Genomic DNA, 143,516 nt, shown 5'->3' with positions numbered 1-143,516 from the left:
TGCCTTCTTGGTACTGAGATGGGCAGCCGAGGCCAACCCCAGTCCCTGCACAGGCCCTTGGGACAACAAAGAGAAGAACACGCGTACACAGCACCAGAATCTATTGCCTGAGCCATCAGGGACTTTCTGAGGTCAAGTCCGAGGGGTCCAGGGAGGTTGACTCTGGCCTGGATAATTTTTGAAGAGTTGATCAGCCCAGACCCTTTTTCTGTGATTATGCATAAAACCAAACTGATTTTGGGGGAACACAGAACTCTGTTAGAGTACATCATTTAGCTGTGTCCACTAATAGTGGAGGAATTTACAAGTGTAGCTGGGTCAAATGCTATACTTGAAGTAACATCATAATTTAAAAAAAAATCAAACTATAAAAATGATGATAAATGCCCTGTGTAGAGTCTGGCAGGCTTTCCAGATGGTTTTTTTCCATATGGTCTTATTTCAAATATTTATTTATTCATTCCTTACCTAATTCTAGACCTAGTTCATTAAAACATACATTATACCACCACAGGTGATAGCCTTACATTCTGGGGTAGACATTACAACTCTAATGATCAGCTATTTCCATGCAGTGTCCTTCAGCTGAAGCCCCAACATCAGCACACACACCCAGAGCAGCGGCATACCCCATTTACAGTGTAGAAATGGAGGGAGGCGTGCTCAGTGTTTGGACGCTTCACACGGTCTGTCTCCACTTTCAATTAACTGTACACCTCATGGCAGACTTGGGGGTCGGGGGGAACAAGGATGGGAAAGATGACTTCTATGACTCGTTTCTCTCTACTCAACTGTGTAAACCCTGGCCCTCACTACCATGGCCCATGTCATTCTCCTCAGCTGTCTTCCTGTCAGCTCAGGGACCCACCAGGAATGATGACTCAGTGACATAGTATCCATTTCTCTCCTCGCTTCTGGACTCGGGACTGTAGCTAAGCTGGAGTCAAGGGAGACACAGGGCAGGTGTGCAGCTGCTTGGCTCTTAGTGTAGACTGGTGGGTGCTAGAAGAAAGAAGAAGAGGGGGGCTGATACCAGAGTGAGCGTTGGTGGTGGAGGGGGCGCTCTGTGGCGTGCCTCCTGTTGGCTGTCTAGGCCTATCACGGAATTCGTCTACCTGTGTGTGAATGGGGTCTTGGAGAACCTGAGCGGCAGATGGAGAATCACCCCTTTGGGAAAGCTGCGTGTGGGGGCTGGGCTTTTATCATTCACGTTGGTGCTCTTTCACTCCACCATGCATGGGGTTCACGCTGTGTGCTGGCACTGTGTTAGACCTTTCACGTGTGCTTTTGGCAATGTGTACACGGATAGAAACAATACGATGCTACTATCCCCACTTTCAAGGTGTTGGGGCCGAGGCTGACAGAGTCAAGTGACTTCCTTCACCGTCCTTTGCAGGCCTAGGATTTAACTTCCGGGTACTGTTGAGCACACAGCAGGTGGGATAACCCTGTGCAGGCTTTGGGTACCCAGCGATGGCCGACTGTTAGAGTTCAGTGCCAGGGGCTGTGATTTAGAGCGTGGCGGCATTAGAAGTACCAGGAAAGTAACAGTAAACTGCTCTGAGGGCTGGTAGGGCTGATACAAGGAAGGGATTGGCCAGGTGGTGTTGTTTTATTTGTTTAAAGAGGGAAGAGTTGAAAAGTTAGTGGATAACAGGCTTCTAAAAGTGTTTGCCTATTCAAAGGGGGCGGTATCAGCGCAGAGGGTAATATCTGATAAGCATAGAGGGATTGCCTGATCTGCAGTTGGAACTGGGAAAGATAGGAGTTTCTTTGGAGAGCAAGGGGCTGGGGCTCTTCCTTAACTGCCTGCTCTCCTGAGCCTCTGATAGAGAAGCTTCTCAGTGATGGACATGCCCTGTCTTCCTTCTTTTGTTTGATTTAGAAGTGGACTCTTATTCGCATGGACTCATTAGCTTTGGGTTTCCCCAGAGGAAGGGTTTCCAGGGCACACCCATGCATTGTTTCCTCTTTCCAGCATTAATGGGGGGGGGGTGCACACACTGGTCTCCCCACATTTCTCCTAATAAAGATGGCTGTCATTCCAGACTATTGCAATGGTCTTATGGTTCTCTGTGCATGGTTGATTCCACCCGTGCATCCACCCACTCATCCATTCATTGATGCGTTCACTTCGAAACAGCTACTTAGCACGTACCACAGCACTTGACGGGGCACAGTGGGGTGCAGAGTCCTGGAGCTTCCTCTTGGCAGTGCCTCACAATGTACGATGGAGGTCAGACACACACCAACAGGAAAGCAGGCTGGGATGGGACAGCATCCTGAGGACAAAGTGGAATTCAGAGGAAAGAGTTCTGCCTGTGGGGGTCAAAAAAGGCTTGGCGGAAGAGGCCATCTCTGGGCTGGCAGCTCCCGTGTACTCACGCGTACACAGGTGGTCTGGCAAAGAGCTCTGGGTTTGAAATATAAGGCGCAGGTTTAGAATCTTCCACCCCGAGGTGATGCAGGCTTTAGCTATGTGCCCTTGGCTCAGCCTCTTCACCCCAGGAAGTTTTTCACTGGTATAATTGGGGAGACACATCCTAGGGTGTTCTGGGGACCAGGGGAGAGAACAGTAAGTGTGGTACAGCGTGGGCCTGCGGTGCACACAGAATAAACACTCTGCATCTCCATCTCTGTTTCTGTAGTCTGTCAGAAAATTGAGCCTTGGGTAATTTACATCGTTTAGAGCCACGTGGGAAAGGAAGGGCAGCCCTCAGATTTGAATTCCGGTTTGTGTGTGTCCCGAGCCGCAATGCCGTGGCGTTGGCTGCTTATTCATTCAGTGCTCAGGTTTATATCGAGCGTGTACAAAGGGTCAAACACACGGTGGGCACAGGGTGAGGGGAGCCACAGAAAGCAAAGCAGCTACAAATCTCTGTCCAAGGGAGACAACCGGGCAGGGGGCTAGCACAGTGCGGGAAGTAACTGGTGTGTGTTGCATGCTAGGTGGGATGATAGGATGCAAAAATGCATAGTTCAGGGAAGGAAGTGCAGAGCTCCTGTGCGATTTTAAAGGCACATTCAGAAAACACCCCGTTAGCAGGGACAAGCCTCGCAGGGACCTAAAGAAGGAGAGTCAGGCACAAGGACCAAAAGAGATACACTGTCATGAAAGTTACAGTTTTCAAAAGTTGCAATTAAAAGCAGGAAACCCAGAGTAGGCACGGGGTCATTGTGCAGGGTTGATGGGAAAACCTCTTGCAGAAAAATTCCAGGACAGCCTGCCCTTCCAACCTGACAGGGTTTTTCCAGATGGAACTCCTCTGGCCCTTGATTGCTCTTACCCTTCACCTACTGCTAATCTAGGCCCAAGTTCAGGGGGAAAGTTTCCATGACCAAGTGAAGTTGCATTTAACAGGAAAACACAAACTGTGTTGTGTATTTATTTTCAAAGATGGAGAAGCCAGGTGTGATGGCACATTCCTGTAATCCCAGCACCTACAGGGCAGCTTCCAGGCCAGCCTGGGAGTTCTAGACTGGCCAGGGCTGCGAGTGGGAACCCATCTCACCACAGCCTAAGGCAACGAAACAAGGGGCAGCGGCTGGAAGAAAAGAAATGATGGACCCATTAGGGACATCTCCAAATATTTGCTCTTGTGTGTCTGCACAGAGGAGAAACATTGCTAAGCTTAGAGTCCCTGAATTTTCCATTGAGTAAATGTTCAGGGACCACCCACTGGAGCTCACAATGGATTTTCCATGAGGCCCATGGAAACAGAGCTTATAGTTAAAATGTCCCACGACAGAGCTTACCATTAATGCTTCCTTAGGGCTTTGTCCCTTGAATTGGGGTCAAAAGTTCTTCAGGGGTTTATTTATCCTTATAAATGGCTTTTCTCCAAAGAGGCTCAAGAATGATGGGAATAAGTTCCCTTTAATTCAAGCGATTTAGCCATCCACATACAAGACTGTGGGAGATGTCTTAGTAGGACTGGAGGACTGTGTGTCACATGTCAAAGGAGAGCGGTAGTGTGTGTGTGTGTGTGTGTGTGTGTATTTGTGCAGATACACGGAGAAGTCAGAGACTGAGCCATCTTCCTAGCCCTTACAATAGTCATTTGTTTTTTGCAAATGTTTGTATATTTACATAATTTGTTGTATATGCACTAGTACATTCTCCGTCTCTGTCTGTCTGTCTCCCTCAATGTGTATATGTATGTATAGGGTATACATGTTCTCGTGAGAGCATGTATATGTGGATATGTGTGCGTGTGCACACGGATTTAAAAAGTCATTCTCAGGGGCTGTTCTTCCTGAACCATCCGTGTTGTTTTGTGAGAGAGAACCTTTGGAGTGTTATTTGGAGAGAGTTGAGCTGGCTAGGCTGGCTGGCCAGTGAACCCTAGGGATATGCCTAGGGATACACCCGTTCCTGTGCCTGCCCTCAAAGCAAGGGTTACAAGTGCTTGTTACCATGCTTGGCTTTTCATATGGATTCTGAGGAACAAACTCAGTTCCCGTGCTTGAGCAGTGAGCACGGTACTAACTGAGAGCTGCCTCCTCAGCCCCCACGGAGCACATTTTCTAGTGTGAATTTGTCAGGGACCTTTTATGCCAAAGCATTTCTTCCTCACCTGGCTCTGATAGCGACGTCCTTTCTCTTGTAGAGGACACGTATGAGCGCACCCTGGTCGTTGATGGAGAGAGCGCCACGATTATTCTCCTGGACATGTGGGAAAATAAGGTATGCGTGACCCGTCGCTGTCGGTGTGTTCTTCTGGGGCTTGCCTTCCGACAGGCTGCTTGGTCAGAGTGACCTTGTCCCACATAGTGGATGTTCCGGAGGAGGTGGGCTCATTTGCTTGATTAAAAGCACTTACTTCTGGAGAACGAGAGTGTGCGGAGGAACAGGTCGTCCACAGACGAGCCCTAAAGAACAAACAAATTGCAGTGGCTTGCCCTGAGTTCTTTTAAAAACCACAAGAAGCATATTTGTTTTAGGAAAAGTTCAAGCAAGCGAGGCCACTTCTTTCCAATGACACAAAACCACCTTGTGTGAAGCCGGCCTTCTTAACACTGCACGCCAGCATGGCTTTGGGCAGGCTTTAGGCCTCCCAGCACATTCGCAGGGTCATCTGTTGGTTGAGAACCCTCCTGTTCTCACCAAAGAATTCTTAATTCTACCCTTTGGGGAAGACAAAAGGAAGGTCTTAGGAAGTCAGGTTATTTATTATTTTTGGCAGGTTAAATCGAAATTGGAAACACTGTTTGTCAAAGTGCTGATGCATCAGACCAGTAGTAATTGGAAAGTAAGTTTTTTGGCATAGAAACAATGCAGACTGCCTTTCTTTTCGTCCCTAGACATCTTGGAAGACCAGTGTATTCTGACTGACGTGTTGGAAGCAGTTTTCTTCCTCTCTCTTACTTGGGACAGACATACAGTTTCTTTGTGACAATGTCATCTCAATTTCAGAGCTCACGGCAGGTCTTCTTGCTTCTTTAGGGGGAGAATGAATGGCTCCAGGATCACTGTATGCAGGTTGGGGACGCCTACCTGATCGTCTACTCTATCACAGACCGAGCGAGCTTTGAGAAGGCTTCCGAGCTAAGGATCCAGCTCCGCAGGGCCCGGCAGACAGAAGACATCCCTATCATTTTGGTCGGCAACAAAAGTGACTTAGTGCGGTGCCGAGAAGTGTCTGTGTCAGGTGAGGTCCCGGGCACCACCCTTGCACCACACACGCTGGCCTGCAGGCAGGTTCCCTTCCCCTCCCCATTGCAAGGCTGCAACCAGGGGTTCAGTGGGGTGCTCCGTGGAGTTTCATGTCTAAGACACCCCTGGTTCCCATCCTTTGTATTAGTCTCTGTCTCTCGTTCTCTTTATCCTAGTCTTCCTTCAGGGTTCCAGGCTCTCCCCACTGCCCTTTGGGAGTTCTTCCGGAGTTACTTTAGGGAAGAGAGCATCCTCAGGAATGTACTGGCAATCTTAACCTTTGCCCCACGTACTTCTGTTCTCTAAGCAGATTTCAAGTTCAGGGGAGGAAACGTGGCTTATTAATGCAGGGGTGGGAGCTCTGGCTTGGGAGGCAAACGAAATAGCGTTATCCTCGGGTTGTTTATGCTCCGGCTAATACTCTGGAGCCCCAGCCCCTCCTTCTAAACTCCCAGGAGGGCATCAGACTGACGGAAGCACACAGGCTTCTTCGCCCTTCGTTCAAGGATAATTCCTATTTGTCGAGTGTGCCTCTGTATTCTTTTTAGGGACCTCAAGATTGTTTGTATTGGTTTCATGTAGATTTAGTACAACCGTAAAAATAAAATGTGGCGTTTTCAGTCCCTGCTCAGTCAAGACAGTTTCTCCAAGCAGTTGGACCGTCTTGCTAGGACAGGACACAACAGATTCAGTGTTTATATCTTTTCAAACTAAAACTTGGATACATATTTATTAAACCCAATGGAGTTTTAAAAAAGCTTGAATAGTTTGATGTAACAGTATTATATATTTATAAAACCATCATTTTTCCTCAAAAGATCTCATCTCATCATACTTTTTTTTTTATCTTTTTAAAGAGAGGAAAGCTAAGTAGCAGAATTCGAATTACAGGTTTTGGGGAAGGAAACAGAGTCAGGAGAAAGTGTGTGAGCTCGAGCATGGAGCAGGGCTGGACTTGCTGTCTCTGTCAGCTGCCTGAGTTCCTTCATGTTTTTAAAACACCTCAGCCGGTTTCCCCATCTAGTCGATGAGAGAGGCTGCATGCCTGCTGCCTCCCTCCTCCTATAAGGTGGCCTGCTGCCCGATGTTACCCCTCGTGCAGTTTTGGAGACGTGTCCTCCAGCGCGGCCATGTTGTGCAGGACCGTACTCTGCGACCCTTCTGACTTCCTTCTCCCCTTCTCCTTTTCCAGAAGGGAGAGCCTGCGCGGTGGTGTTCGACTGCAAATTCATCGAGACCTCTGCGGCCGTGCAGCACAACGTGAAGGAGCTGTTTGAGGGCATCGTGCGGCAGGTCCGCCTGCGCCGGGACAGCAAGGAGAAGAACGAGAGGAGGCTGGCCTACCAGAAGAGGCGGGAGAGCATCCCCAGGAAAGCCAGGCGCTTCTGGGGCAAGATTGTGGCCAAGAACAACAAGAACATGGCCTTCAAGCTCAAGTCCAAATCCTGCCATGACCTCTCTGTGCTCTAACCACTTTGTGTCACCCAGATGTCCCCCTAGTGGACATCGTTGAAGGCCTCTGGGACCAGTGATCTATATTAGATTGACTACATAAGCATTGTTAGAGACGGCTTCCCCTATTGCGGATGGGAATCGACAGGTTAGCCTCATGGGCAACCATGCGCACGCGCAGGGAATCTTTGTCAAGAGTCAGTATTTATTCGTAGAACAGCTTGGCCTGCTACACGGACACCTGAGACTCGTTTAAGGGCATGTCTGGGGTTCACATGAGCTTTTATTCCCTCTTCTATGGGAAGCAGAATCTCGAAACTTACCAAGAATGCCTAGAACAGGCATGCCTCATCATCTAAGTTTCGCCCAGGTTTGTTCTCTGTGAATCTGATGCCCTGAGTCCTGCAGAAACCTAGGGAAAGGGCGTAGCTTGTCGGAAGGGGGGGGGGGGCTTTCTGCGCACGTGTCTCCTTGGAGTGGCAGTGCAGAACTGTCCCCGTCACGGCTGTGAAGAGAGGCGCTGGAGTTGGCTGGGTGGAGACCGATGGGGAGACCGACGCGGACCAACAGGGTTTGCTTAGGGACCACAGAGATTTGCAGACATTGGAGCTGATCCGTGTAGCACTCAGAGGTTCAAAAAATTGTTTACTTATGTGTCTTAAACAATTGTTTATTTTGAGGAAAGCATTTTCACCAAATTCTACTTAGTCAAATCTTCTTTTTTGCTTTGTTGTTTTTGAAATCATGGAGCTATCATAAAAAGTGCTTTTTAAAAATCTCAACTAATTGACAACCTGGAGTGCAGAGTGATTGCTCTTTAAATATGGTCAAAAACTGCTTTCCCAAAGCATAGAAAGGCCTCATCCCTGTATGCCACAGCTGTGTTCTATTTATTATTATTTTGCAAATAGCCATTTTAACATTTGATAAAGCATATTTATGAACATATTTCTTACTGAGAAAAGTCCGTTTTATTACCTTTTTTATCTTTTTCAAAATATGCAAGTTTTTACCTATATGTCTTATAATAAAATAAAATCTTTGAAAAGGAAGGCATTCTGTGTTCCTCTCCGAATGAGCTAAGTACGATTATTTTTTGTGGCTTCTAGAGCCAGCTGCATTGCTAGGAGAGGGACAGAGACACCGCTTCTCCTGTCATTAGTGGTGGCTCAGGCCGCAGCTGTTCCTTCTTTATTTTGTGTAATCCCTGACTCCTGTCCTTTGGAATCACGGCCCTCGGTAAAGAAGAAGTATTTTTGGCTGATTGAGCTGGGAAGTATTGGGGTCATAGAAAGCTGAGCTATAATCAAAGCCGATTGGCCTGTGGGTTTTTGCTTTGGGTCTGGCCAATTCCTGATGGAACAGATGGGCCTGGCATTGTCTCTGAGGGCTCACAGTCTTAGGCGTTACTAAGACATTAGGGGGATTTAAAGCTCTCTCTCTCTCTCTCTCTCTCTCTCTCTCTCTTCCTCTTTCTCTCTCTCTCTCTCTCTCTCTCTCTCTCTCATTACATCTATGTATTTACAAACTGCACACATGGCACACACACTACATTTATGCATTTACAAACTGCATACACATATGCACACACACATTACATCTATACATTTACAAACTACACATATGACACACACACACACTCACATACGCCCCCACACACTGCATCTATGCAATTACAAACTGCACATATGGCACATACACATGCACACACATTACATCGATGCATTTACAAACTGCACACACACATTACATCTATGTATTTTTCATATTATTTTTTCTAAAAAAACTCAGCTTTTGCCCAGCAGAGTGGTGGTGCACACCTTTAATCCCAGCACTCAGGAGGTAGAGGCAGGCAGATCTCTGAGTTCACGGCTAGCCTGGTCAACAGAGTGAGTTCCAGGACAGACAGCGCTAAACAGATAAACAAAACCAAACAACAACAACAACAAAGGCAATTAGCAAACCCCTCTCCTTCCCTCAGTGGCAGAATCTGACAGACCTCTGAGACAGAGCTGTGCTCAGCACTGTCAGCAGGCCCAGAGCTGGACCCAGGCTGGAGATCAAAGGCTGCACTGCAATTCCAGAGGGCTTGTGGCTAAGAGCTTCAGCCCTAGAGCCAGACAGACCTAGGTTTTGGCACATTAGGGATCTCTCCCAGCCTCATTTTCCTATCTGTACTATCAGGAGAACAAATGCCTTGTGGGATTTGATGAGCCCCTTGCCACCTTCTGGGAGAACCCTGAGCCCTCCCTGTGTTGCAGCATAGGCTCCTCCTCTCCCCAGGCTCCCTCTTTCCTTATCACACACCCAGGCACTGCTGGGTGCTGGGAACAGGATGACTAAGACATTGTCCTTGTCCTCAGAAACCTCATCAGCAGGAAATCTGACTGTTCCCAGTGAACAAAGACGGCATCATTGGACAAGGAAGAAAATAAAACAAAATATGGAGAGTATTATACTTGGAAGGCATTGTGTTTGCTTCCCCAAGGTAAACTTCAAATGAGGGAATATCACAGAAATGCTTTGATTAGATGTGAAAAAGCAAGCAGGCCTTCAAAAATTTATCTTCGAGGGCAGTGGGGCACTGGAGTTCCTGGTCCAGTCTCGGTTTTGCTTCTCAATCCGTGAGCTATGAAATGCAGGAAAGGAAGCAGACGATGAGACATTTCCTTGGTTAAAATCGGGTGCTGGGCTGCATACCTGTAATCTCAGGACTTGGGAGACCGAGGCTGGGGCACCACGAGTTTGAGGCGAACCTGGGCTGTCGAGCCAGACCCAGTATAAATAAAGATAAACAAGAACTCAGCCATGCTTAAGGACCTCCAGCTTACGTAAGGTTCTGTGGGGGAACACGGTGGGACAAAGCAGCTTGCCTTCAAGAAGATTATGGTGTGGTTCGTAACGGCGGGGAGAGGGCTTGATGGTGAATGCGGACAGCTGCTCAGGAACCTGGCATGTGATGTGGAAGACAGTGACGGATGTGCGAGATGGGAGCGAGGGAGACAGAGAGACAGAGACACAGAGGGACAGACAGACAGACAAGCAGGCAGACAGACACACAGACACACAGAGATAGAGATGAACAGACACACAGACAGACACACAAACAGAGACAGAGACAGACAGACGCATATATACATAGACACACACACACACACACACACACACACAGGAACTGAGACAGATGGACACATAAACTCATACATAGACACAGAAAGACACAGACACACAGAGAGACAGACAGACACACTGACAGAGAGAAAGAGAGAATGTATGAGGGTGGTCGTGGTTCACAGAGAAGGTGGCCACAAAGCGGTTGGGACAACCAAGTTGTGTATGGAAGACTCCTTGGAGCTGCCAAAGCTGCAAGAGCTATGGAAGGGCTCCCCGTCTCAGATGACAGGGACCCGAGTCCACGTGTTGTTTTAGTCTACGCTTATGTTAGTACCAGCAGTGCTAGGAAACTAAGCACCCGGGTCATTCAGAACGAGGGATCTTAGTTGGCTGAGACCTGCTCTATTTACCTGAAAGGTGAGGGGAAATGGCACTCACCGCCCAGGAATGAGGCCTGAATGAGAAGCCCTCGTCTTCTTTACTTACTGATTCATCTTCTAAGAGGCGGGGACGGAGTGAGCTGGACAGATAAGCTGGGGAGAAGGTGCAGGCTATGTGACTAATATTCCCAAATAGGGCGTGTCCCTGACACCGCCTTGGGCCGGCTCAAGGGTTGAGGACGTTGGCTGGAACTGGACGGCGAGATTCACTTCCGGTGAGCGGCGGGACGCCCCTGCCTTGGACTGGAGGAAGCAGTGAGGTGGCTTACGCAGAGGAGAGTCCTCAGGTGCAGATGAGGCTCTCTTAGATGTGTGTGCATCCTAGAGAGGACACTGAGGGCCCGTGGTGATCTCATAGGTGGACTAGCAAAGCATGGAGGCCTGGTCCCCGCAAGGGCTGGATGACAGCACAGAAGGGCTCAGGGCAAGACGAAGACATGGCGTGAATGGGCCAAGGGCATGTCTGTATGACCTCACTGGAGTAAGGATGCAGGTTCAGATAGAGGACCGCCTGGAGGGCAGGCACAGAAGACCAGGTGCCCTAGACCTTCCGTGACTGACTGATCCAAACCGCAGGAGCAGGGAACTATGTGTAGGGCACCTGTTTTCCTGGTCAGTGGAAGGGAAAGAAATATATACAAACCAAGGACTTAAAGTTTTCCATAAAGGAATATATACAAGTGATTCTCTCTCTCTCTCTCTCTCAGCACAGAATAGCTTCACACATCAATGAGACAACCAGACTCTTACCTCACTACACATTTCAATATTTACGTTTCAAAAATGACAAGGCTTTCAGTAGCCTAAAGTATTTCAGAGCACACCCAGGACATAGAGCATCTTGAAGGAACGTCCCCTTTGGGAACTTCACCTAGGCCACCGTTACTTAGGTTTACTGGGGCAGTGGTCACGTATGTAAACACTAAGGTTCCCCTGCGTCTTTCAGTCTATCAGGAGTTTAACCTCTGGATTTACCTCCTATAAGGAAAATCACACTGTGAGATATACTGAGGCATGGTCCACTAGCATCATCCAGAGACTCCGTGCTGGTGGCTGACCTGGAGGAGAAAATGGCTGGCTTGCCTACAGATGTTGGTGGATGCACTCCTGGGAAAATGAGCAACACCAAGGAAGGGCACATTCGTGACGATCGGAAAATGGATGTGGAACAGGCCGAGGAGGCATTCAACTTAAGACATCGGTTTTAACTTGGCTAAAAAAACACAATCAGATATATTTGAAAGCAATCATTTCTCTGTAAACACTAGACCAAGGAGGTGGGAGTGGAAATTCTATTAAAAAAAATCCAGAGGAAATTGCCTTGTGATTCATCTGTTTGATTATAAGACAGAGCTGGTGGCCTGCCATAATGTGTTTCAGTATTTGGAAACAGCTTGTGAGGATCTTGGATTATAGGAGGAATGATCGGGAAAATAGAGTTCCGAGCTGGGTTGGAAAATTAAGAGTAAGTGAAACCAAGCTGTCTTTGGACAAGAACGGCAAACGTCTGAGAATAGTATCGGGGAGGCAGGCGGCCCTGTCATTGGCCCCACTGCCATTCCACGGGGCGCTGAGAAGGGCATATGCTTGCTGTCGTGTGTAAATTATCTGAGTCATTGCCAACAGACTCTGTTGATGAGGATGGGAGTGGCTAATGTTTATTTTGGGCTCTGTCACATGGCAGCATATGTAACTCTCTTGACTCCAAAAGATGACTCAAACTTAGAGGTTGAGAGGACCTTGGCTATGTCCCCCCCACCCCGCTCCTCTTTATACAAAGAATTATCCCCAATCTGACACCAAGTGGTATTTGCCCCAGGTAATTCAGTAGCGCAGTTTGATGTAGGTGCCAGATGATCACGGAGACCTACTGCCTTGTCACCTTGGTGCACGGTTGTCAGGCAGAGGTTCTCTGGTACTGTGCTTGTGGGTACGACATTTTCTAGATCACTCTTCCCAGCATACACCTAACAGAACTCACTTGTCCCAGGCTTTTGGCCTCTGCCAGGGAAGGACTGCTTTAGAGAAGCAGTAAGGTTTTATATCAGAGAACGCTGGGCTCAGAGTGGGAAGTCCGAGATACCAGCCCCCGGTTTGCTATTCATGAAATCTTAACCCCTGGACACAGAAGAAGAACAATGTGAACTCTGTTTTTTTTTTTTTTTTTTTTTTTTTAAGATGACAGATGGGGCAAGTGGCAAAGAGAGGACATCTCATTCTCTACAGAGCCATCGACATCCTGGGCACTCAGCATGCTCCAGGACCTGCATGCACTTCATTTGAGTTGATGATGCTGAAGGGAGAATTCCAGGCATCTCGTGTGTGTGGGAAGACCCTCGGGTCAGGGGGATCTCTTGATGACCACCTCCAGTTTGTCTAGCCTTGCCCAGAATAGAGACAGACACTTTTTTTTTTTTGCCTACATTCTCTGGCCTTGATCACTGTCCCTCAGAATATATAAAGCCAGTTAAAAACATTAGCTGCTAGGAAAATGCTGATGCCATTCCTCCTGGCAGCCGAGGAAGGGAACTCTTAATTTGATTTTCTTTGTCACGCCTCTGGGAGCCTCCTTACAGACTGTCAACGAGAGTGCAATTTTTGGTGCTGAAAGCAAGGATCTTTGGCTAATTGAAAACCCCATTTTGAGGGTGATCTGGTTTATTCTTCTGCTGTTGAGAACAGAGCTTTATCCCGTAGATAAATGGGCCCTGGGGCCTCACAGGTGTTTCTGTGAGCAAGACAAGATGTTTGCACAGAACGCAGATATGGGCTGTACACCTGTGTGATAGAGTGTAGTGGGGCTTTCCTTTGCGTGGCCAGCTCCCAAACAACACAGACTTATTATTGATTATGAAAGCCCAGGCTTAATTTAGGTTTGTCCCACTAATTCTTATGACTTAAATTAACCCATATTTTTTAAACTACATTCTACCACATGGCTTTAGCTCTCTCCTACTCTGTGTGTCTGACTTTCCCCCATTTCTATGGTGTCTCATGGGGGCCTTGATTTTCCTCTTCCTCGCCCTCCATGGAAGTCCTGCCTATCTCTCCTGCTATTGGCCATTCAGCATTTTATTACACCAGTCACAACGATGTATCTTCAAACAGTATACAAATATCCCACAACATTTCCCCCTTCTTACATACATGAAAAGTAAAGGTTTTAATTCTAAAATAGTAAAACTATATACAATAAGAATAATTATCAAATAAGGATTACATTTACAATGTTCAGCCTATTTATTTGGAGAAATTACTCTATTATCTATTTTGTCTTGATGAATATAGCATTTTATACCATACCTAAACTATTTTTATTATAACTTGTATGACCATCCTAAGAATATCCTTTTAGACCTTAAAACAGTTTTTTTAGATAAACAACTTAAGTTTTTATGTTTCCTAACCTTATAAACTTTATATCTCTTATGTAAATTATTTTTCTGAATTTGATAAGTAAAACCATAATTATAACTATATGGTTTTTCAACCCCACTGAAGACCTGAGAAGGATCTAAAATTACCTGAGTAACAAGAAGCACAGAGTAAGAAACTTCCAAAGCTATAGACATGACAGACATCTGGCTGCCTGGACAGTCACCCAAGGTTCCTCTGCAATGTTGGGGCATTCACTTTTGGCCTATAGGCCTAGAATATGTGACAGACCTATTTGGGGAAGCAGGATTTTTTTTCTTTTTTAAAATTGATTTTATTGAGCTCTACATTTTTCTCTGCTCCCCTATTTTTCCCTCCCCTTCCCCTTTCAACCCTCTCCCATGGTCCCCATTCTCCCAATTTACTCAGGAGATCTTGTCTTTTTCTACTTCCCATGTAGATTAGATCCATGTATGTCTCTCTTAAGGTCCTCATTGTTGTCTAGGTTTGCTGGGATGGTGATTTGTAGGTTAGTTTTCTTTGCTTTATGTTTAAAAACCACCTATGAGTGAGTACATAAGAAAATTGTCTTTCTGGATTAGGGTTACCTCACTCAATATGATGTTTTCTAGATCCATCCATTTTCCTGTAAAATTCAAGATGCCAATGAACATAGTTGAGCACATGTCCTTGTAGTATGTTTGATCATCCTTTGGGTATATACTCAAAAGTGGTATTGCTGTGTCTTGAGGTAAGTTGTTTTCTAATTTTCTGAGAAAAGGCCACACTGATATCCAAAGGGGCTGTACCAGCTTGCACTCCCACCAGCAGTGCATGAGTGTTCCCTTTATCCCACATCCACCCCAGCATAAGTTGTCATCAGTGTTTTTGATCTTGGCCATTCTTACAGGTGTAAGATGGAATCTCAAAGTTATTTTGATTTGCATTTCATTGATATCTAAGGATGTCGATCATTTCCTTAAGTGTTTTTCAGCCATTTTGGATTCCTCTCTTGAGAGTTCTCTGTTTAGGTCTGTACCCTACTTTTTAATGGGTTATTTGTTCTTTTGATGACCAATACTTTGAGTTCTTTATATGTTTTAGAGATTAGTCTTCTGTCCGATGTGGGTTAGGTGAAGATCTTTTCCCATTCTGTAGGCTGCCATTTTGTCTTGTTGGTCATGCCCTTTGTTTTACAGAAACTTCTCAGTTTCAGGAGGTCCCATTTATTAATTGTTTCTCTCAGTGTCTGTGCTACAAGGTTATATTGTCATATTTAGGAAATGGTGTCCTGTGTCAATGCATTCAAGTATACTTTACACTTTCTTTTCTATGAGGTTCAATGGGGTTGGTTTTATGTTGAGGTCTTTGATCCATTTGGACTTGAGTTTTGTGCCTAGCAAAGACGTGGATTTATTTTCATTCTTTGGCATGTTGATATCCAGTTATGCCAGCACCATTTGTTAAATATGCTTTCTTTTTTCCATTTTATATTTTTTGCTTTTTTGTCAAAAACCAGGTGTTCATAGGTATGGGGTTAATATCTGGGTCTTTGATTTGGTTCCATTGGTCCTCCTGTCTGTTTTTATGCCAATACCATGCTGTTTTCAGAACTGTATCTCTTTATTAGAGTTTGAAGTCAGGGGTTGTGATGCCTTCAGAAATTTTTCTATTGTACAGGATTGTTTTGGCTATCCTGGGTTTTTTTGCTTTTCCATTTGAAGTTGAGTTCTGTTCTTTGGAGGTCTGTGAAGAAGTTTGCTGGGATTTTGCTGGGCATTGCATTGAATTTGTAGATTGCTTTTGGTAATATTGCCATTTCTACTATGGTAATTCTATCTACCTAAGAGCACAGGAGATCTTTCAATTTTCTGGTGTTTTCTTCAATTTCTTTCTTCAAAGATTTAAAGTTCTTGTCATACAGGTCTTCTACTTGCTTGGTTAGAGTTACTCCAAGATATTTTATGTTATTTGTGGCTATTGTGAAGGGTGATGTTTCTCTGATTTCTTTCTCAGCCCATTTACCATCTGTATAAAGGAGGGCTACTGATTTTTTTTATTTAGTATTTTTGCATCAATGTTCACGGATGAGATTAGTTTGTAATTCTCTTTCTTAGTAATGTTTTTGTGTATCTTGGGTATCAGGATAATTGTAGCCTCATAAAAAGAGGTTGGCAATGTTCCTTATGTTTCTGTTGTGTAAAACAATTTGAGAAGTATTGAAAATCTTGTCGAATTCTGTGCTGAAACCATCTGGTCCTGAGCTTTTTTTTTTTCGGTTGGGAGTCTTTTGATGACTGTTCCTATTTCTTTAGCAGTTATAGGTCTATTTAATTTGCTTATCTAGTCTTGATTTAATTTTGGTAAGTGATATTTATCCAGAAAATTGTTCATCTCCTTTAAGTTTTCCAATTTTGTGGAGTACAGGTTTTGGAAGTGTGACCTGATGATTCTTTGGATTTCTTCCATGTCTTTTATATCCCCTTTTTTTCTGATTTTTTAAATTTGGATAGTCTCTCTCTGCCTTTTGGTTATTTTGAATAAAGACTTGTATAATATGTTGATTATTTTTAAAGAACCAACTCTTTGCCTCATTGTTTCTTTGTGTTGTTTTCTTTGTTTCTATTTTGTTGATTTCAGGTCTCAATTTGATTATTTCCTACCATCTAGTCCTCCTGGGTGAGTTTGCTTCTTTTTGTTCTAGAGTTTTCAGGTATTCTGTTAACTTACTAGTGTAGGATTGTTCCAGCTACTTTAATGTTGGCATTTAGTAATATGAACTTTCTTCTTAACACTGCTTTCATTGTGTCCGTGAATGATAGGGGAGTTCGGCCAATCACATTCTGTTTTGGGGGCATGTCGCCCTTAGGCTAAAGCTTGCCTATAATCCTGTGTCCGGAAGGATGGTTTGGATTCCAGTGTAAGCTGGTGTAAGTCTTACTTCTGTTTATTAAAGCTGTATATTTTGTATTAAGATAGTCTGGGGACTTTTCATTACTGATCGCCCTGCGGCTTCACGTGAATTTGGGTATGTTGTGTGATCATTTTCATTGAATTTTAGGACATTTTTAATATCTTCTGACTGGTTGGTGATTTAGATGAGCATTGTTTAATTTCCATATGTTTGTGAGCTTTCTGAAATCAGCGTTGCTGTTGAATTCTAATTTTAAGCCATAGTGATTTGATAAAATACATGGAGTTTTTCCAATTTTTTGTATCTGTTGAAGTTTGCTTTATATGTGGTCAATGTTTGAGGAAGTTCCATGAAGTGCTGAGAATACGGTGTATTATTTTATGTTTGGATAGAACGTTCTATAGATGTCTGTTAAGTCCATTTGAGTCATGATATCTGTTAGTTGCCTTATTTCTCTGTAAAGTTTCTGACAGACCTGTCCAATGGTGAGAGCAGTGTGTTGACGTCCCCCACTATTAGTGCATGGGATTTAATGTGTGATTTAATCTTTAGAAGTGTTTCTTTTACATATAAGGTGCCCTTGTATTTGGGACATAGATGTTCAGTATTGAGATTTCCTCTTGATGGAGTTTTCCTGTGACTATTACAAAATATTTTTCTTTGTCTCTTTTGATTGATCTTAGTTTGAAGTCTATTTTGTTAGGTATTAGGATAGGTACACCAGCTTGTTTCTTAAGTTCATTTGATTAGAATTTTTTTTCCCAGCCCTTTACTCTGAAGCAATGCCTGTCTTTGAGGTTGAGGTGTAGTTCTTATATGCAACAGAAGGATGTATTCTGTTCTCATATCCAATCTGTTGGCCTGTGTCTTTTTATAGGTAAGTTGAGTCGATTTATATTAATAGATATTAATTACCAATGATCGCTAATTCCTGCTATTTTACTTTTCATTGTTGGTGATGTTATTGTGTGTGTTTTCCCCTTCTTTGGGACTTGCTGATGTGTGGTCATCTATTGTCTGTGTTTTTTGGATGTAGCTAACTTCCTTGGTTGGAGTTTTCCTTCTAGTACTTTGTATAGGACTGGGTTTGTGGCTAAGTATTGGTTAAATCTGGTTCTGTCATGAAATATCTTGTTTTCTCCATCTGTGGTGAAAGTTTTGCCGGGTATAATATTCTAGGAGGCATTTGTGGTCTCTTAATGTCTGCATAATGCTTGACCAGCACCTTTTGACTTTCATTGTTTCCATTGAGAAATCAGGCATAATTCTGATAGGACTGCCTTTATATGTTACTTGGTCTTTTTTCTTTGCAGCTCTTAATATTCTTTCTTTATTCTGTATGTTTAGTGTTTTGATTATTATGTGGCAAGGGGGCTCTTTTTTTGGTCAAGTCTATTTAGTGTTCTGTAAGATTCTTGTATCTTCATATGCATATATTTCTTTAGGTTGGGAAAGTTTTCTTCTATTATTTTGTTGAATATATTTTCTGTGCTATTGAGTTGGACTTCTCCTTATTTTATTCCTGTTATTCTTAGGTTTGGTCTTTTCATGGTGTCTCATATTTCCTGGATATTTTGTGTTAAGCTTTTGTTAAATTTAAAATTTTATTTGACTGACGAGTCTATTTCCTCTATCATTTCTTCAGTACTTGAGATTCTCTTCCATCTCTTGTATTCTACTGTTTATGCTTGCATTTGTGATTCCTGATCATTTTTCCATATTTTCTGTTTCCAGAATTCCCTTGGTTTGTGTTTTATTTTCTCTATTTTGGTTTTCAAGTCTTGAATCGTTTCTTTCACGTGTTTGATTGCTTTGTCTTGTTTTTCTTTAAGGGATTTGTTGATTTCTTTCAAATTTTTGTTTGTCTTGTCCTCCATTTCTTTGAGAGAAAATTTCATTTCCTTTTTAAGGGCCTTAAACATTCTCTTAAAATTATTTTTTTAGGTAATTTTCTTCTGCTTCATCTGTATTGGTGTGTTCAAGTCTTGCTGTTGTAGAGCGACTAGTTTTTGTTGGTGTTGTGTTGCTCTTTGTGGTGTTGAGTGTGTTCTTACCTTGTCTTTTCCTCTGATTAGTGTAATTGGGGCTGTGTCTCTTCCAGATACCAGTGGATCTAAGATTTAGATGGTTGCTCCTCATGGTGGAATCAGGGCCACTATTCCAGTCACCCTGGAGGTCACTAGGCATTCCTGGAGGTTGCTTGGCACTCCCGAGGGTCACTCTGAAATCTCAGAGATCGTTCAGGCCTGCTCCCATGGAGGTTGCTGACTGGGGCCTGGTCTTGCAGAGGTGGCTGGCTTGGACCAGCTCTGGAGGAAGTCGCTGGCTCAGGTCTGCTCTGGTGGAGGTTGTTGATTTGGGCCCGCTCCTGTGAAGGTCGCTGCCTCAGGCCTGCTCCCGTGGATGTTCTTGGCTTGGGCCTGCTCCCACAGAGGTCACTGGCCTGGGTCTGTTCCCATGGAGGTTGCTGGCTCAGGCCTGTTCTCACAATGTCCCTTTCCAGTTCATTTTTCACCCAATGAAACAGGACATTCAGCTTCATAGAGCTGTGTTCAGAGGCTTCTGTCAGTCAGAGGGGAGCATCAAGAAGGTGTTGCCTGCAGGAGTCAGCCTGACTGTGGCTCTGCACCTGGTGGACTAAGTCTGGAGTTGTACTTCCGATGGGAAGGGATTGAAGGTGGAAGAGGTGGGACTGGGCAGGATCCTGAAGGCCCAGGGAACAGCCGCATCCCTTCCGTCTGCAGAGTGTTGTAGTTTTCAGAATTAGAGCCTTCAGATTTTCTCTGGTCGCATCAGCTTCTCTCAGGCAGACTGCAAAACTTCTACCATCTTTTCCATGCTGCCGTGTGCACCAGGGAATGGGCTCCCGCCAGGAGCTGCTCCTACAGAGGCAGCAGAAAAGCGGGGAGTGTTGTTAGCTTTATGCATCAGCACTGCTGGTGTCCTGTGAATCAAACTGTCTGGAGTCTCTTAGGGTCCCAGGCAACTTCCTAAATCTGTGGTCTTCAGACTCACCTGGCTGCCCAGCAACCCAGTCTGAGTGAAAGCAGCTGGGCCCCGGACAAGTGAGAACTGGCGTCCTGGTAATGACGGTGGTGTTCTCCAGAAAGTGGACCAGAAAGCAAAACCGGAGTTCCTCCACAGGTGGTTAGTGACCTCTGTGCTACAGGACACTTGTCCCCGTGAAGCTAAGAGAGTCAGACTAAATCAATCTATTCACAATCAACACTTACCAAGCTTTCGTTCTGGGCCAGGCCCTGCTCTAATGGGCCATGGCATTAAATAAGGCCTGCCATGTGTCCTTGTGACATGACTTCAGGGCCTATTTACATCTGTAAAACTTAATGGCCAACCTGCAGAAGTCCTTGGTCCTATGCATTATGAGACCACACCAAGAGGCAGGTCCTTCTATTGGCTGGAGGCCCAGTGACGTATCCAAGGACACATAGCTGTGAAGTAGTACATCTGGACTGATTCCAGCCTTTTGAGTCCGGGCCTGCCCATTCTACTCTGTAGCTTAGTCATGGGTTCTATCCCTCCTCCCAGATCTTTCCACCCATGAAATCACAGCTATCATTTGCCACCCACTTTGTGTCCTGTTATAGGCATTATGCCAAGAAACAACATCAGTAGGCTCAGGGAGGAAGGGGCGGGCTCAGGGAGGAAGGAGTGGACTCAGAGAGGAAGGAGAGGGCTCAGAGAGGGAGGAGCGGGCTCAGGGTGGAAGGAGAGGGCTCAGAGAGGGAGGAGCGGGCTCAGGGTGGAAGGAGCAGGCTCAGGGAGGAAGGGGCGGGCTCAGGGAGGGAGGGGCGGGCTCAGGGAGGGAGGGGCGGGCTCAGGGAGGGAGGGGCGGGCTCAGGGAGGGAGGGGCGGGCTCAGGGAGGGAGGGGCGGGCTCAGGGAAGGAGGAGAAGGCTCAGGGAGGGAGGAAAGGTCTCAGAGAGTCACAGTGGGGATCTCAGGTCTACATGAGGCTGCTGTCAAACTGCCCTAAGAACAAGAAGTCGAGCAGGTTCCGTTCTGTCACAGAGGCAAGGGTCCTTTCAAACTTACGCTGAAAGAAGAGGGCCAGTCCAGATGAGTTCAGGCTTCTGGCTATGAAGAAACTCGGTCAAGGCCTGTCCCTAGGTTAAAGGCCTTACAAATGAGAGTGATCATGGCTGTTCAAGGTCCCCAAACCATTCCAGACCCCTAGTCATTCCCTAAGCCCAGAGAGCCCTCATGGCAGCCCCTGCTTCTGAGAACGATGAAGTGAAGTAGCTGAGAAGGGTAGAGCTCCCCTGCCTCTGATCTTGGAGTAGCTGAGAAGGGTAGAGCTCCCCTGCCTCTGATCTTGGAGTAGCTGAGAAGGGTAGAGCTCCCCTGCCTCTAAGCCTGGAGTAGCTGAGAAGGGTAGAGCTCCCCAGCCTCTGATCTTGGAGTAGCTGAGAAGGGTAGAGCTCCCCAGCCTCTGATCTTGGAGTAGCTGAGAAGGGTAGAGTTCCCCTGCCTCTAAGCCTGGAGTAGCTGAGAAGGGTAGAGCTCCCCCGCTGCCTCGGAGCCTGAAGTAGCTGAGAAGGGTAGAGATCCCTTGTCTCTGAGCCTGAAGCCTTCAGGACCCAAAGGCTCCTCTTACTCCGAAAATTTGAGTTTATTGCTCCGTCCCCCGGCTCAGACCTCTGAGAATGTAGCCAACTTCCATGCAGCTCCCTGTGGTCTGCTCCATCCTGCCCTACATGAGCAGCTGAAAGAGTGGACGCACCCCAATATACAAGAAGCACAGGACTGAAGAAGGGAGGAAAAACTCAGTTCCCTGTGTACTGCCCCTCATTCCTGAGAGAGAGGTGGTCTATACGGCGCACGTGACTCATGCCTGGCTTGGGTTTTCAGACACGGTTTCATCTGCAGCGCCCAGTGAGGCAGCCCGAGAACTTCTGTTGCCCAGTGCGGAGTCTCGGACTTGGAGTGGTGCCCTGACTTAGCCGTAGATGCACGGGTAAGGCCATCAGGTGATTCTGGGTCCCACGGCAGGCCTTTCCACGATGTCACACTGTTTCTTCCCACTTCCCCAACTCCGGATCTTTCTAGATTTATAGGTTTTAAAGTCAGGCTGTCTATGTTGGAATTGGGGAGTCCCTCTCCACCCTCCCCGCCCCTGGTGTGTGTGTAAATAGTGGCGGTGGATGGGTCCTGTTTACTAAAGTTGAACCTGGGTTTTCGTCTCTCCCAAGCAGCTGTGGTAAGCCTGCACCCTTTTTAGACACAGGAAATGTGTGGAAGACAGGGAGCCTCTGAAGGAACCTTTTAAGGTAGCCAGGAGCTGGGAAGCAGCTATGGTGGAGTAAACAGACCTGCCTGGAGGCTGAATCTGCTGGGCGCTGGGGAGGTGGTTTTGATGACTGTGAAGTCAGTCTCAGTGTGACAGATGCCAAGGGAGGTCACAGCTGCTACAGAGAGGGCAATGAGGCCTGTATCCGTGAGTCACCAGGGAAGGGACTCAGTCGTACCCTGAAACTCGGGCAGGAACCAAGCTGTTCCACAAATGCAAGAGTGATTTTCACACACAGGAGGCTGCAGATCAGGATTGCAGTCTGGAGCTGAGGCAGTGTTCAATTAATCTTTACCTGGTAGGCCTGCTGGGCTGAGGGCCGGGCGTGAAAATCAAACTCTGCCAGGGCCTCAGGGGCTCAGCTCCATCCTGCAGCCTTCAAGCTACAGGAGAACTGATTTGAGAGCTTTATAAAAACATAAATGACCAAGCCCAAACTGGTGGAGTGTCCTCATCATTCTGTCCGTGAAGACCCAGGGAGCCCAAATCAAGCTGGTTTTCTTGGACCATGAAAGATAACTTGGGTGAATTTTCTTTCACTTTAAGAGACATATTTTGAGGAAGAATTTCCAGCAGGAGAGAGGGGTGAGGACAGTTTCCTGAGGCTGGCTGCAGCCACAGCATGTCGGGGCTTCTCTCCTCTCCTTAGAGAGAGCCAGGAATCTCTCACTTCACGTGATGCCTACCGAGCAGGAAATGTTGGGTGATTCCACAGCTTCTGAGATGAAGACTCAAGCCAGCTTGAGGGCAGGACTGACTAGCCGCACGACCCAGAAGCAGAGGCCCTGGCTCTTGTTACAGGTGGTGCAGAAGGGACTTAGGAAGCCGCTGATGTCTCTCACAGAGAATGCATTGGGATGGGAGGATCAGTTCCAGGGATTTGGGGTTATGTTGTTCAGGTCCAGGGTACAGGCAGGCCTGGAGCATGGACTTTTGAGACTAAAGTTCAGACTTCAGAGCACTAGCTGGGTACCGCCAGGGCTTGTGATGGACACAGACCTGACTTCACTGTCTTGGAGCAACTACTCAACCACTCCCGTTCGCAAACTCTCAGGGTGATGGGCGTCTCCGCTGGAGTTGGTGTGAGGGTCAGGTGAAATCAGGCTGGATTCTTGGTCTGGGGCTGCTGCAGACAGGGTCCTGAGCCTCTCGGCCTATCAGAATCATCCGTGCCTTTCATGTGTCTCCACGGAGCTACCAACGCCCTTCGCAGGTGCTGTGGTCTGCTTACCCCACTCCTTCAGGCTCTTGCAGGGAGGGCTGTCTTTTTCTTGGTTGCTTCTACTCTGCCCCCACCCCATATCTTAAGCCCCTGCTTTTTTTTTTCTTTTCTTTTCTTTTTTTTTTTTTTTTTTGCTTTTTTAAGCAAGGGAAACACCAACACCAGCACCCAAGGTGTTTACTAAAGATCTGAGCCTCTTTGTTCAAACCATTCACAGCACAGACCAGACGACTGGCACTGGGCACGAGGCACTGCCCCAGCCATCTGTGCCAGTCTGTTTTCCTCACAAATCACCCCCAGATTCTGTGGTCACTGCTCTGGACGTTAGCCATTTGCAGTACGCAAGGCGGACTCTCGTTTCGGTTGAGGGCTCCTCCAAGGTCTTCAGTTAGCCACGGGCCATGTGCTGCTCTCGCCAGGACTCAACCATGAGACTCTCAACCGGTACATTCAAAACCATACAGCCACTGACCTGGGAACAGATGGCTCACTGCCTGCCATGCCTGGCAGGACAGTCTCTATTGCATGGTTAAAATCTAAACCCTGCAAACCTAAGGAAGATACTGAGTTAAAAGGAGATCTCCCCTGTATGAAAACCAGCATGTCTACATCCCAGTTCAGTTTCTCAGTAGAACCTCTGTGATGTCCCTAATCTCTCAGTAGTTAGTTAATTAGAACACAGGACAGCAGAGTGGTTAAGCTTTTTGCCTTGAGAGCCAGATTTCTTGGCCGTAGCCGGCCACCGGTGCCGTTACTTGGTATGAGTTTATTCCGGCTCCTGGCTCCGAGGGTCCTTGTCTGGAAGCCTGAGGATGACATCATCATCTCAGAGCCTGCTGCTTTCAGACCTGGATGAGTTAATGAATCATTATTATTTCTTTTCCTGGTACAAGATCCTCTTCCCATGAGTCCTCGCCAGTTATTGCTTTATTGCTGGTGATGTGGTTTCAGAATTAAAGAGCCGCTGTTCTGCTTTCTAATTATTACTTTTGCACTTAAGGGCCTGGGGTCCTCTGTGGCTCGGCCCTGGCAGAGGTTTGTCTCCTGTACTGTTTTCAGCTTGGCTGGGGAGTTCAGAGTGTTGGTGACTGTTCATTGGCAGGCTGAGGAAGGAAGGCAGTCACCCCCACCCCCACCCCACTCTCCCTAGGGGTAGCTGTGCAGAATCGATCATCCCTTACCCACCCTAGTTGATGAACAACCGTGGACTGATGGTTGCCCATCAAAGCTGTACCTGGGTATTCTGCCAGGCACTCGGCCTCTCCCTAGCCCCCTGCCTACTTAAGACCAGCAGCAGAAGAGAGGAAAGAAAGGATGTGTTTTCCCTCTTGATAGAGTAAGGTAGTGACAGCTGACAGACCTGTAGTGAGAACCTTCCCAGCCCGGATCCCAGCAGGAACCTTCAAGTCGGACACAAGAGCTTCCTTGACAATCAGCCCCTTGATGTTTCCACCTCTGAGAACCAACTGGAAACGGGAACACATCTGAGCCAGACCCGAGGACACAACCTTCTAAGGGGCACTGTCAATGTCTCCTGCCACTGTCTGGAACCAGCTGGGGACACAGCGCAGCTGTGTTAGTGACCGGCTGCGTCTCGGCAGCTTGAAACCTTTTAGCTGTCGATGGCAGCACCCATTACCTACGCTCACCTGGGCAGAAACAGGAGCCTTGAAACTGGCTGCGTGTTGGCCTCTCCAGGGCTAAAGTAAGAAAGCCACAGATGACAACTGTCCAGGGTTGTGGTGGGTTGGGACACGGGGGCATGTGCTCTGACCAGAAGCATTCTCAAAACTATACGTAAGGGCTGCTCTAGATTGCATGGGATTGCATGGGTTTGATGTACATCCAGCCGAGCCCTGCTCACAGTGTGCTCAACCAGAGACAAACCTATGGATCTGCAGAATATCATATCCCCATTTTACTTCTGAAGACAAAAGACAACACATGCCAATTCTTACCAGTCTGCTTCTACAATCAGTCTAGCATAATAGGGTCACAAGAGTAGTTACCAATGCATGGGCAAGCCCCTTGAATGTGTTATTTCACTGTGTGTATTTGTGTGTGTGTGCGTATGTGCATGCGTGAGTGTGCATGTGTGTGTGTGTTTTAGACAGGGTCTCTCTTTGGGCCTGTAGCTCACCAGACAGGTTAGTCTGTCTGGCTGAGAGCCCCAGGGATATGGGTGCCTTGTCTCCCAATGCCAGGCTTACACACATGTGCCACCATGCTCAGCTTTTGACATGGGTTCTGGAGATTGAGCTCAGGTCCTCAGTCTTACAAGGCAAACACTTTACCAAGAGAGCTACCTCCTTAGCCCTGCAGAAATGATTTCTTAATCACAAAAGCTCTAGGTGCCCAGCCCTCATGACCCAGCGAGCATCTCTGTGGCTCCGTCTTGTCCTGCTGTATTCTTCCTAGGAACAGTGCAGTGTTAGGGGAAGTCTGCCTTCTACTCACTTAATAGCACACCATTTCCAGGCTAGTTATAAGTCTGATTCTCCCCAATCCATGAGGTGGGAAGTGGGTTTGATGACCCTGATTGGATCCCAGAGGCAGAAAAGTCAGCATGACCGAGAAGTGTGGCCTTCTGGGTGCTCGGGTATTCTGCTTCTATGATGGACACATGACCACTGCTGTGGACAGTTTCTCAGATTAATTCAGTGAGATGCATTCACTGTCCTGTCTCTTTGGGTGTAATTGTTCTGTGATGATGAGTCATAGGCCTCTTTCGATACCACGCTGCCTTTGGTCATTGGTCATTGGTCATCAAATTCCCACTGTGTTCTGTCACTGCTTTCTCATCAATGGGCTGCTAAGTGCACGATTGGTTATTGCATTACTTGCTATATGGGGAAGGGGGATGCGTTTGTCTAGAATATTGTTCACGGTCTGTTTAAAAGTGATGCATGGAGCTGGGACCATGCTTCCTCCTCTTTCCTGTCTCCCATCATATGCCCAGCCCCTTGACTGTTCCCACTGGCTGCTCTGACGAAAGGGCTGCTCTGGACTGTGAGCTGTCTTCTGACTCACTGGCCTTGCTGGATGGCAAGGGTGAGTTTGGGTTCAGGGATTAGAATGGTTACCCAGAACTCCTCTGTGGGTGACCTTTGTGCAGAGACACCAACCAGCGGTGTCTGTAGAACATTGTCCCATGGCTCACCAAATCCAGAGAGCCAGCGAAGGGAATTTCCAGGCTAGACCACTCACCTGGGGCTCACGAGGCTGGGAAAGCGACTAACTTCTTTTATCTAACTTCTTATATTAACCACTTCCTTATTTAGAAAACAGTGCTCTGCCCACCATGGCAGAGGAGGATGTAGCGTGGTCTGCATGGTCTACAGACCGTCATGTGGTCTACAGACCCTCACACGTGGTCTACAGCACTAACTCACAGGCTATAGTTAGTGTACAGGTTTGTAACTCCACTGTCAGGTCACATTTCCTATGAAGAGATTCAGACAGAGCTCTCTATAGCCTGGAGACAGCCCCATGGTACTGGCAAATCCCTAGCCCAAAGAGGACAGTCACCTTGAGCTCCCATTCTCCTCTGACTGCTCCACCCCCAGCTTCTGCCCTTGCCTCCCACTGATGGGGCAGGACAGAGCTCAGCTCAGGGACCACACAGTTACAGGATGACCTGAAAATCTGCCTCATGTTCCAGCGTTGCAGCTTCCCAAGGTGGTGGATGCCCCGGCTCTAGATCTCCCTCGTAGTTCAGGAATCTGTCTTCAGGCTTTCTGGGTGACGCAGGGGTGGACATGGCAGGTGACAGGGTGGCTGAGAAGTCACTCTGTACTCACTTCTCCAAAGAAGTTGGTGTCACCGCAGCCCTCGGTGCGCCCAGGACAGACGGAGGTGGCAGGCATGGGCTTGCATTTGTGTGCCTCAGAGCCTCTTGTTTTTAAATCTAAAATTCAAGACAGACTATCCTAGGGTATCCTCATCCTCCCTGGCTTTGGGCAGCATCAGATTTTGCCTGCCCTTGCACCTCTGGCTTACTCTGCACCACTGTACCCACCTGAATAGGTTCTTTTGAGGCAGACCCAAGACTAAAATCCATTTTGTCTACAACCGTTCCTAAATCTATTTAGAAATCAAAATGTTTGAAACCCCCACTTACCACCACCTGTTTGCTGAGACACAGAGAACTCATGGGCGTGGCTTTCTCTTCAAGGGTTGGTGTGCATGAGACCCAGTCTTCCAGTCTTGAGAGCTTGGTCCCTTCTATATTTGTCACTTGTTTTTTAAACATTTTTATGTTCTCTCTCTCTCTCTCTCTCTCTCTCTCTCTCTCTCTCTCTCTCTCTCTGTGTGTGTGTACACGGATGTCTGTCTGGGCCATGGCATATGTGTGGAGGCCAGAGGATAACCTATAAGAATCAGTTCTCTCCTTCCACTGTGTGGGTTCTGGGTCTTGAACTGGACCCAGAACTGCTGTTTTGGCAGCAGGCTTCCTTACCTCCTCAGCTGTCTCTCAGACTCATCTTTTCTTTCCCTCTGCTGTGAGGTGACACGTCCCGGGGCTCTTGCTGGGATGAGGTCACCCTCTAGTCAACAGAATTCTGTACCAAATAGATGTCCTTGCTTTGAAAGGTAACTGGGGGAAGATATTTAGCTATACACACACAAAAATGGACTAGTATAATCCAATAATTTAGTAATGGTTACAGCATTTTATAATTTCTTCATTTGTGTTAGCTAGAAGAGTCCCATAAAGAATAACTCTTGATTAAACACTGCTTGGTGACTGAGTAAAGGCATCAGTGGCTGAGTTGGCTGAACAGTGCAAGACCCTCTGTCCTATCTACAGCATGTTACAAGAGGAAACAAACTCTGTCTGGTTACCCTGGCACAGTTATACTAGCCAGAATGCTAATAATAATACAGAATAAAAAATTCTGCATTTATGCTTTTAGAGTAAGAAGTGGGTTGCTTGGTGTCCTCTGGTAGTGTTTAAGAGACATATATTATCAAATACAGTTGTGATATCACGGATGCTTAACATACTCAATGTGTTTGCATTTATTGACATTACTACTCCTATGCCCACCTGTGGTGATATTTTGTTTGTGCTGTAACAAATAAAGCTTGCCTGCAGATCAGAGAAGCAGAGCAGCTTCTAGTTCTTAACCTTACCAAATCCTCAGACCAAATGGGTGATCCTGTCTTTAGAAAACCTCAGACAGACTGAATCCCGAGCTCCTGTCTCCTCCTGCCGTATATTCCTCTCTCCACCCAGCCGTATCACTTCCTCCCTAGTGCAGGGATTAAAGGTGAAGCCACCACTGCTTGACTCTGGTTCTCTTTCAGATTGATGCAATCTCATGTAGCCCAGGGTGACCTTGAACTCACAGAGATCTGTCGGCTTCTGTCTCCCGAGTGCTGAGATTAAAGTTTTGTGCCACCACTGCCTGGCGTCTCTGGCTGACTAGGGTGGCTATCTCTGCACTCTGATCTTCAGGCCAGCTTTAACTGTTAGATTACACCTCCCATTTTCTTGAGGGAAGACCTTTCTACATAGCTCAGGCTAGCCCGGAACTCTAGATTTTCCCGCGTTGTCACTGAGTGCTGGGCGTGTGTGGGTCATCGAGCTTCGTGTGCACTCATTCCTTTCCCTTCTTCTCTAACTTCCCTGTGCACTTTGCCAGGAAGAGAGTCTTCCGGCTAGCTTCTGAGTGCTTGATCCTCTCGGGTTTGAAAGTTTTCTCTTGCTGTGGTGTTGACTAATGCCACAGAGCCGTCTGTGTACTTCCCACACCAGACCAGTGGTCATCAGTTTCTTTAAATGTCTTAATATTTTTGCATAGGATATTGATTTCTTTAAATATCTTTTAAAAATGAGATTGAAAAATAATCAGGAAGAACAGTTCATTGCTGAAGAACCTTCCTTCCTTCCCTTCCTTCCCTCCCTCTCTTCCCTTCCCTCCCTCCTTTCCTTGCTCCCTATTCCTCTCTCTCTCTCTCTCTCTCTCTCTCTCTCTCTCTCTGTGTGTGTGTGTGTGTTTGCATGTGTGTGTGTGTTTGCATGTGTGTATGTGGAGGCCAGAGCTCAATGTTGGATGTCTTCCTTTTTCTCCTTTGGGACATGGTCTTTCAATGGACTCTTGGCTCCTCCGTTGGCTAGATTGTCTACTGGCAAGCTTCGAGCATGTGCTCTCTCTCTGTCTCGCCAGGGCTAGAGTTGTAGACTTGTGCAACCATGCCTGACTGTTTTGTGGGTGCTAGGAGTCCATGCTCGGGCCCTCATGCTATCATGGCAGGAGCTCTGCCTGCTGAGCCATCTTCCCAGCCCATGGTAATCATTTCTAGTCTTCTTCAGTGGGAGGATTGATAACAATACTAAAGATTAAATCTATCATGGGTTCATACTGATATTTTAAATTTAGTATTGTAGGCCTATTATTGCTCTTTGTTGATTTAATAATCATCTTCTCTTGTTTCTGTACAAGAGTGGCAGTGATTTCCTGTTTTACTCTTACGTGTTTCAGGATGGTGTATCAGTTCCGCAGGTGACGGTCTGGTGTCCGGAAGCAGCTTAAGAGTCTGTTAGAGCGATTGTATTTTGTTCCTAAGCTCTTCCTCATGGAGGATATAGTCAGACATTCGACATTTCAGTTCGATTAATTCCTGAGCAATTAGACCTCCAGCTCCACAGTCAAGCTCCTTTGTGCCCCTTTGACGTTGGTTCTTCGGAACCGTTTCTCTTCTTGTTGAGCTAGCCTTGTATAACTCTAGTAGTCCCTGGCACCAGCCGAATGGCAGAGCTGTACGGTACCTTATTATATTCAGAGTAAGTCCAGCTTCCAGCTCTTTCCACTCGTCCCTCTCTTGCTGTGGAAACCCAGCAAAGCAGTTTGTCTATCTGTTTTTTAAGGCAGAAGCCAGTGCACGAGCACTCATGACTACACGCAGGCACATGTGTGCTGTTCATGCTTTGTTCTCACCCCTGGAGGTGTCATCATATTATGTATTCATATGTAGGTGTTAAGGATCAAACTGGAGCCTCATGCATGTTAAGCACGGGCTGCTACCGAGAATAATTTTTCTGTGTTTTTCACTTAGGAGTATACACTAGAAATTGGTCTATGACTGTAGATAGAATACATCTTCACTAGATAGCTCAGGTCGGCCTCACACATGTGGCAGTCCTCCTGCCTCAGCTTCCCTTGTGCTGGAATCATAGGCTTGGCCTTTGTGTGACATTTCAGTCTATGTATGTAATGTGTAATGCATGGGCCATATCCACCATCAGACCGTGTTTACAGTGTACGATGGCGCACCCATTACCGCAAATTCTCGTTTCTCTGTGCCGGCAGCTTCACAGATCCTCGGTACTAGCTACCTGAAGCGTTCTGCTGCCATACCTGACTGTGCTGTAGGATGCCAGGGTCCAACCCTTCTATCCAAGCTCGTCTGCCAACCCCATTCCCCACCATGCCCAGGTTCTGATGATCACTATTTTGTCTGCTACATCTGTATGGTTAGTTTTTTGTTTGCTTGTTTGTACTTGTTTTTCTAGACAGGGTTTCTCTGTGTAGCTCTGGATTTACTGGAACTCTCTCTGCAGAGCAGGCTGGCCTTGAACTCAGAGATCTGCCTGCCTCTGCCTCCTGAGTGCTGGGATTAAAGACCTGTGCCACTATTGCCCAATTTATGGTTAGTATTTTTATCTTTCACCTCAGCCTAAAGACGACGTAATCTTCTGTGCTGGGTCATTTCACTTAGCACAGTTCCATCTGAGTTGCCCCACATGACAGGGTTTCAATCTTTTTAATAACTGGATGATATTCAACTGCAACATAGACATTTTCTTTAGTTATCTGTCTGCTGATGGACAGCTTGGCTGGGTCCATATCTTGGCTTTCGGGAAGAGTATTGTAACAAATGTGGCACATGTCTGCGGCATACTGATTTCCTTTTCTTTGGGCATATGCTCAGCTGGGGATGGTGGGTCTCACAGTAATCTGCTCTTCCCGTCATAGCTGCTCTTCTCTCTACCCCACCATCGCCCCCTCCCCCCGCACGAAACTCCTTCTGGATAGAGTTGCTGTGTTTGCTTTTTTTTCCCCCTAAGAGGTCAATTTGGATGCCTTTGGGGGTTGTGGCTAAAACGGGGAACAAGCCGAGCCTTACTGACCCTGGGTGACTGTGCATAGCGTTCATGACATTTTCTGATTCCCGTTGAAATATCCCGCAGCCTGAGGTCCCAGAACTGCTGTGTTAGGAGCCATGCCCCACTCCAGGCCTAGAGCTGCAAGGCCTGGAGTACATTTTAGGAAACCCCCAGACTCAACTGTAACCAGTTACTCCCGGGGATGAGGTGCTCCTGACATTGCGGACAGCTCTGAGCTGTGTCGCCTGGCCGTGCCTGGGATGACTCAGCTAGGGAAGCCAGGCGCTTCTGCTTACAGTGGGACATACCTTTCCCACTCCCAGCTGCCAGTGCTCCTCATAAGAGGGAGCTTTTGCTCCATGTCAACAGAGGTCGGAAGAAAAAGGATGTCAGCTGGAGAGAGGATGGAGGAGTCCCCTCCCCACACACCTCAGGCCACAGTGGGACGAGCACCCGGGTAGCTGCAGAATTCTTAGAACAAAACAAAGCAGGAGAGACAGCTAGGGAAAATATTGCTGGGGCAGACACATTGATATTCTTTATAATTATAGTTTTATTATTATTATTTTTGCCTACATATATATTTGTGCACCGCATGAGTTCCCGTGCCCACAAAGGCCAGGCATTGGATCTCCTGGAACTGGACTTACAGATGGCTGTGAGGTGTCACGTGGGTGCTAGGAACTGAATAGGGGTCCTTCGGAAGAGCAGCCAGTGTTCTGAATCGCTGACTCACTCCTCCCTAATTTTCTTCTTAAATTGGACTTGGAGGCTGGAAAGAGGGCTCAGCAATGAAGAGCAATGGCTGCTCTTCCAGAGGACCTGAGTTCAATTCCCAGCACCCACATGGCAGCTCATAGCCATCTGTGATCTAGTCCCAGAGGATCAGATGCCCTCTTCCGGTCTCTGTGGGCACCAGCCTTGCACATGATACAATACATCCATGTAGACAAAACACCCATACACATAAAATAAAAATAAATCTCAAAACAAATTGAACTGGGCCTAAACCTTAGAAAAATGTCTTTGTGTTTTCCTTGTTCCGCAAGTCTGTAATTGTGAAGCGTGAACAAGATAATACATGTGAGCAATTGCAAAAGGGCCTGGTAGAGGGTAGACATTTAGCCTGCTAGGCCTTAATATCTCCGTAGATCAGAATCAAGGAAACTTAAAAAGAACAGTCTGACAGATTTCACCAAAACCCAGAACAGCCTGAATCCCCATGACTGCATGCTGCCAAAGTTCAGAAACTCAAAGTGAAGAGTTCGTTGTGATTACGGGATGTAGGTACAGCTGTGGGTAATAGATGGCCAGAATCTGACCAGAAGAGAGACCTGAGCTGGAGAGAGAAATTTGATACATCCAGTCTACCAGAGTGAGGCCCAAGGCAAGATAATCTGGTTTGGACGCAAGGAGCCCCACATAAGCAGTGGCAAGGGATTGTCTCCCAAGGCAGAAGACAAGCCAAGACAGTTCTGCTGTGGTCACCCTGGGGAAAGGGTGACTCAGCAAGAGGTCGCAAAAACACAGCCGGGAGAGTGACAGTCTGATTTTCACAAGACAGCGGTTGGTCATCTTGGCAAGCAGTGTCTCTGTGTAGTGATGGAGGAGGATTGCAGATGCAAAGATAAGAGCCCTTGGCTAGACGTGAGCAACAGCTTGCTTGGTGAACCCTACAAACTGTCTCAGAAAACCACGATCACTATCAGAATTTAAAGAACACGCAAGGTCAAACCAAGTGTTTAGCTGACTATGAGAAAAAATGTTTGTGGCTGGCTGGGCATATTTTGTGTGTCAGATCTGGCTTGATTGTTGTCAGAGATATCTCTGTGGAAATGGGTCCTCTGTGGTAGGAAAACACCTCAGCACGCGCAGGTCTTGCTGAAGAGCGTTTACTGATGGGTAGAGTACTAAGCTAGTGCAGCTCACGTGAGGGCCCCCGCCACCTGTGTCACAAATCTAGCGTGTTGGGACAATGTCAGTTCCCTGGGACCTAGACCTACTGAGCCAGCCCCTCAGGATGTAAGCTAGGCTACAGAAAACTCTTCCAGTTTGAAAGGACCAGCAGGCATCTCTCCAGTGCACAGTTGGGAATATGAACGCTTAATACCCAAGGCCTTCCCCCAGTTTCTTCGTTTGGCTAACAGGAGCCCAATTAAGGACTTAAGTGGACTAGTGATTACAGATAATTCAAATACCCGTGGCGCACACAGCTGCGGACTGGGTCTATATCTACCAGGAGGATATCACGCTTGGGTTTTTGTTATTCACTTCAGACTTTGTTTTTTATTTTAAAGAGTTTTTAAAATTTATTTTTGATTGTGTATCTGTGTGTGTCTGTGTATATAAGTGCATTTACACAAGGAGGCCAGAAGAGGTTGGCAGATCTCTTGGAGCTGGAGTTACAGGTGGTTGTTGAGTTGTCTGATGTGGGTGCTGGGAACTGATTTCCAGCCCTCTGGAAGAGTGGTATGCATACTCAACTACTGAACCATGTCTCCAGCCCCGCAAAGTTCTCAATTCAATATTTTTAGGGCCAGTTCAGCTACAAGCTTTTCAACAGCAGTGTGGTGGTTTGAATGAGAATGGTCTCTGTAAGCTCGTGGATCTGAATGCTTTGTCACCAGGGAATGGCACTACTTAGAAGGAACAGGAGGTGTGTCCTTGGTGAAGGAAGTGTGTCCCTGGGGTGTGCTTTAAGGTTTCAAAAGCCCATGCCAAGCCCAGAGTCTGTCTCTTTCTCTGCCTGCAGATCAGGAGATAGCTCGCAACTGCTTCTCCAGCGCCATGTCTGCCATGGGCACCACCATGCTCTCTGCCGTGATGGTAACGTAATAGACCTCGGGAACCGTCAGCCAGCCGCAGCCAACTGCTGGAACAAGAGCTGCCTTGATCATGGTGTCTCTCCACAGCAGCAGAGCAGAGACTAAGCCAGGCAGTGTGCACGGTTCCATGGTATTAGCTCGTGCTTCAAATTCCTTTAGGACACCCTATAGGTAATCGGGTTTAGAAAATTTCCCACAACCGAAACAACAACCACAACAACAATAAAACAAGCATTGGAATATACTCAGAACCAGGTATAAGAGCTGTGGGAAAGTGGAAACCATTCTGTCTGAGTTCCTCACAAAGCAGATCCTGTTCTGGGCAGGGAAAGGAATTAGGGAAGATTTGGTTTCAGGCTAAAGTACTGATTGGCAGGAAATTAGTTTTTCTTCTTTCAACTTAAAACAGTTGGGACAGAAATAATGTAAACTGTTACTCGGAAGGTGTGCAAAGTGGTTTGTGCCTGGTTCCTGCCAGCTGCTTGAGACTGTAGGAGAGGAAGCTTGATGTTCAGAACTGTTGAATCACATAAGCAAAGGCGTTCAGGCCTAAGGAGTGACCCCTAAGAGATGAATGGTGGCAGACTTTGGTTTCTTGTCATCATTAAGTTAACAGATTCAGGGCAGATAGTAATTAAAGTATTTCTCCACACACCTGTTAGGGAAGGTGAGTGTCGGCGAGCTGATATGGCGTATGTAACTCATGATTTAGAAAAAAACATTTCAAGTGCTTGGAAATAAAAAGGTTGGCACTCGTTGATTCCAGTTTCCTGAGCTACAAAGGATAAATATAACAGAAACGCACCACACTGTAAACATTTAAGAGCAATTCTAAGTTTCCATGTTGTTCTGCACGTCTACCTATAATTTCTTTGCTAACTAACTTTATCAATAAATGGGACTTATTTATGAAATTTCTATGGCTAATGTTAGAGAAGTGGGTAAAATATCATTACAGGCAAAAGTGCTAAAATGTTTCACCTTCATGAAACTATCTATAATTAAAAGCTTTTTTTTTGTTTATTCCAGACATGGTTTCTCTGTGTAACTCTGACTGTCCTGTGTAGATCAGGCTGACCTTGAACTTAGAGATTTTCCTGCCTCTGCCTTCTGAGTGCTGGGATTAAAGGTGTGCATCACCACCACTCGGCTAAAAGTATTTTTCATACCCTCTTGTTTACTTATCTTTAAAAATAAAATATTTTAAAGAATATTTCAGGAATTTTACATATGTATACAATGTGTTTTAGTTATATAACCCCACTTTTCCCCTAACTCCTCTCAGACCCAACAGGTGCTCCCCAACTTCTTGTCCTCTTGTGTGTGTGCGCGTGTGTGTGTGTCTGTGTGCATGTACGTGCATGTGTGTGTATCTGTGTGTGCATGCATGTGTGAGTGTGTAAGATTCACTAAGTCCCGTGTGCTGCTCATATACTCACGGATGTGGGGCCACCCCCTGGAGTGCAGGGACCACACCCTACAAGAGATTCTCCCTTCTCCAGAAACCAGCAATTGTCCACAGGGGCTCCTAAGTCACTCTGCCTCCATGCTGGTATGTTGCCTGGCTTGACCCTGTGCAGGCGACCACAGGGGCTGTGATTTCATGAGTGCAGCTCTCCTTTCATATGTAGTAGACACTAGTTCACTCTGGGCCTCCCTGACCTCTGGTTCTTATGATCTTCCTATCCCTTTCCCCGCTCTGGTCCCTGATCCTTAGGGTCGGGGAGGGACATAGCTACACTATTGTGGCTGAGCACGCATGCGTAGTCTCTGCCCTTTGACCGGCTGTTAGTTTCTGAGTTAGCCTCTGCTCACTGCACAAATAAACTTCTCGGAGGTCTGAGAACTGCACTAATCTATGGGTAAGAGATAAAAATTTAGATGGCAGTTTGATAATATGTTTATTTAGCAAAATAGTAATAATAGATTTACCGCTGGCCCTTTGAGTCTCCCAACCCTGGGTTCCTGGCCTGATTTACAGTACTAGTTATGTGTTAACTCCTGTGTGGCTAACTAGTACAGGCGGAGAGTGGTTGGTTACCCCCATGACGTGTGTGCCACTCTTGTAGCCAGGTGCGTATCTGGCCTTGCTGATTGTTATTGTAGCTCTCAGGGTTCACAGCCGGGTGACACCCTTGATGGCTTCTCTCCTTCAGAAGTCTGCATGGCAGCTTCTAGTACATTTAAAACTAGCTGTCACAGAGAAAGATTACATGTCAGTACCAACTTGATTTTCTCCATGTCCTGTGACCAAAGTATGTGGAGTCTCTTGTAAGAGGGTCTCAGTGTAAAGTTCTGGAGAGCAGCTAAGCAATAGGCTATATCGCTTAGGGAGTCTCTAAGATATCCCTGACCAACAACTTACCCTACACTTCATGTTGGGCTTTTTGGCAACCTGTGGCTTATGGGAGGAACACTACTCCCTGTATAGGGTACTTAACAATTAAACTTTTTAATATAAATATTAATTTTTCAAGTGTGTACACATGTTTTTGTTTGTGTGAATACGTATGTATGTGTGTACCTCAGGAGTCTGTCTATTTGAGACAGGGTCTCCCAGCTGGGAATAAAAGCCAAACGATTAGGCAAGGCTGGTTGGCCAGCAAACTCCAGAGATGTTCTTGTGACCTTACTTCAATGGTTCCGGGAGTACAAGGCCATGTGGCCATGCCTGGCTTTCTGCATGGGTGAGAGAGGTCAAACTCTAGTTCTAGTGCTTGAACACCAGGCACTTTGCCGACTGAACTACTTCTCCATCCCTAGTCAGTTGTTTCCATTGTAAAACTTCTATGTCCTTCACTTTCAGAGAGAGAAACACTAATTGTTATCACTTACGCTGTCCGTATTCCTGTTGTCACCGAGAGGTATCACTCTTGTTACCACTGACCCATGAATTGGTTGGTCAACATGAAACATTAATCTTCGGAGTGAGTCGGGAAGAATGCCTGTTCTGACAAACACTGACATGGCTCTCAGAACCACACCAACCTGCTATTTCAGAGAACAAAGGAAGCTGCAGTCCAGAAATTCAACTGTCACTTGGAGGGCTGTTTGGGACTTTTCAGAGTTAGGTCAACTGACTCTGGGCTGGGAGCCAAGGGAAGAAGTAACATGAAATTGGGGCACACAGGCGGGGTCGTGGTCATCTCCCAAGAAGAACGGCCCATGGGGATTTCACTTTGTTATTCATACAGTGCTGGAAGAAGAGTCCAGGTGCGGATGCTGCCAGGGTTTGGAATCAGGCAGACACGGCAGGACAGAGGTCTAACCATGGTGCCCGGGCTATGTGACTCCACCCAGATACAAATCCCTTCCTGTTTGGTTTGCTGTCTCTAAGTTGGAATGTAACGAATTAACCAGGCTAGCTCAAGAGTAATAGGAGTACTTTAATGGCTAAAGAGGGGAAAAACTTACACTGCAAGAATGGGAGTTCTGAAATCCGATAGGTCTGGCGGGCACCGCGAAAAGAGAGATCGCGCACCTACATCTCCCGGTTTTTCTTCCTGGGCTCCAGGCAGCCACACCCTAACCAGATGTGATTGGTTGAGCTTCCCCATCACTGGAATCTATTTCCGGCCTTGAGAAGACACTTTTGACCGATATGCCCACATGCCACAGGCACAGCAGCATGGCATTATTACTGAAAACAACGGTGATCTAGAAAGTTATCCATCTGTGCCTTTTCTGAATAAAACACTTTACGGACTTAAAAATTACCCTTTACACACATTATTAAAAGATTACTAGGTAAGAAGCTGGCTCTCTCCAGAGCAGCTCTGTGAGGGGAGGTCTGACTGATGGATTCCAGGAAGTGAAACAGGTTGAGTGATTTTGTGGTCATTTTATCCGGCTGATGGGAGAACAGAGAGGGTAAAAACGTGAGAAGTTCTTGGCCTGCTGCTCTGACTTCTCCAAACTCAGTGAGACTGAAGAGGAAGGGCCGGCTGCTCCTGGTCCCTGCGCTCCACCGCAGAGGCTACCGCTGCTGTACAATGGAGTTCTTTCCCTTCTAGGATGCTCAGTGTGTAGCGTCTGTCTGTCAGCGGTTCAGCAGACTCAAGCAAGCTGCTCAGGAGATCTTGGAGAGACAGGGCTTCCCTCAAGAGCAGGCCAGGCCTTTCAGGGTCCTGAACTCAGCAGTGGAAGGAAAAGGCAGTGGTAGCTCAGGTGGCAGTCAGACAAGCTTCAGAAGGTCCCCAGAAACACGACAAAGTTTAACATACGGGACCTCTGACTGGTATGGCTTCATATTTTCAGGATGACTTCCCACAGGCACTGAAGTGTGGGAATTAGTTAGAATGAGGTCTTGACTTAAGACATCTGTGGCATTAGTTACAAAAACAAACAAACAAACAAACAAACAAACAAACAAACAAAAACCCTCCAAACTATTCTACAGCATTTTGTCTGGAATACTTGGTAAGACTGGAAGAGTCTTAGGTAGGACTATTCTCTGATGTGTGTGTGTGTGTGTGTGTGTGTGTGTGTGTATGTGTGTGTGTATGTGTGTGTGTGTGTGTGTGTGTGTATGTGTGTGTGTGTATGTGTGCAGCTTGTGTTTGGGGAAAAGCTTTTGTTGTCTTTGCATGGAACCCCCTTGGCGTTCAGAAGTCTACTGCCACGTGCAGAGCATGCCATCTGGGCCATCTACACTCTGTCTTGCCTGTGGCTGTCAGGGGACTGCATTCTTTTGCATTTGCAGGGAACCTATGCACATACCTGTTGCAGAGTCTGCTTCGCAGGCACTACACTAAGCGTTGGCGTAACATGAAAACAACTCTCTTCGCAGGGATCTCACTCCAGAGGCAGCTGAATACACAGCCAGCTTCATCATTCTAACTTCTAATTTGCTCCCATATTAAAAAAACAAACAAACCACAATTACAAACCAGCCAAGCAGTCAAAAAAGCATGCTCAGTATGAATGGAACTTTGTGGCATATAAAGTAACTTCTTTCCTGGATTGAATGTAATGATACCTTTTATAGTACCCAGTGTCTCTCAGGGATCAATAAAATTGTCTGTGGTTAATGTTTCACTGTTTGACTGGGGTGAAGGGAGAGGCCAGAGGAACAGCAGTAGAGGAAGTGTCTCCCTTCCAGCTGAAGTGTCTCTCCAGCTCTCTGGTTCTCCTGGTGCCTACAGCTGGATGGAAGGAGACAACCTCTAAGCAGCATTTCCTCGCTTACAGAAGGTAGGGTGGCTGGTCTTCGTGGCTGTGCCAATGGTTTTATTTTTAAAAAAGAAGGATAACTTACGTGGTGGGGTGGGGAACTTAAGAAGGGCTGGATACACTATTCTTCTAGGTGCGGAGCTACACCCAGAAAAGCCCTTGTTCCTACTGTTGGTAGATTTTGGGGAGGACACAGTTTCTTTCTCCGACAGTCCCTTCTCATGACTGTGAGGTGTAAATGGATATTAACAGCCATTCTTTGTAATTAGCATCTCGATGACAAAGATTGGCTGTTAGGAACTGGAGATAGGATCTTAGTCTCTTAAGCTGTAATGCCGCTCAGATGTCTTTAAAGATTGTTCTGTCGACTCTTCAGAGAAGACAAATACAGTGTCTGATTCTTGGGACAGACAGGGATGTGGTGGGAAGGGGAGGCACTGAGGAGAAAGAAGGCTTTTAAAGAAAGTTCTAGAATAAGAATAAAAAGGAGAGAACCAGTTCTGTCACACAGTTGGAAAAGGGAGGCTGCTACTGCTGCTGCTGTGTGTGTGTGTGAGTGAGTGTGTGTGAGAGTGTGTGAGTGTGTGTGTGAGTGTGTGAGAGTATGTGAGTGTATGTGCGAGAGTGTGTGTATATGTGTGAGAGAGTGTGTATGTGTGTGAGTGTGTGAGTGTGCATTTGCGTGTGTTGCCTTCTGATTCCCCTCATGGCTGATGGATTATTTGCTCGTGAGGTACTCTTGAGACGTCATGTCTCACTTGGAATCAATCTTTGTAGTTTTGGTCATTGCCTGTGTTTCTTGATTACAGGTGACTTTATAGATGTGAACAGAGGCTCCCGTAGTAGGGTGTGCCAACCAGACTGTTCATGCTGTGCCTTCTCTGACACTTTCCTGTCTTTATTTTCCTATAAGGATGTAAGTTCAGCAAGGCATTGTTTAAAAGAAGAGAGTACACATTCAGATGACAGGAAAAACAGGCAACATCGAGGCTCTCTACAGAAACGAAAGGGATCTTTCCGGGAGTCTACAGTTGACTGCGGGACGTATGCTTTATGAGTCTTCGGGGTTGGCCGGTTGGGTTGGGCCACTTTCATCCTTGATCGGCTAGAACACATGAGGCAGAGTCCTTATGTCCTCTGAACCCTGATCTTTTCCATTTAGATAACATGTATCCTGCCTAAATGGGGGATCATGAGCAGCAAATACTTAGGTAGAGTGCTTACTGCAATGGTGGACACTCCGTGAACACCCGCTTCTCTTCCCAGAGAAAGTCTGGGTAACTGAGCCAGGCCAAGCTGATGCGTTGCTGTTTGCTCTGTAGGAAAAGAAGACAAAAGCTGTAATGCCACAGAAAACAGTCTTTTTAGATGGCCACTCGCTGTAGCGTAGGCCACACTTCAGCTTGTGATTCTCGTGCATGCTGGGGTTATAGGAGTGTAACATCACAACCTTTCAGAAAGATCTTCCTACGTCATACACACACACATGCACACACACACACATGCACACACACACAAAGTTATGCTAAGAACATGGGATCTGACTTAATTAGAATGATAAAGTGATTGAGTTCTGACAGACAGTACACATAAAGGTTAGAAGTCCCTCAGCTACTTCCCATGTAAGTCTTGAGGTTTGGAGATCACTCAGATAAGCCCTGAAGGAAGCTACTACTGCTGAAGATGGGCCATCACGTGCACAATAACTTCTTTCTCTTACAAAAGTCAAAGTATAACTAGTGTCCCATCAAAGGAGGGACCGAGAAAGAAAACATGTTCCACTTCTGTCTAGAGAGGTAACTCTGGGAAGCAATGATGGGTGTTGTTTTGTTCCGTTTTCATAAGGTCCACAAGTAAACACAGTGCAGAGGAGGGATAACACTTATTTGTTGTTGTAAGATTGTATTCATTCAGAAATCTCTGGTGTTTAATTTATATGGGTTTAGCCTTTCTCTGGCCTACCCATTGATTGCTTAAACAAGGGAAGATGTAGGGTATTTTCTTGGGGACAGATCCAGTCGCCATTTGTAAGTTATATGAACCAACAGTAACCAACTTTGCCTTGAGATACGTTAACGTAACACAATCAGATAATCATCCAGTAGCTCAACTATTATTAATTCTATCATAACAGATATTTTTCACGTAAGCAATATGTAACAGATTAGTCCACACTTGGTAGTTGTGTCAGTGCTGAAAGAAAACCTTAATTTTTCTTAAAAATATTCTGTAATGATGGCAATTTAAATTTTATCCAAGATATTAAGATTCAGTAATTTCTTGCCACATTTAAAAGCTTATGACTTGTAGGTATGTTTTTTCTCTGATGCCAGGGGTTAAATCCAGGGCCACATGCAGGCTAGGCAAGTGCCACATGCAGTCTTGAGTGGGAGGGAGTCAGAATGCTAGCCCTGGATTTTGGAAGATGTTTAGAGATGAACATCTTCCTCCTATGCCTGCTGCCTGGCGTGTGGCTCCTTCTCGAGTCTCTACATTCAGTCAACAAAACCTTTGCTTAACTTCCCTGAGCTTAGTTTCCTGACTTGTATGATAAGGGGACCCACATCACAGGGTTGATGTATTCAAATGAATAGCTTTTCCAAAGTGCTTAGCTTTAGCAAATGTTGAGTAAAGGCAAGGTTTTAAAGACATCCAATCCATTATAAACTGTTTAGGGTTAGGCACCCTTCATTAGGAAGAATTAAGATAAATTCGTTTTCCTCTCCTCTGCAAACGTCATCCGTTAAGATGTAAACGTCGGAGGGAGACCGTTGGCCTCCTGCACTTGAGCGTGGCTGTGCGTTTGCTTACTTATATATGATATTGTGGTTGCCTCAAGGTCATCTTGCAAGTTGACTAGTACAGTAGCAAATGGTGACTCTTTTACATCCTTCAATATCTTGGTATAGAATGAAATTTAGGTTTATCTCTTCTTGAATTTGGAGGCCAGCGTGTGTGATCTTACGCTTCATCCACATGAAGAAACACTGCTTGATACAAAAGAAGCCTTCATTAAAAAAAATCAAGCCATGTTTTATGAGAAGTAGCAATTCCTCTCTCTGTGTCTTTAGGTCATGGTAGTGGTCTTCTATATATGGAGTTCTTTTGTACCTCTCCTAGGGTGCCTGGGCTATAACCTGCCCACTTAGGGCATGCAGAGCTATGGGAAAAGCATATTTCTTTTCTTCTTCTTCTTCTTCTTCTTCTTCTTCTTCTTCTTCTTCTTCTTCTTCTTCTTCTTCTTCTTCTTCTTCTTCTTCTTCTTCTTCTTCTTCTTCTTCTTCTTCTTCTTCTGTTTTTCAAGACTGGGTTTCTCTGTAGCTTTGAAGCCTGTTCTGGAACTAGCTACTGTAGATCAGCCTGGCCTCAAACCCAGAGAACCACCTGCCTCTGCCTCCCAAGAGCTGGGATTAAAAGCATGTACCACCACTGCCTGACAAGAAGCGTGTTTCTATGCCCACATCAATGCCCCCATCCCTCTGTTCACTGGCGTACTTTTCTCCTGGGAACTGCCTTCTTCAATAGTCATTTTTCTACTCCTGTGGTAAATGTCAGGACAGCTGAGAAGGAAGTGTTTATTAGGGTCTGTGGCTTCAGAGAGGGGTAGCCCACAATGGGAAGGACTGGGTGGGACCCGGCAATCAGCACTAGGCAAGGCGGCAAGAGCGAGAATCTGGAAGATCGCATTTCCAACTGCAGCCTGAAGCTGCAGTCAGCTGAAAAGTCAGACAAGGCTGGGAACCCTCAAGGTACTCCCTGAATGATTTACTTCCTCCCTCAAGGCTGTACCATCGCCCCAAATAGCACACCAAGTGGGGATCAAGTGTTCAGATTCCCAAATCTCTGGGTTTCTCGTTCAAGCCAGAGATTCTCATTCAAGCATAGCCTTGGGGTGCAGACCTGTTCTTCTCAGCTATCCTAGTCCTTGTCTAGCTTGTGAGCCTGCTAGGTTGAAAGAAAGCCAGCCAGGAGACCGTGATCATGTTCCTCATGAAAATATCCCTGAGAGCTCTACTTTTTCTTTAATAAAGGTTAGTAATCCCTATTATAATTAATCACGTAAATTTAAATCACTTTTGGCTTCTCCAGGGGAACTACCTATCCTCTTGTGAATTCACGTACCTCATCCTGAACCTGCCGATAAAATCATCACCACCAATATTGGATGCTTAAGTCCAGATTCTTATATTTAGAGACCAGCTTATCTACACTGTGAAGTTCAGTGAGACCAAAAAGCTTGTGTTTTTGTGGGGACCTGGGGTAGATGTGGGCACTCCCCTTCCTCCCTCTTTCCTCCTTTCTTTTCCTTCAGCTCTGAGCACCGCCGATTCCGTCTCAGGAGCATCAGTCAGCAGCGTGAGGTAGCAGGCCTCATTTTACACCTGGGTGCTTGCTTCTAGCTGATTAAGAGTTGCGTTAATTGGGTCCCCTATTTGTCAAGAGTGCAAACCGGTCAGTTCCTACTTACTGATGTAACTTGGGCCGGTGATTTGTGAGCCAGGGCAGAAGATGGGCTTGGGTGACCTCGGCATGGCTCGGTAAGCAATGGTGTGAGCCAGCTTTTCGTCCGATCTTTATTCATATCTGGCCTTGCCCTAAGATTTATGCTGCTCTTTGCAATATACAATGCAGCTGTAAAATAAACGATACACAGGCTACACGGCGCTGCTTGGTCGTGCTGGTGTTATGAATCCAGTCACAACCTCTCCTGCCCACACCACCCTGTGATAAATTCATTTCATATCCTTCTAACCTTCCTTCCTTCCTTCCTTCCTTCCTTCCTTCCTTCCTTCCTTCCTTCTTCCCTCCCCCCTCCCTCCCTCCCTCCCTCCCTCTCTCTCTCTCTCTCTCTCTTTCTTTCTTTCTTTCTTTCTTTCTTTCTTTCTTTCTTTCTTTCTTTCTTCTTCCCTCCTTCTCTTCCTCCCTCCCTCCCTTCTTCTTTCCTCCCTCCCTCCTTCCTCCCTCCCTCCCTCCTCCCTCCCTCCCTCTCTCCCTCCCTCCCTCCTTCCTTCCTTCCTTCCTTCCTTCCTTCCTTCCTTTCTTTCTTTCTTTCATGGCTCATTCCTCAATGTTGGATGAGTTATTCCAAAGTGCACTGTGTCTCCTCTTCCCCCCGAAGCCAAACAAAACAAGATGATTGACCTTATTTAAGATTTGCATAGCACTTAGCTTTTCAGCAGGTGTGTGTGTGTGTGTGTGTGTGTGTGTGTGTGTGTGTGTGTGTGCCGATGTTTGCAGGTTGAGTTTCCGCAGCTTTAGAAGTTGGAGACCTAGAAAGTGCCTGTCACTACCCAGAGAAGCAGAGAAACAACAAGAGTGTTTCCAACCATCAGAAAGCCTTAGAGACCAGCAAGAGAACTGCTCATGCGGGTGCTTCGAGTGTCACCTTGGGGATGCCATGTATGTATAATAACGTATTAGCATTAAAAAGGCTCCTTGGAGGCCACCCTGTCCTCGGGTGGCAGCACCTTGTCCAGTCAAAGTTAGGAATGAATGACTGCAACAGAATCCACAGTTCTGGAGCTCAAGTTGAAGACCTAGGTATCTGCAGGTTTCCTGCTGAGGTCTGTGGAGGAAATTCTGTCCCAGGTTACTCTCCTGGGCTTGTAGATGGCTGCCTTCATGTTCAAAGTGGTCATCTTTCTTGTCTGTGAATCTATGGCCAAGTTCCCCATTTTTATAGGGACAGCAGCCATCTTGGAGTAGGACCCACCCTGACGTCCTCATTTTGACTTCGTTTTCTATGAAGAATCCAACACGAGATCACGTGTTGAGGAAACTGGGAGTTAGCACTCTGACATATGAACTTGGGAGGAAGATACAATGTTCAGCCGATCACATAGGCTTGGTTAAAACATCAGAGACTCCTGGAGTGAGGCTCAGAGGGGACCGGGGAACAACATACAAACAAATAGGTTCTGGACAAGAACAAATCTCTCAGATTGACACAACCTTGGCCTTGGCATGGTATGAGGCATGTGTGTTAGGGCAGGGTGAGTCACGTTAGTGTAGGAAGAGGAAGAACAACCATGAAGTACAAGGAAAATCTTTTTAAATTTGTGGAAGGGCTTAATGGGTGAACGTGATTCTCTCAGGTAGAAGAGTCCGCAGTCTAGAGCACAGGCCTGGAGGTGAATGTGGCAGTGTGGTGGCCCTGGTCAGAGTTCCTTAACACATTCATCCCAAATGCATGTGATATCTGCTTCATCTGCTTTTCTTCCTCTGAGGGGGGAAAAAAAAGATAATTCATATGAAAGTCTCAGAGTCGAGTGATTTGTTTCCAGTAAGTGCCGACTGCCTTTGTGCTGGGATCCTGTGCAGGCCGCAGGGATGCCCGTGACTTCTGGGCTATGGCGGACTGGTTAAGGAACCTCTCCTAGAGAGAGTTCCAATTCGAGGTCAAGGTCCTGATAAGCCACCTGCTGGGTGAGGTGACTGAGGTCTTCTGTTTAAAACTCCTTAAGAGCCCAGAACCTTTGACCTTTGTCACTGCAGGTAAGCTTGGCCTTTCAGATAGTTACCATAGGAACTGTCTGAACCGGTCTTTGCACCTGAGGGAGACCTTGACAATAGCCAAATTTTCAAGCAGAGGAGATGCCACGGGGTTATGGGACGGTCAACTAAGCTCTGCTCAGGTGGTCTCTCTGAGCGTCCTCTGAGGTGGATGTCAGTGCCTTCAGACGGCTTCAGTGGTTTCCGGTCAGAGTCCTCATGACCCAGGGTCTGAGAGTCACCCAGTGAGTCATGTTCCTGCAAAGAGGAAATAAGAGAAAGACCTGCGTGAGAGAGCAAAGCTCCGGGCATGATTCTAGCCTTGGTGTAGTGCGCTCCGAATCCTCGGAGAAAGGCCTGCACTTGCAGCCCCGCAGGTCTATCTGGAGGCGACGTGGGGGCTATTGCCTGAGGAGCGGGGGAACCGGAAAGCAGGCAGTGAGAGGAGATGTTCAAGCCCACAGCATTTAAAGCTCTGACTGAGAAAGCCCAGGCTGCAGGCTGACACGCCCTGTTCCAGGATTAATCCCGACTCCTCCAGCTCTCACTGGCGAAGGTGCAGAAGCCCGACCCAGACAATCGGTCTCCAGACTCCACGCTTCTTACAACTTCATGGCGTGGATTGTCCTCAGATACATGTGACACCCCTTACAGAGATGTGGCAAGTGGTTACTTCTCCCTCCCACAGGAAACTGTCCTGGGAGTCTTTGGATCACTATCCCCGACGATGATAAGAAGTTCATTTTATTAATACTGATTTTTTTTTCTGTCATTCAACTTGTATTTCTTTGCATGATTCAAGAGTCCAAAAAAAAATCAGTTCAGTGGAAGAGGACATATTCCAACTGTTTCTCAACCATTTATTGGAGCAAAAATTATTATAGCATTTCACAGAGACATAACCCCCTTCGTCAATAAAAAAGAATTAATGTACTATGCATGAAGATTAGGCTTTAAATCTCAAATTAGTGAATAGTTACTTTTATGAGAATAATATTTATTCTGAAGGCTTATAGATGAGGGCAAATTAATAGGCTTTCCATGATAGGCAATGATGAATACTGTAGAGCCTAACCCACATCTGTTAAGATCTGACTATATTATGGTATGGAGCACTCTGGGAGGTTAAAAAAGTAGCAATATCTCTACCCCAGAGGTCTTTACTTTTTATTAGAGGTAGTATTATCAGTAAATAAAGGATCGATAAATCAATCAGTCAATAAATGATAAATAAGAAGATGAGGATGTTTAGAAGGAAGAGGCCTCTGTCTGGAGATCAAGAATGCCTTCCTGAAGGGAGGACAAGCAGGGCCCAGCTCTGCAATGGCAGACCCAGGTGTCCTATCTGGCGCAGTTAAGAAGCCTGGCAAACGAGCGAGCTGGACGCTGTTGGCAGAGAGGAGCAGAGGCAGAGTGAGAGTGGAGCTCACACAGACTTTGTTAGGCAAATCCTGCTGTTCATTGTCTGTGCCCCAGGCCTGTGGCAGGTGGGGTGGAGCTCAGCGGGCAGGACACAGATCTGGGCAAAGGGCACAGTGGCCAGGGTGTGGGAGGGAGTGGCAGATAAGGGCATAGAGCGGGCAGAGCCTGTGAAGGTCCTGGCTGGGGAGGAATGTGAGGACCAGTACTCCGCGTCTCAGCTCGGCTTCACTGGTATCAGGAAACTACAGGCTGATAACTGGCTGTGTGCATTTCGCTCATGTTAAACAGGAAGTTAAGCTTAAGAACACACACACCCCAGTATCCATGAAGACCCCCTGGGTATCTAGGACATCTACACATACCAGATCCAGGCCCTAGGTAACAGGGTGCCATGTAGGTAACCACCCGCCTCCTCTTGTACACTCCAAGCCAGCTTCTATTACTTAAACGCATAATTGGTTTTTATTTAAGAATAATTAACTTTTAAGGTTGGCTCCCGTGTTTTTCTTTCCCCTTCCTGCCAGTCTTCCTCATTGTACTGCTTCACTCTATCACCTGTACCCCTGAAATCTCTTCCTTCCTCTTCATAATTTCCTCTCTGATTTCATGACTTCCAAACACAAAAACAGAAGCACAGACACACGTATCACTTTCCGTTTTGTTTCCTGTCTCTATGTATCCCTGGCTGCCCTAGAACTCTTTCTGAAGAGCAGGCGGGCCTTGAACTCACAGAGATCCTCCTGCCTCTGCCTCCCGAGTGCTGGGATTAGAGTGTGCACCACAGCCAGGCGTAGTGCATTTTAAGACTAGGTTTTGCATATAAGGGGAAACAATTCAGCATTTGCCTTCCAAGTCTGCTGCACTTGGCTTGACATGATGGTTTCTTGTCACTCACTCACGACAATCTTATTTTTCGGTACCACACTTTCTGTCTGGGACATCTCACTAGCCTGAGTGCCTGGCTGGTTGTAAATGCCGTGGAAATTGTTACATTGTCCGGCTTTGGGAATGATAAGAAACAACTTTCTCATGTGCGTAAGGCTGACACATGCCCCCAGCCACTTCTGGTCTTTTTTTTTTTTTTTAAACCTGTGGCTAGTTGAATCTGTAGATTAGGAATTTGTGGATATATGTATTTTCTATCTTACTATTTCTTTGTCTTTGTATTTCCTATCACACTATTCTAGAATATGGAAGACTCATAATTTGTTTCAACGTTTTCCCAAACCAAATAAGCAATCCTCAATAGTTAAAAAAAACCATGTCATTTGTATTTAATTATAATGAGTTTAAACTAAAATATTTGGCATGTCAACCAAATTTATTCTGCTACAAACACTAAATTTTAAACAGTCAGGGAATTTAGGAATCTAAGACTCCAGAAGGACCATAATTCTAGTTTTTCTTAAAATAGGAATGGGAACTCAGGAGAGGTGTTTAACTGAGATGGTGTGTGAGGATGGGGCACTGTATAAATGCCTCCACCTGTGTGGCCGTGTGGTGTGTGTCTTTGCCTCTGCATATGCATAGAAGAAGAAATGGAAAGAAGCTTTGGAGTTTTGGAGTTTGGAGTTCACCTATCTCGTGAGATATCTGCCCAGGCCACTTCTGACCTAAGGGGCTTCAGGCAGATTGCTCAACTTTGAATCCTTAACATTCCAACAAGAATTCCTTATTATTTTTTATTTCACGCCTGTCATTATGTAATCACGAGGCATTTTCCACATGAGGAAGCTGAAGTACGGAGCAGTGAAATTGTTTACTTATGGTTGAAATAAGGCTGGGCAGCAGCCTGGGCGGCCTGGCTATATGCCATGGTCTGCCCTGCTCCGCGCTGACTCGAAGGGCATTTCAACCAGGAGGTCTGAAGGTGATGGCATATGTTGTTTTTGTCTCCCAGGGCTCTGGTGAGGCTAAAGTGGAATAGCATGTTCCTCTTAAGGCCATAAAGTTTTAATCATTTTTCTATGCAATTGATATTAGTAATACATAGTCAACGTAGAAAACCACAAACAGATGAACTAATCAGGCTCATCCATAATCCCGAAGTACAGCAATGAACTGGCTTGGAATTTAATGAAATGAATACAAGCTTTGATGTCTTGTTTGTTCTTTCACATTTTATTTATTTTGACTTTGGCAGTCTGGTATGACCATAGGCAGCCACGCTCCCTAGCAGGCCATAGGCAGCCATGCTCCCTAGCAGGCCAGGTGGGAATTCTATTTATTTTGACTTTGGCAGTCTGGTATGGCCATAGGCAGCCACGCTCCCTAGCAGGCCATAGGCAGCCATGCTCCCTAGCAGGCCAGGTGGGAATTCTATTTATTTTGACTTTGGCAGTCTGGTATGGTCATAGGCAGCCATGCTCCCTAGCAGGCCATAGGCAGCCATGTTCCCTAGCAGGCCAAGTGGGAATTCTATCTGTGCACTGGATTCAGTTTGTCATGACACAATGTCAGGATGCAAGTTAAATTTCTGTGCAATGTGTGCCTTAAGGAGGGGTGGGCAAATAGCATGGGTTCTTTAGGAGCAATTGAGATCACAGGCTGCACAAATAGTCAGAAGACCGAGGAGGCGGCAGGTGAGGTCCCGAGGGTTGTAGACCCTTGACTTCCCTGCAAGGAAAGATTGAGGCATCTCATGCATTTGCAGCTTTGAACCATGTAAATTCTCTGACCTAGCTCTCCTGGCATCGGCTGCAGCACATCTCCTCGTTTTTGGGAACGAATAAAAATCATGAAACAAAACACGGAACAAAACTGGGTGAAAGAAATATGTTATGCCTATGATTTAAGACTCATGCGAAGAAAGGCAATTACAGAAATGAAATCACAGAGCCCATCTAGGGACATTGGTTGGTGCATGGCTTTGGACGGGGCTAGAGAAGTTTCTGGAAGAGTGGGCATTCCACATGGTGGAGAGCTGGCCTCTCGGGATCCTATTGTGCTAGGTTGGTGACAGGATATTCCCCGAAGATTCTGGGTGTTGGAAAGATATGATTTAATAGTCTAGTAGCTAACATCTTTTATCTCTGCTTCCCTCCCAGGAGTCCAAGGGAAGATAGCATGATGGCCTCCGCCTGGCTCCACTTCCTATGTCTTCTCACACTTTATTTGGTAAGCGCAAAGGGGGTTCATAGGACGTATTCCGACGTCCTTCTGCTCCACACCATGTCAAGAACGGTCAGCCCTGCTCTTTTTAAAGGTGGCCAATCAAAATTAAGTCATCGTATAGAATGGGTGCGATATGTTCTCACGGGCTGTATCTAAGGAAGGGTCTTCAAGCCCCGTGGCTGCCCATCACTGAAGGGGACACGATAGCCTCAATTCTTAGAAGCCAATAAACCCTGTCATAGGCCTGGCTTAGCTCAATGTTTGTGGCTTTATTGGTTTATTTTTATGATACCGAGGCCCAAACCCAGGTCCTAGCACACAGACAGGCATCACTGAGCTACAGCCCTGAGTTTAAACCCGACCCACCCTTCACCTGTCGCCTCTGGCTGCAGAGAGGAAAGGCAGCCGTGTCTCTGTCAGTCTGTCACCTAATCTTTAACTTTAAACAATCATGAAAACCAACCACAGAAACACATCAAGAAATGATTTTTTCTCCTGTTCTTATGTTTCTACACCTGTTCTTATGTTTCTACACTCTGTGTTTTTATATTCATAAGCGGCTTGGAGGTTCCTACTTAAGCCTGTCTTCAGCCATGTCTTGTGTTGTTGTTGTCTGACAGGCTTTGGGCATGTAACTGAAAGGAAGCCAGGCCCAAACCATTGAGCTTGGGGAGACAGCAGGAGACAGTCCCTGATTTACTTGCAAGGCCCCTGAGGTGCCGAAGGCTGTCCAACGTTTCACTGTCTTATGAGCCACGATTTTAGGAGCATTTTTGCTTTGTTTTTCTCCCATAAAAGGAAGTTTTAGACTGCTACACCTAAAATCTTGCTTCCTTTTTTTTTTCTGGCACCTCAAACCAATAAATTAAATTTTAAGACTTCAAATGCCTGTATAGTTTACATGTTTAATGGTTTTACTCACATACGTTATGCATAATGCACATGCACATTTTAACACATGTCTTTTGATCACTCCCCCATGCCTAGTTTTTTTTTTACCTTGTTAAATGGAACCATGGAAGCTTTCCAGGACCTCCTTCAAGGTTGAGGTGGGGACCACTGCTCAGTCCCCAGGAGAAGTCTCATGGATACACCAAGCACCGTTGCCTGGCCCTGTTCTTCCTAGCTTTTCAAATGTCCTTTTTTTTTTTTTTTACCCATATTGTCATACGGGGACAGTAAAATTTTTGAATCCAGCTTTGGATTCGTGGCTGCCATTTGTCCATGATAGGAAACGGATTGAGTCACTTTGGGCACTAAACCTCAGTTTTCTGTCCTTTGGGGTGGTTTTAATCTCACCGTTTGAACCAAAGAGGAGAGCGGCTTAAGCACTGAATAGCTACCAGCCATCAGGATCACGACATTTCAACGTCCAGCACCTATAGCCATGTGGACCCTGACCTTCCTGATGAAGGAGGTCATTTTATCTGGCTTTGCAGCCTCAGCACCTAAGGCAGAGCTGGGAGCTGGGCTGGAAATGAGTCACGTGGTTACGAATTAGGAAGCAGCATTAGGTGGGAGAGAGCATGGCACTCGAGGGCAATACTTTGCTGGTGTCTGAGGTGACTTGCGTTTCTCCTTCGGGATGGAAGGTCTTGTGTTCTTGCCGCTTCCACCAGGCCGCCCATCTCAGCTTGGCCACGGTGCGGGGTTTGGTGACTCATAATGTACACATTCATTTTGAAATCTTTATGGCCCCCAATAGTCGTATTAATGGGAGGGAAGGCAGATTTGCTGCTCCGATACGAGGAGGCGACTTTGAACCCTGGACCGGCCTCTCCTTCCCTGTAGTGTGCTAGCTGGTCCGTATGTGGGAAACCGAGCCTTGCCCGTGAGGTCTGTGGGCTAATGAAGTTTCCACTGGTGTGGGTAATTGCAAGACTAATTGCTTGCTGGGTGGTCTGAGTGGAGCCTCGGAGCTTACTGGGAGAGCCGCAGAAAAATGCTGCCCCTGTCTTAGACCCACCGAGGTGACCGTGGACAGCCGTGCCCGGTCCTCCTGCCTGCTTCACCTTCCCTAGTAGTGGGGCTTGAGGAGACCTGAGAAGGAGGGAAAGGTTCCTAAAACTCAGAGAGGAGGAGGTGGCTGAAAGTCTAGAAAATTATTGTGGAAGTTAAAGATGCTTTTAGCTGCAAATAACAGGAAATTGGGCTTAAATAAATGGAGGGTTATTCCTCATAGACACAGGAGGTCCAAGTAGTACATTCAGGGCAGGGCCAACCCTACCATGGTGTCTCAGAGGCAGGATGCTTTTCTCTTTGGGCCTCTACTGTTTTAGCTGGTTTGTCTCCTTACAGCTCAGGTGAGGGCTCCAATTGCAGACCCAAAGCCAATTGCCTCTCAGAGGACCACAGGGTAGGGCAAAAATGCCGGCCATATCTGTCCTTCCCAAAAGGAAATGAACACCTCACCTCTTCATCTCCCTCCCCACCTTCCCATTCCTGTCAGGAACAGGAAGTATGGGACTCAGCCTCCTTCTGCAAGGGAGCCTGGGAGGGAATGCTTGACTTTCCTCCCTCTGTGATGGGAGGCAGCAGAGAGACTGGCAGTGGCTAAGGGCAGTTTGCTGGAGGAACTGCCGCATTGAGGGGAGAGAGGATCAAAATTTAAGGCCCTTGCTTTCGTTTGCCTTTCTAAAATCAGACCAGCAGCGTCAACTAGTCAACATCTGGTGGCTGAGATGCAGTTCAGGACCCGCCCTGTCCCTTGGGCGCTGACTGGGTTATTCCCAGGAGAAAGTAGCTTGGTGGCAAGCAACCGCTTGTTCTCCATGAAGAAGGGAAAACGAAAGGTCTTCACTTCAAAACTGGTCATGAATGTGTCAGACTCTAACTTAAGCCAGCTCAGCTCACCACACAATGGGGGCCCAGAGAGCACTTAGGAAGGAGGAGACGCCAGCAGCCCAGCTAGGACCCTGAATTCTGGTCTTGGGTGTAAGACTGATTGCCTCTCCACCCGCTCTACTCTGCCCCCATGTCCCTTCAGGAGCTGTAGTTAGGGACAGAGGCCCTGTCCATTCGGCCTTGGAAGATCTCCAGGGTTCGGAATGGTAGGAGTCAGGCCCCGCCTGCTACAGCCAGCTTCCCTCCCAACATTTTTTCACCCCCGATGGGCAATAATGCCTATGGGTTGAGAAGGCCGGTTCTAGAGTTGTAGGTTCAAATCCAGCTTCTAGTTCCTCTGTGGGCACACAACTTTTCTACGCCTAGTCTCAACAGGGCTCACTGCACAACCCTTCCCCAGTAGGTCGGGTCATGGCCGGGGTTAAAGCACTTAGCACAGACTTCCGCCAATACCAGCTGAGCAACAGTAGACTTTCCTTACCTTCCTGGCCTGGATCCCAGTGACTCTGAAGGCTGCTTAGATTCCTACAGTCTTTGGACTTTAGAACCACGAGGGATCACTGTTTGAAGTAAACACTTTTTGATTTTATTATTTTTAAATGAACATAAAGTGCTGGTCAATTGTGAACTAGCTTTAAGTATTCCTTAACACCGCAGTTCCCGTTTGACTAGAATTTGCCACGTGACCCTGTGCATACCCCTCCCCCTTTAAATTCAACTGTCATTGAGATGACTACAAATGCCATTCGGGATGCTGGGACTGTGGCACAAATGTTGTCAGAGAATATTAGACATGGTGGAAGGTGTTCCAAAAGCTGGTGGAGCTGCGTGAGAGGCTCCTGGGAGGCCACAGACTTAAGCTAGGTCAAAGCACTAAGTCCCTGCCTCTCACACCCATGCTCACTCTGGGCTTCATTCTTGGAAGTCTCCTTGGTAACATGGGAGTTGAGATTCTTCCCCTTGGAATGACAGCTCCCCTGGTTCAGTGAGAAAAGACAACACGAAGTTCATGGCAGACTACTGTGACAGGGTAAGACAGTCCCCTAATGGAAGCCTAAGTGACCCCTACATGTCCACAGTAGACGCTCATTTTCTCTTTCCTTATTAACAGGCGGGCGGCCGCGGCCAAGAGGGGAAGTTCAGCGGTCCCCTGAAGCCCATGACCTTCTCTATTTTTGAAGGCCAAGAACCAGGCCAAATCATCTTCCAGGTAAAGTTGCGTTTGATCTTTGCCACCTCAGCTTTTCCTGCCCACAGTGGACCTTTGTTCCCAGCTCTCTGGAACATCAGCGAGTAACATGGAGGCTGGCAGCTCTTATCAGCGATGACTTAGGGAGCTGAGCTGCAGAGGTGGGTGGGTAGAGCGAGCCGTGAGTCGGATCCGGCACCCTCACACAGGCTTCCTTAATTGTACCTGTGGCCACTTCTCCTGTTCCTATCACAGGGAGTTGGCATTGTGGATTCTATCTCCTCCCTGAGTGGAAAAGGTACTGATTTGGGGTGGTGCTGGCCTTTTGACCAATAGAACATCTGCGCCTGGCCCACGAGATGTCTGAAGGCGGGTCGTCACTGCGTGGCCATAGCCTGGTGTGCCCCCATCCACTTCTGCCTCAGGCTGATGTCCTGGCCTGAAGGTTGCCCGAGGCATGCTGGACGTGTTAGTCATCTTTTCATTTCATTTTCTGTTGTGACAAATGCCCTGGCAATGCAGGCAGCGAGGGCGTGTTTGGGCTCACAGTGCCCGAGAGGACAAAGCCATCAACGTGTCCGGAGGATTGAGATGGTCACAGCGCATCATTCTGGGAGCAGAGAGATGGGGAAGTGGGGTCAGGCTATAAAACCTCAAAGCCTCATCCTAGGGGCCCAGTGATGCCCTTCCTCCCCTGACCTCTACCTCCTGGAGTTCCCCTACAGTCCTCACAATCATGAATTTGATACATGAGAATGCGGGCAGCATTTCACTTTCAAATAACAATAGTGACCATCTACTGAGGGTGGAGGGCAAATGGCTCAGGGGAGAACAGATTTTGACTCAAGGTTTCAATCCCTGATAACTTGGCTCCATTTTCTGGACCTGTGGCAAGGTAGGGCACAGTGGAGGAAAACTGCTTGGCCTGTGGGGGAGGGAAGCAGAGGTAGCAGGAAGGGCCCAGCGATGACCTGTGTACTCTAGAGGTCGTCTCCCAGCGACCCATTCCTCTGAGTCCCCACTTCCTAAGCCCATTCAGCAAATGAGCTCACTGATGTCTTAGTCTGCTAATGATGTTCACACCCTTACAATCAACATCCCGAGCTGGGGACCAGGCTTTCGGCACATGAGCCTTTGAGGCAGGTGATTCATATTCAAGTCATAGTCCTGAGAGGTAATCAGGTTCCCATGGAAAGCAGCAGGGGCCAGGGAGACGACTCAGTTGATAAAACAGAGCGCTTGTCACAAAAGCGTGAGGACCTGAGGTTGGATCCTCAGCACCCACACATACAAAGCCAGACGAAACAGCTCATCCCTACAACGCCATCACCAGAGAGACAGAGCTGGGACAATCCCTGGGGTCTTACCAAGTCTGTGAGCTCTAGGTTCAGAGAGAGACTTTGTCTTGAAAAATAGAGTGTAGAGGGCGAAGGAAGATGGGTTTAGGGGTAAGGGCATTTGTTCTGCAAGCACAAAGACCTGGATTTGTATTTCTAGCACCCACATAAAAAGCTGGATATGGTCACAGGTGCTTGTAACCCCAGCATTGGGGGAAGAGGGAGGCAGATCCTGAGATTTCACTGACTGGACAGCCTGCCCCAAACAGCAAGTTCTGGATCAGTGAGAGACTGTCTCAAGGCAGTAAGGCAGAGAGCAATAGGCAAAGGCACCCAATGTTCTGCCCTAGCTTTCTTGTGTGCATGCTGGGACATGTACACTGTGCACATACATACACATTCATGTACATGTACCACATACAACATGCATCACTGAGATAATGTCAATAGTAAGAGAGACTCCTGATATTGAACTCTTAACACACACACACACACACACACACACACACGAGAACACGTACACAAAACCATACACACATGCACATGCACACACATATACCACACATGCATACAACATCAGATTGAGGATTGACCTGAAGGTTGAGCGAGGAACCTTGGCTCCTCAGGACACTGAAACACCCTGGAAACGCATCAGAAGGCCCAGGCAGAGCATTCTCCCTACAGATGGGCTCTGTCTTCTCTCCCCGTGCAAGCATCTTTATAACGTGGGGCAAGCAGTAGTGACCTTGTGTGGGAACAGCTTGGCTCTGAGCTGTTCTCCAGGACACAGAGTTTCTTATGCTATTCTGTTCTCCTTCTGCCTCCTTGTCACAGAGTCAAGAGGCCAGCTCACTTCTGACAGAACTTAGAGGACACTTGACATAAACATGCTGAAATCTGGGACAGGAACCCTCCTTGCTCCCAGAGATCGTGTTCAGCAAGCTTAAATAGCATATGACAACTCATCAGTATCCCACACATCACAAATGGGTTTGAGTTAAGTCTCTGAAAGATCCCTCCTCTGGCTGCAAGCTGGACAGAGCCAGGGAGAAGGCAGGGGTCTCCAGCACAAGGCTTCCTCATTTTCTACCCTGCCAGGAAAGGGAGCACAGGTTAGGGTCCTCTAACATTCTCTGCTCATTTCCTTCGCATACAGTATGATCTGATAAGACATTTGCACACTAGGTTTTTGTTCATTCTTTAAATTAAGCGTAAGCAGAACGTCTGCTGTACACAAAACCCTTTTCCACACAACAGGAGCACCAATGAGCTCCTACCCTGGTGAGCTTCACGATCAGCAGAGGAACTGAAAAGCAAAGCCGTGCATGGGAGAGTCTGATGAGAGGCTGGAGGTCAAAGGGCAGTGGCAGAAAGAGCGATGCATTTAGCTTTGAAGTTGACAAACAACGCAAATATTTGTCATGCACAAGCTTATATGTATATGATATGTATATATACACATTCACATACGTTGAATCAATTACAATATGTAATATGTATCAGCTCAAATACCATTTGCAGAATTGATTTTCAAGGAAGATGGTAGCGGGTGACCAGGACGGTTTCAGCATCTCTGAACTGAGTGCTGGAGTCAGAAGGCATAGAAGGGAGCAGTCACTGGGTCAGCAGGGTTCAGATGGCAGAGATGTTTGTTGAGCAAGAAGGTGACAGGCAGCCCAGAGCTGAGGGTCAAAGCTGGGGAACATGAAGTCCGCAAGCTGCTGACTCAGCACAGGTTAGATTGGCCCGTCCTTCTGTGTTCCCTACATATATTTGTGATGGCACAAGCTAACTCGGTGATCCCGATGCACACAGGCTGAACAGGAAGAGTGGGAGGGTCTTGAGTGACCAGTAGCCCAGTGGGGAGCAGTAGGGCCCTGCTTAAGTCAGTGCAAAAATGCTGATGCTTCTCTCCAAATGCATCCTCTGAAACTCTGCTCCCATGCGATACTGTCAAGAGGTAGTTTTCCTAAATTTTTTTTGATATTTATTTGTGTGTGAGTGTGTAGATGATGTGGGGCTGATCCCTGGAACCCACACGGAGGTAGAAAGAGAGAATCCACTCCACAAAGCTGCTCTCGGACCCACGCATGCATGTTGTTGCACCCTTATCCTCCATCTCATCATCCAGATACACACAAATAATAAAATTAAAAGTAAAATTATTATTCCGTGGTTTTCAGTCACGAAGCTGCACTCCCATCACACCATCAAATTTCAGGACATTTCACCAGTGCCAGGAAAAATCTTGTGCCATGAACAATTCTTCTCCAGCCCTCCCCTGCCTCAGCTCCTGAAATCATGAATTAGTTTCCAGTTTCTACAGATTCACCTACTTGGGGCTTTTCATGTAAATGAAACCATACTACACATGTGAAACCATACTACACATGTGAAACCATACTACACATGTGAAACCATACTACACATGTGAAACCATACTACACATGTGAAACCACACTACACATGTGAAACCACACTACACATGGTCCTCTACATGTGGCTTCTCTACATACCATAATGTTTTCAATGTTTATTCAAGTTTTAGCATGGGTCTGAGCTTCACTCTTGTATGGCTGAAGATTGCATGGCTATGCCACATTTTGAATATTCACCTAACAGCTGATGAACATTCGTGTGGATCTTGCTTACAGCTGTAAAGGACAATCACTCATGTGCAACTTTTTATGAGAACAAGTTTTCCATCTTTTTTGGGAAACATCAAATTTCAGGGATGACATTTTTTTCTTTTATTAAAAGTAGATTTTCTCCCCCTCAGATAATATACCCTCTCTCTACTCTTCCAAGTTCCTCCCCACCTCCTCTCCCATCCATCCACACCCTTCCTGTCTCTCATTAGACTCTGACTTTCATTCCATTGTGTAAGTGAAAATTTTTTTGTATGAATTGTATCCTTTGACATTTTTCGAGATTGTATCACCTGGCATAGGATTTACCCTGGAGAATATTCTCTACGGTTTGCTTTTGTTGGATGGAGTACTCTGCTGGTGTCTGTAAGCTTCAAGGCTGTCTGCGGTGTTATTCAAGGCTGTATTTCCTTGTTGATTCTCTGTTTGTTCTATATATTATTGAAAGTGAAGTCTTGAAATTGTCGGTGATGACAGTTTTGTTATCCTCACTATTTCTGTCAGCTCAGTCTCTGATGCAACTTAGGGACCATTATTAGGCATGAAAATGTTTGCAATAGCTACAGTTTCTGGAATACTGGCTTCACCAGTGCTGAGATTATATATTATATTATTATAGGTGTGAGCCGCCCTGCCTCACTCTTCCTTTGATCTGTAACAGCAAATGTCTTAAGCTCTGTTTTGTCTGATTTCATGGCTTCACTCTGCCCTCACTTTGAAGAATTCTTTTATTGGAGCGGAAGCCTTGCTCACCAATCTTCCTGTAGCGTTTGGCGTGTGGGACTTAACTGCCTTCATTTCACTGAGAAGTTCTTGTGTGTCACGTGCCCTCAATTTGTTGAGTTCTTCCTGCTGTTTCCGAGATCCTTTGTCTTTCAAAGACTTGATCGTGGTGATCTAGGACCACACAACTTTGGTTTCAGCCTTCCAGAGTTCACTGGGTCCTTAGATGCGTCTGTGAGCATCTTCTTCACACTTGGGGAGTTTAGGCATTCTGCCTTCAGACAATCTCAGGTCTCCTTTCACTCACCGCTCCCACTTGGGACTCTTACACACTTGTGCGCACTTGCTTGGTGGTGCCCTGCTGGTCTTTCCAGGCATTCATTTCTGTTGATATTGTTGCTTTCTTTTAGATAATCATCCATTTTCAAGTTCTCTAATTTTTCTACTAGGTCAAATATTCTTTCAATCTCCCTCAAATTTTTATTCCTTTAAGTCCAGAATTCCTAATTTTTTTTAAAACAAATTTATGTCTGTGTTCCCCATTTGGTAAGACATTGTTTTAATGCTTTTCCTAGTCCCCTAGAGATGGCTTCCCTTGTCTCTGGATCTAAAATAGGTCACTTAAGATGTTTAGTAAGTTTAATGTCACGGTTTCCCCAGGAACAGTTTTTATATTTACAACGTTTAGTAGTTACTTAGTTGTAGGTCCCACAGTCATTTGCTGAAGACTAGACATTTCCAATAATGTAATGTGGCAATTTGGACACCCTACATTTTCCTTCCCCGGGTCATACTGCTGCTGCTACTTCTTAGGTGGCTTTTGTGAGCTAAGTCTGCAAAGCCAGTATTCATTGTCACAGTTGGCCACTGAAGTCCCCGCTCAGCTTGGGGCTCAGTTAGTTCCGGACGGAGATGATCTTAGGTGCACTGGACCAATAAACCTCAGCCTGCACCGCCGGGCACTTTGAGAGTGTCAGAACACACCTTCAGTAGTGTGGCAGGCAGTTTACAGCTCTGCCTTTCCCTTCATTTCCCGCTTGTGTAGAGTCTCAACGCCAGCCAGGGGTGAGAGGTTAGGGCCCTCTCAGGCCTGTTCTAGCCATGCTGGCCCCTCTGCTAATGGGCGAGCCTCCAAGAAGGAAGGACTGCTCATTCTCCTGTAGACAGCACATTCCCAGCGTTTCCTTCAAAGGTTGATCAGTTTCTCATTGGCTTCAGCTGTAGTTCCTGCCTTAGCTTCAAAGCAGCTATGACTGACAGTTCTTAAAATGATTTTTTAAAAATATTTTTATTTCTTCTTTGAAAATTTTGCAAGTACAATGTTCTCTTATATGCAATGTATCTTAATCATATCTCTCTCCTCCACTCCCCAATTCAGTCCCCCTCTGAGGACGTTCCCAATATATCTCCCAAACGATTCCAGGTCCTCTTTTTAAGTGTTTGTTTTATTAATGTTATTTTTAACCCCTGAATCCAATTAGTGAGGCCCTTATATGTGTGCATAGTATGAGGTTATCCACTGGGACATAGACAGCCTATCAGGGCCAGACCTCTCCTAAGAATAACGATTTGCTCCTCACAGCAGCCATCAACCGCCAATACTTCCTAACTAGGGACAGCTCTACTAACGCTTCCCTCACCCACGGTAGAATTTTAACCCCATTCCTGTGTACAACAACCGTGCCATGTCTAGAAGACAGCATTTTCCTTTTACCCCTCAGCGCTTGCGTTTTTTTCTCGCCTTTCTTCAGGGAAGTCCCCTAAGCAGGGAATTTATTTATTTAAGGCAGGGTCCTTAGTTGGCTGGGTGTCTACTAAATATCCTAAGCTAGTCTAAAACTTGCAGTAATCCTCCCGCCTCAGCTTCCTGAGTGTCGAAATGGCAAGTGTGAATTCCGATTCCTACAAATTGCTGATGGTTGTTTTCAGTAGCTGTCCAGGGGTGTTGTAGTAAGTGAGCACTGCCAACAGCTGGCAGGATGAGGCCGGCTCTCTGGCAGTGGCTTTGGGAACTCTTGTTCCCTTCTGCCCTCTGTCACACTGTGCAGGTGTGCTTGTTGGTCTCCAAGACTACTTCTGGCTTTTAGGAAGTCAATGGATGAGACGAGTTGAAACAGCGTGGTGGTGCTTACTGACATCCAGGAGGGGTTTGGTTCATTCCTGGTTCTCAGACAGTCGATGTTTACAGCTGATGTTTACAGCTTCCTTCCAACGGTTTCATTGCTTTTGCGGAGGACATCAGTGCCCGTCCTTCTTCCCCTGATGTCAGACTTCTCTGGAAACACTAGCGCTGACCTTCAGTGTCTGATAAACCATGCACTATCAACCTCACTTCGGTTGGACACCAGTTGATCTCGTATATTTTTAAATGCATTTTCTTGCTTGCTGACATGCACATCTCAGCTCTGTGACAGCCGCAGCCGGCATCACTCTTCTGCTTTTCCTCTTCACACAGTGACAGGACTGTCCCTTGTCCATAATGAGGCTTTTGCTTTAAGAATTCACAACTGTGTGGCTACCTGACTTTCCTACACTCTGCTAGTGTAGGAAATAGTTCCCTTTATACTCAAAGTATATAATTCATGTTTAAAAATTCCAAGACAAACTTTTTATAGCATTGTTTACTGCCAAAGAATATATTTTGAGCCTCATGTCATTTCCAGAGAGGTTATATAAATTACACCCCATCAGTAATAGATGTATTTCTTTATAGCCTAGTACCTATGAGATATACTTAAAATTATTAATGAAGTCGAGCAACTTTTATATATTCTTAGTTTTATGTAAAATTCCTACTTTTTAGCTGTCGTCTTGAAAGGAGCAACAACCGCTTCATGAACAGTGGCTGATGGCTGATCAGTTTTTCCACATCATAAGGAGTCACCGTGAGACAAGCATTCAGGAGGATGGGATGGTTGTTTTCCTTAACTTTATCTTGCTTTTCCGTCTTGGTCACAACTTGGAAAGAGCTAAATGACATCCTCTTGTTCCAGCAATAAAGCCACATTAGCAAAGATGGTTTTAGGTGCTGGTAGCAACATAGCTCTCAGATACTCAGTGAAAAGTATCTTTACCTCAGCTACAGTTTACGGCAAGGCAACCATTCCGCGATATGTTGAATAGTGCAATCCCTTCCTGGGAGAAACGTGTTCTGAATGCTACATAAGGAACGCACAGCAAGCTTTCAGCATACACCCTTGTAAAGGGCCCAGGGCTTCTTATTCAGCGTTTGTATAAATAAAATACTGAAACTGGCAACTTTCTACAGATTCGAGAACATCTGTTCCCTCAGGGTCTAATCGGTGTTTTTTTTTTTTCTCCCCTCAGTTTAAGGCCAGCAGTTCAGCTGTGAAGTTTGAGCTAACGGGGGAGACAGATGATATCTTTATGATAGAAAATGACGGACTTCTGTATTACACCAAAGCCCTGGACAGAGAAACTAGGGCTGTTCACCACCTCCAGGTGAGCTGAGGCCAGCGCGCTGGAGCTTCAGCACCCCTGCTTCTGGAGCACCCCAGCACCTCCTGAAGTTAGCCGCAAACTGTGCAGTCCTCATATGACCTTCCTCCCTCCCTCATGCCCTCCCTCTCTCCCTTCTTTCCTCCCACCCTGCCTTAAAACCAACTACAGAGGGGCGTGGCTTTTTGACTAGAGTAATCCAATTTACATGGCCAAAGTCCTCACATGGCCTTACTCATTCAGGTCCTGGGGCTGAACCCCAGCGATAAGTCTCTGATGTGCCCTGGTGCTTGGCCTGTGGCTGTGGTGCGGGATCCACACCCACAATGAAGACAACATCAATGCTGGGCAGAGCCACTGGGGCCTCAGAATGCAAAAAGAATGGATAGTCAGAGGCCTACTGGAAATACCCTTCCTTTCCGTTCCCCCAGAGCCTCCCAGTGGTTATCTGGATAGCTGGGGATGGCAGAGCGCTAACTGAAAAAGAACAAGCCGGCAGTGGTCTGTCACCTTCTGCCACGGCTCTGTACACTGACCACTGAACCAGCTCTGAGGAGTCATAGCGCACCATCGTCTATAGCAGGATGTGCCCTTGGTCCAGGACCCGTCACGGCTGGAAAGCCGCTGCCATCCTTGGGCTGGCTTACCTGATTGGACCCCTACTTTAGCAGCACACACTGTGGGCTTTTGTGGGTTCTTCTCTTCTGCAGCCACCAGACCACTGGTCCTGGGAGCGATTCTGGGCATGAGATCTGAAGCCCAGGGACACTAAGGCAGTTTTCTTTTCTTCACCAACAGCTTGCAGCCCTGGATTCTCAAGGAAACATAGTGGAGGGCCCAGTCCCCATCACCATAGAAGTCAAGGACATCAACGACAATCGACCCATGTTTCTCCAGTCAAACTATGAAGGCTGGGTGAGGCAGAACTCTCGCCCAGGTAATAAACAAGAGCCTGACTATGTCTGCAGGTGGATGAAAGGGTGTGGTTGAAGAGTGGGGTTGTGTGACGGGCAGCTGCCACTATCCCTCCTCAAGAACCTGCTGTCTTATGCCCATTTTGTGGCGATCTGAGTGTTGTGTGATTATACCTATTGCTCTGGACCAGAGTCCCCATCCTTGGGCCTGCTGAGTCTTGTGTACTGTAGGACGCCAGAAACACCCCTCACTCTACACTGTGACAATAATAATGTCTAGGAGGGCTGGAGAGATGGCTCAGCGAGAGCCCCCGGCTGCTCTTCAGAGGACCTGTGCTGAGTCCCAAGCCCTCTGCTGCGTGTCTCACAATCGCCTGTAACTAGCTCCAGGGGGTTCAGTGCCTTCTGGCCTCGGTGAGCACCCACATATGTGCACACATGCTCATCCTCCCCACATAATAAAAGACAAAGTAAATCCTCAGGAGTCTCCAGAGCTTGCCAAATGTACTGTGAGAGGCAAAAACATCCCTCTTTAGCCAACCTTCAAACGCCATACAGCCCTAGAATACCAGAGAATTATCCAGAAAGACGAGCTTGCTCTCCCACAGCCTGTGGGACGCTTAGGGCTGCTGTCGGTTCCTTTTCTTATGGCTGTCCCCCATAAGTGGCCCACTCCTCTTGATAGCTCCATCAGCTCCCATCAGTTAACCATTTGTGTCCTCAACCTTCTCCTTTTCTCAGTCTTCAGCACCCACGAGCAACCATTTAGGGATAGCTGTGCTGTCCCTGTCCCTGGGTGACATACCAATGACCCACACATGCAAACTCTGTTACATCAGAATCTTCCAGACAGTAACACCCTTCTTATCCAAGAAGCAAATCTTCTAGAGAAGTAATTTTCAAAATTTGGTGGCTCAGGACTTCTGTGTTAACTTACAAGTCAGGGGGAACTCACACAAACTTTTGAACCCGTGCGTTACACCTCGTGGTTTTCTGGTCAGCGTTTAGTGGCTGCCTCTCCCGGGGTGACTGAGAAGAGAGTGGTTTGTGGTATTTGCAAGGCTTCATGGTACAAATCCTCTACCCTGGCTTTTTTCAAATTATTGGTGCTATCAATAAAGGAATTTTATAGATTTTTGGTGTATGATATTTTTATTTGCACCATTTTATAAGCAAGTTTATAAAAAATTTAAAAGTAATTGACTCAAAAATTTCTGGAAATTCAAAACTGTGCTCTCAGATGGCAAGTCCAGCGCAACACTTACTGCCTAGAAATGAAAACACTTGTTTATTAAATAATTAAAAAGAACACAGAGAGTTTAAAGAAAATGAATTTTTCAAGACAAAAATAATTTGTTAAGAAAAATGACATTGTTTGAATCTTTGCAAATTTCATTAATGTCTGAATGAATAAAAACAATTGGGTAAATGGTGTGTTTCTACATTCATGCTCTTCCCATATGCTATTCCGGTTGAAGTCATACGTGACAAAAATTAGCCTCATACAGATCTGTAGTTTAGGAAAAAATTTATTTTAATAACAATTTCAGACATTGTGGGCATTCTTTGATTTAATACCTAAACTTGAAAAGTGGATGTTTCTTATAGATGAGTGGCCCTCATTAATGTTCTATTTTACATTAAAACCTATCAAATTATCTTGTTCTTAAATGGGTCTTTCTCACATGTGATTTCTAACATCATAAACATCTTGAAATATGCCCAGGGACTCATGTAGGCTTCTGGACCACGCTTTGAGGAAGCCCCACTGCAGGGAGAGGGAGCAAGATGAATATTAACGTCGCCACTCTCAGGGACTCGAGCACTTTCTCCTGTTTGATCTCTGCATCTCAGGAGGCAAAATTAGATACAGACGGTTTAAGCTTTAATTCTCTTTCTCTGTGTGTGCTTTGTTACCAGGAAAGCCTTTCATGTATGTCAATGCCACAGACCTGGATGATCCAAACACCCTCAATGGCCAGCTGTTTTATCAAATTACCCTTCAGCTTCCCTTGGTCAACAATGTCATGTACTTTCAGATCAACAACAAAACTGGAGCGATATCGCTCACCCAAGAAGGTAAGTCAAGGCCAGCCCCTCACGGATCTCAGTCAGGGGAAGTCCTGCCACCTTTGGAGACGCATCCTTTCTTTGTCTCCTCCCCTACTTACTTTAGGATCCAAGGAACTGGATCCAGCTAAGAACTCTTTCTACAACCTCATGGTCTCCGTGAAGGACATGGGGGGCCAGAGTGAGAATTCTTTCAGTCAGAGCACATATGTGAACATCACTGTGAGGGAGAACATCTGGAAAGCACCGGAACAGGTGGAGATTACCGAAAACTCAACGGAGCCACACCCCATCAAAATCACCCAGGTAGCGTTCAGGTGACATCAACAGCTAACTGTTGACTAGGATCCATACCTTGTGGTGTATAGACCTTTCCTCACTGTTGTTTTGTTGTTTGACTAGATACATTTTACATCATGTAATTACAAAGAAATTAAGTAGCCAAGGCCCTACATCCCTGGAGTTTATCATCACCAGCAGGAAACACACACGTGCATGCACACACACACACACACACACACACACACACACACACACACAGAGTCAGAAAGAAGGCTTAACTCATACTCACTTTAGAAGGAGATGTAGTGTTTTATTGGTCACATCAAGCAGTGTGAACTAGGCCTGCTTTATAGTGGGCTCTGTGCATGTGGGAAACTCTCAATGCGTGTTGTCAGTCACAATGTCAGAGAAGCAGGCACTGTCTAGGTATCAGGTCCTGCTATAAGAGTACTTTTGTTTTTAGCCAGGCGGTGGTGGCGCACACCTTTAATCCCAGCACTCGGAGGCAGAGGCATCTCTGTGAGTGAGGCCAGCCTGGTCTATACAGCAAGTTCCAGGACAGGCTCCAAAGCTACAGAGAAACCGTGTCTCAAAAATTAAAAGTGCTATTTTTTTGTTGTTCTTTATAAAATAGCTCTGGGGATTGGCAATTAGTTTTATTCCTGAAGTCTTCCAGGCTTAAATATTTGTGGGGGTGCACCTCGTTTATGTACACCGTGTCTCGACAAAATGAATGACGAAGAGTCTAAGACAGCAGTTCTCAACCTGTGGGTCGAGACTCCTCTGGGGTTGAATGACCTTTCACAGGGGTCATACATCAGATATCCTGCTTATCAGATGTTTACATCACAGTTTACAACAATAGCAAAATTACAGTTTTGAAGTAGCAACAGAAATAATTTTATGGTTGGGGTCTCCACAACACGGGGGACCATATTGAAGGGTCACAGCATCAGGAAGGTTGAGAACCCTTGGTCTAAGGCGTCTTCTATTGGTCTTAACTCATCTTAATGGTGGATTCCAGAAGCTCAGCATGCATCACGGTTTAGTCTTGTGGTACTCCCTCTGTGAAGGACGCTTTGCTTCACAACTGGATGGTACATCCAGTCAGTTCTAGAAGAAAACAACCCACAGATGCTTCTGTGCATTTGCAAGGATTGCTTCATGGAGGGAAGAGGTCTCTTTTCTGCTTGTTTTTAAAATTAGTTTGGGTTGAAGAATTGTAAAAGCTTAACTCAGCTGTCCTAAGACATCACTGACATGTGGACAGAGTTGCGAGCGTTCTCAAGTGAGAACTGAGAAGCTGTTTGCATCCCTTCTCGGTGTGCTTACCCGTACACCTCTTTGCTCACCACGCATGTTGGCCACACAGGTGCAGTGGAATGACCCGGGGGCTCATTATTCCTTAATCAACAAGGAGAAGCTGCCACAGTTCCCATTCTCCATTGACAAGGAAGGAAATATTTACGTGACTCAACCCTTGGACCGAGAGGAAAAGGACTCAGTGAGTAAGAGGGAAAGTCTTGCAGGGGACGAGACAAATCTTACGTCTGCTTACAGTTGAGGACAAAGTTAATTGTGCACTGGAGAATCCGTGCTCTAGATCCTAGAAATGAATGGGCTCTCAAAGATTGGCTAACTTTCCCACAAGACCAGCCCATTCTGTCTCCTGCACCCTCCCCCCATTTCTCAGTTCTAAGTGCATTGACAGTAAGGTCAGAGGGGATGAACAAAGCATCATTTCCTTTTCCTATTAAAGTGGACAGGGAAGGAGTCTTAATTCTGACCTTGGTATTGCAGCATGTTTTCTATGCGACTGCCAAGGACGAGAGTGGAAAATCTCTTGCATTCCCTGTGGAAGTTCATGTGAAAGTTGTCGACATTAATGACAACCCACCAACATGTCCGGCTATGACTGTGTTTGAAGTCCAGGAGAACGAAATAGTGGGTAAGAGACGAGAGCTGACCGAGGCCGATGCTCTGCGCCTGTCTTCCTCCATGCTTCTGTGAGCCCTTTCTAGACCCTGGAATGTTAGGTAGCTCCACTCTGCAGGCCACTGTTCACGGCTAGTGCAGCACAGACGTGGAAGGTATCGGGAGAGTCACGCAGGCACACTGGTTTGGAATAAGCAGGATCTCCAGTCCTCCAGTTGGGACTTTTATGATTGCCGTTACCCCCCTTGTTTTAATGGCAGTCACCCTCAGTACCACCCATGGTTTCATCACTGTGTAACAACATCCTGTGTGCATTCCCAGGGTATCCCCCTTGCAAGGTTTTCCCTTGGGTTATCTTCTCTGGCTGCTAAGCAACTCATTGTAAAAAAAGATAAAACCTCATCCAACTTGCTAAAGAACTTGATCATTTTTATCCCTGGGGCCAACACCCCACAATGAGTAGGTAACACCAAGTACAACCCTGACCCCGAGTCTTCCATTCTAGAGACAATGGTAGCCGAGGAAGCTGACAAATGAAGTTGAACCCCAGTCTTGCTTGAATGTTTGATCTTTCTACATTTGAAAAAACTATCTCTCCTGACGGTGTTAAGTTTGTATAGGAACAACACTGTAAGAATGTTAATGATTTCTGAGTTCGTTGTCTCTTCCTGGATTTGGGACTTTTGTCTGTTTCCCTCTTGGTGTTGAGCCCTTGAGTAGGGCTGTGTGTGAGTGGTGTGCTTTCTATGTTTGTGAGACTGGCAACTTTGCTCTCCTCGTGGGCGGGGTCTACGCATCTCGTGATGGACATTCTCACCAGTGTCCTGGACACTTCCGCTCTGGCTGCTCCACAGCTTTGACACAGCAGCTGCTCTCCTGGTGGCTTCGTGGGTTTTCCTTCCTTGTGGTCATTCTTTTCCTCCTGGGGTTAGATGTCCCACAGAGGTTACTGTCCCTGTGTCCCATAGAGGTCTTCTTTGTTTCACTTAGAGCAATTCTTGCTTCAACGGGAAGGGTTGGATCGTAGCTTTAAAAATTTCAGTGAATGTATGGAATAAAGGCCCAGTGGCGATTGTATAGTGGTGTCACACAAAGCAGCCAAGAAGCGCTTGTTGGGCTATTGCTCTCACGAAACAGGGATGTCCTGTGGGGCTGAACAAAGGTGGAAAACCCTCACCAGGCCATTGTAGGCGGCACTGCACATCTCTTCATACGGGGCTGCACATATGTTATAACTGTTATCTTCTGCCACCTAACAAATTGTCCCCATATTTAGCCGTTTAAAATGGGAGACACTCATTGTGTCAGTGTCTGTGAGCATGCATCTGATTGCAGTCCAGTTGGGGCCTCAGATTCGGGGGTGACAGGAAGGAGGAGGGGGAGGGTTTCTCTAACCTGATCTTGGAGGTGACGTCCCAACACTTGGGTCACATTTATCTCATCAGGATCAGGCACGAGGCTCCACTCACAACGGGGAGGCAGAAGTCACGGGCACCGATCCAGGAGATGAGGAGGGTCAAGGCCGTTTGGGGGCTGCCTATCTCATGGGGGAAGATGGTAGAGTAGTTTTCTTAGACCAGCGAAGTCATTGTTAGTAAAATAGACCGCTCAGGGTCTCAGGACACCACCTGTTTCTTGAGAAGTAAGAATTTGTTTTGTAAAAGTACAGCAGGGAGTCTTTGAAGGAAAAGGAACTGTATTAGAAATCAACTGAATATATTTTCTCTGTGCAGTTCGTGAGGGGCATAGACAATACACCTCCTTCAGTCCCTCGGAGGCAGGGTACTCCTCTCTGGTCCATCCAGAGCCACCCACCTCTCGCCAAGGGACGTCTGTGATGCCCACAGCCTTCATTATGCCTCAGGCAGCTGGGAGTTTCCTGTGGAGAGAACAGTACCACGTTCTTAGCATCACACGTGCTTACCTAGAGGAAATGGTCAGAGTACTTTCCTTGGGAGGACATATGTTGCCACAAAGTTTTTTCAGTTGGGAGGCAAAATCATGACGGTCCCTAAGTGCAGGCCATGTGCAAACTGATGACGGTCCCTAAGTCCAGGTCATGTGCCCTGTGGGTGCCCAGCACCACTCAGATACAGTACTTCCCTCTTCTGTTCTCTCAAACCCACCTCTTGTAAGAGTCTGCATAAGCCGGTGGGGTAAACTGAGGTAAGGAAAGGGTGTGATCCAATTTAAACACGACATTCAATTCAAATAAACCTCAGGTGGGATTCTTGCTGCGTGTAATGAAACCCACAGTTCCTGCTCCCACTTCATGGATCTGGATGACCCCACAATCTATCAGAACTTGCCCAGTTACATGGAATCACATCCACTGACCTCTGGAGCCCCTGGGCATGGAAAACATAGGGCCTTGGCATGTGGGATAGCAGGTGTGTGTGTGTGTGTGTGTGTGTGTGTGTGAGAGAGAGAGAGAGAGAGAGAGAGAGAGAGAGAGAGAGAACATTCCATCTACTGTCGCAAAGCAAGAAAGCAAGCAAATAAACAAACAAAAAAACAAATACAAAAACAAGGTGGGTACCTTCTGAGGACAGATGCCAAGGTTGCCCTCTGACTTCCACATCCACACATATGTACATGTACACCAATGGACACACAGGCACGTAGGGTGAGTACCCAACAGTAGGCCTTAATCTAATCTGATTGAAGTTCCTGTGATAAACTTGGATGCCAAGGTACCGAGAGGAGATGCATAGGGAGGAAGAAGTAGCCAGGGAGAGCAGCTTGGAGGGGAGCAGCCTTGGAGGGGAGCGGCCTTGGAGGGAGAACAGCCTTGGAGGGGAGCAGCCTTGGAGGGGAGCGGCCTTGGAGGGGAGCAGCCTTGCCAACACTTGATTTCAGGTTTCCGGCCTCTAGGACTTGGAGAAAGCAGGTTTTTGTTAATCCTCTCAATCCGTGATACTTTCTGCCAGTATTGGCTAATTAATCCACCGCAGTGTTCAACAAAGCACCCATGAGAAAATGCGAGGAATCAAAATAATTCCAAATGCCTTTGTTCACCCCTCAAAGTGTCCCCTGCATTTTCTAGGAAGCTGCATTAACCTCACAGAGCTGGTGTGAGTGACTGTCCTTTCCCCTCCACAGGCAGCAGCATCGGGTACCTGAGAGCCAGCGACAGGGATGAAGCCAACACTTTCAACAGTATTTTGAAGTACAAACTTGTAGACCAAGCCCCCAAAGTTCCCTCAGATGGACTCTTTCTCATTGAAGAATATGAGGGAAAGCTCCAGCTAGGGAAACGCTCCCTGAAGAAACAAGACAACCCTCTATACAACCTGACAGTAGAGGTGGCTGACAGAGGTGAGTTCTGGCCCTGGGATCAGGTCACGGTGAGTTTTCTTCTACTTGAGAGTCAAGAGGCCATTCTCATGCTTCTAGAACTCTCTGCTTCCTTTGTGAATTCGAGAAACCCAGGTGTGGCTGTTTTTACATGAGCTAGAGTTGTGGATCAAGCCACATGTTGTTGGTTTTGGTCCTCTGAGAGCCAGGGGTCGAGAGGGATTCGGCGAGCATCTCAGAGGAGATGCTTTTGGGAAGAATGAAAGGGAAGCTGTGGACTCTTGGAGATCACCAGACAGCAACACCGGCTTGACCGTGATGGAAGGAACACTGACGGGAATGTTCTGGACCAGGAGCAGTCTGAGGAGAATTCCAGAAGGCTGTCAGGAATTCCGCATTATCTCTGGGGATAGGCCTGTTTTCACATCACTACCAGTAATTGGCTGGGGACAGCCTATGGGGGATGGGGCCTTGGTGCAAACGCAGTGTTGGGCACAGCATAACCGGGCAGCCCTCAGGTTGCTAGTCTGGTTGTTAGAAGTCCTCCAGGTGCAGTTTCCTGGCTACCAAAACAGGAGAGCGACCTCTCTTTCCCTTTCCTTGCTTTCAGACCTAAAGTAGCCATGTATAAAAGTGGTAGCGAAAATGTCTTTGGAGAGTTCTGCCCTTTCTTGTCTGCTTCTCAGTGCCTGCTGCACAATACCAGGAGACATCTAATCCTCGTAGACTGTCAAAGCAGGTGACTCTTAACCTCTGTAGGAGCAGAGGATCTCAGGGAAGCTTCTCGTCCTCAAACCGATCTCCACATCCGCAGACAGATGTGGTACCACTTTTGGGGCGCTCGGACTCCTAGGAGATAACTGTTCTATGAAATAGTTCTGTAATTGTTTTTTGAGGACCACAGCTTACACAGGCGTGGGGAAGAAAAGAATGTTGGTTCATACATGTGTCTCATCTTTTGCTTTTCTGCGGTTGTTGATATCCTGGGAGAACTTGAGTTTAGCAAGCTCCAGTACTTAATGCCTGTCAAGTTCCCAGAAAAGCTGGTAACTCGACTCGTAGTGAGGGTCTGATGCTGTTCAGCTCTGTGTTAAAAGATGCACTAAACCCCCATCCGTGGGGAAGTGGCGGAGTCACAGCACTGGCTGCTCACGCTTTCAGTGTCTGATTGTTTGCCTTGCCAAGGTACCACACAAGGCATTAGCAATGGACAGGTGAGCAAGACCCAGCGTCTGTCCCTAAGGGCGTGCTCCTTTTGTCAAGGGAGATGGACATACAAGTCAGCAAGTCGTAGGGACACACACAAGGGAGCCCGCAAGGCTGTCAGAGGTTAGTCTACCTCACCCCGAAGTTTTGAAGGATAACTTATGGAGGAGTGGGGATTCCATGTGCAAAGAACCCGAAGTAGCTTATACATGCGAGCGTGTAGGGGCCGTAGAGATGGCTCAGGGGTCAAAAGCCATTGCTGCTCTTCCAGAGTGACCCCTGTTTGGTTCCTAGGACCCATGGTGGGTGGCTCATAACTGCCAGTTCCAGAGGATCCAACATCCTGCTCTGGTCTTTTTGGGCATCCATCAAATGAGCAGGGTTTTGTCTCACGCATCTGTGATCCCAGGACTGGGGAGTCAGAGACAACACAATTTTCCTCAGGGGCTCGTGCCCTGTCGGCGTAGCCTGTTTGTCATGTTCCAGGCCAGCGAGAGACCCCATATCAAGAAGAAAAAGGTGGATAGGCCCTAAGGCATGACACTGGAGGCTGTCTTTGTGTGTGCGCGCACACAGAGTATGTGTGCATGTGCGCACATTAATAAGAAGAGCGAGCCTGGTAAGCAGGAAGCCCATCATGTCCTAAACAAGGCTTTTGCGGAGACTAGCGCTAATAGGCTCCAAGCCCTGTACCAACCCATTTCTATCTGCAAATGTTCTGGGGATCAGCTCCAACTCTCATCAATATCTGTTTGGTTATAATCAGATTAGAGATTGTGTTCAGCTTCCTGGTTAATGCCTTAAGCACAAGCTCCGGGGCTGATTATGTGGGCAGATCAGTGAGGACGGCAGCTGGAAGAGGAAGGTTTTCCTAAAAGGGGCGGCCAGAATAGTTTAAAGGACGCACAGTGGAGGGAAGCTAACAAGAGGCAGGATGTGGGGGAGTGAGGGGTGGGACTAGGGGTGCTTCACCACCCCAAAGCCTGAAAGGACTTCAGGAGACAGGAAGAGGGACATGACACCTCTCTCTTCTTGTCCTTCCTCCAGTTTCCAGCCTAGTCACTCTGGCGGAAACCGGCTGTTTGTGGAAGGACAAGGATGTTACCGATAAGGTTCATACAGCCTGGATCCGAGCACGGAGCAGAATGAAAGGCTAGCAGGGCACAGGGAAGACATTGCGTGGATGAGCTGACGAGGCACAGAGACATACGGTGACACTCCCATGCTCTCACATTTCTGGGATATGGAAAATCCAGAATTCAAATAATGGAGTCCCAGAGCCGAGTGCATTGTTTTATAATTCAAAAGGTGGCAGATCCATCTCCACGAATAAGTTACTCTCTTCTGTCATTCTGGCTTTCTCCCTAGATAGCCTCCCACAACACACTTGCCAGCATGCTCGCCTTCTCATCTTGGATTTAGGATCCCAATGCTGGTTCAGACTGGTCCTTGACCTGTCAAACCACCCTCAAAGCCTGTGCCATTTCCCCAGGGTTCTGTGAAGGGTTCTGCGAGCTACCTCTGAGTCTCCCTTGGAGGTGAATTATGTCACCTTCTCCCTTACTCAAAGGAGAGGAACGCTGGTGGCGTTGGACGGCTCCACCGTGCCAGGTGGGGATGATGCCGGGCAGATGTATCAGAGAAGGAAAGGCAGCCTGTGGGATGCTCAGCTGCATCCCTGCAAGGACAGTTTTGCTTTGGACTTCAGAGAGCACATAACACCCACCTGTAGGGAAGGGAAGGGAAGCTGCTTCACAGAAAAGTAGCCATCCTGCATGCTGAAAAAGCCCTCCCTTGGATGGGGCAGTGGGAAGCTCAGGGACGCATCTCAGGGCCCAGCCCAGCTTCCACATCCCCTTGATGACCTGCTTGAGGTGGAGAGCAGGGCAGCCTCCATTTTCATGACTGTGAGACCGTCGCAATGGCTGTCACATCATTTGCCAACGTTTCCTTGCCAAGTCCTGATGCCAATATATGCATCCCAGTGAGAATTCTGTGCTCTGACTTTGGTTTTCAGATTTCCAGACCCTCTGTTTTGTGCAAGTTCACGTTATCGATATCAACGATCAGATTCCCATCTTCAAAGTATCAGATGTGAGTAGATGCCACCATGTGCTTTATCTTCATTTTGATCGCTGTTTGATTTAAACAAAAACACAGACAAAGTGGTGGGTATCCTAGTCAATGCACCAAGCAAAACCAGGTACCATCTTTAGCATCTTTAGTCTCCAGGGACACTAGGATGTACTGATAATATCTGGGAATGTCTGTTTACAAACGCCTGCCAGCAGCTCCTCATTCCAAAGGCTGCTTAGAAGCTACAGTCCCAATCTTCTTCAGATTGAAAGGTGAATGGCTGCTGTGGCTTGTCACAGAGTTTTGCATGCAATAGACAGTGCTTAGAGTGCTACTTAATCTTATCCAAGCATTTGGGAGAAAAAAAATACCATCAGAAACTCTGGCAACTTTAACTCATTTTGTATTTAACCAGGTAATAGGAAAGGGGAAAAGACCCAAAAAGAATATGTTCCATATATTTGCAAGAATTAGAATTGGGCATGGAGTCAGAAAGATCAATATAGGAAGGACATCAAGGTGAACGCTGTAGTCATAGTATACATTACCATCGCACCCTTAAAAGGGATGTCCTGATTTATTTAACTCAAGGGAGAGTAAAGACCCTTTGGCTAGCCTGTTACGTTAGAAGTCAGTTTTGAGGCAGTTCATAGCCCTCTGATGATGTCCATTAATCAAAGCAGGGACAAGGTTGTGACAAAGGAGGGAACTGATTTATGGTGAGGCTCAGCACCAGAGAAAGTGCGATGGGACCTAGCTTGTCCTACAGGCACTGGGGTTAAGTAAGCGTGAAATAAAGGACTCATTTCTTCTCAGCCTCAATCCTCCAGGGCATTTTATACCTTCCCAGTGTTGCGACTGCGCTGCATTTTACCAGACAGTGGTCAAGTAGATTGAGCAGAAAAACTCTGCAGGGGGGAGTTTAAAAGCTTGGACTTGCAAACCGGGCTGGAGAGAAAGAGGGTTTGCTTATGCTGCTGTCAGCATCCTCTCTTGGACCCTGGCTGTTGCCGTTTTTGAGATCATGATGTGGGAAAGAGTAGATTTTGGGGCTTGGGGGGAGTCAGAATGCTTTATGGGAACCTGGGCCTTGAAGCTCTGGGTATGATCACACCATGTTGTCCTGGGCAGGGCTGACCATGCTGCCCCTTGGCTCCTCTGTCAAATGTCACCGGTAAGTTTGCCCTCTAGGGCTTTGTGCTGCCATCTTTCCTAAGAACGGTCTACCAGCCATTCGGGGGCGGTACAAGCATCCTGTCTTCAAACAGTGAGCTACATCTTCCCTTTAGACCAGCGATCAAGCCCGTCTAGGAGGAAATGTGATAACTCGCATTGTTCAACTGACAAATAGCAAGGTTAGGATTTGTAGCCAACTCTGAGGTCAGTGTTTTGAGCTCCTAATCTCGGTTACTTAATTTATTGACGCATTAGAAGTACCTGTCACATCAGAGGCATTTCACATATTACAGCTATTTATATCATGATTATTCAAATAGTTATAGTTCTTAAGCATGTTGGATGTTGGAGGGGAAATCTGTCTTAGAATCCTTCTAGAACGTCTAAGATGCTATGTTCCTTGGCATAGATTTCAATTCACGGATACAAAAGATGTTAAACCAACTGCAACACGTTCATCAGGGAAACCTGTGCCGGGTGTTAGTGCCAGCTGTGGTCTCTGTTCTGGACCCAGAGATGCTTGAGTTTGGCACTTAAGGTCAGTGACAGCGGACATTCTGCTTCCTTTCCCCTCCCTGTTTCTTCCTCAGTATGGGGACGTGACTCTCCCTGAAGACACGGCCATTGGATCCACCATCCTGGTCATTGAAGCCACGGATGCGGACGAACCCTTTACCGGGAGCTCTAAAATCCTCTACAAGATCATCAAGGGGGATCCCGAGGGGAGACTGGAAGTCATCACAGACCCCAAGACCAATGCAGGATACGTCACCGTTAAACAGGTAGAAAGCCCACTTGATTATTGTTTTATTAATTAAATTTGTTCAATTGTTTTTCCATCCTCCTTCTGCTCCTGTTCTCTCCCCCACATCCTCTCTGAGCCCCCTTACCTTCACTCCTCCTCTGCTTCTGTCTACAAAGGGGCAGGTCTCCCATGGGTATCAACAAAGAATGGCCTATCCAGTTGCAGTAAGACTAAGTAAGTAAGATTAAGGCTGGGCAAGGCCAGTATGAGAAATAGTGAGGAATAGGCTCCCCAAAGTCAGCCAAAATGTTAGGAACAGCCCCTGTTCCCACTCCCAGGGGTCCCACAAACAGATCAGGCTACACAAGGGACCAAGGTTGGTACCATGCAGGCTCGCTGGCTGTCGTTTCAGACTCTGTGAACTTCTATGAGCCCAGGTTAGTTGTTTCTGTAGGTTTCCTTGTGATGTCCTTCACACACACACACACACACACACACACACACACACACACACACACACTTGTACAATTCTTCCTCTCTTCAGCAGGATTCCCTGAACTTGGCCCAATGCCTGGTTGTGGGTCTGATGGAATCTGTTTCCATCAGTTACTGGTTGAAGGCTCTCTGGTGACAGTTGGGGTAGTCCCTAATCTTTGAGTATAACAGAATATCATTAGGCATCTTTATGTTGACTTTTCCCCCCCTCCAATAATGTTTGGTTCTATCCCAGGTCTCTGGACTATCCAATCTCAGAGGCTTGATACCCCAGGTACCACTCTTGTGGTGAGCGGTCATTGGTTGGCCATTCCCACCATCTCTGCACACCCCTCCCCCAACACACAGAGAGATAGGCAGGATGAACTGCAGGTCAAAGTTTGTGTGGCTGGGCTGTCATCCAAATTCCTCCACTGACAGTCCTGCCTGGTCACCGGAGACGGCCAGTTCAGGCTACACATCCACTATTGCTAGGAGTCTAAACTGTGGTCATCCTTGTGGATTTGTGAGGTTTTAGTTCCTTTTGAGAACTTGACTGGCTGACCTGGGCTGGCAAGACGGCTCAGTGGATAAAAGCACTTACTCTAACAAGTCTGACAACCTGTCCGAGCCTTGGGACCCTCGTGGGAAAGAGAGAGAACTGACCTTCACACATTGTCCTTTGATGTTGGTGCATGTATCATGCATGTATGCATCAACATGCATAGATACATGCACGCAAATAAATAATGGTATTTTAAAAGCCCACATGTGCTCATACTAAAATAAGAACAATATATACACACATATGTAGTATTTAGATTTTAGTCTCCAGGGTCTCAGAGTCCTATGGGAGCCTTGAGTTCAGAGATCGCCACCAATGACAGGGAGTAGCTCCACTTCTTGGCCTTTCTGCTCTTATAGAAACATAGATGTTTGCTTAGACGGGGACACGAGGCCCCAGAGGGCCGACTGTTCATAAGATAGCTGTCTTCCTGTGCTGGCACGTGTAGTTAGGCGCATGCTTAAAAACTTTCGGAATTCGGAATCAACTCTTTCCTTCTTAGGCAGCCTGCTTGCTAAATCCTCCCACATACAGAACCGGAAACAGTGCCCTGTTCTTCCTGGTCCTGTCTGGCCAGGTGGGATGAGAACACATCCTCCTCCTGGCACAGGCTCCGTTCACCTCTCCTAGAATCTGTTCTTTGGGGTCTTGAGTTCTGAATTCCCTATCCCATGTGGACTTCTCTGGCGTATATTTTCCTAGCTGTCATTGTGGGAGGAGAATCGAGATTTGGCTGAGGGGATGAGAAGGGTGGCCTGGGGTTAAAGGGATCCGAGGGGGTTTTCACTAGCTTCTCTTCCAGGACAGTCCACGAAAACGCCCAGCACCCCGCTAACACCCGAAGGAAAGCTGTGCTTTTGTCTTTCCCTGTGGTTTGCCTGAGAAGCAGGTTTCGGTTAAGACTACGAGTGTTTAAAGACATGAATCATTTAAGGGAACTGTTCACTCCAAGGTTAATTTCTCCTCCTTTTCTCTCCTCCACAGGCTCTCGATTTTGAAGCCCAACCGGTTGCCAACATTGTGTTCAAAGCGGAAAACCCTGAGCCCCTGGTGTCCGGTGTATCTTACAACGACAGCTCTTATGCCTCATTCACGCTGACTGTGACGGATGTGAACGAAGCGCCTGTGTTTCCCCAACGTATATTCCAAGCAAAAGTCAGTGAGGACGCTGCTATAGGCACCAGACTGGGCAATGTGACTGCCAGGGACCCCGAAGGCCTGGCTATAAGGTGAAGGATGGTAGGGCTGTGCAGGCTGACTTGCTGTCACCATAGCAAGGGGGCTAACAAGAGCTGGAAAGGTGCAGAAGCAGCATGTTATTGCTGCAGGATATAGAGCAAAAATCAGAAGCAAGGTCTCTGGCATTGGTTCGGGGTTTCAGACACACGGCATCAGGTGCCATTCACTTTTCCCGTGATGCAGGTCTCAACTGAGGTCTGGTAAAGTCAGGAGGTCTCCCCCTCCAACCAGTCACTGGGTTTGAACTGTTGGGGTTCTGGAGAAAGTTTCTGAGGGAAAGCGGATTGGAGAGGTAAAAGCCCAGTCGGGCAGAGAAGGCCACCTTACAGGCCAAAGGGATTGTCTTAGATGTGGGGATCTCGGGCTCCCCGTCCCTCCAGAGAGCTAGTCTGGGGCAGCATTCCCAGGGGGACCAGTCAGTCCTCGAGGTGAGACGCTAAGAATGTGGACATATTTCCATCTCAACCATTCTCAGTCTTTTCTTTTCGCCTTTGGTGCGACAGCCCCCTTGTGCGTTGGTCTCAATAATGTACAACGATTTATTTACTTACCACATGCACATATATACATTTGTATAATATCTACATGATCTTAAAGACCACATGGTTAGTAAGTTTAGGTAGGATTGAACTCAGTTCTTCTGCTTGTCTTGTACAATATTGTCCAGAACGTATACGGCAAACAAACACTTCGGCATGACTTGACTGGTGCATATGGTTCCAAATGGCCAGTATGTAAGATTTTCTACAAGCCTTACTTCCCAGTGAGCTGTTCTATGGACACTTAGGTTCAGTTGTATGGGCTTAACTGATTGTCTTGCATGGAGTGTATTACTGGCTTGCTTACTATAACAAAAAGTGTGAAGCAGGTAACTTTATTCAAAAAGGCAGCTTATTTATCTCATAGCTCTGGACACTTATAGGCACAACACCGGCATGGGAAGAGTGTGAAGGCCTTACGTGATTATTAGCAGAACAGCAATACCAGCAAGGGGAAAGAATCCTATTGCAGGCAGGAATCCAGAGCAGCTGGGGTCTCACAGTGCTGCAAGGGCATATCCTCAATTGACTGAAGGACAGCCCGTTTGGGCCCCCCTTTCAAAGGTCCTGCACGTGACAAACTCACCGCCTGAGAAAGAGGCTTCTAACATGAGAACTTTTGGGGGGGCAATGCTCACATCATCCATATCATGCTAAGGAGTAAAGCTACCAGCCAGTGAGGGCTATACAGCGTTATTCGTTGTGGAAATAAGCTATTCTTCTGAGTCGCACGTCATGATGGGGTCCTAAGTATCTAATTCCACAGCCCATCATTGTCTTAGAGACGACTTACATCCTTCATGAGAATGCTACAAAAATGATTGGTAGTAATTAAAAGATAAAATTAATATAATTACTGGTCCGAGGTATGTGCCTGTCAGTACAGAGAAAAACACACTTAAAGACATTCTTCTGGTGGAACAAAAACTGGTTCAGGACATAAAACCAGAGCTGCAGTCAGAAGATTAGGTGGACAAAGGGAGACAGAGAGGGGTATTCTGTAAAGTCTGCTTCTGCACAGCACACTAATGAGGAATTATCAAGGAAGCCTAGATGGCTGTGGTGGGCAAGAGCTAACTTTACAGATTCCAAAGTTGTGGACTGAGAAGTTTAGCTCTCCAGATGGGTACCTAGAGAGCCCATTAACACCAATAGACCCGTCCAGCCCAGCTTCCAACATTATAGACCCCTTTGCTGACACGGATCCAGAACCCAAGTGTTTCTGACTACTTCCGGTGTGGTCCAAGGCGCTGCTATCTTTGCTAGAACCCAGCCTTTCCTACCAGCCCCTCCCGACCCATCTGAGTCAATGTATGCACCGATGCCCACAAGGGCCTCTAAAACAAGGCAAGCCGATTGTCCAGCTACTCTTCAGACCCTGCCTGGGGGTTCTCGCTTCTCTTAGGGGGAGGTCCCAACTACCAAGGAACTTTGTTTATCCCCTCCCCCTCCCCCCCAAATATGAGCACAGTACTTGACATAGCCAATGTGCTAAAAAATACCGAGAAAAATTAATTAAACTAAATATAATATTAAGCATTCTTATTACTGGACATGTGGGCTAACAGAATTGAAAAACTTTAGACAATGTTTTGAAGCCACACATGCATGCAATGCTTTAACTCCTATTAAATTTTTATTGAGGTGACATTTCCAGGCCTGGGAGTAAGTGGTGTAGACTATATACAGTCATGACGTGACACTTTACAAAGACTACACTCACTGGTCCTCCTCAGGCAAGACTTGCTTCTCTCAAATTAATCTGTCTACACCTACCAGTGAGTTCTCTTGAAGACATGATTTCAGCCAGGTCACCTTCCCACTCGACACAGCTTGATGGCTGCCTCTGGCTTCTACGACCTGGCTCTTCCTGTCTCTGTGGCCTCGTCTTTCTTGTCTTCGGCTGCCCACACTATCCACACACTATGCACACACCAAGATGGTCCTGGTCTCTCTAACATGGCTGCCATAGCTATGAGGCAGCCTCTTGCCCGCATCAGCATGTCCTTCAGGAAGGTTTTTCTCTGTGCAATCAACTTTCTCATGATTCCAATCTCTTACATGGTCTCTATTACACTTTACGGGAATTATCAGTGTGTCTGAAGTCCACTTTCATCAACTCTTGCCTTGGTCCTGTCTGATGAAACTGATGTTTCTTTAGTGAGGGTTCACTGGGCCACCAGCCGTCCTGTCTCCCACACGAGCTGCTCAGGTTTCCTTGGGGGTGTTGTACTGAAAGATCTCAGAAGGCGATTAGTTCAGTTTGAAACCTTTGTTGCCAGGAAAATGTAACTTTTCTGCCAGTTTGTCACTCTGCCATACATAACAAAACAATCCCAGCACCATGTTGTAGAGCAGCTGTGACCCTTTAATACAGTCCCTGATGTTGTGGTGACCCCTGACCATAAAATTATTTTTGTTGCTACCTCATAATTGTAATTTTTATACTGTTACGAATCAAAGTGTAAATAAATATCTGTGTTTCTTGATGATCTTAGGCGACCCCTGTGAAAGGGTCACTTGACCCCCCCCCCCCCCCCCCCGGGGGTCGCAAGGGTTGAGAACTGCTGTAAAGACAGTTCTTCCGAAGAGAGATATGTAACGGAGATGCTGATTGGGTAACTCTGCCCAATCACTCAAATGGTAGTATTATGTCGTAGTATAAATGCACAGACTACCTTTCATTTTCATTCAGAGTAACGTGTTTTCTTCTGCTCTTCCCTTCATGGAAGATACTCTCTGAGCGGCGATAAGAGAGGCTGGCTTAAAATCGACTCCGTCACCGGGGAGATATTTAGTGCGGCTCGGCTGGACAGGGAAGCAGAAAGTCTGTATCGGGTACGCGTAGTGGCCACTGAAATAGGTGAGCAAAACCAAGCCGAGCCAGATTATCGGGAAAAATACCAATAAAAATGAGAGGGAGGGCAAGAAAATTGATGAGGTTAAATACCACGGCTGAGTACAACCCTAAAGCCAGGTGAGACAGGCGCAAAGGCGTGTGTGCGTGTGCGCATGCGTGCGTGTATGTGCGTGCATTCCTTAATGTCTGTGATAGAGAACGCCTATGCTAATCTGGGTTTCTACCAGGTGAGTTACTCTGAGACTGGGGATCTGCTCCTTGGATGAGGCAGGATAATTTTGAGAGGAAAGGCAATCGCACAGATACGCCAGATGTTTGAGCCATCCCTGCATCATCCTTGCATCCTATTTAATTTATGTGTGATACAAGTTGTCCAATCGCTCTTACATGGAGTGCCAGGAAAATTTTCCGATTAAAATAAAGATAACTCACAGAAATAGTAAGCTAACCAGGAAAAGGGCTGGTGATTAAAACATTGAGTGTCTTTAAATGGAATTTTCCATCCTACAGTAGGAGTTCTGTTGATCTTATGCTGATCAAGGACTCTAATTAGCTGGTAATGTGTCTGCTTAGCTTATAAAAAAGATGGGAGTGGAACAAATTACTACCCAAAAAATACAGTTTTAGACCGAAAAATAATAATAATAAAAACTTTAAAAATGCAAAGCCCTGATCATGGGAGATGGTAGAAGGGGACGGAAGAAGAAGGGAGGAGAGCATAGAAAAATATATAGCTCAATAGAAACAATTTAAAATGAAAAGAAAATGCAAAACCCCAAATTAGAGGCAGACACAGGAAGCAGAGAAAGGAATTATAAAAATGTATGGGAAAATCTGGAGAAAGCCAAAATGACATTCAACTACACATTCAACTACAGCAAGGACACAGAACCGCTGGCTGTTGTCGGAAGGGAAGCAGGAGCGGATGGCGAGAGCTTGCCGAGAGGCAGCCCTGTCTGTCGCTGCCGGGCATTCTGCTCTCAGGTCGTGCGGGTTCAGCTGGTGATTTAAGAGCTCCCAGGAAGTCCGAGGGGGGGTCATGGCCTTCCCGTGAACCCACAGGGATCCACGCTGCACTCTGCCCGAGTTCCCTGAGTGGCTCTCACCTTTTAGAGGTTTTATGGGTTGTGACCGTGAGCCAAAGCCCAGTTCCAGTTTCAGCTGTTGGCATTGAGATCAGAACGTAAACAGACCAAACAACTTCAAGGACATCAGAGGCTCGTCTTTGGTTTAATGACAGTCAGTCATCTCTGTGAGGAAAAGCAAGAAAACGAGGCTTCCCGGAATCAAAGCAGGAGTCAGAAAACGGCTTAGGGGAATGGACGTAGAGCCATTGGTGCCATGTCTGCCTGAGGTTAGGCAAGGACAGTCCAGGTCGGCTGTGCCACAGGGTGCCTCCTGTGTGCGTCTGTTATTGGCCACACTCTGCATAAAGAAACCAAGGCATCGAGAAATTGGCTTACCCAAGAGCACACAGCTACCCACGGGTCATACAACAGAGGACATGGTTTTCACTAGTATAGCACGGCAGATGACATGTGTGCAACCTTTGTTTACACATGAGAGCATCGTAAAACCACATGCTTCTCAGCTGAAAACCATGACGCTTAGAAAGCTGAGTTAGGATGCTTAAGGCAGAGGTAAGTGATCGAGGGTTCGGCTGGTGGCTGGTAGCCTCCTGGACCAGCGCCGTCTCCAGTGGGCACTAGCTGTGTGAACTTAGCGAAGTTATGCAGTTTCTGAGTGTCACACACACACACACACACACACACACACACACACACACACACACACACCTTGTCAGTATTACCATTTAAACATTGAAAACATTTTATTACATTTTGTCTGTATGTATACGTGCCAAAATCAATTTTTGGGAGTTAGTTCTTCCTCCATGGGGCTTTCAGGGCCTAAAGTCATATCACAGGTCTGGCAGGAAGTACATTCACTCACTGAGTCATCTCGTAGGTTCTATTTAAACATTTTAACCGGTACTAAAATTAGGTCTGTAATTCTAAAGGCTTTTTCTACTACTTTAACAGACCTGTTTAAATATTAATTTTTTTTAAGGAAAGAGAAACATACTTCCTTCTGCAGGATGATGACAATGCTTGAAATTACGTTCTAACCTTTCACTTTCTCAGGTGGGTCCGCTTTGAGCTCCGTGGCAGATTTCCACCTGGCCCTCACAGATGTGAATGACAACCCCCCACGCCTGGCTAAGGAGTACACCGGCTTGTTCTTCTGCCATCCCCTCAGTGCTGCTGAGAGTCTCATCTTTGAGGCCACTGACGACGACCTGCAATCACTTTGGAGGTCTCAGTTTACGTTCGCTCTCGGCAGAGAAAGCTTGAAAAATGACTGGCAAGTTTCCAAAATCAATGGTGAGTTATCAGATGTACAAGGAGAAAACTCAATGGTGGACGAGGGAATAACGTTTCTTCCCCCCATGGGTTGGCTTTATAACTCAGCATGGAAATTTCTTCTTGTTCCAAGAAAGCCGTTCACCCTCTGGGAACACACAGGAAAAGTCTTCAAAGCCCCAGGCTTTGTGGGAAGGGAAGCTTGGCACCGCATACACCCTGGCTGGGGTACATGGATAAATGAACAATTTGAACATCAGTTGTAAATTTCCAGGGAAGACTGAGAAACAGATTTTATTATAGATTTTATTGAAATGTAATTCACATACAGTAAATCACATCTGATTAATGTGTACAACTTTACAAGAATTTATATATATAATGATATATATATCATTATATATATAAGATCAGCACAATCAAGTGAATATTTTGTCACTCTCAAGATTTGTCTTACCTTATTTTTTTATTACCGCTGCCTTCTCCATTAAGCCCACCCATTTTCTCAGCCAGCGACCAATCTTTCTGTGGCTACAAATCTGTGTGTATTTTTGTAACGTCATGTGCGTTCCTTCCACTTAGTATGATTATTTGGGGCTGCATTCCTGTCTTGTGTTCCAGAGTTTCTTCACTTCTTTGTGCACTGGTACTGTGACAGTTCTCGACGTCCATTCTCTTGACGACTGTTAGCTTCTGACCACGTGTGTGGACGAGTGTTTGGTGGGGCCACGTGTGTGGACGAGTGTTTGGTGGGAGCATGCTCTTTCATGTGTCTTAGCTGAACGCCGAGGAGCCGGATGACTACCTCACATAGTAGGCTAATGCTTTGCTAGTTAAGCACAGGTCAAACCATTTCCCAATTTGTTCTTCGCATTTTACATTCCCACCAGCGCATGAGATCCTCAGCTGCTCAGCACCCTCTCAATGCATCTGCTAGGCTTAGTTAATTTTAGCCTCTAGTGGGTGCGCATCAGTCTCCTATTATATTTTTGATTGGTATTTCCCTAGTGACTAATGCTTTAAGTCTCTCCTCTTTGCATGTGGTGAGCTGCCATCCATATATCAGTGAAGCATCTGATCAAATATTGTTCTCAAACTCTTCAGCTTCTATTGAATTGTAGGTGTGTGTGTGTTGTGTGTGTATGTGTGTATGTATGTGTGTTGTGTGTGTATTGTGTGCTTTATCAGGAAGTTGAATTTTTTATAGCAATGTCTTCTCCATGTTTTTAAAGATTCACTTTTTATTATGTATGTGTGTCTTGTAACTGTACACCCTGTGTGTGCAGGGGAGAGACTGCAGGGTCAGAAGAGGGCGCCGGGTCCCTGGGAACTGGAGTTAGGGCAGCTGTGGCCTATTTGGTGAGCCGGGAACTCACTCTAGTCCTTTGCAAGAGTGGTGAGCATTCTTAACTGCTGAGTCACCTCTCCAGCTCCCTTCACAATATCTTTTAAACAGAAAGATTAAAAAGTATCAGAGTCAGAGTTAATGGTTTCTTGTGTAATCTGTGAGTTTTAGAAGTGCCTGCTCTTTTCTATAGAGAAACAGAGGAGGAGTGGAGGGAGGGGAAACTGCAATGGGGATGTATTGAAAACAAAAAAATAAGGAAAGAAGCCAAAAATAAAAACATCTTTACTTAACACAAGGTCACTAAAAGAAGATCCATTTCATGCTAATGTTTATGCAGGGCAAGTGGTTACAATCAAGGCGCTTTGCTTTTAATATGGATACCTAATTGTTCTAACACCATTTATTCAAAATACCTCTTCAGCATGGATAATCTTGAAAATTTCAGAAAAATTCAAGTGGAAAAAAACCCCTACCTTACAACACTATATCGTTATAGTATTGTATATCCATAAAAGACACAAATCAGGTGCTATCACTTTTCCAGAGCTGTTTCATCTGTTCTAGGTGTTTTGGTTTTAGTATAAATGTCAGCATGCTGCTTGTACATCTCTGTCAAAAGGAAGGTGTGGAGATTGGGTTTAGATTCTGCTGCATCTGTGTGAGTGTTTGGGGGGTAGGGTAGGTGTCTTCAGTTCATGAACACAGACAGTGTCTCCACTTACTGAGATCTTTAATTTCTTTCAGCAACATGGCTTAGCTTTCAGTGTGTAGTTCTTGCAAAAATGACCTGCTCTTTTAAATAGTGTTGTTAAGATTTAAATTTCTATACATCTCTGAGATGCAGACACACAACTGATGGTTTTTATATATGGCTCTTGTTTGACACCTTATTGACACTGTGTACTAACTTTTATAGTCTTTGGATTTCTTCGGCTTTCCACATAGTCTGTGTTGTCTATAACTGACAGTTTTACTGCTTCCCTTTCGATATTGTCTTGTTATTGGCTAAAATTTTAGATCTATCTATAAATTTTGGTTTGTATTTGATACTTCGGTTTTCTAATCCCGACTCACTGAGAACTGTTTCTCTTTGTATGGTTAAGTTGGAAATTTTTGGTCAGTAATTGATGGGATATTGTGGCTTTTATCTTAAAAGGAGCTGCAATGCTGGAATTAGGTCTATTTGGTGATGAAATGTTTTATGTAATTTTTGAATATAATTTTTTAAAAATTACGTCTTTTGTGTTTATATTAATAAATCTATATAAGTCGACCTGTATTTTTCCTTACAATGCTTTTAAAAGTTCGCTTTTGAAATCAGTAACTGCTGATCTAGTAGAATAACTTAAAAGGTGTGCTACTATCCAATCACCTGGAAGCCGTATGTGTGAAATTTGCCTACGTTTTTCCTTAATATTAGGGAGTAATTTATTTACCGATGAATACAGAAAGCTTTTTTGGTGGAAAATTTAACTGCAGGGTTCATTTCTTTGTTATGTAAGTCTATAAAATTATACATTTCTTCTTGGTTGAGGTTGTTAGCCTGTAGTTTTCAAATATTTACCTAGCTCATTTTGTTTGTCTAATTCATCAGCATACAGCTACTCACAACATTCTATTCTCTGTATCTATAGTTGTGTAGCGATATCAGTTCATTCTGATGTTGGCAAGTTAATTATCTTTTCCCCTAATCAAGTAAGGGACAAGTTTATTGATTTGTTCATAGCTTCTAAGAACCGGCTTTTGGAGATAGGTTTGCTCTGTGTTTTTGTGCACCCTTTCCTGGGCTTTCTTTTCCTTATTCCTCTGCTGTGTTTTACTTGTTCTTGTTTTATGCTTACTATGGTGGAATTTGTGACAGCTAATTTGGGATTTTTTTTTCTTTGTTAAGATACGCACATAGTGCCACCGACTCTCTCGGGATGACTTTGCCTGCCTTCCACATCTTCAGCAGTTCACAAAGCTACAGAATCCTCTTTTGTGTCCTATACGTTGCTTAGAAATGCATCTACAAATATTCTGCAAATGTACATTCATTTTCTCCTGTGTTCTTCGTGTGCTCCACTCTGGGTAGTTTCTACTCACTGATTTTTCTCTTGTATTCTATTTTCCATTTATTCCATTAAGTATATTTTTCACACCAAAACATTTTAGTTGTCAGTGCTACACATTAATTTGGGTCTTTTTCATAGTGTTCATGTCTATATGTAATATTCTTAAATGTCTAGCTTCTTATATATGATTATTTTCTGATCCTTATCTACTCTTTCTTGTATTTGATTGGTTAGTTTTGTTATTTCTTATTCTATTTTCTAGCATGTTGACAAATCTTTACTAAATATAGGGCATTTTTTAATTACTGCAAATATTGAGTTTTATTCTGAACCATAAAGTTTGGCTAGCAATTTGAAAAAAAATCACTCTGGCTCTGCCTGGCCTGAACTGAGCCCCTATTATAAAAATAATAATGTCAGGTTTTCTCCTATAATTCATGACATGTTTATCCATAGGGTCTTATCCCCAGGACCCAATAGTAGTGCTAGGTATGGATTTCATCTCATTAAGTGGCCTTAAATCCAATCACAATCAGAAAGTGTTTGGTTACTCTTCTGATATTCATGCCATTATTGTACCAGTGAGTATACCTTGCCAGGTTGGTTGTTACTGTAGCACAGAGTCCATAACTGGGTAACATGGATAATTATTTTTCTCCTCTGGAATCATGCATAGTACCTTCTATTTATGAAAGCTACCCAGTAGGTATTAAGATTCCAGGTGAATATTAGATTGATTTTTTTTCATGTTCTATCACTTAAATATGTGCTATCTCCAACAACAGAATCTCACTTTTAAGTTCTAGATAGTAACCAAGGGCATTGACAATAGCCTGTAATGTCTGGTAGTCTATAAGACACCGTTGGCCCCTCAGAGGTCTCTGGCTGGGTCCATCAGAGCTCATTCCTCCATCTGACCACCAGCTGTCACCCGCTGTATATTCCCACGGCCTCCAACATGCCAGTATCTCCAAAGAACATGGACACAAAGAATTCTCAGTAAAATACTTGGGAACCAAACTCAAGAACACATGTCAGGCACATTGAGCAACTGCTTAATTCCAGAGATTTGCAGACGTTTTCACGTATGGAAATCAGTAAGCATCATATAAGTAGATCCAAAGACAGAAACCAGCAATTGTCTCATTAGATGAAGAAAAGGCCATTGACAAAATCTAGTGTCCCCTTCATGATAAAAGCTCTGGAGAGTCTAAGAATACAGGGGACACAGCTCAGTGTAACAAAGACAATATGCAGCAAGCCCACAGCCAACATCGTGCTAAGTGGAGAAAACCTTGAATCACATCAGGAACAAGACAAGGAGGTCTCATCCTCCTGATTTTTGTTCAATAGTGCTCCTTCTAAAGTCTTGGCGCAATAGACAAAAGAAGGAGAGAAAGGTGATACAAATAGGCAAGGGAAAAGTTAAAGGATGCTTTAGTTTATTTTTAAAGGTAAGCAACATGGAAAAACAGAAGTTAAATTACTCAAAGTAGCACTTATATCAGGCTATGTTCCAGCCTATCTCATTATCGACAATGCAAAAATGAGCATTATTCTAGCCGAGCAAGGGTTCTGAGTCCATTTTCCCCCTGTCCCAACAGGTACTCATGCTAGACTCTCCACCAAGCACACACGCTTCGAGGAAGGTGTTTATGAGATCCCAATTCTCCTGAGCGATGAGGGGAAGCCACCCATGAAAGGCACCGTCTCCTTATCAGGTAGGCGCTTCGCATACGTGACGTGGAATCCCTGCTGCCGTGGGCCATGTAAGGAGTCTTTACAGTGGGGTTCGGCAGCTATTCCCTTGGAAACTTACCCTGCCAAATACTGTTCTGCTCTCTAGTTACTTTCTGCCAGTGTGTGGAAGGAAGCTGTTTCCGGCCAGCAGGCAGGCACGACGGGATACCCACGGTGGGCATGGCAGTTGGAATACTTCTGACCACCCTGCTGGTCATTGGTGAGTCTGACTTCCTGGAGTCCTTGGCTGTAATGTGAGCTCATCATACCATCTTACTTAGGGGTTCCTGGATTGGGTACTAACCGAGGATTAGTACTAGATTAGTATGAGTATGAGTATGAGTATTAGTATTAGATTAGTAACAGAGATACCAAGCAGTCAGACCTGTCAAAGTGTCCTGGTTGGGAGATACGATGTCAGAAGAAGTCCTCCCTCCACCCGTCATTCCCATCCTTGGATTTTCACGCTGACATTTATACCATGCAACTCTTTGTATTAATCAGTCTTTTTTTGATTTAAGTAACCAATACCTAAGATAATCAACTCTAAAAACGTGTTCCTTTTTGTGTCGTGGTTTCAGAGGTTCTGGTCCACGACTGGCTGGCCCATTGCCTCAGGGTCCATGCCAGGGCAGCTCTTTATTGAGTAAAGCTGCTCGCTTCCCAGATGGGAAGAGATGAGAGAGGAAGGGGGCAGGGTCCGACTGTCCCCTTGGAGGGTAATCTTCAAGAGGGCTAGGGGAGACTCCTGATCACTATAGTTTTTACCACCTGCTAGTGGTGCTGAATTGGGAACCTTCGGAGGACGTGCAAGATTGAAACCATATAAAGCTCTGCCTACAAATGGCTGTGTTTTGAGCCTAGTTAGCAAGCTTTTCTGAAGGGGAAAGAGTTGCGGTCTTTGTCCTCTGCAGGGTCCGGCACCAGGCTCTGTGGGCTGGTATTGTGATGGGCAAGGCCCACATGATCCTTTCCTCACAGAGGCCCCACGCTCTCCTGCCCGTGGTGGAGTAGGTAGGGGTGTGGACTGCGTAGCAAAGATGCTGCAACACCTGAAATGCTGCCAAGTTTCCCTTCGCTTTGAGGGTGTTTTCTTTAATAACGCAGGACCCTGGTTCTTTATAATCCAGAGTAACCTCACTGCAGCATAGCCCTGGCTCTCTACCTGGCTGGGTAGCATTCCTCTCTTGTGGGGTCTTCCCCCAACAATAGTCATGCTCTCCCCACCACAGTCCTCAGAGTAGTTAATTAGAAAGACACTTTGGTACTCATGGGCGCATGACTGAAGGGTTTAACATAGTCTCACACCGTCTCCCGGAATAATCCCCATCTCCTCCTCTCTATAAAGTCTTCTCAGCCATTCCCTTCATATCTATACATTTGCTCTCATATCCCAATCTGTCCCGCTGGACTTGAACACAGGGCCCTGTAAGGACTGCCCTCTCCTCATGCCCTTCAGTGTAAACTCCTCACGACATGGATGACATTGGCGGGCTTTGGCAGCCTGGCTGCCACTCCGTTTATCACGCATGGTGACCAGGTGACCTCCTTGAGAACCACTGTCTGCTGCACATACTTCATACAACAGAGATGAAGTGCCTTTCTTTTGAGAGAGGGACCCTCTTTGTAATTAATTCTGGCCTTGAACTCAGGACGCTCCCTGCCTCAGAGCGAGGTATGAGAGTTATTATCCCCTGAACTCCTTCTGCCTTCACACCTCTCACTGTTTTCCCACCTTGAGAGGATTGAGCTCGTGCACCAAGTTAGTTTCCTCCCACGGTCTCACTTCTGCCGTCCGACTCTAAGTTAAAGAGCGGGGAGTTTTGAGGCTCTGTATAAATAGAATTAACAGGGCCTTTTTATTTCATACCCTTGTTCTTTTCAAACGGGGTATGTGACTTATCACAAGATTTTTAGCCAGCATCTGAGCCTCTCCGCCATGGTGCCTCCTGTAACTGCTGGTGAGCAGAGTCTTTAAAGTAAGCCCCCTTTTCTATGGGCTCTGATAGTTCAGATTAGGGCCAAAAAGCACAGTGTGATTTTGTAACAGTTCAGACAGGTAGGAGAAGTCAGAAAGTGTGGAAGCCCACTCGAGCCCCTCGGGATGGCTGGCTTTGCTAGGAAGGTACCCATGGTGTGTCTGACAAGTGTCTGCCACCGGGCTGCATGCCAAGCCCTTACTGTGAAATTAAAGCTGTTTTTAAATCATAAAATGATGCAAGCTTTGTAGGTACAATGGAAGAGGGTTCTAGGTGGGTGGGCAGGTGTGGCAGCTCCCTGGTTCTGACTCAATTCCTTTCTCTGGGGAAGGAAAACTAGAATCAACATTTGGGTCCATACGAAGTTCAGACACTCTTCCACATGCTTTTCTGTCAGAGGACTTAGGACACCAGCTTCTCTATTCCCCAGCAGAGATCCTGTCAGCGTCCAGATTTATTATAAATTGGGGCTTCCTACACACTGAGAGCAAGTGATCTGGTTACTTAGGCCAGAGAGCCAATGCCCCGAGTTCTCACTAGAACAACGAAGCACCATTAAATCCCCCAAGTGGAGGCTCACAAGTCATTGCCCACTCCCACCGCCAAGACACGGTGACTGCGGTAGCCCATCTGGAGAGGGCACTGGTTTGACCCTGACCTTTCTCCTTTCAGCTGCCATTTTAGCAGTGGTGTTCTACCGCATGAAGAAAGACGAAGGAAAAGGGAATGTTGAAAACCCTCAGTCCCCTGAAGCCAAACCTCTGAGAAGCTGAATCGGAAAAGAAATGGTCAAGTTTGTGCACCAAGTGCTACATCAATGCCTCAGCTGTTTAATTTTGTCCAAAATGTGAAGTATAATTGGTAGAGTTTATGCGTCGTGTGCTATATCAGGACCCCAGCTGTTTAATCTCAAAGCGTCATCCAAAATGTGAACTATACTTTCTTTGATAGCATGCCACTCTTGTCCTGTAATATTTTATACTGCTGAGATATTTTATGTGCTGTAGACACGAGAGTTATTTTCCATTTTCCCATGACATTTTCCTCTTCCACAAAACCCTTAGCCACAAAACCTAAACTCTGCGCTCTGGGACGGATGAGCTGATTTCACTTCCTGTCTGCTGGTGCTTCAGAGCCCCGCCAATTATCCACCTCCAAACTTCCCAGACTCCATCTCTTCTTTTTCTCTTCCACCCCGTGTCTCTTCATATTTTGGTGTTACACCGAATTTAGACTATGTCACACAAAAGAACAAAGTGAAGTCTCGGGGGAAAGAAAAGTGGGCAGCTTCATTCCTTAGCACCAACGACAGCTTCTCAGTGTGTTTAAGCATCTTGATGGAGATCCTCCAGCTTGGCCACGGTGCAGACCCTGGGGAGGTATCAAGACTTTCCAGCGTGATCGGCTTCATGAACCTGGGCACAGGACTGAAGAGCTGTCTGGGTTTCCTCGCTACTACACGCTTACATACATGCTGCACATGTTTGTTTGTATGTTGAAGTTTTGTTATATATTTATAATGTGGTGGAAACAAGGACGCCTGGAAGTGGTGAGGAAAATCAGAAATAAATGTCAGTTTCAGTTGTTTTTATTTCTCTGATCTGTCTGTTTCATTTAGTGTGGGTGTGTGTGTGTGTGCACGCACGTGCGTACACACGCATGTGTGCATGTGCATGTTGGGGGGATGTAGGTCCAGAAAGCAATGGTTGTTGTTTTTCAAATGTTTCTGCCATATGGAGTAAGGAAAGAGGAAGGGTACGCAAACCTTTAAGCCACTGCACGCCTCAGCTCCCAGGCACATGGAACCCCAACAGGTCCTCCAGACTCCCCGCAGATAAACACGGGGCTTGAGGAAAGCGGAGGCACTGTGACTGGGAAAGCCATTCCTCCACCTGAGAGATCCTTCATCCATGGCATCCTGGATAGTGCTGCCACCTCCTCACCCGCGAACCCTGTGACGTAGCAGAAAAGGCCGGGGCTCTCTCCCATCCCTGATATTCCCTGGGAGTTCAGAGCCAAGCAACCCGGGGGCCATGTCCCTCTTCATCAGGAGAGAGACTCTCAGACAGGATCCTCTCACTTGTACTTGGAGAAGTGGCTCTTTATTTTGACAATGTTATAAAAAGGATAGTTTTATGGTACAATTGCTTCCTATGTTATGGATTTATCCATGTTTGGATTTTCTCACTAGCATGCAGCGGCTCTATTTAACATTTCTAAACAACTTGCCGAGGATCTGCTGTGTGTCAATCAGTTATGCCAGAAGACAGCTTTCTGAAGTGATTTTGGGGGCTAAGGACTCAATAATGATGGCTGAAATACCAATTGTAGCTCTGATTTCCACGTGTTATCTGTCCTGAAAGTCACTAATTTCTTTGGAGAGAAATTAAAGGTCCCCTTTCCCGGGAGTTCCTCACTCTAGGAGTGCCCTCAGGGAAGATAGTGAGACAGGAACGTCACGGGAAGGCAGGCTCCTGCAGTTCAGTGTTCATCTGGCCCAGGAGAGCATTTTCAGGTTCGTCATTGCAACAGTTGGGCTAATGTGGGCGGCTAAAATCCAAGGCTCCATGTGGAAGAGAAGGGGCTGTGGATAGGGGAGGTGGGAACAGAACTAGCTCAGTGCTTGCCCTGCATTTGTAGTTCCTCTTAAATTAAGCCCTAGACTGAGAGGCAACATCGGTGTTTAGGGTGGCATAAAACACCACTGTCTCTCTGGCACTTGGCCAAGAGTGGATCCCAAAGGCAGCATTTCCTGAGGCCTCTGCTCATCACAGCCAAAGGAGGCCACTGAGAATCAGGGAAGGTTGTTGGAGTCGCTAGGTCAGACACAGGCCAGGATGGAAAGGCCATGGCTAACGTTCTCCCTTCTGCAAGGAGATTTCCGATGGCTTCACGGAGCAGGGGAAGGGAGGAAGGATTCATGTGTAAACAAATATGACCAATCAGTACCTGTCAAAGTTCTAGTCTAGTTTGTCTTGAACTTTGGCCCCAAAACCTTCATGGTATTTAAGTTCTTCACGGCTGTCTGTCCCTCTTCTCAGCCTGGCTTCTTTGGCAGGAGCAGCCACACCCATGCAAGAAACTTTAACATTGTTATTTGGACTCCAGGAGGCACCAGTGTGTTCTAGGAGTTTCTGTAATAGGTCAGTCTGGACCTTCAAGCAGCAGAGGCTGTGGAGAACAAGAACCTACAGAGAAAGGACCAGTGACGACGCATAGGTCTTTGGGAGTAGGTGGGAAGAAGGGTCATCGGGAGTCTCAGGCCATCATATAGTTCTAAGACTGAGCTAGATGGATGGAGAATCCCACTATAAGATGGTCTGTTATGGGATCACTGCTGGGAAGAAACCATTCAGTTCCAGGATGACCATGATTGCTGTCAATCATCCTCTGTGCTGTGAGTCTTTTGTAAAAACTCCACACATAAACACACTTCTGGTACTCTGGATTTCCCATATCATAGATTTTGAGGGTAAGAAAAAGTCAAGATTTGTCTCCTGTGCACAGCCTGGTTGGTGTTCAGCTGTCATTTCCCTTAATTATTGGGGAGATGCCTCTCTCCAGCCCCTCAGGCCTTCCCCTCAGGCTGACCTCAAACTTAAAGAGATCTGCCTGTTTCTGCCTCCCGAGTGCTGGGATTAAATATGTGTGCCGCCACTGCCCCGTGGTAGAATCTTTAATCTAACAGCTGCCTGCTAACTGCCGAATAAAGCTGGAGAATTACAAGCCCTTCGAGAAGCTCCGTGTTTTGCCCTGTGGACGAAGGCAGATCGTTTCTAGGCATCTGAGTTCCAAGTTGTCATCTGCTAACCATTTGCTATATATAGTTTGAATCTGAAGCGTCTCCAAAGGCCATGAGTTGAAAGCTTGCTCTCCAGCCTGTGGCACTATGGGGAGACGGCAGATTAGGGTGTGGGGCCTGTTGGAAAGACTCAGATGTGTGCCCTTGAAGGAGGTGTTAGAACCTTGCCTCCTCCTCCCATTTCGGCAATGCCTCTTCCCCACAGGTGAGCGGCTTTGCTCTTTGGTCCACACTGCACTTCCAGCTGGAGACCCCAAATATCAGATCCAGGGGCTGAGCATGGAGTCCCCGACAAGCCAAGACGAACCACTCCCCCTTTCAAGTTGATGTCCCAGTTATTTCATTACATCGATGGAAGAGTGGTCAGAACATCGCACTCCAAACCTGCCGTGCCTGTCGAAGACAACGGGAGAAGTCTTAACTGACTTGTGTTTTAATTTCAGCATCCTTTCCTTATCCCAAATTAGACCTGATTGGACAAGAGCAGGAGGAATGAGCTCAAAATAACCTTCAGCTGGACTGGAAGAGTTCAGCGCCTAACAGAATCTCACCACTTCTCAAAAGCTTCTGGCTGTTCCAGAGTTTGAAGGGAATATATTGACTGCTACATTCTGGCCTTGACAAGGTCGTTTGACAGGGCTAGGAATGAAATCATTTAGGTATGTGTTTTCTGGAACTCTACCCGGAATGACTTTCCTTTTGACATATGTTTAGCCCCTTAAAACACCTTAGTGTTAGTAACATCCAGAGGGGTTTCCTTAGTTAAATAGTATTTAGGATACAGAGGGAGCATGGCAAAATGCTCAGGGTGAGGAAGCCAGAGACAAGAAAGAAAGGAGGTGAGCAGTCTGTAGAGGACAGGACGCCTGCTGCCAATGAGGCCGTCCCCAGAAAGCTCTCTCAGCGGGCAGGGTGTTTGCACCAAGTCAGCTAAGAAGCTTCTTCAGATTTCCACAGCTTGACCCACAAATGACCTTCCTTACTTTCTTGTCCCTAAGAAGTAACCTCAACAACTCCTGCTTTTAATGCCCCCTCTCCATTTACTCTGTAGCCCTGTCTGGTCTTTGCGTGCTCTTTTGGATGTACCCATATTCTTGGGTCAAGGATTCTTCCACTAAATGATCCATTCATATTTGCTGCGACGCTTGCCCGTCCTGGGCCACTCTTACCTCTGGTATTTGACCACAATCAGAGCCCCATTCTGAGACCAACCATTAAACACTGTGATAAAAGCCCATCTCTGTGAGGTCCGGCTGCGGGACGGCGGAGGGGGTTGGGAAAGGCTGCTCAACAGCTGGGAACAGACAGGCGAGGGAAACAAAATTCATAAACCATGTTAAGAATTTTAGTGCCATGGAAAAAAACTCCCAAATGTTCCAATCATTAAATTATTTGCCTTAAATCACTTTCAGATGAACAAATTTGGGACAAACATCACCAATTTTCTAAACCGAGTCATATGTTCCAAGAGCAAATGGAAAACAGAGAAAAGATGGATGATCCATTCCTCCCGGCCTGCTTCTGAAGATGCTGTCAGGTTGGGTAGTGGCAGGACGGGGCAGCAGACTTCTCTGGTGTGTCTTCCCTTGAGGACTGCGGTCTGAATATACACGAACCTCAGACCACTGATCCAAAGGAATCTAACCTTTAAGATGGTTGTGTCACCTAGAGTTATTGATTTTAGGATCTCTACTATATGTTAGATGATCGGTAAATGTTCACTTAATTGATAAGTGAATCCAGGAACCATAACTTCCAGTGAAGAGGGTAATGAGGAAATACCCTGGGAGTTCGCCCTAATAAAATGACTCTGTGCATGGCACGAAACAGCGACTGAGGGCGAGCGCTCACACTGTAGCACTGTTATCACCGACCTGGTAGGGACAGTAGCAACAGATGAGGGCTCGCTCCTTAGCTTGAGAAGCCCATCGCTGGTGACAAGGAGGAACACGTGGTGGCTCTGCCGTCACCCAACAGCAGCGAAGGGTGGGCTGCAGGCTTAAGGGAAGACGCAGAAGACATCACCGCCTGAAGGACCCGTGAGATGGATGTCTCCGCAGAGTTAATTCATACTTTGGTCTCTTGATTTACAACTTTAAGGTTTGGTAGGAAAATACCCATCTAGAGCTGGCTGTGGTGGTATAATAATGATCTCAGTACTTGTGTGGTAGAGGCAAGAGATCAAGATTAGGCCAACCACACAGATATTTCAAGGCTGCTCTAGACCACATGAAACTTAGTCTCCAAAACAAAAATAAGGAAAATTCTAAGAAACTCCAATCTAGCTTGATTAAAGAGACAGGTTGTCAAAACCCAAAGAATTTTCAAACCGTGATCTCCCACCCCACCCTGTGTGTCTCATTTAACTTATTTTCCTTTATCTATCTCTCTTTTTTATATATAAATTGAAAATTTCACATAGGAATGGGTGTTTTGACCAAATCCACCCCCATTCATTTCTCTCCGGTTCCTCCTCTCAGAGCTTCTTCCTCCCTTCACGCGTGCTTGCCCCACCCCCACTGAGCTGGCTCTGCCGTCTGTGTGTGCACATGTGTGAGACCGCCTGCTGGAATATGTGCAGATGCTCGGGGGCCACATCCCTGAAGAAAATTGACTCTCCCTTCTCCAGCAGCCCTCCATCCCCAGCAGGGTCTCCGCTGCAGGTGGGACTCCCAGAACCCCTCTTCTCTGTTCATGCTGAGATTTTGACCCTGTTGTGGTTCTGTCTTCTTAAAAAATGGTATTTGCTTTAAATTCCCTTTCTCTTTTAAACAGACGCCCGGGGGAAGAACACGTTGGGACTCCCTTAGCAGCTGTATCAATATCGCCAGTCTGACTTGGAAAACAACAGAACCCTTAGACACCTGCATTTTGAGGCTTCCTGTTACCAGGGCGCTGAGGGTGGACTGAGAGTACTATCAAAGTCAGGTGAGTTCCCTACCATGGAGCCACATCCCCAGCCTGATTTTCCGAAGCTAATACCTATAAATTCACCCAGTACCCCCAAGACCGAGGACACCACAGAACACTCTAATGAAGTGCCTGAAAGGCTGTGATGAGACTAACATTTAAAGACAAGGGGGTGGAGCAGAAGAACAGAAAGATACATTCTTGACATCAGAAACCATTCGGACCAGAAGATGATGGAAATTTTTTTAATGTTGAAATAAAACCTATAATTTAGCATTTTATGTTCAGAAACAAACAAACAAACAAAAAAACAAAAGCCACCAATTAACTTTCAAAAATGAGGACAAAGTAAGGCTGTTTTGAGAAACAGAAGATAAGGAATTTGTTACTAATAATATTTATACTAGAAATACTAAAAATTGTTAAAAGAACATTTGGGAGGCAAAAGGACAAAAATAATACCTGACGGAGTTTGGATCTACACAGGTGTGTCGAGTGTCACCTTGACTAGGTTAGGCATGTCACCGTGGCTAGGTTAGGCAGTCCTGAGAACTCTGGCCAAAAAAACCTATTTCTGGATGTGTCTCTGGGGATGTTTACTAAAAAGGTTATTCTTTCAATCTGTTGACTAAGACTGGTGCTCTCACCAATGTGGTTTGGAATCATTTAACTAGCAGTGTGAATGAGTTAGAACGGCAGAGAGAGGACACACATGTTCCTTCCGCCTGACTGGGGCTGGCTGTCTTCTCTTGCCCTCAGACAGTGCTTCTCGGGCATTTGACTTCAGCAAGGCTTTATGATGCCAGTATCTCCGTTGAGTTCCTAAACTACCTTCTTCTTCTTTCCTCTTTCTTTCTTTCTTTCTTTCTTTCTTTCTTTCTTTCTTTCTTTCTTCCTTCCTTCCTTCCTTCCTTCCTTCCTTCCTTTTTCTTTCTTTCTCTCTCTTCTCCTTCTCCTTCCTCCTCCTCCTCTTCCCTTCTTCTTCTTCTTCTTCTTCTTCTTCTTCTTCTTCTTCTTCTTCTTCTTCTTCTTCTTCTTCTTCTTCTCCTTCTCCTCCTCCTCCTCCTCCTCCTCCTCCTCTTCCTCCTTCTCCTCCTCCTCCTCTTCTTCTTCTTCTTCTTCTTTGGGGGGGGGGTCCTAAACTTCTGATGTGGACTAGAACACCACTTTCCAGGACAAGCATTTTGCACATGGTAAGTCATAGATGTTGCCCGCCGCCATAGCCAGAAGAGCCAGTCCTCACAGTTAATCTCTGCCCATAGGTTAATATGTCCTACTGGTGCTGAGTCTCTGAAGAACCACGCGTATTACAACAGAGAGGAAGTATGATGGGTATAGCAAATATGGGATAGACATGAGAGGCTTCTAATTTTTCCTTGAAACATAATTGGCTACTTGAAACAAAATTATATATTTTGGATTAATGACACATAACAACAAAATATATGAGAAAGTAACACACAAGTATAACAGGTGACAAAGGACATTGGTGAGGGACCAGATGCCATGTTACAGCACTGTGTGGGGTATTCTGCACTTTTAGTGCAGATTCTAAACCTCACAATGCGGGAGTACCTGCTGGCTTATGGGCAACACATTACTCGCCTTTGTGGGGATACTGATGTCTACAAACCTGCCACACTGCTAGCTTTGTAAGAGAATAACAGTACAGTTGTATACAGCACAGAGTACTTAGCTTCCTGGTGAGGTGTGCACTGTACCTCATCATTAGGGTGTGTTCATGTTACTCATGAGAACATTTCCAGTGAAACAGCATGCGTGTTACACCAGCACCACACATCATCTATGTTTACTGTATTTCTTCAATGTAGAAAGAGGCTATTTGAAGTGATTTTTTAAAGGAGGGGAAAAAAAGTAAAGTACAAATGGATAAAATAGAAAAAGTATAGTCAAATGGGTCAAACGGTAGCTTTAACTCAACTACATTCATGATTAGAAAAATACTCTAAGAAGTACAATTAATATATGACCCTAAAGAAGTCCTCTGTATTGCTAAACAGAACAGTACCCTACCCCAAGAAGTTGTAATCATTGCAAATATTTATGAACTAAGTGTTAATGTACCCAATTTCATCAAAAAACGTTGGTGGACTTTAAGTGACAGGGAGTCCACAGTACAATGTCAGTAGGTGGCTCCATGCTCTCCAGTAGACATTCAAACAGACAGACAGACAGACAATCAACAAAGAAGTCACAGGCTATTCTGATGGACTTAGTGGACACCACTGGCTGCTCAGCCCGACACCTACAAACACACATTTGTCTCAGCAGTCTACGAAACATTACCAGAACAAATCATAGTTTAGGTCACAAATTTCAAGTCAAAATAGATAGTATGAAAACCTAAAATCATTTCTTTACCAGGTCTTAGTGAAATAAAATAAGAAGTCAGTGTCCTAAACGCAGCTGTGGAGTTTAACAACCTCATCCTGGACACTCAGTGGCGAGTGTGTGGTGGCTGGGGGTGGGCTTAAAACCCCAGAAGGAAAGGAAATGCCATCACAACGTGGCAGCCCCTGTAGACACAGTGAGGGCAGTCCTGAGACGCTTCTCTGAGTGCCAATGTTTAAACATCAGAGGGGTTAGCTTATCTAGTCCCGAGGTTATAGAACAGGAAGATGCCAAACACAGTCGAAGGAGATAGTTGGTAAAGGTTCAGACAGGAATGAACAAAACAGAGACCATGCGAACATGACGAGAAATTAGGGAAACAAAGTCATGGTCCCCTGAAAAGAGAGAAAACTGACCAGGAATCCAGTAAGCCAAAGGCAGAGAACCGGATCAGTGATGACGTCACAACCCTCGCCACTGAACCCAGAGGATGGTCCGGCTCTGCTCTGAACATGTAGTGTGACTGGAGCAGTGATAAGACATCTCCCGACAAAGAAAAGGTCAGGACTACGTGGATTCAATGCTGAGTCCCCCCAGACCCGTGGAGAGCAAACAAAACATGCTGGCTAAAAAGGACTGCTTTAATATGCATAAAATTGGGTTTAGAAAGTTGATTACGTGCCGGGTTTCTTCTAGTCTCATATTGGCTCCCTCAATCAAAATATCTCTTCCCTTGCTCTCATCTCTGTCCTTCCTCCATCTCTCCTCTCCCATTCCCTCAAGTTCTCCCCCACCCCTTCCCCTCCTCCCCTCGTCTTCCCCTTCTGCCCTCCCTTCTCCCCCCACTCCTATGCTCTCAATTTTGTTAGATGATCTTGTCTATTCCCCCTTTCCAGGTGGATCTATGTATGTTTTTCTTAAGGTTCACCTTGTTATTTAGCTTCTCTAGCATCATTAACTATAGGATCAACATCCTTTGCTTTACAGCTGGTATCCACTTATGGATGAGTAGATACCATGTTCACCTTTCTGGGTCTGGATTACCTCACTCAGGATATTTTTTTTTAGTTCCATCCATTTGAGCAAATTTCAAGATGTCGGGTTTTTTTTTTTTGTTTTTGTTTTTGTTTTTAATCACTGAGTAGTACTTCAGTGTGTAAATGTGTCACATTTTCTTTATCCATTATTCGATTGAGGGGTATCTAGGTTGTTTCCAGGTCCTGGCTATTACAAATAATGCTGCTATGAACATAGTTGAACAAATGTTCTTGTAAGTATGATTGAGCATCCTTTGGGCTATATGCCCAAGAGTGGTATTGCTGGGTCCTGAGGTAGGCTGATTCCCAATTTTCTGAGAAACTGCCACACTGATTTCCAAAGTGGTTCTATAAATTTACATTCCCACCAGCAATGGATGAGTATTCCCCTTACTCCGTATCCTCTCCAGCGTAAGCTATCATTGGTGTTTTGATCTTAGCCATTCTGACTGGTGTAAGATAGTATCTCAGAGTTGTTTTGATTCGCATTTCCCTGGTAGCTAAAGATGTTGAAGGAAACAGCATAGGTTCAAACTAGTCTCTCTGAATGTGGGTGACAGTTGTATGACGGGGCAGACTGTGGGGCCACTGGCAGTGGCACCAGGATTTATCCCTACTGCATGCACTGGCTTTTTTGAAACCTATTCTCTTTGGATGGATTGCCGCGCACTGTGACCCCCGTCTGTGCTCTATGCGCAAGAATCCAGTTCGCGAGCTTCGGGCAAGGTGCTGGAGGTTGAGGAAACACACACAGAGACAGACAGATACACGGACCTCCAATCACTGGTACAAAGCCCTTCTTTAATAGCACCATGGAGGCTTAAATACCCAGCAGTCAATGGTCAACAGGTGAAAATCCCATCCTCTGATCCTCTAGGCAAGGCACAGCTTTTAGTAACTTCAATTAGAAGGTTCTAGTAGGGAAGAGCAGCTGAAGGCCAGGACTCCAATTGATCCCAACAATGGATACCTTGCTCAACCTAGATATAGTACGGAGGGCCTTGGACTTCCTCAAAGCAATGTGCCTCACTCTCTCTGAGGAGTGGATGGGAGTGGAGTGGGAGGGAAGGTGGAGGGAATGGGAAGAGGGGAGGAAGTGGGAACTGAGATTGGTATGTAAAATGAAAAAAGATAGTTTGTTTTCTTTTATAAAAAAAGAAGAAAGAAAACAAAAGAACGTTGATTAAGAAAGGAGGGATGGGGGATGGTGCAGTTGGATAGCGTGAGATGCTGAACCTGTTATGTGGCAAAGGTTCCATCTCTTCAAGCAGTCTTTATTTACTTGCAACTACCTACACTCATGCTAGGAGACCAAGTCACAAAGTATCTCTACCCCACTGACAAAAAGAAAAAAACATCAGACTAGGTAAGGGGGTTATATCCATTTAGCATTTCCCTTGACTAATGGTGATATCTTAGTGCCATGCCTTAGCATGAACAAAGCTAGGTTTTGAAATCATATAGGACCATCATATAGGACCTGCACTGGGGTAGAGTCAGCTCTTCAAATGAGCACACCACTAGACATAGAGTGTTTCTGACAGGAACCTAGGTCGGTGCTTTATTGGTTTGTGACTCATTTGCAAATCCCGTGATCCACGCTGCTTTTTATATGATAAACCGCTGAGAAAAACGCATCACTTAGCAGATATTTGTGGTCAAGGTTTAGAGATTTTGCCCATAAATGGCTTCTACTCTATTTATTTAGGAAGAAACAAATGGCCACAAAATTCCACAGGATGGCTACCACGAGGGGTAACCATGACCACCCAGGGAATGACAAGTCCAAAGAGTGAGCTTGAATCACCCACCACTTGCAGTAGGGAAGGGTGAGCAAGGGTGTGGTGCTCATACATGCTGGGGCCTCACTTTTCTCTCTTGATGCCCGGAGCAGTTAGCCCATCGTTCCAATTAGTTCTAAAATAAAAAGACAGTCCTGGGCATCACCCAGCCGTAGCATTTTCTTTCTAACTGGGTTAACTAACACCAGTGAAGGAATTTAAATATGCAAGTTCCTAATGTGTAAAATAAACATAATAGCCCCTTGGCAACAATGATGAACTAGTAAGCATTTATTGCGAGCTTACTGAATGCAGAGTATTGTTTTAGTACTTTCAGTGCGTTAAGCATTTAGCTGTTACAATTCTGTGTCAGAGAGTCCTTTACAATCATCATTATCATTGTTCTGACGTTAAATAAAGGAACCCAAGAAAGTGTGGGAGAGACCGAACAGTCCATGCAAGCTAGACACTGGACAGTAAGTCTACTGTGGAGAGCGAGGTTAAGCTGAGGAGGGGAACAAGAGCTGAGTTCACCTGCTGCCAAGGGGAGTTGGGGTGCACTGGGAAGAGAGTCCCTCACAACAGGACTTGTCCCCAAACAACCCACAGTGCTCTAAGTCTGCTGCTTTTGTTTCACAACCGGAGAGGCATTCGCTATCCTCTCCATTGCCGATAAGACCACTCTATTAATACTGTCTCTTAGGACAGTTTTTTTCCATTGCCCTAGATGCACTTAATGCTAATCCCACCCCTGATTTCCTCTTTCGCCAAGCTGAATTTTATGCATCTGGACTTGTATTGCTGCCGATCCTGTTTAAAGCTTTCTACTGAGTTTCCATTTCTTCAAAGATATTTCCTGCAATCAAAGAGATTTATTCTCCAGATGAACTTCTACGGATATCATTTTAAAAGACCTTTCCTTTCTTTCTGACAGCAGTCCAGCATAGAGTCCTGTACGCTGCTGTTGAAAATGGATGTCATGGATGTCTGACTCACAAAGTCTTCAGGGACGTGACTCCCCTCTCCCCCAGAGGCCTCCTTCCAAACCAGGTTGCCTCTCCATGGGTCCTCCTCTCATCTCTTCCTTAGTTCTTCCCGCATCACCCACTTCACTGGCTCCTCCATCCCTTCTTCCCACTCCTTGTCGTGCTGCTGATGTCTCTAACATCCATCCCATGTTACTCCCTGCAGTGGTCCATCCTCTCTAGTGTCACGGCTTGTAGTTTCCGCTTCACCCCTCCCTCAGTTCCATTAACCTCAAGAATCCCGTCTCTGGTGACCTATGACCCATTTGTTGGTCAGTAACCCTAGCTCTGCCTTCATCAGTCAAGTAGCATCTGGTGTGGACTCTCCTCTTCCTCTCTGATACTATCCCCCTGAAAAAGGTGGCTCCTTCAGGCAGCCATCCTGGATAGTCCCGAAAAGAGGTAGCGTCTTATGCCCTTCAATTGCTTGTGTCTGCATCACACTTGGATTTCAGCTAGCCGTTTATCCCATGACATCTGCCTCCAGTGAACTAGAAACTCACTGTGGCCAGGCTGGGGGTCAACCAGATTCACCTAGCATTTAGGTAATACATAAACCCGACCTACTGTGAGACCTTGCTCTATGTCCACTGTCTGGTCATGTGGGTAGGATATGCAAGTTAATCCTCATTGAACCCTGAGTTTTCTAACTCAGACCTACTGTGGTTCACTAAGAAAGTCAGCCTGGACTTCAGTCAATCTTCAGGAAGCTTCAGATTCCTCAGAAATCCATAGCAGGCACCGTCAGTAAAGATTAAAGACTAGGTTGAAGTCGGCACTTGGTATTTTAAAAAAAATGTACTCTGCAAAAAACTAAACCCTGTAACATGAAAAGGCTGGGCCTGCTTGTTTGTGTTTCTGTCCTGCCCAGCCCCCCAGCTGTTTAATCCCAAAGAAAAATCACACTGAGATCTCTATAAGTTATAAAGCTGATTGGCCCATTAGGTCTAGCCTCTTATTGGCTAACTCTCACATCTTGATTAACCCATTTTTCTGACCTATGTTAGCCATGTGGCTCAGTACCTTTTTCAGTAGGGCAGCTCACATCCTGCTGTTTCGGTGATCTGGGCAGGAGTGGGAGGAATCAACTTCCTCCTCCTCAGAATTCTCCTGCTCCCCTTGCATCATTTCCACTTCCTGTCTGGTTTTCCCACCTACACCTCCTGCCTGGCCAATCAGCGTTTATTTAAAACATGATTGACAGAATACAGACAATTCTCCCGCACCACTTCCCCCTCTTTTTTTTAAAAAAAAAAACAAAAAAGGAAAATATCCATAGTCCATTTTTTTGGGAGTGTGGGCGTAGTAGTCCAGGCTACTTCCTACTGGTGGGGGTGGGGGGGGGGGGGCGCTGATAATCTTATGGGGACCTAAAGAAAATTTAGAGTTATGATCAAGTCCTGACTGAAGTATCCTGTGAGTCTTGATCATCTCAGGCACCATCTTGAATCTGTTCTGGATGAAGAACTCAGACATCTGGGCCACCTGTTCCTACCTGAGATTGCTCAGGTGGTCTCCCTTGGTCAAAGATGATTTTTCTTAACTCCGAATAAATCCAGAGCCTCTCATTTTCTGTGGGAACAAAAGCAAAATCTCTTTTCCAAAGTAACATACCTTTGACTTCAATTTTGAAGCCAAGGTATTTTCAAAATACCTATCTTGGATTAATTCTGCAGCATTTATAAGCAAATATCTTTTAGCAGCTGTTGCTCCTTCCTCAGCATTTAAACAATTCAAAGAGAGCATAATAGCATACAGTATCAAGATTCTCTGTGTATTTTCCATCTTTACGTGGCTTTATTTTAACCTCTATTTCTTTGATTTTTACTTTTAACTTTTGGCTTTTTGAGACAGGTTCTCTATATATCTTTGTCCTGGAATTCCCTCTGTAGACCAGGCTATCCTTGAACTCCCAGAGATCTGTCTGTCTCTGCCTCCCCAGTGCTGGCATTAAAGGTGTGTACCACCACACTCAACTATTCTCTTTCTTTTTTATTTTAAGGCTTTAAACATTTTTTTTCAAGCCTGCATATATTTTTAACACACTGTAAACCATTTAGAGTTTTTTTTTACTCTTTGAATCTCTCTTTACAGTATATTTCTCTTTTTCTGACCACATGGGTCTTTAATTTGCTAAGGAATATGGAGAGGACAACACTCAAAAGCTCTTAAGGCGTTTCAAGGTCCTTGCCAGGAAGCAAGCTGCAACAGTGTATCCATTACCACCTGCTTGAAAGAGTCAGAGTTTTCCCTGGCAGGACGGCCCAGAAAGCTGGCATTTTAAAACAAGGCAGCTTTTTTCCTGCTACGGCTGAAAACCGAAATGCTTTACTCCAGTCTTTCCCAAGCTTCCTCAGGCTGTGTGTGGTTGCAGTTATCCACGTGGGCGCCATTCTGTAACATGATGGGGCCTGTTTGTTGGGGGTTTTTCTGTCCTGCCCCCCCCCAGATGTTTAGTCCCAGAGAAAAAAATCACAGAGATCTCTATAAATTATAAAGCTGATTGGCCCATTAGGTCAGGCTTCTTACTAGCTAACTCTCACATCTTATTACCCCTTTTTTCTGATCTATTTTAGCCATGTGGCTCAGTACCTTTTTCCGTGAGGCAGCTTGCATCCTGCTGCTTCGGTGATCTGGCAGGAGTGAGAGGAATCAACTTCCTCCTCCTCAGAATTCTCCTGCTCCCCTTGCATCATTTCCACTTCCTGTCTGGTTTTCCCACCTACATCTCCTGCCCGGCCAATCAGCGTTTATTTAAAACATGATTGACAGAATACAGACAATTCTCCTGCACCAAAACCCTCTCTGTATCTCACTCATATGGAAGCTGGGAAGAACAGCTCTCACCTCTTATCCAAGAGTTTCTTTTTGCAGCAGATATAGAACATTACGGAAAGCCACAACTGGTCAAAAGTGGGGTGCCCAGCTCCAATGGTTACAACTACACCACAGGACATGCGTCCGGTCTTTTTTCTGGCTACAGGATTCGGTTTCTGATCTCCGTTCAAGCAGAGGATTCTGATTTGTGAATCTACCCCTAAATAAATAACCATCTATCTCTCAATTCTGAGCTAGTGTGGGATTTCTTCTAAGCGTCCTTCTTCAGTTCCCCCTACATGGTTATCTAGGACCAAGTGGTCCTCCTTATAAACATATGCATATAGCAATACTAGGTAGATTCAGCAGGTTGCACTTATATATTTATTTACACACACACATCAATAGCAATTAGAGATTAAAAGGCCACGAATTTGAGAGGAATTTGGGAAGGGGGATAGGGAGAGGTGGGAGAAAAAAGAAATGGGGAAATGATGTGATTATATTTTAATTAATTAAAAATACAGGAAACACAACAGAAAATTTTAAGAAATCAAAAAACTAAAATCTCTTCTGGAATGCCAGGGAGGGGCCTCTCCTGGAAGTGTGCATTGCTGTTAATCAGGACAAGAGGATGGGTCTGTGGCCGCGCACTCCCTGAGATCATCCGGTTTAGAACCATGCCACAACCCACCCCAAAGAAGCCCCAGCTCGTGCTCAGGGAACCGACAGCGGATCTCCCCATGAATCCATGGGAGAGGTTTCCTCAGGAAAACTGTTTCGCTGCTGGGGACGGAGTGAGGGGACAGAAGAGAGACAGAGGGACCCTTCCCCTTCCCTCTGACTCTTCCCTCATACTTCCAAGGAACTGGTTGAGAAAAAAGGGCTTTCAGTGAAAGCTCTGTCTGTCCCACAGCGGGCTGACCAGCAGGCTCACTGAGGTCTCCCTGGCTTTGGGGACGGGCAATGCTTGGGAACTGTCAAGGCAGTTGGCATATTTTCTACCCCTCAGAAGGGTGAGATTTGACCACGCCAATTTTTTAAAACTGTTTTCCTTTGAGCATGTGGCTTCCAGGAAGACAAGCCACACCCACAAACACAGCAACAAGGAAAGGACAAGAGGGTCGGAACTTTACAGATCAAGTTCCCAGGTCGGTCACTTAAATGCAAGACTTGGGACAAGTCCTAAACTCCACAGAGCCTCAGTTTCCTCATTCGTAAAATGGGAACAATTTAGACCTCAACTGGATTATTCAAAGAATTACAACAACTAAGATCATATCAAAAAAGCAGTTTGCATATAGAAAAATTCCGTGAAAACGTGTTGTTAATATTATGAGTGTGGTTATGTCCCTTTAAAATACTGGTTCTCAGCCTTCCTAATACTGCAACTCTTTAACACAGCTCCTTATGTTATGGTGATCCCTAGTCATAAAATCATTTTTTGTTGCTACCTCATAACTGTAATTTTGCTGCTGTTACGAATTGCAATGTAATATCTGATATGCAGGGTGTCGGATATGCGACCCCTGTGGAAATATTGTTCCACTCCAAGGAGATCTTGACCCACAGGTTGAGAACCCCTGCTCTAGAAGGCCCACAGGGATCTTCTCCATTACCATCCTACCCAAGGGTCAGGACATTGTGTCACCTCACTGCTTAGGGGGTCTGCCTCAGGCTTCCTGTCTGACGATGCTCCAGGCCCTTGAGTGTCTGGACCAGTGTTGTAATAGCTTGCCTTCCCGAGACTAGGCTCCATTCTCAGATTCATTAGTAGGCTAGAACTCGTCAGGACAGTAGAGACAGATGACCTTGAACTCTGTCCTCACTCACTGGTGGAGGACCCTTCACACAGGATACTCAGCAGCCTGATTTGATCTCCGAGTGAAGACAGGGATAGAACTGTCTCATCAGGCAGGACGCGTCTGCTGCTGAGCAGTGGAACAATTCAACTCAAGTCAACTCACTCAGGAAAAACACAGCGATGTAAATAGACATCTAGAACCCAAGGCTACGGACTCAGAGGCTCATCTGTGTGGCTCAGGAATTTATTCCTTTCTTCTGGCTCTGCCAGGTTAAGGCTGGCTCTACTTAGCAGACCAACTCTATGGCGAAGCTCTTCCAGACACCAACGAGAAAGGCAACATTGTGAGACAAATTCAGGGGCAACCTCCTCCTCCTCTCGTTCACTGTGCAAGTGAAACGGGCCTGCTCTCAAGTCAGCCACCAGGATGCAGGAAAGACTGCCCTGTATGAATCAGGCAGTGTGGAGAGGGGATACATTTAGTTTACCCCAGGCTACACTAAGAAGGAAACCCAGGTTTGGTCAAAAGTGTTTAAATTCTACAAGCAGGAGGCCATTGTCCTGTGAGGTGGTCTCCATGCTTTGGGCTGCAGAGTCACAAACCACAACTTAACTTAGCACATGAACTAAATCTAATCTAAGAGCATATTTGGTAACACACACCCAACTGGCGAGAACATTCCCAAATAAGGCGAATACTTAACTGAAGTCACTCATGCCAATCGGCAACTTGACTCCGGTGCCCGGTCTGTAAAAGCTCTCTGCCCACCCTGCTCAGTACCACTCAGGGTTTCCTTGGTTTTGAGGCATTCTTTGCTCAAATAAACCCATCTGGAATTGCCTCAAGTTTTCCCCTTAACAGAAGAATGGGCAAAATGAATTTTAGAAGGGCAACTGAGACTTCCTTGGGCCACTATTATCAGCCATTGGTTTGGGGTCCCAATAGTCACCCACGTTGAGAAAAAGACACACACACAGACAGACAGACAGACAGACACACACACACATGGTTGTGGAAAACACAAGTTTCTCAAAACTTTGTGTTTTGAGGTCAGAATTAGAGACAGAGGAATTCTCTACTTGTTTCTGTCTTGCCCGTGATCATGTGACAACTCTAGTATATATGGAACAGAAGTCAGGAGACAGACATGTGTAGATGTCGCTGTGAGTACTACAACCCAGAGCTAGTGGAAGAATCTTCTCCAGGGCCAGGACTCTTGGGAAAGCCATTGCCTATCCTAGCACGGTAGCCTGGGCTCCGATATGAGTGCTCCGTCAGGCGGATGGCAGGGACGGAGGGAACAGGACGGTGAGAGCTCGACAAATGATTTAACTGTAGTATCGGTCTCCTCCTTTCTCACACCAAACTCTCTCCATCCAGGCTCTAGCTCCTTTAAGACTCAGGCAGGTGACCATGGAGTCATTACAAAGAATTGCAACTTGCAGTATCAATAAGAATTGCAGGACAATACTTTAAAGAAAAAAAAAGATTAAAGAAAGAGAGAACAAAACAAAAAGGGCCAGCTCCAGCTCACAGCCATCCAGAACTTTCTTCTACACCAGTGCTGATCCCAGGTGTCCTCCTGGCAGCTGGGAAGGCTCTGGCTCTGGTTGCCCCATTTGGGAGAAGGATAGCACCTGTTCTCAGAAGTGACTGGCTAGCAGAAGCTCGCTCTGCTGTCTCCTCCACTCTGCTAGGCCCTCCCTGCAGCTTATGTGTGAGCACATGAAGCCACCTGCCATAGCCCAGTCTCCTTTTGGACAGAGCTATTTTGAGCATTGCCGTGAGCGCAACGGAGATAAGGGTTGTCAACACGAATCTGCTGCGGTTTTTATTGGCTTTCTGTTCTTGGATCGTAAGTCTGGGTGTCAGGGTCAGGCCCATTATTCCAAGAGGAGGGGAAGGGAGAGGGTGGGTGCTCTAAAAATAGCAGCGATGGTGTTTTCACAGCTCATTCCTGGATATTGGTTTCCACATTAGAACATTCCAAAGTATAGACTGCATTTTTTTTTTCCTTCGTGAGACCATCTGGATCAGAAGTCTATGTTGAAGGCCACACACTCTTAATGTTTTCCAGGGCAGGGGTGGGGAGGAGTGTCAAGAACAGCATCACGGAATAACCCCTTGATGACATCAAGACTGACCCTTATGGGACACACACACACACACACACACACACACACACACACACACACACATTTGAACACACACACAGCCTGTTTCAAGAGTACCAAAGTAAGATAGCACTGAAAGAACCATCCACATTTCCAAAGCCTAAATGAAATCAGGGAAGACAATTGGTTGGTTTGGAAACAAAGGAATCCATGCCAGGCACACGAGATAAAGCGTTATTTGGTGATCTGAGACTTCTACTCTCCACAAGTCAAGAGTCAAACTAACATTCTCACTATTCGAAACAGACAGATTTGGAGAATTAACACGTTTCTTTCCTATTGAAAAGGAAAGTGGGAGATTACCAACAGCCAGGTTATGTGACGTGTCAGGCACCACGTTGGCTATTTTTCTCAAAATATTTCATCTTCCTAATACTCACGTAGGCAGAGAGTCAGACTGTATCCAGGAGAAATCGAAGCATTTTCACTCAATACTTCACGCTTTTTTAAACTTAGGAAGAGTAACCAATGGGCCAGCGAGGAGGCTCGGCAGGTAAGGATGTTTGCGGCCAAGGCTGAGGGCCTGAGTTCAGTCCCCAAGATTGACACATGGAAGAAGGAGAAAAATGACTCCTGCAAGGTGTCCTCTGACCTCCACCCTTGAGCTCACAGCATCGTGCCGCACATACACATGCACATTAAGTGCAATGATTTCTAAATTTAAATGCCCATCCCTGTGGTCTTTGAGTATAGGCTGGAGGGTAAAGGCTATCCCTGTGTTACCTGGGATCACAGAAGGTTGAGCTCAGTGCACACAGGTGGGGAGAGTGTCCCAGGCTGGCCCAGTGCACACAGATAAGGAGAGTGTCCCAGGCTGGCCCAGTGCACACAGGTGGGGAGAGTGTCCCAGGCTGGCCCAGTGCACACAGATAAGGAGAGTATCCCAGGCTGGCCCAGTGCACACAGGTGGGGAGAGTGTCCCAGGCTGGCCCAGTGCACACAGATAAGGAGAGTGTCCCAGGCTGGCCCAGTGCACACAGGTGGGGAGAGTGTCCCAGGCTGGCCCAGTGCACACAGATAAGGAGAGTGTCCCAGGCTGGCCCAGTGCACACAGATAAGGAGAGTGTCCCAGGCTGTCCTGGTGTACACAGGTAAGGGGAGAGTGTCCCAGGCTGGTCCAGTGCACACAGATAAGGAGAGTGTCCCAGGCTGGCCCAGTGCACACAGATAAGGAGAGTGTCCCAGGCTGGCCCAGTGCACACAGATAAGGAGAGTGTCCCAGGCTGGCCCAGTGCACACAGGTGGGGAGAGTGTCCCAGGCTGGCCCAGTGCACACGGGTAAGGAGAGTGTCCCAGGTTGGCCCAGTGCACACGGGTAAGGAGAGTGTCCCAGGCTGGCCCAATGTCACAGGTACTCAGCTTAGCTACAGTAAGCTCAGGTTTAGCAGAAAGCTCAGATAAACAACCGGAATGGGAGCCACCCTGGAGCAGAAAAAGACAAAGAATAAGTCTGCTTTTCCAGTCAAGTTCCAGGGCCCAGTGGTGGCTGGCTCCAGACGGACAGGACGAGAAGCTGGTGATTGACAGGTGTCTTTGCATGCTCTTGCTGGCGTTTCTCAGTGAAGACTCACTTATGAGTTCTCTGAAATACAGGCTCTCTTTCTCAAATGCCTCTCGGGGGTCCCAGAGCTTTTGGTTGGTTGCAAGCAGCATTATTTCTAGTTCAGAAATAATCTCCACACATCATAATACCTACTAGTTGCTGGCAATTGACTTGTGAAGCAATCTTGGACTCCATCCTTATTCTGGAAAATTCTACCATAAAGACATTTTTCTTGACACTGTCTCTGACTTTTTTTTCTTAAAAAAAATACATGCTTATTTCATAAAAATTAAAAATGAATAAAGAGAAAATGCTTACCATAGAGCAAGCATGGGAGAAACCAGGACTGTTAATCACGTGGGTCTGTTTTCTTCACTTAAGGAAGTGAATGATGGCCGGTCACCCAGAAGGCTGGAGCGGATGTTGTCTGACAACCTGGTCATCGTTTGTCTTCTATGGAGCTGAGCCTTCCTGGATCCCCCAATATCCTCAGCACCACTCAGGCCCTAATACCAAGCCTTGTGCCCCACTGAACGGAACCCCTCCTTACGAAAGAGGTCCCGTGTACTCTGCACCCTCCATCAATAGAATCTATCCTTGTGCTGATTACAAATCTCTCCTCTAGGCCCTAGCCCTGAGAGCTCTTTATCAGCCAATAGAAATCATTCTTACTGCCAAGGTCACAGGTGCGTTGCTGCTTTGCTAGGGAGTTTCCGCGGAGCCGTGCCTAAAGCCCTGCCGTGGTCATTGTCATGTGGAAACCGGCTTCCAAAGGTCTGCTGTGTTTAAATGTTTAAGAAGAACAAACCATGGCATTTTGATGCAGTCTGACAGACCGAGGCAGCGGCAACAAGCGTACAGGACCCCTGAGGCAGGTCTCGCTCCTTTAATGGACGGTCCTAGTCTGAAACCATCCATTGTCACCTGTGAGACTTGTGGGAGCGGTCCCGGCTTTCCTTTCTCCTATACTTCAATGTCTTGTTAATCCCAAAGTTTCAGAAGAAAGATCACCAACCCAAATCATCATGACAAATAAATTAAAGCAAAAAATTAATTAAAGTAAGCTTTTTTTAATTAGTGTACACAGGCTGCCTCCCCCTGAGGCAGGGTTCAATAGGTCAGTGTCAGATATTGAGAGGACTGAGCAGACTCTGTAACAGGTACGCGGGTCTTCTCTCAGAGATCAGACCTCAATTTTAGTTTCCTGACGCTTTAACAGGCTGCTCGGTCTTCTCTCAGAGATCAGGACTCAATTTCAGTTCCCCGAAACTGAACAAGCAGTTTCCCAAAGAGCCACAGACGAAGGGCAATTAATCACTGATGCCCCTGTCAACAAGGAGAAGGGAGATAGAGACACACCAAACCTGGGCCGCTGAGTCAGCTCCCACAGTCAGCACACTAGGTTAGCCAGCCTCCCGGGTAGCTCAAGGACAGGGGCCTGGGTCTTACTCAGGCCTGCCCCAAAACAGAAAACTGCAGTCCTGCACAGCCTCTTGCTAGTCCTGGCCAATTAGAATGTACTGATATGATTGCCACTTGCTCAAGCCAATCATAACTGCCTTGGACCTCCCCATGGCTGTGCTTAAAAGAGGCCTGTGTGCTCCTCTCGGGGCATCGCCATCTTGCCTTTCTATGGGACTGACAGCCCCAGCATGCTGAAGTAAACGCTCTTGTTGATCTCATAGGTGGATGGTGGTCTTCTGTGGGTCTTCTCCAGGACTTTAGCAAATATGAGGAAGGTAAAGCTTTTGTAACTCAGGAGTAGAGGATTTCCAAATGCAGGATTTGGTGGACAAAACAGGTGGGGTTACAGGACCAGGACAAGCAAGTCAGTCCTAACGACCTTTAGAAACAAAGACATGGCTCCACGGTGGTCCTAACTAGGTAGTTATATAACATTATGAAACAAAGGCAGGGTTGCAAGATAGTTACAAAGAATTTTTTGAAACAAAGACTCGATTGACTTTCCTGGAACAGGCAGTGCAGAAACATTTGTAGTTAAGGTTACCACTGGGGCATAGCCCAATCCTTGATTTTTTTTTTTTTTTTGATTTTTCGAGACAGGGTTTCTCTGTAGTTTTTGGTGCCTGTCCTGGAACTAGCTCTTGTAGACCAGGCTGGCCTCGAACTCACAGGGATTCACCTGCCTCTGCCTCCCGAGTGCTGGGATTAAAGGCGTGCGCCACCACAGCCCGGCTAGCCCAATCCTTGAGAAAGAGAGGTTTAATTATAAACAGGAATGGACGTAGTTTGCTTTACTACAAGATGACTTTTCACCTAATATGGAGGCAGGCTGGTTCTTCATTGTGTATGCTTCTCACCATATTCTGAGGCTGTGAGAGAATTGGGAGGAGTTGGGAAGAACAGGAGAAATTTTCTAGAATGTTCAGCATCTCCTTTTTAGCAAGAAACTCAAAATAGCTGTGCTGCACAAAACCACATGCTGTAGGCAACAGTGCAGATCCCCACACACGCAGTCTGGACCCACACACAGTGTGGACCCACATACACAGTAAGGACCCTGACACACACTGTATGGACCCGACCCCCCCCCCACACACACATACAGTATGGACCCACATACAAAGTGCAGACCTCCAACACATGCAGTATGGACCCCCCTACGGTGGGGACCCATGACACACGCAATATGACCCCTTCACACACTGTATGGACCCACACACACAGTGCAGATCCACAACACACACAGTGTGGCCCCTCCACACAGTGCGGTCCACCCCACCCACACAGGCTATTCTGCGAATTCTCTCTTATACTCAAGGTACACGGGAGGTGACGAGCTCTCTGACCCCTTCTGAGTCACCCTTATGAGAGAAATGAACAGCTGGGCCACGGTTTTCCCTATTCTTGACCCCAGCGGAAGGATTATCTGGATCTGTGTTGGCGCTCAGCTCTCTGCCTGATGCCAGGACAAAGCCATTGTTGAAGAGAGTTGAGTTGTTGAGAGTTATGTCAGCTAGTGCTTGGGCTTCTTGTAGTGAGATAGACGAGTCAGCCCAGGCCTGCTTGCTGTTGGACGGAAAACTAAAACATAGATGCTTAGGAAGAAGGGAAGCAAGGGTTTGTGTAGCTCCAGAGACCTGCCCTGAGTTTCTAGAGTCTGTCTGCAGGCGTGGGAAGCCTTATTATCTCTGGCTTGGCTTCATTCTAGCTAGAATACTTATCTTTGTATGTATACACAGTCATTATGTATGCACTTGTGTGTTGCACACATGTGAAGGATGGAGGACACCTTTGTGGAGCTCTCTCCGAGGGGTTGAACTCAGGATGAAAGTCTTGTGTGGAAAGTGCCGTTGCCCACTGAGCTGGTATTACTGTTGTTGGTGTGTGTGTGTGTGTGTGTGTGTGTGTGTGTGTGTGTAGCTGTGCTCCCTCCCCACATTTCTAACCTCCATCCTCTTTATTCGGGAGATCTGTTTTGACTCTGCTGTTTCCTGAGTTGAATGGTATTTTAGCAACGGCTGTTGACTTGTATTTGTTCTATGTCGTACTTGGCTCTTGTTGCCACCTCATCTGCCACCCTAGGCTGCTTGTCTACCCCTCCTCCACCACCCAGACAGAGGCCTAAACAACATGCTCTCTGCCGCCCACTAGCTATCCAAAGCTGTACTGCAGAATTTTAAGATAGAAGTCACATCTGAGGGCTGGACTTCCTTTTTTTTCGGGTTGCTATCCAGGTCCCTAGCCCTCCTTGCTTAGCTGCTTTCCTTTAGGGTTGAGACCATCCTACACATATGCTCCAAGCCATCCCAGATGATCTAGACTCTTCCATGGAAATGCTAACAGTTTTGTAGCTGATTTTCAAGTATCCTACACACGTCATAACGCAATCTAGTGCTTCTTAGACCCCGACGACTCCTGGAGGCTGTAAACACAGACTCCTGCCCTCCACCTGCGAAAATCTCTGAGACAGTAGGTCTGGGTAGGACCTTGGAATCTGCAGACCTAACAAGTTCTTGGGAGCTGCTGCTGGCTCTGGAGCCCAGAGTAGAGCCTCCATTGCCCAGCTACCTAGAGAAAGGGGGTGGGACAGATGAGCATTTGTCCCCAAATGAGACAAAAATTTGGTGCCATTGTCCAATTCGGTGCCATTGTCCAAGGTACAGAGTACAGTTCTGTAGCAAGCAGTCAGTTATCTACTGTCTTGAGAAATGTTTTTCTGTATCTAGAAATCTAACCCTCTTTTTAATAAATAAGGAAGACAGTTCAAATTTGAAAAGCTTAGCCTACAGGCTTGTCTGCAGAATAAAGAAACTTTCCTTCCTATGGTCTAACCTGTGGTCTAACCTGTGGTTCCCATGAACTTTGGGATAGCTATGACTGTGGCATGGTGCAAATTGTAATCTTACTTAAAACACTGAAAGACCCCGCCACTGTATGTGTGTGGTGTTTGTGTGCGTGCACGCGTGTGTGTGTGTATGTGGTGTGTGTGGTGTATGTGTGTGGTGTGTATGTGTGGTGTGTGTGTGTGCATGTGGTGTGTGTGTGTATGTGTGTGCGTGTGGTGTGTGTGTGTGTATGTGTGTGTGTGTATGTGTGTGCGTGTGGTGTGTGTGTGTGGTGTGTGCGCGTGTGGTGTGTGTGTGTGGTGTGTGTGTATGTGTGTGCGTGTGGTGTGTGTGGGTGTGTGGTGTGTATGTGTGTGTGTGTGGGTGTGTGGTGTGTATGTGTGTGTGTGCACGTGTGTGGTGTGTGTGTGTGTGTGTGTGTGTGGTGTATGTGTGTGTGGTGTGTATGGTGTTGGCAACTCTAGTGTGAAGATATTGTGTTAACTTTATAGATGGAAATATTGTGTAGCAAAAGGTCAAAAGGTCAGGTGCACCTGTTCCTGATGGAATTGGAAGCAAGGAGAACAGGACAGGGAGGACGTTTCACTGCTTTCCAGGCCCAGGAACTGTAAGAACAAGATATGGGATAAAAGAAGCTTGGGTTCCTGCTTCCCCTTCCTGAGCTGTGGCCTTGGATGCAGGATAAGTTGAGAGACAGGCCAAAGGCAGAAATACTTGCTTTTACCGAACTCAAGGAAGGTCAGGGTCTGTCTGGAACAGTCTGGGGAGCAGCTGCATCATCTTGGAAGCCTGCCATGACACTTTGAAGATCTGGAGAACTAACCTGGAACTTTGAGAAAATTGAAGACATTGGTCACAAGAACAGAATCATGAAAGTATTTATTTAAAAACCACCACTGATCAGACCCCATAGGATGGCCTCAGTTGAGAACCACTGATGGCCACCTAGGGTGTCACTTGTACCTGAAAAAGCCGATGGAGGCTGATACAGGTACCAGGTGCTCCCTGATTCCATCACTGTGTGTATGTGGCGGGGGGGGGGGGGAGGTTGATGAATACCAGGGAGTCTCTGGCCGCAGAAACACCTGTAGCTGTAACCAGAGCATAGGACTAGTTCCCAGGGACTAGGGGAGGTGGGGAAGGCTCTGGTAACCTATTCAGCTTCTTTATGCATATCAAAATAAGGCAAGAGATATCTGTCTAGACTGGCCAGTTGGAAGAGGTGTGTCTTCTCCAGGTGACTCAGCTCTAGCTGGTCAAGGCTGGGCACACAAGGTTGGAGGTCCCACTTCAACGATGTCACAGCAAGTTCAAGACACAAACGGACAACCACGAATCTAAACAGCCCCTTTGGCTGGCAGACAAGGCCCCACTGTACCCGGCATTGATCCACCCTCAGACATGCTTTATGTAATCCCCCACCCCGGATTTTGCTGCTCTGGGATTTGTGGGTCACTTTAAATCTCACAGTCCCTCCCTGGAAACGGACGGTGTGCTGCTATCTCTCTGACGCTTTGCTAATAAGATTTGTTGCTCTGAATGAATGCTGCAGGGACTGAGGATGCATCGCCATGGTCTACTGCTTGCCCAATGTGTGCAAGGCCCCGGATTCAGTCCCCAGCCCTGGAAAACAAACCCATTAATGTGACTTGGCTGATCCCCCAAAGTCCTCAGCTGGGCACCTCCCAGTCCTTTATCAGCTGAGATCCGAGAATTGGGGTGGTTGTCTTGGGTCATCAAGCCAGTCCAGAACTACCACTCAATGTAACAAATATTTGAAGAGTTAGTTGTTTGAATCCCCTAACTTCTGGGCTGCTATATACAGCAGAACACGGATTTTAGACTCATTATCTTTCCCCTGGAAGTTACATCAGCAGTTTTATTTTACTTATTTTGATCTCAAGAACCCACCTAAAAGTGTAAATTTTGAGGTTGGCAAGATGGCTCAGTGGTTAAGGTGCCTGTTGCAAACCTGACCACCTGTGTTCAGGGCCCTGGACCCATGAGAGAGAGAGAGAGAGAGAGAGAGAGAGAGAGAGAGAGAGAGAGAGAGAGAGAGAGAAGATTATGTAACAAGTTGTCCTTCTGATTTCCATACATGTGCCATAACATGTGAGCACCCCATCACACACACAAATAATGTAACAAAACACAATTTAAGTGTGTAAATTAAATTAACAGGTATGTGAGCGGCTGTCTGGGGTGAGGGACTGTGTGGGGGGGTTCATGGGTGTCAGACTGCAACAGAATACGAGTGGATACTTAGTATCATTGAACTGCCTTCGAGACTAAAGTCTTCAGACTTACTAAGAACAATGAAGGGCTCTAGCTGCCTGGCTGGAAGAAGACAGAGATCTCCCCGAGCCTGTCTCCTACTGTTGGGCCATTATAACAAAATATCACAAATTAGGTAGTTTTTAAACAACAGAAGTTTGTGTATGACAGTTCCAGAAGCTGGTCAGGATCAAGGTCCAGTAGCTTCAGTGTCTGGTGAGGACTTTAGGCCCCGCCCACAGTCAATGTTGCCTTCTTATTTGATGAAAGGAACCAGAAATCTCTCTGGGGCTCTGCTATAAGGGCATCATCCCATTCAGGAGGATGCTGCCTCCTGGCTTAACCACCTTTTAAGAGGCCCCAGTTCCTGATCACCATCTCCATGGTGTGGGTCTGGGGAGATGGGGCCACACACAGGCCATAGTGGCGGTTATGTAGAATGACTAACCTGTATGTAGAATGCTCCCCTGCACTGAGAAGCACTTTCCAGAGCAGGGGAGAATAATGCCACCATGCTTATCGCTGCGTAGAAAACAGAAGTCCCATGTCACACTGGCAAGGGAAGATTAAGAACCTTAGAGTGGATCAATTGCCCTCTCTGCAACCATGAGGCAAGAACACAGCTTGGTGCTTCCCGACTCTGCCAATCAATACCAATATGTGTGCTGCTCATATCTGGCTGGCTGGCCATGATCTTACTCCTGACACTTTGCTCTAACTGATTTTTCTGGTTTTTTTCCCAGCAAAAGTAAATGTATTTCAATTTTTCTTGAATATTCTTACAGATGTATATACATGAATGCATCACAGGCAGATGCAAGATGGCTGTGTCTTAGATACTTTCTACTGGCATGAACAAATGCCATGACTGTGGCACTTTTAAAAGAAAGGCTTTAATGGAATTTGCTTACAGTGTCAGAGAGTTAGAATACAAGACCATCATGGTGTGGAGCATGTAGTAGGCAGATAGGCACAGTACTGGAGACAGAGACTTAGCTGAGAGTGTCCATCTGGCCCATAAGTAAGAGGCAGGTGGGGGTGGAGGGAGGAGGAATAAGGGTGAGAGAGAGGAAGAGCGAGAGGGAGGGAAGGGGAGAGAGAATACTGGGAGTGGCTTTTGAAACTTTAAAGCCTGCTTTCAGTGTCACCCTTCCTGCACCAAGGCCACACCTCCTAATCCTCCCCAAACAGTTCCACTAACTGCAACCTTTGAACCTATGAAGTATATGACCCTATGAAGGCCATGCTCTTTCAAACCACTGTTGGCTATAAGCAACTAATTCTTGCAACCTGTTGCTACTATACACTAAGTTTTACCAATGACCAATTTAAATGACTTCCACTCCCAGCAGAATGACCTGTCTCCCTCCCTCGAATTGGGAAGGGATTGCAGGAGCAGAAGAGAATGCAGGAGCTACCAAGAATGCAGTAGACTTGCTTTGCTGCTGTGGGACTGTTTGTTTGTCTTCTTGGAGGGCCCCATGCATGCTAAGCAAGAGCTCTACCATTGAGCTCAGCTACAGCTGCAGCCAAACACAATTTCACAAAGGTTGAGAGTTAAATTAATCACATCTGGGGTTCTAGAGAGACTCTGGAGATGTTTACCCATAAAACTAACTCCTCTAAAAACATCATGGATCTGCTGACTAGTTAGAGAGAAAGAGAAAAAGAGAGGAAGAGAGAGAGAGAGAGAGAGAGAGAGAGAGAGAGAGAGAGAGAAGGGGCTTCGGTGGCTTCTGTAAGAAGTACATTTGTGACCTGAAGAAGCAGTGGGCTGATGCAATTGACCAGCAAGTTTGGAAACAGTATGCATGAAATGATTTTGCTGACACCAAAGATATCAGAAACCTGAACAAGGAACAGACTTTTTTTTCCCAGGAAAAAAGCTCAGGAAAGACATGGACCAATGTCTGGAAGGCACGTTGTTCTGGAATGCTGACTCTGCACGCTGGCATAGCAGGAGACTATCAACAGTGCGAGCTTTGGCGTGTGGCACATAATTGGCGGGTCACTTGCTTTCTGATTATATTCCTTTTGAAGATATTTTTTAATTTTCTTTTTAATGTATGTATTTATGTGTGGGTGGGTGGGTGGGTATGTGCAGGTGCTCATGGAGACCAAAAGAGGATGTCAGATCCCCTGAGTTGTGAGCCACCAGACATGGGTGCAGAGAACTGGACTCGGGTCCTATGTTAGAGCAGTATTTGAGCTTAACTTCTGAACGACCTCTCTAGCGCCCGCCCGGCAAAGGTTCTTTACAGCATAACTAAAATGTCAACGGTATTCAGAACTGAAAGGTCATTTGTAGAGCATCATTTTCCTTGAATCTGCTGCTCTGTGTCTTTTGACGGCTGCTGGCCTTGGCACGTGTTTGCTGAGCGCCCATTCTCCACCTCCTGTGCTGGGTGGTGGAGCAGTGGGACCTGGGTAACACTAGAAGGGAGAGAGCCAGACTTCTGTGAGACGGGGAGGCCACTCTGCATTCATTCCACCTTAATCCCTAATAGACATGATCCAGTCAGGCATTGATGAATCTATGTTGTTGTCAAAGAAATGGAAAGACAGAAACTGATCCTGCTTCACTGACATTATTCCCAGTGAACTCTTCATCCACACTAGCAGCAGCTGTTGGGACTGAACATCGCTTTCTCGTTTTGTGGTCACACCAGCCAGAGGTTTAGAAGATTTGTCCACTCAACACTGGGTGCCTACTGGTACCTAGGCCCTGGGAATTGAACGACGAAAACAGAACCCTGCTTTCAAAGAGGTTTTTACCTAATTTACAAATGACCACATAAAGCATTAGAGCTGGCAAAGGCCTGATTGGGCTTCGTGCCAGCATTGGTATCCCAGAATGCCAATAGCATTCACTCATGCGTGCCGCCGGCTACTTGCTTGCTGGTTAGGTTCTGGGTCCAGGAATGCAGCTGGAAAGTCACCACAGAATGGGCCCAGGTCTTCCCCTTCAGCTTGATGCCCCTCATTCCAGACCAGAGTTTGAACCAAGCGAACTCTGGGAAAGCTTGGGTAGGGTTTCTGGGAAAGTTCTCACTTAGCTCTCGGGCAGCACCCAGAATAAGTACCCTTTCCTGGTCGGAAAGCCCCTGGTAGCATCCGTACCCTCTGCTGCCGAGAGCCACCAGCTCCATCCCTCAGTTTGGCTTCTCCAACCAGGGCTGCCTGCAAGATGCCAGGGACTTAATGTAGATCTTCCTTATTTATTCTTCTCTCTTTGAGGTTTTTGCTTATGTGTGTTTTCCAGTTTCCAAAGTGGTGAAAGATATATTGTTTTTTTCTTTCTTCTCCTGCGTGCAGTTTATTGCAGACCTAACTCACAGGAAAAACACATTTTTGACAAGGGATTGCTAGAGAGGAAGCTTCCACTTTAATTCAGAGTTGTCCTTCCTACTCTGTTAGAGACATCAGTCTTGGCCTCAGGGATTTGTCTAGTCCAAGGAAGCTTGCAGTAAATGTCATTTTTGCCTGGGTCTTTACATATTTAGAAGGGTATTTAAGATTGTTTAAACATAGACTAAGTCCATTCACTTGAGTAAGCATTTTAAGGTCTATTGGAGTATATAAATGAAAGTGCCTCCCAGGTTTAAGGCTACTGGGTAAATGGTGATGATTGGACAGACTGGGCTCTCTGGGAAACAGACTTAATTGGAAGGGAGGTCATTTAGTATTGTGTCAAGGACAGGACAGGCAAGCCCTTTCTGAAGAGCATCAGATAGTAAATATTTTAGGCTTTGTAGGGGGCATACAGTCATTGTCACAACTACCTAAATGTCTTTACTGCATAAAATAGTAAGGAAATGGTAAAATTATTTTGCAATAAAACTTTCTGTATAAAAACAGTGGGCCGAATTTGCACATCTAGCAAAGCTGACTCTTTCTTGTCTCAGAGCATTTCCTGGACTGTCGGAATGGTTGCTCCTTGACCTCCAGGCTCTGCCTCTGACTTTGGATAATTCATGAATTTCTCCAAGTCTCAGCTCATCTATAAAGTAAGAGTGAGAAAGTAACCACACGGTTGGAGGGGATGGGACTCATTTTGGACAGTGGCTAAGCCCTAGTAAGAACTCAATAAATGTTAGCCATTGCTGCTCAGCCAGGAACGCAATCAGAAGACTCCAGCAGACACACAGGGAGGCAAGAGCTACAGAAGGTCAGGCAGGGACCTTAAACTATAATGTTTTGCAAACAAACTCTTTTCCAAGAGGGAGGGTTGAGCGGGGTCCTTCTGAAGAGGTACGAAAAGACTGGTGGCTTTTGGGGCTTTCTCTCACCTCCCCAAATGTGACTGACTTCGCTCTGTTCCCATCATGTGCTCCGTCACCTGCCAGTGACTTGGGGGCTGTCCACGGTATGAACGGCCAACACTCCTGCTTTACGCGCTCCCTCCTTTCTGGTCCTGGGAGTATTGTTGGTGAACAGCTTTTGAGTTTAAGGCTCAGGGTTGGTAGAATCTGCTCCACTGTGAAAGTCATAAGCTCACCTGTCTAGTACTGTTGGAGCAGACTTTGGGGAGGACCTTCTTCAAATGGGGCTAACACCCCCTTATGCAGCAGTTCCTACATTAGAGCCTTTTAGCATTCGAGGGTCAAGGATGAATCTCTGTAATGACTGTAGTCTGTCCGTCCTTTTTTTCTTCCTTCCTTCTTTTTCTTCCTTCTTTCCTTCCTTTTTCTCTTTCCTTCCTCCTTTCTGTCTCTCCTTCCCTTCTTCCTCCATCCTTCATCCTCCTCCTCCTTCTTCTTCCCACTTTTCTCTCTCTCTCTCTCTTTCTCTCTGTCTGTCTGTCTCTGTCTGTCTGTCTGTCTGTCTCTCTCTCTCATAGATAAAATCTTACTATATTTTTCTGGCTGGCCTGGAACTCCCTATGTGGACCAGGCTGGCTTCAGACTCACAGAGATCTGCCTGCCTCCACCTTCCATCCGGGATAAGTTCAGGAAGTAAAGGCATGCACCACCATGCACCACCATACCCCGGCTGTAGTATATTCTTAAATAACCAGTTACTATCTGATTATTAAATCTTACAGGAATGAAAAGCCAGCTAAGATCCCAAAGTTTAGCAAACAGAATATGGCAATTCTACGGTAGACAGAGCCCTCGCCACTGTGTATAACCTATATAAAGAAAGTGAGGGGGAGCCATTTTCCCAGCTTCCCATCCACCATGTTATAGGTATCCTCCAGCACCGTTCTGGCACGGTACAGAAGGGCAATGCCATGTGGGGACATGGCTGCCATCTACCTCTGTCCTAACAGACACAAATCAATGCACCCTGGCATCTGGTCCATCTCTTATTTGTATTGCTTTTGAAAGCCAAGAGGACAGAAAGCCAAAAAGCCCTGCAACAAAATGTGCTTTTGGCTTTAGCCAAATTCCCTTCAGTTGTCTGGCTCTATGGTGAGTCATTCCAGACAGGAAGTAGAGAGAATCGGGAGAAAGACCCCCGTCCTCCATCCTAGCTCTAGCTCTCTGTGCAACCTGGGTGCTGCCCCAGAATTGGAGACACAGAAGGCAGGAGCCAGAGGGACAAAATGGATGTGCCCTTGTCCACAGACAAGCAGAGTGATAGATGCTGACCTGTACGTGCATGCTGACTCCCTGTAAGAAGTCCAAGGCCTTCCTTCTAGAGCACTTCCCATAAATACTAGATGTCTTGGCATTGGCCAAGATTTAACCCAAGATTTAATCAACCTCCCCAGCACTGGCTTAGGCTAACCCCGGCAGCAGCCAGCATTTGCTGTGTTGACTTTCTTCACACTCAAGCCTTTCCTGCCACAGGAGAAATCTGCTCTTGTTCATTCTCTTTCCCTGCATCCCCTGCTCTGGCCTTTCAGGGTGACGAATCGAAATCCAGGTCTCAGTTAAGCTCCTCCCCTTCCAAAAACATCTTCTCTCCCACCTTGTTGTATCTGTCAAGCATGTTGACTATAAACTGTCTATAAAACCTCTTCAGCTCTTTGGAGTTTCCTGCCTTTCAGAGAGAGCAGAAGCTCGTCAGCTGTGAGGGCCTTATCCCTACCCTTGGCACAGTTACTGCCTCTGGAATAAGGTAGTGCGTCAATCACCAACTTCTACCAGCTAGATGATCGATGAACCACTCCCTGGTTCTCAGCCTCAGTGTTCGTATCTGTACAATGGGCATCAGAACGGTGACCCCTTGTAGAAATTGGGAGGATTGAATGAGCATGTTTGAAATCTTCAGTCAGCAACCAGAAAGGCCAGCAACCTTTCTCAGGGATGACAACCCATAAACACCCTCGAGGCACCTGTGTTCTTGCATCTTGCTTTTGATGTTTGCTTTTCTTCTTCCGTGGACCTCCACTTTGACCACTTAGGACTCTAGGTCTCGGCCAACTGGTTTCACTGCCAGAGGGATTTCTCTGTTCGGTCCTGCTGTTGTGTGTCTAACGCTAACCTTGAGACTCCAAGCTCTGGCTCCCGTCCAGACTGTGACCACTGCAGAGGAATGAAGAGATGCCAAGAACAGCAGAACATCTCTCTCTGACCTAGGCCAGAAACGAGCAAAGCCGTGGAGCTGACAGCACAGCATCCCCGGCCTCCACTCCCCAGTATGGATGCTGCCCAAGTTCTCGCCTTGTTCTGAATCCAGGACTGGAGAATGCTCGGAGAAGCGGGTACGAGGAGGATTATATGACAGAGTGTTTTCTATTGTGATCGTTCTCCTAAATGGGTTGGTTGTGTTCTGTGCACTGCTGCATGACCAGCGTTTGCTGCAGGTAGTCTTTAACCACAGAAACAGTACAAGTGTGCATGGTTGGAAGGGTTCACCCTTTCATGAACCATGAAACATGTTAAAAAAAAAACTCTCCTCTAAAATACACATATCCATACATCCCACCCTTTCTGGGAGGTACCCACATTATATTGAGTGCCCTTCTAGAAAAATATGCAATTTATGCAAATACATGCATTGTCCATCCCTTTTTATACGAATGATATATTTTAACACTATCCTGCATAACATGACGGCTAATGAAGCATTATTTCTTTCATTTTCAAAACTGACTAGAACTGAGGAGACAAATCCATGTGAAATACCATTTGCCAAGCTGTAGTCTCCCGTGTGAATCATTCTACCACTTCAGAGAAGGCCATTCTTTTAAAGGCAAATGACAGCTGTGGGCTTCAGTAGGGATTGACAGAGCATGCACACAGCAGGCATTTCTCACCGGCATTATCTTTAATACGTTATGGGAGGAGCTGGTGAGCATGTCTGTGCTACCAGGGTCCCACATACACAGTGACCAGCCTACAGTGATAGATTTAGAGGGACGGGTCTCTCTCTCTCTCTCTCTCTTTCTTCCTTCCTTTCTTCCTTCCTTCCTTCCTTCCTTCCTTCCTTCCTTCCTTCCTTCCTTCCTTTCTTTCTTTCTTTCTGTTTTTCTTTTTATCTGTTTTCCTTTCTTTCTCTTTCTTTCTCTCTCTCTCTCTCTCTTTCTTTCTTTCTTTGTTTTTGAGTGTTACTTTTCTTTCAAGTACCATCAACCCCTACGCCTCTCTTGTTCCTAGTGTGTAACATGGAGTCTGTCTTGTTACCCTCATTCCTCTTTTTAGCTTATTTGTGGTATGTGTGCTTGTCTGTATGTATGTTTGTGACGTGTATACAGGTGGCAGCAGAGACCAGAAGAGGTGTCGGATCTCCTGGAGATGGAATGACAGAGAGTTGCTTGGGAACCAGCTGATGTGAGTTCTGGGAACCCAGCTCAGGTCTCCAGGGAGAGCACAGTCAAGCCAGGCCTCCAGCCTCCTCGGTCATCTTCCCCCATAACGCTTTGTCGGGGTTATTTTAGTCTCGCTTGTCTTTTGTTTATTAGTTATGGTTTCTGATTTTGCATTTTTTGTGTGTTTTGTATGTGTGTATATTTCCAGTGGTTTTTCTTTTTTTAAAAAAAAAATTCTAGATATTTTGATTGCCTGTTTTCTAAATGAGAGAGAGAGAGAGAGAGAGAGAGAGAGAGAGAGAGAGGAAGAGCATGGAGGTGGGAAGAATCTGGGAGGAGCTGGGGGAGGGGAAGCCATGGTAAGAGAGTACTGTATGAAAAAAATCTATTTTAAAAAGGCACTCATGTTTACCAAGAATATAAAAATATAATCAACCATAATGTTTTAAAACCCTGCAGTCTTTATACCCATTGTATTGTCAACTTATTTATACACATTCCAATACACTCTTTAATAATAAAAAAAGTCAACTAATTCACAAAAGCATACAGCTTCCAAATTTAGGTGAAGTCTGCAGCCTTAAAGCCCTGGTATAGGATTCAGGAAGCATGGGACCCAATGTAGGCAAGCAATAAGAAGTGGGGTGTGAGAAGTGACCTCTAATACACTGTCTCCACAGCAGGCTGCAAGAAAGTGGGGAGCAGGAGGTGAGCAATGAGCTGTCTCTGAGGGACACCCGTGTAATGGGGCTACCGGCCCCCTTTGGCTACCCTGAGAGCAACTGACCTCAAGGTGAACCTGCCTGTAAACTGATGATAAATACATGAAAACCACGAGGCACCAAAAATAGGATGGCCATTAACTCCTGGATAAACAAGGCTTTGCAGGAAGGAAACTGAATAAACAATGCTCCCGCTCCCATAAAAATGTAACCAGAAAACAGTAATTTCACCTCGGTTTCTAATATAAATACATGTGGAAGACAGCAGAATTGGAAGTGGAGATGCCAGAGGTTTATGATGAAGCTTGTCTCCCAGAGAGAGAAATTTAAGTATGAAACGGAAAACTTCTCGAAGCATGAGTGAGGAGCTAGTACTCGGTGGAAGTTTCCCAGCACACTGAAAACAGGAGCCCGAGTCAGGGACCTCAGGGTGGAGCCCTTGCCTGCCGCTCACAAGGCCCCGGGGTTCAATCCCCCACACCCTTCTCACCCCAAACAGGGCTTCCTCACATTCCAACCATCCTATTCCCGACTGTTTATGCAAAAGAATTGAATACAAAAACTTAATGAGATATGTCTAGCCTCATGATCATTATTACAGGATTAACCATAATTTCATACGTGGAAGTAGCCTCATGCGTCTGTGCATACAACGGAACATTCTGAAGCCGTGAAAGTGAAACTTTCCCAGCGTATCTCAGAGATTAAACCTAAGACACCATGCTAAGAGAAACAAGCTGGTCAGAAGAAGACAGACCCTGCACAACTCCACTTTCATGAGGGTTGTAAAGCTAATGGCAGCCCCGAGAGCTCAGAGTTGTGCTTGCTGAGGACCGGACCGAGCGGGAAGGGAAAGTCGTTCAGTAGATAGAGTTTTACTTTCGCCTGATGGAGAAATTTTAAAGATCTTCGGGCCAGCAGTATGAATGTGGTCAGTGTTCTGAGTTGTGAAGTGGATGACAGTTAGGGGGATAAATCTTGTTTGTTTTTAACCCCAGTTTAGGAAAGGATCAAACTGCACAGTTAAAACATGGACAAATTTAGTGTATAAATTATGTATGAAATGTTTTCTGCTGTGTAAAGTGTGTAAAAAATTACACAATTTCCATTGTGTAAATGTAGTACATTCTCTTTATCCATTCTTTGGTGGAGGGACATTTAGGTTGTTTACAGGTTCTGGCTCTGACAAACAATGCTGCTTTGAACATAGTTGAGCACATGTCCTTGTGGTATGATTGAGCAACCTTTGGGTATATACTCAACAGTGGTATTGCTGGGTCTTGAGGAAGGTTGTTTTCTAATTTTCTGAGAAATCGCCATACTGATTTCCAAAGGGGCTGTACCAGCTTGCACTCCCACCAGCAATGCAGGAGTGTTCCCTTTACCCCACAACCTCTCCAGCATAAGTTGTCAACAGTGTTTTTGATCTTGGCCATTCTTACAGGTGTAAGATGGAACCTCAGAGAGGCATACATGGATCTAATCAACATGGGAAGTAGAAAAAGACAAGATCTCATGAGTAAATTGGGAGCATGGGGACCATGGGAGAGGGTTGAAGGGGAGGGGAAAGGAAAGCAGGGGAGCAGAGAAAAATGTAGAGCTCAAAAAAAATCAATAATGGAAAAAGAAAAGGAAAGAAGAGCTAGTTAAAATGAAAAAGTAAAAATTTACAGTGAGTTTTTTTAAATTATGTATTAATAGCTTTGTAAAGGGGGCTGGGTGGTGGCGGCGCATGCCTATAATCCCAGCACTCGGGAGGCAGAGGAAGGTGAAGCTCTGTGAGTTCGAGGCCAGCCTGGTCTACAAGAGTTAGTTCCAGGCTCCAGCACTACAGAGAAATCCTGTCTCAGAAAAAAAAAGTTTGTAAAAGGAAACAAAAGACAAAAAGGAAGAAATAGCGTGGCATTTAGGGACAACACCAGAAGAGATAGCTCTGCACAGCCATCTCTGGAGTTAGGGCCATGTGAGGCCAGGGTGACTGCTTTATGTCACAAACCTTTGACTGTACAATGTGTCACCCACAAGAAATAGTCAATTAAAACCCATTCAGGGACATGAGAAAACATTCAAGTTCCAAGGAAAATGGGTCAAAGCTACAATTCAAGAAGGAAATAGAAACAGCTAATGAAGAAAACCTGATAAGTGTTCGAACATACACCTCACCAAAGAAATTGTGTGGTACTGTTTTTGTTTTGTTGTTTGTTTTGAAATAAAAGTAGGAAGCTGCTCCCCAAACCAATGTCCTCTATGGCGGCATGGCCTGAGGGAGGCCTTGCGATGTACATGGTTGGCGTGAGTCTCTTGATAACGTGGGAACAGGTGTTAATTAGCATCCTGGAAGTTACTCCTGTCCTTTCGCATTCTCAGGTGTTAAAAAGTCAGGAGTGTTACACAGATAAACCCTGTCTTGAAAAACAAAACAAAACAAAACAAAACAGAACGACAAACATTCACGTTTGAATGGCAGATCCGTGCACTGCTATGCCCCAATGTCTTGCTATTAATCACACATGTTGAAAGAACATATGATGAAGTCATCCACCATCCACCTAACATTCAACTTGGGACAACTGTTCGCCCTGTTTGGTATGTATCCAAAGGATGCTCAACAGTGCCTATGATGGGAGGCCTTGCCCAACCCGATACAAGAGGGAGGAGCTTGGTTCTGCTTCTACCTGATATGCCATGCTTTGTTGACTCCCATGGGAGGGAGGCTTTACCCCTTCTGAACAGAGATGGAGATGGGAGGAGGGGTGAATGGGGAGAAGGAAAGGGAGGTGGGGGAGAGGATGGGAGGAGAGGAGGGAGGGGAAGCTGTGGTTGGTATGTAAAGTTAATTAATTTAAAAAAACTAGATGCTTAGAAAATACTGAATTTTTGATATTTTGATTTTTTGTTTTAGATTTATTTTTTATTAAAATAGTATTTATATATTTTAATACAAAAATGAAAACCACTATTTTATAATTAATACATGTTAATTCTAAAGGAGAAGCATGTTATTATGATGACACTTTCCCTGGCAGTGCCACTTACAAAAGCAAAGGTTACACACGACAGTAGAGAAACTGATGGAGAGATAACCTGTGCGTACGTAAAATGATGTCTGTGGGGAACTTTAGCTACCTCGAAAAACCTTAGAGACTTCTGTCAAATAAATAAAGCAGAAGTCAGATTGTATAGCTTCAACTTAAAATACCAGTGGTTAACAGTGTTTTGCCTGGGCATTATGATAGGCAACTCTCTATCTCAATGCATATGTGTGTGATACGTGTGCTTATTAGATCTTATACATACATGTTATGTATGTTTACTTTCCAACAAAAGTCCTCAATGAAAATTGTAGTTTTATGTTTATTTAGAGAAGTAATTATCAACACACAATTTCTAGACAGACTCTTTTCCTGCACTCTGCTGAGTGTTAGATCCCCTACAGCTAATAGGATCTCTGAGATCAAACAGCCCAGAGGAGCTGGAGCCTGGCAAGCTCCCCTCGTCTTGTTGATGGTCTGCCATAGACAGAAGTGATGACTGCATGTCCCACGCTATCGTCTCACCAGCAAGAACCACGCGGGACACTAGGATTCTTCTGCAGAAATAGCTTTAATGCGTCCTGAGAGAGAGAGCATCAGCTAACATGGCCGGGGACCCCTAAATGAGGGAACCCCTCCTTTATATAGGAAGCAGTCCTTGCTTCGGATGTGTCACCCTTGGATTGGTCCGTTGCCCAATTAGCCCAGGTGAAGCCTCGGGAGTAGGCTGGGACAGCAGTGGAAAGTTACCTAGCACATGTGTGTTCACCTGGCGGTGAAACCGGATGCCAGCGCCATCTTGTAATGGGGCATGTGGATGCGGCCCTTCACAACTGCAAATCATTTACCAGAAAATAAGAGCAAGCGCCTATCTGGGTCAATCCAAGATTGCATTCCTAACTGTTTTTCTCGCTCCTAATGGCTTCAGAAATTGTCCTGAATTCCAGCTAGTGGTGATCTTAACCACTAAAAAGAGCAAGAACCAGGATGTAGCTTTGGGGTCTTCATTCACCCTGGGAGGACTTCTCATGTAGCTGCTATCTTTGAATCACTGACTCCTTCCTGTAGGTCACCTCTCATCCATGCTCCTGTGAGCTAACACCCCCCCCCCCCAAAACCCAGTGGCTCGCCAATCTAGACTTGGGTGGAACCACTTGTTTGGTCTGTTGTTGGTATCCACCTGAGGTTAAGAGAAATTTGTTCACAGCTCCCAGTAAAGTCATGAGACATTGGGAGTTTGTATGTGTGAGCTTGTCTCATTCTACAGGACTCGTGCAAGCTCCTCACAGCAGGGACAACAGAGGGCTATCCCTGTGTTTTCTGCCTCCCACAAACACCATTCTGCAAGGACACTATTTAACGGCTGAGGTGCATGGACCCAGCACCTTCTCTGCGGCTGGTCCACGCTCTCCACTCTTCCTCTGAGCCTGCCAGCTCACAAAGCCACCCAGTCACCAATGGCAAGATTGCTTCACTTGAGTGGCAGGCTGGTTTGGAGTCCAGTGGTTTGGGGTCTTCAGGGCATCTTCACGGACGGAGAGATAAAGCGGGCCAGGGAGGCAGGTCATGATTTAAAAGGCAGCAGGCTTACATGAAGATCAGTCATAATTACTCTGTTCAGAAACACCAGGGCTGCTGTGGAGCTGAGAGCATGCGCGGTGGAATGGGCGTTTCCTGGGAGAAAACGGAAGAGGTAATTACCTCGTAGCTCCCCAGGTGTCAGCACTGTGATTAATGGGAACTGAATGGGAAAGGCATGACTTTGCAGAAGGGAAAATCATAGATAGGATGACAATAAAATAAAATTTATGAACATTTTTATAAGACATTTCTCCCCAAGACCTTAATGTAGTTTTTCTTTGCCAAGAACCATGGCTGTACAGAGAGTTAGACTAGCGGTCTGGAATTAAACACTCTTTTGTTGATTTGGTTTGGTTTGGTCTTGCTCTATAGCCTGGATGTCCTGAAACTCGTGGTATAGCCCAGGCTGGCCTGGAACTCACTATAGTGTAGCCCAGGCTGGCCTGGAACTCACTATAGTGTAGCCCAGGCTGGCCTGGAACTCACTATAGTGTAGCCCAGGCTGGCCTGGAACTTGTGGTGATTCTCCTGTCTCATCCTCTTAGGTGTTAGGGTGACAGGTGAGAATCACCGTGCTTGGCTTTAAACTTTGAATATTACTGATGTTTGAACAGAGACCCTGTGGTCAAAGTGAACTTCTAGCTTTAGATTCTAATGAAAAGTAGAAAAGAAAACAACAGGAGGGCCCTACTGGTTTGTTCCCACCACATTGCTCGTAATCACAGACTGTCCCCTTCTCCCCTCCCCACCCCCCCAGCAACTGGTGAGAGCTTAGGGGCTCTGGAGTGGCCAGCCCTGGACTATGGGCAGGAGTAGACGCCTATTTGGCACCTTCTAACTGTTTCCACACTGTGATTGCCTTTGACCTCTAGAGTAATTTAAAATCAGAAGATGTTCTGTTGTGGAAAATTCTGTTCTTGGGAAGATGCCCAGGCTTTTGATATGGGAGAACCGTTCACACCTGCTTACAGCTAACTCCCTACACACTGTAAGATGTCCGTGATCGGGACACTTTAGTTCTTCCCTCCAAAGGAAATAAATTAATTGGAATCAACAAAGGGAGTTGATTTCCCACAGTGATCTGTCTTGGAGGGAAGCCAGGAAAACTGATGACCCGGGGCAGAGCAAAGCAAAAGGTGGACTTCTTCCATCGCTCTGAGGGACGCTCGGATGTTTGGACGCTCGGATGCTCGGATGTTTGGACGCTCGAATGCTCGGACGCTCGGACGCTTGGACGCTTGGACCCTCGGATGTTCGGACACTCTGACGCTCCGGCACTTGCGTGGGTGGTGGTCACAGGAGACAATGGCACTGAGATCAGTGGTTTTCTCCTCAGTGTGCGACCAACGCAGTAAACTGAGTCACGGAAGACCCTCTACTCTGGTTCCCAACAGAACTTAGACTGAGACTCAAGTTCTATTGAGTTTCATTGTTAAGTATTTGGAGGCGAGTCCCCCGTGGGATACTTGGAGGTGACTGGTCCTGACCCTGCTCCTGGGGAAATCTATTCAAACACAGAGATTATAGGTCAGTAGTCAGCCTGGCTCTGTGTTTGTGATGTCTTTTGTCACCTTGAGACTCTGCCAAGAATCCCTACCAGCAAGAAGGTTCTCACAGGGAGGAGCTCTTTGGCCTTGGGTCTCCTACCTTCCACAGCCATAAGTTTCATGAACCTTAGTCTTTATAAACTCATGACCCTGTGTATCAAGTTGTAGCGACAGAAAATAGACTAAACCACGCCTCATGCCTAGCTGATTCCAGAGCAGAGGAACTGGTCTTGGCCAGGTTCTGAACAAATCTGCCATGTCTTTCTTAGGAGCTATGAAGATCCATTATTTTCCTTCTACCCTTTTCTTTGCTCTTTCAGCTTTTCCTTCAGCGCCAGGGATTGAACCCGGGGCCTCCCACACGCCAGGCGAGCACTCTACCTCTGAGCTATGCTCTGGCCTTTTCTGATTCTTTAAGATGGGTGCTGCTAAATTTATCAAGACCAGTCTTGAACGTTGATCCTCCTGCCTTCACTCCCAGGTGGTTTGGATGACCAGCCCGTGGCAGGCCCAGCAGATGGAGGGGCATTTCTGTCTTCTGTTGTACCCTAGAGGGTAACAAAACTGAGATGTGAGGGGGGGATTTAGAGGTGGCTAGGGACTTAGGATTCTCCTCTGTTCCCAGCTGATTGCTCCCAGACAGAGAGTTCTGTCATTTTCACAGAACAATATTTCTCTAGGTTTAATTAGCATCAGACTCATGGCAGGGCTCACCCAGAGGGGCTGACTACTAGATCAGCAGCGGGAGGCCTAAGAATTTGCCAACCAGTTCCCAAGATGAACAGGTGCCACAGTCCAGGGGCCACCATGGCCTAGAATTCAGACCTGTCCTCTGACGACACAGTACTTGGATTTCTCTTGCAGATGGAGCATTCCTGGGCAGCTGGTCATGTACCTTTAACACTTTTCTTTGAATTCTAAATAAGTGGTAAAATTATTAAACTATTCCAGAAACACATGTTTGTTTCTTGAATTAGCAATAAGGAATTTAAATATTTTAATTTGTCAAAGAAGAGACCACAGTCAATAACTAAACTATAAAGCAGTTTGGTGCCTGGTACTGTCTCTTGGTGAAGCTCTGGAGAGAGGGCACCTCTTAGGCAGCCCTTGCGTGGGAACCAGTTCACTCACTTTCTACACTGGGCCTGGGAGGAGGAGGAAAGTTCAGCAAAGCAGAATAGGGACTCAAGTAACCCAGAGAGAAAGTAACTCAAAAGAAGCGCTGGTGACCAAGGAGGGGTTTTTATGCAGGGCAGAGGGATCGCCAGGTGGCTTGGGAGCAAGCCACACCCGGGAGGTCAAAGTAGCTACAAAATTTTGACTTTGTTGCCATTTTGCAAATAGATGGCCTTTGGGGGACAACAAAGGGTTTTCATCAGGAAGAAAGCAGAGTTTAGGTGGCAAAGAGTGCATGGGTGGGGTGGGGTAGGATGGGGTGGGGGTGGGAGGAGTAGGGGTAGAGGGAAGGAGGGGGAACAGCATGGCAGGCATCCCCTGGAAAGTTCAGAGAACAGAGCCACAAAGAATGACCTTGTAGTAGAGTCAGGGTTGGAGGAGGGAGGGAGGGATGGACAGAGGGAGGGAGGACTGCGTTTCTCCCCAAAGTCTGTGCCCTAAGTTACAACCAATGTGAGGACTGCAGGACACGGGCCAAGGTGCATGACTACAGCCAATGTTTTATTCAAGACATTTAATCAATGTTTAGTTGGTGTCGTTCAGAGTTGTTAGTCAGCCTAGAGCTAGGTTTTTCAAGATGGCAAATTTAATACAAGTTTTGCCACAATTTCTAGGGATCAGTCTTCACAATAAGCAAGTACCACGTAGCCTTGAATACTAGGCATCACAATGAGGTTTTGGGGGGGGGGAGGGTAGGGACCACAAGAACATTTAGAAAATGACTCTTAAAATTCAACCAAGCCTTAAACAAATCAATATTTAGGACGTGAGATATGTTTTAATTGTCAAAATATTGTACACATGTATCTAACGTGACTGAGCTGAAACAGAGTCTGAGTGCTTTTCACAGTGTCTCCATGGCTGGAAGTGAGGTCCCTCTTGCCAAAGACTGTGATCCAAAGAGGAACAGAAGGAGTTTGTGTGAGATCAAAGAGAAGAAGAGACGTGCCCACACTACTAGTCCTGGGTACTTCATTCACACATAGGAAGGGCAGACATTTATTTATTCATCCTATGTTTCTGAAATAGTCTTGCATTACTCAGAACCTCCTGGAAGTTCGTGGCGTTAGTGGCTCATCTCCCTCCTCCGTCCTCCATACCCACATTTGAGTTGTCTGTTTTCCTTTTTTTATTTAAAATTTTTATTTATTTTACATAACAGCCACAGCTTCCCCTCCCTCCTCTCCTCCTGTTCCCTCACCCCCCAACCTTCTTTCTCTCCGCCCCCATCCATTCCTCCAAAAGGGTAAGGCCTCAGGAGTCAACAAAGCCTAGCATATCAAGTTGAGGCAGGGCCAAGCCTTTCCCACTGCACCAAGGCTAAGCAAGACATCCCACCATAGAATGAGTTCCAAAAAGCCAGCTCGTCCTCCAGAAATAGATCCCGGTCTTACTGCTAAGGGTCCCACAAACAGAACAAGCTACGCAACTGTCACCCACATACAGAGGGTCTAGGTCGGTCCCATGCAGGCTCCCCAGTTGTCAGTCTAGAGTCCCTGAGCTCCTATTAGCTTGAGTCAGCTGTCCCTGTGGATTTCCCTGTCATGACTTTGACCCCATTGCTCATGTAACTCTTTCTCCCTTTCTTCCACGGACTCCAGGAGCTCAGCTCAGTGCTTGACTGGGGATCTCTGCATCTGCTTCCTTTAGTTACTGGATAAAGGTTCTATGATGACAATTAGGGTAGTCACTAATAGGATTACAGGACAAGGCCAGTTCAGGCACCCTCTCCATTATTCTAGGAGTCTTAGCTGGGGACATCCTTGTTTCTAGGCGTTTCCCTGGCACCAGGTTTCTCCCTAACTCCATAATGGCTCCATCTATCAAGATATCTCTTTCATTGCTCTCCTTCTCCATCCCTCCCCCAACTGGACCATTGTAATCCCTCATGTTTCCATCCCCCATCCCCTCCCCTCTACCCATCCCAACCCCAGTTTACCCAGGAGATCTCATTTATTTCCCCTTCCCAGGGCAATCCTTCTTTCCCTCTTAGGGTCCTCTTTGTTACCTAGTTTCTCTGGTGCTGTGGATTGAAGCCTGGTTATCCTTTGCTTTACATCTAATATCCACTTATGCAAGAGTACATACTGTTTTTGTCTTTCTGGGTCTTGGTTACCTCACTCAGGGTGATTTCTTTCTAGTTCCATCCATTTGCCTGCAAATTTCAAGATGCCATTGTTCCCCCCCCCAGGAGTAATACTTCATTGTGTGAATGTACCACTTTTTTTTTATCCATTCTTCAGTTGAGAGGCATCTAGGTTGTTTCCAGGTTCTGAATATTATGCATAATGCTGCTATGAACACAGTTGATCAAGTGCATTTGTGGTATCATTGAGCATCCTTTGGGTATATGCCCAAGAGTGGCATTTCTGGGTCTTGAGGTAGACTGACCTCCAATTTTCTGAGAAAAAGCCACACTGATTTCCAATATGGCTGTAGAAGTTTGCATTTCCACCACCAATGGATGAGTGTTACTCCCCTTACTCCACATCCTCTCCAGCATAAGCTGTCATCAGTGTTTTTGATCTTAGCTATTCTGACTGGTGTAATATGGTATCTCAGAGTCGTTTTGATTTGCATTGCCCTGATGACTAAGGATGTTGAACAATTCCTTAAATGTTTTTTGACCATTTGAGATTCTTCTGTTGAGAATTCTCTGTTTATATCTATACCCCGTTTTAAAATTGGATTATTTTGTATTTTTATGTCTAGTTTCTTTAGTTCTTTATATATTTTGGAGATCAGTCCTCTGTCAGATGTGAGGTGGGTGAATATGTTTTCCCATTCTGTAGGCTGCCATTTTGTTTTAATTACTGTGTCCTTTGCCTTACAGAAGCTTCTCAGTTTCAGGAGGTCTCATTTGTTAATTGTTGATCTCAGTGTCTGTGCTACTGGGGTTATATTCAGTAAGTTGCCTCCTATATGTGTTCAAGGCTACTTTCCACTTTCTCTTATGTCAGATTTCGTGTAGTTGGAATTACGTTGAGGTCTTTGACCCACTTGGACTTGAGCTTTGTGCATGGGGATAGATATGGATCTATTTTCATTCTTCTACAAGCTGGCATCCAGTTATGCCAGCACCATTTGTTGAACGTGCTTTCTGTTTTCCTTTGTACAATTTTGGCTTTGTCAAAAATCAGGTGTTCATAGGTATGTGGATGAATGTCAGGGTCTTCAATCTGATTCCATTGATCCACATGTCTGTTTTTATGCCAAATCAAGCTGTTTATATTGCTATAGCTCTATAGCAGAGCTTGAAGTCAGGGATGGTGATTCCTCCAGGAGTTCCTTTATTGTATAGGATTCTATTAGCTATCCTGGGTTTTTTGTTTTTCCATATGAAGTTGAATATTGTTCTTTCAAGGTCTGTGAAGAATTGTGTTGGGATTTTGATGGGGATTACATTGAATCTGTAGACTGCTTTGGGTAAGATTGTCATTTTTTACTGTGTTGGTTCAGTTCTCTTTGGTGTTTTGTAAGCTTCTTGTATCTTAATAGGTATGTCCTTTTTTTAGGTGGAAAGTTTTCTTCTACGATTTGTTGAATATATTTTCTGTGCCTTTGAGTTGTACTTCTTCTCCTTCTTCTACCTCTATTATTCTTAGGCTTTGTCAGAGCCGTGAGCATGGAAGGTGTGTGTAGCTCACAGCTTGTGACGTGGCAGGGTGGGCTATTTAGATCAGAACTATACAGTTCGAGTTGATATTTCTAACTTGGCCCAAGAGACTGAGCTCTCTAGGACACCAAACTCTCCTCCCACAAAGTGAGCGAGTGCCTGCAGGTGCAGGTAAGAGTGACCCAGAGCAAGAACACAGGCTGCAGAATTAGAAGCAGGTGGGCAGCAGCTAAAGCAGCTCAGTAAACACTTGGCTCTTTCTAATGCATGATTTGCTTGTTAACTGATGGACTGAGGTTCTGGGGATAGGAACCAGGCCTTTGTGCTTGCTAGCTAGGAAAATGCTGTGCCACCGAACCACATCCTCAGCTCTGAGGGATGGATCCTAATCAGGCAACAGGGATTGTTGTTGTTGTTGTTGTTGTTGTAATTCTAACTTGCCTTTCCATGCCCAGCTTCTCAGCAAACTGACTAGGCCTGAGAGGATGCCTACATGGATGCCAGTGCTCTCAGGAGTGGCCACACAGGAACGTTACCATCCTGGTTACTCCTTCAGTCTGAAGAAGCAAAGGAGCTGGCAGATAGATGCAAGTGCTTGAACCAAGTCTGTGAGTCACCATGCAGTCTCAGATTGTTCATCAGGTGAGCCCAGAGCTGATGCTAGCCCAGAAGGGGACAGGAGAGCTGGTGCTAGCCAAGAAGGGGGCAGGAGAGCTGGTGCTAGCCCAGAAGGGGACAGGAGAGCTGGTGCTAGCCAAGAAGGGGGCAGGAGAGCTGGTATCTTGGGTATATTCATGAACTCTTCTGGTTTTTCTTTCTTTGCATCAAAGGGAACTTTGTAGAGATTTAAAATAACTTTAAAATAGTCATGTAAAGTAGTTGGAGAACATGGTCTGACATATGACTAGGACTTTAAGGGTATCAATTATTATTATGTATAGTAGAGCCTTTCTTTTTGCATTTAACCATATGCAACTAATGCATCTGTCAATCAAGTCCTAGTGTTGAAATAACCAGGCTAGCTAAAGGATATAACAATTATATTTTTATTTATTATAAGGGGAAAATTCAGGAAACAGAAAACGAGAAATCCAAGCATAGCACTGCCCCATGGGAATGGTGGGGAGGGGAGAGAGAGAGAGAGAGAGAGAGAGAGAGCGCACCCGGGCAGTACACAGGTTTTTTCCTCGGGTCCCAGTAAATCTCACCTTACCTGGGTTCCACCTCTTAAAGATAATTGGCTAAATTACAAGGTTTTCCCCATCATCTCCCTAAACAAGAGCGTTCCAAACCCAATACAAAACTATATACAATAGGAACAGATATCAAGTATAAAATTATAACCAACATAAGCAATATTAAGCAAGGAACATATGACAAATGTTTTAATAAATATTCTATTCCAAGGAGTCTAAATCTTGTTTGGCTAAATCATAAGAGGAAAGTAATTACAACCATCTAATCTTCAACCCAGAATGTAAAATGCCTATTAGTGTCTTTTAATTATATGAGAGTGATGAGAATTACATGTAGACGTGATTCTCTGGTATCAGGTAGGCGCACCGCACCGTTGCTAGAATTCCTTCCCTGCCAGAGACATGAACAGTGTCTACACCTCCTCCTAAGGTCCCAAGGACAAGCTGAGGTATAAGATTCCACCGAAGTTCACTGGGGGAAACAATGAGTTCACTAGGCTTCTTTACAGAGCTGTGGAGCTTTTATGGGCAGGGACATAAGTGACCTCAGAGCTGACACACTGGTAGATCTGGAGGGATGACGGCCTCCACGTGGCTTCACACACAGAGCACTCTCCCTTCATCCTTCCCTGCCTGTATATTCTAACCTCTCCCCCAACATCACATGCAGGCAAAACTGCATACAACTGGTTGGGACAGGTAGCCAGATACTCAGGTGAAGGTCCCATGATCCTCTCGTCCCTCTCCTACTTTGGGTAAAGGTAGATAATGGCCCCACCTTTTTGAGCTCTCTTGGGAGGGGCCCAGTAGAACTCCCGAAGATGGCAGTTTGTCTTTGAGGGTAGTCCTTACAAAAGACACTCACTGTCCCTGTGCCGTGGGTATGGTTGCTAATGGATGACAGTTGTGTCCTCCTTCAGAGGGTCATCTTATTTAGGAGGTTAGCCACAACACCCCAGAGACCTTGATAGACATAGGAAAATGAGAGAGAGAGAGAGAGAGAGAGAGAGAGAGAGAGAGAGAGAGAGAAGGGCAGAGAGAGGACTTAGAGAGGGGGCAGGGAGAGAGGGAGCAGAGATATCACATGGCCAAATGGCAGGGTTCTATAGGAAGGAAAAGCTGGGGAAAGGGAAGCCCATGGGGTGAAGAAGTTTAGGGTAACGGGTTGGGTGAGAAGAGCCTAGGGGAGCCAAGATGCCAGCATGAACTCTATCTATAACAGGCCCTGGCTGGGCTGAGTGGGTTTGGAGGCCAGCATCCTTTGGTGGCCACAAGATCTGAGTTTCTTTTGGAATGACACCCACCACATTGAGCACACACCACAGCCTCTCTGGGTGTGTACCACTCACTTTCCAGAGACTACACCCTCGTGATCTCAATCTCTGTTCCATCCTCATCTTGGAGGGGCAGGCATAAGGTAGGCTTTGCTTCAGGAAACAAAAAAAGCAAGTATACACAGCTGCCCAGAGGAACTTAACAGAGAAATTCAGAAAACTCCAAGGCCTTCCATGTTCCACACAGCAAAGCTGTTTGTGGAATAGCACACAATGCTTTCACACTCAGCCTTACCGAAGAGATGGCACTTCACATATGAAATTATCTGCAGCCATCCCCTCTCTAGGTCGGCTTTTCTGGTTTTGTTTCAGAAGACGCCAATCTGATTAGCGTCCTTCAGGGCTTCAAGTATTTAATCAATACGCAGACTTTTCACAATCTGTGGGTAAGACCTGGAAAAAGTTTTACTCCCAAATAATCTTCATTCTCAAGCACCATGGCATGGGGCACATGTTTCGGCTCCAGGAAGACGGTGGAAATGAAAACATTTTCCAGATTGCCTTCCCGTGCTACTGGCCTTTAGAGAATGCATGGCGAGTCTTCTCAGTTTGAGGAGAAATGGGTACCAAAGACCCTAGATGTTCATAGAATTTGGGGTACACATTTTGGTGGAATTCACCAATTTATGTTCCCGAATTTTGAAAAGTTTAGTCCTTACCAACGTTGAGGTACTGAGGATTCAACCTAGAACCTTGAGCGTGCTAGGCAAGTGTTCTACTGCCAAGTGACAGCCTCAGCCCTGTTTCTCATCTTGAAACAGGGTACAGATATGTTGCCCAGGCTGGTCATGAGCTTTTGATTCTCCTGCCTATCCACGTCTCACCACTAACTGGAATTTCCTTCATGCCTGTCTGAAAAATGTCTTCCTTAATAACGAGGAAACTCAAAAGCCATATTCTGCTGTTTGGTGAGTTGAACAGACAAGTCATGAAGAATAACTTGACTTTAACTGACTGTGGTTTAGTAACAGATATGCTTGCCTTCCCCCTAGTTTTTTTTCCCATAGGGGTCTTCAAACTCTTCCAGTCATTCCAACTATGTAATATTCCGCAATGGTCAAAACTATGGAGACAGCAAAGGTCATTGGTTGCCAGGGGTTGGGGAGATGGACAGGCAGAGCACAGAGTGTTTCCACGGCAGGGAAACTCTATGATGTTTGTAGTGGAGGGTACAGTCACTGAATATTCATACAGGAAGTATACAACCACAAGTAAACTCTAACTGGGATAGCTGTTCTTGGTTTTCAGCACGACTGCATCTGGAATCGGCTGAAACTCAAATGGATGGGTACAGCTGTGAAGGATTCTTGCACTTCCCACTGGGAGACAGCTATTGTGGCAATGGTTGGACCATACCCAGCACATGACAGTTCTGTTTCTCTGGAGAACCCTGGCTAAGACACTAATGGGAACTGTGGACAGGATGGAACAATGGCCACTCTGCTCATTGCTCTGTCGGGGATGGGTGGCTGGGTCTGCAGGAACAGCGGGAGTTATGCAGCACGTTTGCAGTGATCCGAACCTGCTCTAAGAACAGCCATTGAAGAGGGAAAATGCTTGAGAACTGGACAGTGATGAGGGGCGCACAGCGTTGTGTGCAGTGCACATAGGCTATGGAGTTAGACCCTAAAGCGGCTCGTTCCTGTTATATGGGTTCTGCCTCGGTTTAGACACTGGGCCGCACTGCACACAAACTCATACTGCACAGTCTCGTGTGCGTCTTAGCTGGGCATTGCCGAGAGCCGGATGTACTCGGGCCTTCTGGTCCTGGAGCCCTGCCATGGAGGGTGATGGAGTTTCCGTTCTGACATTTCCCTGGTAAAACTGTCTCCATCCTCCTGTCCTCTGGGTCAGTGGGCCTCAACAGCAGGACACCACAGGCTCCAGGAAGTTCCGTCAGTTGGAGTGTGTGTGTGTGTGTGTGTGTGTGTGTGTGTGTGTGTGTGTGTGAGAGAGAGAGAGAGAGAGAGAGAGAGAGAGAGAGAGAGAGAGTGTACTCAAAGCTGCTATCCTGGGTGGGAACATCTCACCACTTACACCAGAATCTTGCTCTGGCTGTTCCTCGGGCTCTGTGTCACATCACTGTCCTCAATCATGGGTTCA

At 46.1% G+C, this 143,516-nt stretch overlaps 2 protein-coding genes and 1 long non-coding RNA gene across 5 annotated transcripts in view; 2 read left to right on the top strand and 1 right to left on the bottom strand.

Moving 5' to 3' along the window:
* The window catches only part of Gem (GTP binding protein overexpressed in skeletal muscle), a 10,270-nt gene extending 2,110 nt beyond the window's left edge, over positions 1-8,160 (top strand). For both annotated transcript variants that reach the window (XM_087897055.1, XM_087897054.1), the window contains exons 3-5: positions 4,611-4,687; positions 5,447-5,651; positions 6,849-8,160. In XM_087897055.1, the coding sequence (XP_087753181.1) occupies positions 4,611-4,687; positions 5,447-5,651; positions 6,849-7,126 (560 nt within the window). In that variant the 3' untranslated portion in view covers positions 7,127-8,160. The remainder of the gene's footprint in view (positions 1-4,610; positions 4,688-5,446; positions 5,652-6,848) is intronic.
* Positions 8,161-38,244: 30,084 nt separating this feature from the next.
* On the bottom strand, positions 38,245-39,361 carry LOC146891376 (uncharacterized). The gene is made up of 2 exons (XR_014997234.2): positions 39,138-39,361; positions 38,245-38,545 (listed from the first exon to the last, which is right to left on the bottom strand). It is a non-coding gene; the product is annotated as an uncharacterized LOC146891376 (long non-coding RNA).
* Positions 39,362-39,454: 93 nt separating this feature from the next.
* Positions 39,455-93,271, top strand: Cdh17 (cadherin 17). 2 transcript variants are annotated; one of them, XM_048420230.3, is made up of 18 exons: positions 39,455-39,611; positions 50,552-50,621; positions 54,574-54,672; positions 62,687-62,821; positions 63,617-63,755; positions 65,653-65,811; positions 65,909-66,108; positions 67,457-67,588; positions 67,885-68,032; positions 71,122-71,337; positions 74,540-74,616; positions 76,365-76,556; positions 78,543-78,787; positions 82,069-82,199; positions 84,341-84,580; positions 89,566-89,682; positions 89,808-89,921; positions 92,353-93,271. In XM_048420230.3, the coding sequence occupies exons 2-18, from the start codon at positions 50,571-50,573 to the stop codon at positions 92,451-92,453; spliced, it is 2,496 nt and encodes an 831-aa protein (XP_048276187.3). In that variant the 5' UTR covers positions 39,455-39,611; positions 50,552-50,570; the 3' UTR covers positions 92,454-93,271. The 2 variants fall into 2 exon arrangements, with proteins under 2 accessions (XP_048276187.3, XP_085533129.2); XM_085677003.2 differs by lacking the exons at positions 39,455-39,611; positions 50,552-50,621; positions 54,574-54,672; ... (1 more) ...; positions 63,617-63,755; positions 65,909-66,108 and having other exon boundaries at positions 65,755-65,811.
* Positions 93,272-143,516: the final 50,245 nt, after the last annotated feature.

The sequence above is a fragment of the Myodes glareolus genome, chromosome 16 (assembly GCF_982192425.1).
Source record: "Myodes glareolus chromosome 16, mMyoGla1.1, whole genome shotgun sequence".
Lineage (NCBI taxonomy): Eukaryota > Metazoa > Chordata > Mammalia > Rodentia > Cricetidae > Myodes > Myodes glareolus.
Note: the sequence above shows the minus strand (reverse complement) of the source record. Positions and strands in the feature narration are given on the sequence as shown.

Bases quoted from the DNA above. Each gene is read 5' to 3' on its own strand.
- Cdh17 (XM_048420230.3), top strand. From the start codon at position 50,571: ATGATGGCCTCCGCCTGGCTCCACTTCCTATGTCTTCTCACACTTTAT. The intron at 63,756-65,652 runs GTAATAAACAAG...CTTTGTTACCAG, and splicing joins GAGGCAGAACTCTCGCCCAG to GAAAGCCTTTCATGTATGTC. The intron at 71,338-74,539 runs GTGAGTTCTGGC...TTTGGTTTTCAG, and splicing joins AGTAGAGGTGGCTGACAGAG to ATTTCCAGACCCTCTGTTTT.